Raw genomic sequence first — 144,179 nt, forward strand, 5'->3', positions numbered from 1 at the left:
AGAAGCTCACTGTCTCCTAAGCTCTGGTTCTCTCTAGGTTGGACTATTGTAACAGCCTCTTTCTAAATCTACCTGCCTCTACTCTCTGCCCTCTACAACTAATCCAGAATGGGAGTGCGAGACTTGTCCTTGGCCTCAAGCCCTGGGATCTGATCTCTCCAACTTTGAAATCTCTCCATTGGCTCCCAGTTGATGCCAGGATTAAATTCAAAACCCTCTCCATTGTCCACAAGGTTTTCTGGGGCCTTGGTCCAAAATACCTTCAGCTATCCCTCCGCAAATACCTCCCCTCTCGAGCTCTTCGCTCCTCTTCCTCTAACTCCCTCCAGGTCAGTGGTTTTTCAAAGAATCAAGCTGGGGGTAGATCTCTGTCTTCGGCTGGTGCCTCCCTCTGGAACAGCCTCCCTGCCACTCTAAAACCTGAGGTTAACCATCTCCGGTTCTGGAAGCACCTCAAGACCTACCGCTTTGCTTCTGCCTTCGCTTCCCCTCTCCCCTGCTGATCTGCTCTCTCTTGGCACTGTGCACCTGGCCACCCTCTTTCCCCTGGGCCCAGGTACCTGCTCACCCTGCCACCCTCCTGCACTGCCTCCTGGCCACCCTTTGCACTGGGGACTGTATCTATACCCATACAGTCCCCCACACCACATTTTCTTCTTTTTCGGCACTTATCAGACTTACCCAGTCTGCTGCCGTAAACACAGCGCTTGCCACGGGTTGGCTGCACTACCACTGTTTATTGCCTCTATTATCTATTTATTTTTATTTATTTTTATTTATCTGTTCTCCCCTGCTCCGCACTTTCCACTCTGCCCCTTCCATGCACTTTTCCCCTTTCCCTTTCCTATGCACTTGCACGTTCTCAATGTCACTGGGCCTATTAAGATCGTTGTTTCTCCCCTGTTCCCCTCCCTTGCCTTGTCGCGCTCTGAAACACTTGTGTACGAGCGCGATACAAATTTATTTATTATTTATTTATATATTTATAACGCGCCGGAGCTCGCGAGCATCAGGGCGCGACAAGTACACGAGAGGACAAGATCACAGGACAACATAGAAAGAAGAGAAAAGAAGTGACAGGGGACTCAAGGGAGTCTATGCTGAATATATAACAATTACCGAAAGAGTAATGTTTTCAGCTGCTTCCTAAATGGCAGGTACCTACTTTCACATCTAAGATTATCCGGCAGCTCGTTCCAGAGTGCTACAGCTTTGGTGGGGAAGGCTCTCCCGAGTCCATTAGCTTTGACTTTGGTGTGGCTGGCTTTGAGTAGCCCTTTTTTAGCAGATCTTAGACAGCGGCTTGGTTCGTACCAGCGAAATTCCTCCTCTAGGTATGTGGGGGCCGTGCCATAAAGACAGCGATGGACCAGTGTCAAGGATTTGAATTTAATGCGCTCCTCAATGGCGAGCCAGTGAAGGCCTATGCGTTCATGGGTAATATGCTCACGCTTGGACTTCCCGGTGATGGTTCTAACAGCATTGTTTTGGATTATTTGGCATTGTTTGATGCAAGAGTTACTTGAACCGAGCATTAGCGCATTCCCATAATCCAGTCGGGATAAAATCATAAAATTGAATATCATATCATATCTATCATAAGCCTTCATGAAAAGGCAAGGGTGGACCAATTACAGTCCACTAAAATCAGGAAGAGGCTGCAACTAAGCAATGCTGGGCTAGCAGCACCAAACAGGGGATTCACCCATACTGTGTCAGCTGTTGGTATCCTGCAATGTGACATGCATCTGGACATGGTTTGCTGTATGTGGGCCACCAATATGGTGCAGGAGCGTCTGTCATCTGTGGGCCACCAATATGGTGCAGGAGCGTCTGTCATCTGTGCTTGACAGGCAGGACCAATCACTGCAGCAGGGACAGTCATCCACGTCTCATGTGTGCAGCATGACATCCCAGGATGCTAGCCTACCCTGCAAATGTAGCAGCTCCTCTCTGACACCACTAGCAGCAAGTATATCAGAGGGCCTGTATCCACCTGCAAGGAAAAGTCACAGAAAGTGAACGGGCCAAGGAAAACATCTTGAGTGTGCGTTGTTGTGTACTTCACAGGTACATTGTTATTGCACACATGTGAGGGAACATATGTGCTCCATGGATCCATGCCTCCCGTTGGGTCACATGGACACCAGGCCAGGATGCTGCATGTGAGGGAACGTGTGTGCTCCATGGGCGCATTGTCCCAGTTGGATCACACTGATGCCAGGACAGGATACAGCACATTTAGAAACATGTGTGGAGTGGAATGTTGCAAACCTCACAATAATGGATTTGGTTAGGGGTCATTTCTGGAGGGAAAAGTGCAACTTCAAGAGGTGTGTAGTCACACATTGGACAATTGCCCACTTTCCTTCTGGTTGCCCGCATACACAGCTAACAATAGTCACATGAAATGCATTTTTGTACATATCACTACTTTCTGGGCATGGGACTTCGGAGGGGATGGCAATGATGATTGATGGCAGTGCGACCCCACTTGTGTGCTAAGGTATTGTGAAGTCCCAGGTGTATGCTGCATTCTGTGCCACTGTATACACCAGAGTTAATCGTGAATCAGTGCCTGTCGCATGTAGTCTTCTGAGTGTTTTTGGCGAACCCTCCTGCACTGGGACCTCTCTATTGTCTACTTTATCTTCGCTGTTACTGTCTACACCCTTTCGCAATACCACACCCCTACACATTGCAATGTTGTATGTAATGAAGCACACAAGAATGATGCTGCACACCTTCCCCGGGACAAACATAAGCATGCCTCCGGTACAGTGCAGGCAACGCCATCAGTTCTTCAGCACTGGACAGGCACGTTGATCACATTGCATGTCCTTATGTGTGCCCCATTGTAGCGTTGGTCTGCAGCTGTTTGTGTATTGTGCACAGGTCTCAAGAGCCATAGTGTGCATGTATAGGCAGCATCACCCATGGGAAAATAGGAATCGATATTTGCCTGCTCATGTTGGATTTGTGGCATGCACATAGACAATGCAATACAGAAGTGGTGTGCTTATTTGTTTCGGTAGTTAACAGTCAGCCATGTTCTCACATTAGAAAAAGCTATACATCAATCGAGGTCCACTACTGTTGCCCATTGACATGCCTTCATGTTTGGTTGCCAAGAACCTTTCACATATATGAAGGAATATCATCTTTGCATCATACACAACGTACACATTGTTGCTGGAAACCTTTACAATTCCAATACAGGCATGCACATGCTTAGGGGGTATGAAGGCAACATGTGTAAAACGATGGGTATGCCAGCCACACTGTAGGATTCACTCTTAATTGTGTTGATGTCGGGGCAGCTGTTGGAAGTATGATGTTATCCCTCACTCACACATGAGATGATGACGTCATCTGTGTGAGAATGGAACTGAATGTGGGCTGTGAGATGCCAGCTCACGTCCCCCAGAGGTCTGAAAAAATCCACTGGCACAGAAACGAAGACACTCATCACCTTCAGGATTGGAGAAATGGCTGTCACAATGTTCATCTGTGGCTCTAGGTCAGCGGTCTGCAACCTGCGGCTTTCCAGATGTTTGGTACTACAAATCCCATGATCCCTCACCATTGACTGGCTAGGCATGACGGGAGTTGTAGTCCAAAACATCAAGAGAGACAAAGGTTGCAAACCCGTGCTCTAGGACTACAGCTATAATATGGACCTTTGGTCAAGTCTGTAGCTGCTTAGTGTGGGCTCTGCTGACATCACCGGGAGACATGCCCATGGCAAATGGATAGGTGGTCTTTGCCCCATCTGTGATATGCTCTGCAGGATGCACAATTTTGAATGTCAATAACCTGTGTGCATATTTGTGTGCATTTCATACTCTTCATGCACACAGCATTTGTAGCATGTCCCAGGGTGCACATGTATGTCATAAGGGCCATGTAGCACATTAAGGTCATTGGTGCAGCGCATGAATGGGTGTATCGCTGGTGACATGTGCCTGTCCTGCAAGATGGTATGCAGTAAGCCTGTTTCCCTGTCCTCCTGGCACATTGAACCCCACATATGCATGCTTTTTGTTTGTTCCACTCACCATACATTTTGTGCTGCATGGTCACCTGGTTCTGCTCCGTCTTCAGATGCCCCCCTCCATTGCTGGTATTCTTGCTGCTTGCCACTCTATCTGTAGTCTCCATTTGTGCAGATGTATGGCCACTAAAGCTAGGAGTGCCTCTGAAATCGCCATCTTGTTCTGGTGGGTCAGCAGTTATGGGGCATAATTTACATTTACACCACACCCTAAACGAGCAACTTCATGTCGTAAAATAAAATTGGATGAACCCTACTTTATAAGCCTTCAGATGTTTGTTAATCCTTCATCCAAAACACAGTTTTGGATTATTCGTGATCCAATCTCTTTATAGCGGTCCTTGAGCTCACAGGAAGATTGCACTGTGCCGCAGCCTTAGCATGAAATGTATTGATGGATGAGTCACTTCATTAATATTTTGCCTATTGGTGACTAAACCGCTCATTATCTGAGTTGACTGGCAGCCTGATATGATCTGCCAAGGTTGTGGTCATAGCCTTAAACTGACTGATCTCCAGTGTGTGATGATGAATTAAACAGTCTGTGGATTGTTTGTGCCCAGGTCATACTCATTTGTACCTTTCAAGGAATTAATATTCAAGGATAGAGTTCAAAATGTTCAGTCGCCACTAGCCTGTAGCGAATTAAAATTCACCTTTGGCGTGTGGTGCATAGAGACTTGTAAGTGCTATAATTCAAACTAAGTAGAGTATCCGAGACAGAGTTTCAAAATTGCAAGGTAAGATTTATTTTGCACATATCGTACACTCGAGTGGACTTCATGTTCAACCACAACCATTATTTCATGGATAGTGGAGAAGTGAAGTGCCTGAATAGTACACAGCATACCATTTTATACAACAAATGAAGCATGCATCAGCATAGGACATTTGTTATTAATTTGCAAGAGATATCAAAACAAATATGTTCAGACTACATACACAATAATACTCTAATCCCCAGGAGGCAGAAGAAATTGCATTTTCCACAGATTATATTGTTATGTCAAAAATCTTCACTTGGTTTACGGCTTTAATTACAAGCTCTTTCTGCCAGTTCACGGACAGTGACTTATGCGTGAGGCCATAAACACAGAATCAACTTGCCCTCAGTTCCAATAATGGTCATCCTATTTACACAACCTTTAAAAGATACCTTTCATGTGTTTAACAAAGTGGAAGGGCTGAACACTATGACTCATTGTGTAACTAACCTCTGCTTAGTGTGGCCAGTCATTACATAACATTTAGGTAAGAGAATAGAGCCATATTGGAACAGCCTTACCTACTTCGTGGAATAGGAGGACCTGTCCTTAATGTTATTTAATGTAGGTGTATCAGTCAAGGCTAGGCGACTGATACATGCCCTCTGCACGGACCCAGCCTTTTCTTGTAATGACTGACAGAGAAAGCCATGAACACATATCTATTCTGTTTCTACTCAATGACTGACAAATGCGACCCCGTTCTGAATATTACTAAAAGAACATCATTTTGATCACAAAAAAGGGATTAGCTTAGGGCTAAGAAAGATGCACATTATTATAATAGTCTAACAGCATATGTGCGCATGTGGAGAACTGGCATTCATGCCAGGGGCAGAGTGACTTTTATGCCTGGCTAGTAGCTTGCAGGTTGCCCTATTTTAGCCTGCTCCAAGTCATACTATCTAGGACTGGTTGAAGACCCCTCCTCCTCACATGGGGCAGGAGGAAAGTGGCGGGGGTGTAACGCTCACCTGGTCCCCACGGGGGCGCTGGTCTAGTCTGGATTGCTGTGGCCTCTTCTAGCGTGATGCGCAGGACCCGGAACACCGATTGGACAGGACCTCCAAATCGTGCTTGCCTGGCCCGTAGGAATATCCTTCTGCAGATGAGAAAGGGGATTAACAGTCTGCAGAATAGTGTGCTAGCTCCCCCCTTTCCCCCTTCGTTCCTCTCTAACTTCCTCCAAACCCCGGTTTAAGCTCACCTTATGGTTTGGAAGGATGAACTCTCCATCCTGCTTCTGGTGCAGGGGCGCGCGTTCGTCCAGTTACTTCACTGGTTTTCAGAATGGCGCTGGCAAAATCCACTTGACTTTCCTGAGCGATGCGCCGTAAGTATGAAAGTTCAAAGTTCAAGTGAGGCCCCCTTTATGTTGTCTTTCTAACCTGTGATCTGTCCTTTATTTCAGGTGCAGAATGAAGGCGATGCGTCGAGGGGTTAAACTGCCGAGGTGAGTAGTGATTAGGGCGATCCCTCTAAATGTCCTTATCATTCCCCAGAAATGACTCTTGTCCTTTCCCCATAGGGGCCGGGGTACGGTACCTGCCAACGGGGCGGCGCCGACCCGAAATGTGGAAGAAAAGCCGGTAAGTATTATGGCTGTTAATCAGGCTTTCCTCTGTGTTCCTTCTGCTCACCTTTTGTTTCTTCCTCTCTCCCCTAGGTGCAGAGATGTGGCGTCCGATGCTGACAGCCGCAATGGAGCCGGGAGATGTCTCGAGGACAGGTGAGTGAAGCGTGGCGCTGCAGCGAGCAACGCAATGCTTTTAAATGGAAGTCTTTCTTCAGGGATGCTGGCGAGAAGATTCCGGATGCAGGTAAGAAGTTTGAAATAGTCCTTGGTTTTCACCTTTCTCTTCTCTTCCTTCCTTGCAGGTCTTCCAGGTTCGAGGCGGGCGTGGCTGGAGTCCAGGAGCAGGAGCAGACACGGTGAGCGTTAAGCTGCAGGAAGCAGAACAACGCGAAGCATGAGCTGCTGTCTGGGTGTGGCTTAAATAGCCTCCAAAGAAGTCGCAGGTATGTATCCTTCCCCAACTAGGTATGTATCCTTCCCTGGCCACGCCCGAGTGAAAAAATAGTCCCTATGAAAAAATAGTCCCTTTCAGGTCTCAGGGAGGCCTGAAGCGTGCAGCATGGTCTGTATCAGGTAAGTGCACAAAACACCTCCCTTTATGAGCCTGGCGCCTATGGCGCCAGGACTGATGTCCAACATGAGCCTGGCGCCAAAGGCGCCAGGACTGAGACCAAGGAGCCCCTATAAGGGGCCGCTGGGCTTTTACCCAAGGGCATGATGCCTGCTTCCAGGGGTGCTAGGCCTGGCCTGGTGCTCCGGGGGTAGGCATCATGACAGGGGTAGGTGAACCTTTCAATGGAGCAGCCTGGGCATCACCTGCAAAGGCATGCTTAAATAGCAACATGATACATCCCTCATTTGCCAATATGTTTCTGTTGATGATGATGATATCAACTGCTAGAGTTCACCTCCAACAGGGTCGTGCAGCCACTTTTTCTTTTATTTATTTAATGTGGTGCACTATGGGTGAGAGACGTGGCCCCCTTCTGTCCACACTTGGATCCCGAGGCAAGGAGCTCTATGCACCAGCCCAGAGGCCGGCTATCCTAAGCCAACCGAGGCTCCACATTGCTGTGGTATCGCTATGGTTTAGGGGGGGATTCTGACTTGGAGGCGTTGAGTCAAAATCCCACAGATAGCTTTACCCGATTGGCTCCTCAGCTCCTCAGCCAAGCACATACACCAAATGTCTGAAACCTGCGGTTCCTCTCGTACTGAGCAGGATTACTATTGCAACAACATGTCACCAGTAGGGTAAAACTAACCTGTCTCACGATAGGCTAAACCCAGCTCTTGTCCCTATAAGTGGGTGAACAATCCAATGCTTGGTGAATTCTGCTTCACAATGACAGGAAGAGCCGACATAGAAGGATCAAAAAGCAATGTCGCTATACGTGCTTTGCCGCCACAAACCAGTTATCCCTGTGGTAACTTTTCTGTCAACTCCTGCTTAAAATCCAAAAAGTCAGAAGGATCGTGAGGCCCCGCTTTGATGGTCTGTATTCATACTGAAAATCAAGATCAAGCAAGCTTTTGCCCTTTTGCTCCGCAGGAGGTTTCTGTCTGCCCTGAGCTTGCCTTAGGACACCTGCATTATTGTTTGACAGGTGTACCACTCCAGTCAAACTCCCCACCTGCCACTGTCCCCGGAGTGGTTTTGCGCCCCGGCAGACCCCCCCTCCTGCTTCACTGGGTAAGTGAAAAAACAATAAGAGTAGTAGTATTTCACTAGCAGCCTGAGGGCCTCCCACTTGTCCTGCCCCTCTCATGTATCTTCACAGTGCGAGACTAGAGTCAACCTCCACACTGTCTTCTTTCCCCACTGATTCTGCCAATCCCATTCCCTTGGCTGTGGTTTCGCTAGATAGTAGGTAGGGGCAGTGGGAATCATGTTCATCCATTCATGCGCGTCACTGATTAGAAAGCGAGGCATTCGGCTTCTTGTACCACTTTTTTGAAGCGGCTCATTCTGGGTTACTATTGCTGCCCATCAGCGTCAGTTTGGAATTGGCACCAAAATGATAAAATACACCTGAATAGACACTGTAGGTGAATATCAGGTGAAGGACAAAGCACAAAGAGGATAGATAAGTACACCGTTCAATAAATATCCATCCGAGATTCATGGGTTAAGGTGTTTTCAGCTTCTGGAGCATTGGGGCTTGCTGGTATATTCATGTTGTGAACGTTCTCATGAAGGAACTCAACTATTGCTTCCATGAGACTTTCCCCAGTTTCATAGAATTCAGATCCTCTTCATCACTACTCTGTTTCATCTAATGGTTAGTAAACTTCTTGTAAATTCTTCATCTTAATATTGGATGTTCTTTTGCTGAGGATGATTTGTTCACAACTTACTTGACTTGGTTCATATTCTGTATCACTGAGATCTTCAGATTCTTGAATGTGATTCATCTATTTCATCCATTTTCTTCATATGGTCTCTAATACCTTATTCCTTTATTCATGGAGCATTTGTCAGGCACCTCTACAACAGAATGTTGTTTTGAGGCACCACAAGACAAAGTGGGGAGGGAACAAGGAGAGTAAATAACAGTGGCAAAACCGTAATAATACAATGGTGGTCGTACTAGGCCTTGTGACATTCGGATGTGCAAGTGCAGAGAAGCGAAGTGCAGAGGATAAGGGGGAGCAGGGTATGGACAAGAGCTGGTGGGAGCCCGGGAGGTGAGTGAGAGAGTGTTAAGATTGAAGGTACATGAGGCAGCAGGTAGTTTAGGTAAGCTCCTTTACTATCAGTCTTCAGGTTCAGGTGACACGAGGTACACTATACTGGAGATAGGAAGGGAGCTGATGAAATGGAGACCACTGGCTCCCACAATGCAGGCTACATCATGGTAACTGACACAGTGGAACACTCAGGGTCTCAAGCAAACTAAACATTCCAGCACTCATACCAACATTCCACTAGTGACCTCACACATGCAGACACCATGGGGAACAGGGACACATCAGGCAGCAAGAGGGAAGAACAGGTCCTAACCAGGGGAAGGCAAATCCTGATATCAGATCCTAACACAGAGTAGGAGGGACCTGGAGCCTGCAGACGAGGCATTCGAAAGAGGGGTAAGACTCATTAGGTATGATATATGATAGTTTGTTTATATAGGGCCTATACACAATGTGTTTCAAAGCGCTTCAAGGCAAGGGAGGGAACAAGGGAAAATACAACCACATTCTTACGGGCCATGAACAGTAAGGATGTGAAATTAACTATCGTACTCGGCCTGACGACATTTCAGATAGTGCAAGAGCTAAGACATAGATAAGGAACGGAGGGGGAGAGTGGGAAGGAAATAGAAACAGACAGGTGACTACCGTACTAGGCCTGACGACATTTCTGGTAGAGCCGGAGAAAAACAAGAGGTGAGGGAGAGGGGTGCAGAAAGGTAGGGTAGGAACAAAACAAGCGACTATCATACTAGGCTTGACGACATTTCAGATAGTGCTGGAGGGGGCGGAGAGGAAAAAACAGTAAGGGGAGGGGGGAGGAGACAGGTGAGGTTGCTATCATACTAGGTCCAGGGACAATTCGGATAGAGTAAGTGCATAGAAGAAAGTAAGGGGAGGAGATAGGAAAAGGGAGAAGGGAAAGGAGGAGAGAACAGAGAGTTAGCAGTCAAAAGAGTGGAGAAGCAAGAGGGGAAAGTGAATACAATTGCAGAAGTCAATAGTAACACATAATGTTGCAAGCCAGGATACCAGATGAAGATGGGAACAGCATGATTCAGGGCCACCATGAGTACAAGATGCAAAGGAAGTCCAGCATGAGAGTTGAGAAAAGGTGACGCGCTGTGAATGAATGAAGTACATAAAAGTCAAATCCAGCATTGGCCACAAGACGGCGATGGTGAAACCAGAATTTATCAGGACAGACTCCTGCAGAAGTAGGCTGGAGGAGGGGGGGCAGGGTAGAAGAATCAAGCAAAACAGGCAACACCTTTGTGCGAGAATGGTGGGGGCACAAGGGAACATCATGGGGGGATGGCCTGTGGGGACAGAGGGAGTAACACATGTTGGTGCATACTTACCTGCTGTTGAGCAGGGGACCAGGCACTGGGTCCGAACAGGTCCAAACAGGAATTGCCTTTTTCTTCGTCTGCCCTTCGCTTTGGACGCCCGGGCGAAAGACGCCCTTGATCTAAGAGTTAAGAGCAGGAAGGAAGAGGCAGGGCTAAGAAGGTGGGTGGTGCTTAGGCCAGGTGACCTAGATCCACTTGCACCTGCTGCACATCTGCAAAGGAAAAGAGGCTGGAGGGCTCCTTAAGTAGGGAAAAAGAGCGGCAAGCAGGAAGGCACCAGGTGGGCGGGGCTTGCTAAGTGGTGAAAAAGAGCAGCAGGCAGGAAGGCACCAGGTGGGCAGGGCTTAGGCCAGGTGACCTAGATCCACTTGCACCTGCTCCCCATCTGCAAAGGAAAAGAGGCTGGAGGACATCCTAAGTAGGGAAAAAGAGCGGCAAGCAGGAAGGCACCAGGTGGGCAGGGCTTGCTAAGTGGTGAAAAAGAGCGGCAAGCAGGAAGGCAGCAGGTGGGCGGGGCTTGCTAAGTGGTGAAAAAGAGCAGCAGGCAGGAAGGTACCAGGTGGGCGGGGCTTAGGCCAGGTGACCTAGATCCACTTGCACCTGCTCCCCATCTGCAAAGGAAAAGGAGCTGGAGGGCTCCTTAAGTAGGGAAAAAGAGCGGCAAGCAGGAAGGCACCAGGTGGGCAGGGCTTGCTAAGTGGTGAAAAAGAACGGCAAGCAGGAAGGCACCAGATGGGCAGAGCTTGCTAAGTGGCGAAAAAGAGCGGCAGGCAGGAAGGCACCAGGTGGGCGGGGCTAGGCCAGGTGACTTATATCCACTTGCTCCTGCTCCCCATCTGATAGAGGCAGGGACCCACTCAGGCAAAATTAGGGCCACTCCGCCAGTGGGCCGGTTGGGCCTGGGTTTGGAGAGGATTTTGTAGCCCTCAGGAAGGAGAGTGTCAAGAGCAGTGACAGAGCTGGCATTGAACCACATCTTAGTAAGGGTGAGCATGTCGAGGTCAAAGTCTTCAAGAAGGAGACAGATGTCAGAGGAGTGTTTGACAGCAGAACAACTGTTCAGAGTAGCTAAGGGAAGCTGATTACCACCTTTGAAAGTTTTCCGTGGAGGGGTACAAGGGCGTGTTACTCCCGTTGGTGGTGGGTGAGAGGAGAGGAAGAAGGAGGAGTAGTGGGAGAAGGGAGGAAGTTAATGAGAGAGGGCAGGGGCCAATTGCGAAGGAGAAGAGTAGGTTGAGAAACTTGGGCCATGATAGTGCCATTGTGATAGACATTAGTGGTGCACCTAGAAGATGAGAAGTATGCCAAGAGTACTTCCCATCTAGTGCCACCGTCAATGGGTGAGGAGGAGAAAGGGGAGTGAGTGGAGACCAGATGGGGGGCCACAGGTCAGGGGAGGGGACAGAAAAGAGGATTCCAGTAATGGTCTGCCTGGAAGTAGCATTGACGTAGGTGTCAGAAATAGCTAGGCCTGGATTAGAGGCCAGGAGAGCTTTTTTAAAACATTTTATTCCAGACTTCGTGAGAGGGATAGGTTAGGTGATAGAGTAGCAGTTAGAATAGATAGGGGATTTAGAGAATGTCATGGGAGTAACAGAGGGGAGAGAGAGACAGACAGGGGAGCTGCACAGTGCACACATAACTCACCAGGTGGCCTAGCAGCCAGGCAGGCACAGATGAAGGAGGTGCTTTAAGCATAAAATGAACAGGGTAATAGAATTTTAAGTACCCAGGCTGGGTGGGTGCTAAAGTGCAGTGGAAGACAGTCAATGTGCAGATTTAAAAGCACACCTAAATTTAACTTTCAAGCAAAACACTAAAATGCAGCAGAGTACAGTCAATGCGCAGGTTTAAAAACACACTGAAATTCAACTTTCCAGCAAAGCACTGAAATGCAGCAGAGAACAGTCAATGTGCAAGTTCAAAAGCACACCTAAACACAACTTTCCAGCAAAGCACTAAAATGCAGCATAAAAGAATCAATGTGTAGGTTTGAAACACAGCACAATTCACATTTCAAGTGGTGCAGAACCTATAGTAGACAGGCTTCGTGGGTCAGAACCACCAGTCAGAACATATACGGCACTTGGCAGTTAAGATAAAAGGGAAGGGAGGCATAATGATTACATGTTGGAGTGATAAAGGAGAGAAACACACCCATATGGCAATTACTTCGGAGCGGGCCGATTAGCATCCGAGGGTGGAGGGCCCAGGGGGAGGGATATAGTCCAGTGACCACAAGACTTGTGTAAATGTGTCCCATGAGAAGAGCAGGGCGATCAGAGGTGCTTACCGGGCCTCGGCAGTGCAGGGCAGAAAGTGTTTTTCAGGTTCATTCTAAGTAGGGTCACAGTCAGTTTGTTCCTTGAAGTGCGTGGCCTGGAGACAAGTGGATGGAACAAGTACATGGAGAAGGGGCTCCCTCCGAGGCTGGTTAGGGCCAGACTGGGTGAGAATCTGCCCTTGGATGGAGGACCTTAGAAGGGGGTCAGCGTTGGCCTGCCGGCTACCGGGCTTCCTACGATTTGCTGCTTTCCACCAGCCAATCCCGCAGCTCATTCAAAGACAGTCGGCAAGTCTTTGCTTAGGCTTGTATCCCCGTGACCATGTTGGAGAGGGCTGGTAAACAATGAAACCATGCAGTCCTAGTGTCCGCAGAGGGGGCTTAAGCAAAAGGAGCACGATGCTCCTGCTGGAAGCAGGTCCCAGATAAAAAACCTGCCTTTTATCTGCAATTTTCTTGTTAGTTTTGTTGTTGAAGTTAGTAGCAAAACGTTTCTTAATGATATTTTTGCCTTCATATTTAATTTCAAGGTCGATCACTCATTGAATTGTATCTTGTGATCAAATTTTAGATTTTCTATTCAGTGTGGATGCTAAAAGTCTTTTTTCATTTATTGCTCTTGTATGTGCATGTCGAGCATGTTGTGAAACTCCTGATTAACGTCCAAATCTTTGGTCGCAAAAGTTGCACAAGAAGAGTACATTTTCTGCAGGATTTATCAGTTTGCACTTGGAAAAGTGGCTTGGAATATTCTGATACTGATATTCTTTATCATATTGTAGAGGAGGTTCCAGACATGGCCTGCACCCCTTCCCCTCATTTCGAGGTACCAGGAGCGTACTCGCCAACGTATGTGATGTATGAAGAGCAAATTAACCTACAAAGAGCTGCACTGGGACTCTGCCCAGTATACATCAGAAGATCCATACCTGTTGAAGCACCCATAACCAGACAACCCTGGGCAGCACAGTACCCTATCAGACAGCCATACCAGACGCTGATACGAAACGAAGAGTACCTACAGCCGGTCCATGAAGAGACCCAAAGAGCCCTAATGGAAGGCCAGTGGAAATGACACAAGGGCCTGAACAGACTCGTGAATGAACAGAAGCAGCTATCGAAGATAACACGCCAGTGCGAGTAACTACGAAAATAAATGTAATGGACACAGAGAAGAGACAATGTTAAAACATGAGGAAACGGTGCTACGAGACAAGATGGAAGCAACCAAACTGTTAAACGTGTGTAAATAGGCTTGAAACGCAAGATGCTAAGAAATCGATACTGTTTGCAATGCTTAATAGAAGATAGAGCGGCAAGCGCCAACCATATATCTACCTCAATAAGGCACATTATACAAGTGTGACTCCATTTTGTAAAAGCAGAAATGTACACAGGCTGCCAGAGGCCTGACAGGCCAAGTTTCGTAACCCAGCCAAAGGCAAGAGAAGGAGCGGAATCGAAACTCAACAAAGAGCGGCTCATGCCTAGGAAATCGAGGTCAACCAGAGAAAGGGAGGAGAGCGTCAGATAACAAGACTCAAACTTCAGAGCATACCAGCCTGCCTCATGAAGGTCAAGATAAGGGGGGCCCATGCAGGTGGCGAGGCTGAAACAGAATTAAATGCACTAAAAGCTGGAAACTGAAGCAGATTCATGGTGAACTAACACGTGACCAGCCAGGCGCGAAGAGGTACCATCGCCTGATGTCATCCAGGACCCGAGGATGCCATAACTTTTCCCGATAAGAGACTACAGTTTCGAGGCAATCCTTAGCCAACTAATTGACACATCGCCCTAAAACACTGATTGATGGAAGGGAGGCAGGGTGAAACTTGGGACACCAGGCACAGGGGTGTCCATTCTGCATGCTGCTAATTAAAAGTGGAAATTTATGTCTAGGGGTGTAACCTGCCCAATCACAATGGACCAAGTTATCTGGAGTCCTATAGATACTGTAACCAATAGGACATCGTAGTTGTAGTGACGTCCATCACACGTGATGTAGAGGGATGGGTGTAGACGCCCACCCGATAAGAGTTATCCAATCTGCATGCCCTATTATCATATACAGATATAACACCTATACTTAAGGTACCTTTCCTAACCAATTACATAGCATGATGATTTTTTATAGAATTAGACGTCAGTGATGACGAGTTTTGCCTATAACAATGACTGTTTAACTGAAGTTCGAGGAAGTTGGAGCGAGACAGGTGATCGCAATGCTGCTGATTTCCTTTTGTTTCTCTGTTTGATGTACTTGTCATTAAACGGACTTGTCTTTGCCAACTTACTGAGTCCTCATTATTGAGTCGTGTTGGAGTAAGTGAATCCTGCACTCCCAGACCTCAAATGATGCAGCTATCTTGTCTTACAAGTTCTAGAGGGTGAGCGCTGACCAATGGGCCCGTCAGTGAATTCCTCTCCTCTGGAACACTTGGTAGCGTGAGGACGGTTTTGGCCATTAATTATTGATTATACAATACTAAGACACCTTAGACCGACGGCACGAAGTAACTCCGGGCCTTCGGCAAGATCAGGAGTCCTTTCGCCATTCCGGCTGAGTAGACTGAGAAGCTCCCCGTGGGCAATTATAGAATAAAATTTCAAAAATCTGCAGTGGGTCTGAAGGAACCCGCCTTTTCAAGCATAACCCTTCTCATTCCCACAGGCAGCGGATCTGACGAAAACCTTAAAAGCTGGAAGAGAAAGGGGCTGTGATCCCGAATTTCCAGAGAGGAAAAGATGCGATCGGTGAGTGAAACAATAAACTTGTTACTTTGGCAAATGTCTTGTAGGCATTAAAGCAAGTAGGGGAAAGGTAACGGAGGGCGGCAGAGAAATAATAAAGTAGTTAGAAGTAGAGAAGACTGTATATATATATAGGGGGTTAATGACTCGAGCATAAGAAATAAAGAGTGGATTATCAGGGGGGCACCTGAGATAAAAAAAAACGTAAGGATTATCAGAGGGGCACCTGAGATAAAAATGTAAGGATTATCAGGGGGGCACCTAAGATAGAAAACGTACTGATTACCAGGGGGGCACCTGAGATAAAAATGTAAGGATTACAAGGGAGGCACCTGAGATAAAAACGTAAGGATTCGCCTTATTCCTGCACTTTAAAACAGCGGTCAGAAGAAACGTGAACTCATAGCCCACAGAGAGGGGACGATTAGGCTACGGTGACGATTAAAGACGACATCAAAGGGATTTGTTTACACCCCATGTCGGGGTATTGATTAGAAGGCAGGTATACGTGTGTCCAGCTGGTGTTTGTCTAGTCTGTCAAGTGTCTGTAATACGTGTCTTGTTGTATGTCAAATGTAAAATAATCGTATTAATGATTGTTCGAAATGCATTTTGGCTTTACGCGATTCTGTAACTAAGAGGGAATTGAATTGATGGGTTTTGAGTAAATTGATGGTATAAATTTTAGTGGGAAAAGATTGGATTGGAGCTTGTGTATGTGGTGCTCGCTCATACTATTGGAAGGTTAAAGAACTGTATAAATACTGTTAGTGACGAAATTAAAAATGGAGGAAGTTACCCCGCTTGCGCATTTGTCCAAGCAGCTACCCAAGCATACACCAAAACTAAAGAAATATAGCACAGAGTCGGTTAAGGGTACCGCCAATAAGATGTTTATTCCTTGGCCCCAGAATGGGTCACTCTCTAAGGATGTTTTACAGCATATGACGACCTTCCTACACGCCACATATACGGGCAAGAAGTTAGAGAAACGTCTTGCTGTTCTAGAATTGTGGAAGATGTTTGAAGAAACGAAGGTGGAAGAACCACCCACAGACTGGATACTAAATGTATGTACGGAGGGGGGTGAGACGCCTACTGCGCCACCAGCCCCGCCTGAGCCAGTGATTGAAGGAAGTAAGTCAGAGGGTCTTTACCCACTAAGGGAACTTAAGGCAGCCACGGGGTATAGCAACCCCGCATATGAGTCGCCTACATACAGTAGTGACGATAATAAGGGAAAAGAACAGGAAAACAATATCGCCTCCGTGGTCTCAAGGGACAGAGAGAGATGCGAAGATGAAGGGAAAGATTGGGCATGGAGTTGTGCACCTCCAGATAACGAGAAAGAGGGAAATAAACATAAAGGAAATGAAGGTAGAGGTGATGAGATAGCATTTGCGAAAGACGAATGCATGGGAGGTCAGATATTACTGAAGTTGGATGGAAAAGGAAGTGATCATTTGAGGCCACGGGAGAGATCTGATGAGACGCAAAGGAGAGAGAGAGAGAAAGGGATGGAAGTAAGGGATGAAAGGACAAAAAAGAAAGATAGGCTAAGGCGAGAACAACTATATCGCGAAGAGCAAGGAATACCGCTCAGTCGCACACAATATGCAGCCTATAAAAAGTACAGGCAGAACATGCTAAAGTTAGAGGAAGAAAGGAGAGTGCACGAAAGGAAGGTAAAAAAGCAGGAAGACAAGGAAAGTAGAAGGGCAAAGGAACGTAGAAATGAACAGATGAGGTAAGTAGATAAGGCTAGAGAAGAAGTGAAGAAGCAAAAGGAAACAGATGAGGAAATGGAACGTAAGCGCAGACAGAGGACACGAGATCTTGAATATTTGGAGCGGGAAGTGATTAAACCCAATACTACATTAGAATGGGAAGATATAGAAGAATTCCTTCCTGCAAGCGATGCGGTACCAGGTACAAGCGGGACAAACATTGAAGATGACTTCGACACCAGAAGCATCGGGGAAACGATTGATAAAATATACGATGAGATGGGGCTAGAGCAGATATCCGATGGGGGAAGGGAAGATGAGCGCTTAGAAAGCACTCAGCTATATGACACTGAGGATGTCACCCGAAGTAGTGGGAGCAGGGGACTGTCCCTAGGCAGGCTGGAGATTGGGCTGAACGAAGAAGATTCAAGGAGTTGTGTAAACTGGGAGTATTCAGGATCTGACTCCGGTGGGGAAACGGAGGATGTGGCACATGAAGAAGGGAGACGGTGCGAAAAACGGCTCCCAGGGGACCGAGAGGTACGATGGTCAGACGCTAGCGGGTCCACAAGTAGGGCACCGAAGTCTGCTGGACAGTCCAGCCGGCAACACCTACCTATCCAGACAGATTAAGGGCATTGCCAGGTAGACGGCAAGGCGGGAATGCCACCCCGGCGGTAGACCGGAGAGCTATGGGGAAAGAGAAGGAAGACTGTGCATTCCAATTCCCGTTGCTAGAAAAGGGGGAGCAAGACCACAATATATTCCATGGCCAGACATGGACCGAGAGAACCTTAAAAATAAGCTTCCAATGCTGACATCGGGAGCCAGAAAGTGGATACATGAGTTAGAGAAAATGACGGGGGGTGTCACCTTAGCTATAGGGGACATTAAGGGCCTCCTAATTGCCATACTTGGTGAAAGAGCAGATGATGTATGGAAACGGGCAGGCTATCCTAGGGTAACCCTAACTAACACCTCCCATGACGGAGCACCATTTAATATCTGTAGGGCAGCAGTGTGGAAAACGCTGCGAACGCTATATCCAGACACTTCTGACGTGGGGGCTATAATGACTCGGAAAATAAAAGAGTCAGACGACCCGTTGATTTATATCCAGAATTTTCAAGATGCGTGGGTGCTCGAAACGCATGAGTCTTGGACGAAATCTATCCCTGTATTCTACCACATATTATGCCAGGGGTTGCCTGAACCGTTGCAGAAGCAGCTAAAGAAATTGGCAGGAGTAGAAGCAAAACCATGGGCCGAAATACAGTTGACAATTGCACACTACTGTAGATTGTTGCAAGAAAAGAACCGGAAAAAGGAGGCAACTCGTAAGGGCAAGGAGGCGAAGCTGGTGCAAAAGAAGCTCTCGAAGTATGCTCTCGAGGGAGCCATGCTCACCAGCCAAGCCGAACCAAGTGCATAACAAGCGACCAACCCATCGCAGAATAATCAGGCTAACACAGGATTTTACCCAAGAGGAAGGGGTTTTGGAGGAAGAGGATGGCAGAGTAATCAAGGAGGATTTCGAGGTAACCAGGGAGGCTTTCAGAATAATCAAAATGGCTTTCAGAACGCGCAGATGGGCAGTCCAGCTATGCCAGATGGACAGGTGGCCCGACCACCACCAGTGTGTGGGCTGTGTGGAATGACAGGACACGTGGCGCACATGTGCAGAAGCCAAGGGATGGGGGCAGGCATGGTGAATCAGCCTGCCGTCCCGCAACAGGGCGGTGCACAAAATTACACCGTACAGCAGCAGGCGTCAGGCATGCAGCAAGGTGCATAGCAAGTGGTTCAAACACCGAACATGGGGAACTTGCCACAGGGACAACCCCAGCAGGCACTATCGCAAATGTCACAGGGCGCTAGCTCCGGAGGGGGAGTCAACCCTTGGGCTGGGGGAATCAACAAGTAAACAGTGGGCCGAACTTATATATGAAATAGGACAGCTCACGGGGGACTCGGATGTGCTCTATCCTATCAGTGACACCAGACCCTAACAGGGAACCTAGGGCAAATGTCAACATTGGGGGTAAAGAATGTTCCTTCTTAGTTGACACGGGTGCAACGCGCTCATGCATATGAGAGGGCAAATTTTCCTTGTCCGGCGAGGCTATAGATACTCAGAGTTTCACTGGAGCTCATAGTAGAGTTCCCTTTACAGACGCTCTCCCAGTCTCAGTGGGAGAGCGCAAAATGAATGTACCCCTTTTATATTCACGTCAGACCCCAGTAAATATTCTGGGCCGAGTCCTGATGACTAAATTAAACATGACCATCTCGTTTACCGAGAATGGTATAGTGTGCTCCACCCCAGGAATGCATTATTAAAACGTGTGCGAAATGATCAGAGCATACTCAGGACGTATAGCCATGAGAGCTGTACCGTTAGAGCCAGAAGTCTTTGCATATGGCGTGCGGGTGCTTATGACGGGACTGCCAGGCCTCGCAGACAAAACTATGAGAACCCCCAATGAGTTTCTGTTCAGACCAAGAATACCCATGCATGAAGAGGAGGGACAAGTATTCCCTTAATGATACAATCTGCCGCAGTGCGAGGGAAAGTGGTATTGGTCGAAGGATATGATGACGAAGGCAGACAATGGTGTGCGATTATCGCCATCGAAGAAGGGTATCGAGTGACTGACGTCACCGATGATGATCTGTTTGAAGAGCACCCTGACCTACAGGAGACAAGAGTGGAAGTAAGTCTCACATTTTGGGTCAAAATGATCAAACGGGAGGTGCCACAGAGAATGATGTTGGCGCTGGTACGTCCATAATACTTTGATGACGACATGGCCCAAGTGCCTGCCACAGTATGGACTACAGGGCCCTATGACGTAGGTCTCCTGAAGGGGGCAGGTGAAGTGAAAATTAAACTGAAACCAGGAGCAATTTTACCACGAGCGCGACAATATCCCATGTCCAGAGAAGCGGATGAAGGGATCGCGAAGACAATTTCCGCCATGATGGAGCAGGGCATCTTAGTGACGTCAGAATCACCTTGCAACACAGTGATTTACCCTGTCAAAAAATCAAAGGGAGGGTCTTGCCGTTTAATCCAAGATTTACGAGCATTAAACGATATAGTTGAAGCCGAGTTCCCTCTAGTCCCTAACCCATCCACAATACTGTGTAACATACCCACTGAGGCAAAATATTGCACAGTGATCGATTTGAAAAACGTGTTTTCCTCAATTCCACTGCAAAGTGACTCACAAGACCTGACGTCATTCACTTTCAGACAGATGCGTCTGAAAAGCACGAGGTTGCCACAGGGGTATTGCGAGTCCCTGTCCATTTTCAACAGAGTCCTGCAAATGGACCTAAGCAATATTGCAGTGGACAGTGTTGTTTTGCAGTATGTAGATGACATTCAGATCTGCAGCACCACTGAAGAGCAATGCAGGTGCGACTCTGTCCAGCTATTGACTATACTGGCTGAGAAGGAATACAAAGTTGATAACGAAAAGTTGCAGTACTGTCAACAGCAGGTGTTGTACATAGGGCAACTGATCTCTCATGATGGAAAAAAGGTAACCCCAGAAAGGGCTGAAGCCATCATGAACACGGCCAAGCCGCGCACAATAAAACAAATGCAGAGCTTCTTAGGCCTGTGCAATTATGTCAGAGCATGGGTCTTTGACTACAACTCATATACCAAGCCCTTGCTTCAGGCTTTGAAGAAAGCCCAGGCAACAAAAGGAGAAATTGAATGGACTGAGGCAATGGAGAAAGGGTTTGCAGAACTTAAGGGGGCAATTTGTACGGCCCCAGTTCTCGGGATTCCTAATTATGCAGGAGTTTTACCTGTTCTCAAACTCTGATAGTAATTTTATGACAGCAGTGCTCACGCAGCGAACCTCGCTGGGGTACAAGCCCCTAGCATATTACAGCGGTTGTCTGGACCCGGTTATGAAGGGCCACTTCCCATGCGAACAAAATCTAGCTGCTGCTGCATTCGCTATCGAAAAGGCGTCATCCATTGTGATGGGGTGCTCCATGACATTGTATGTTGAACATTCGCTGTTCGCCATACTAGAGAAGCCAACGCGCACACTGACATCTCAGAGAGCATCCTACGTTCATAGCTGAGCCAGTCAGAGAGGGAGAACCTATACATGACTGTGCGAACTATGAGGAATTCTATGATGAGATCCCCAGGGTAAAGGAAAACGCCCTGACGGGTGGAAAAATCGTGTTCATTGACGGTTCTTCGAGAATCGACCAAGAAGACGGACAAAGGTATACAGGCGTGGCCGTGGTAAAACACCTAGCGAATGGAGAGTTTCGAGTACTCAGTGTGCGAATACCCTCTCACTATTCTGCGCAAGCTGCAGAACTGCTGGCACTGATACTCGCCATTGAGAATCATGCAGACCAGGAAGTAACTGTGTACAGTGTCTCAGCCTATGTGACGTCCACAGTACATGCAGGTCTAGCGCACTGGAAAAGGAGGGGCTACCTCCGAGCAGACGGCACGCCAGTGCAACATGCAGCTTTATTGGACATGTTGATAAAAGCACTACAGCTCCCAGTGGGCATAGCGGTCGTGAAATGTGCCGCCCACACCAAGGGGACAGATTTCGTGTCACGTGGAAATCATGAAGCGGACACGGAAGCCAAGCGCATGGCAACCAAGAATGAAACAATCATGGACGTGGAGGTGGCACGTACCCATGAGAGGATGATGGTAGCGCGAGCCACACCAGAAGCCTATAGCAATATGGGGCAGACTCAGCTAATGGAGCTCCAGGGGGAGGCACCTCAATAGGAGAAAAATTTGTGGAAGCGTTGAGGGTGTTCTTTAAACCCCTCTGACGGGTTGTGGAGGCAAGATAACACTGGTAAACCAGTAATGCCTGTCGCCCTTCTAAAAGTAGCATTAGAACAACTACACTACCCCATCCATATGACAAAAGAAAATCTTGCTGCAACGCTTGCAGAAGACTGGTTCACAACGAATTTAGCAGAGCATGTTGCATTTTTCATGGTGAACTGCATTATCTGCCAACAGTTCACCACTGGGCACACATTGAAAGTAGTGAGAGGAATCATTCCCAGACCAAATGGACCATTCCAGCACTTGCATATCGACTACGTCGACATAATTCAAGTGTGCAATGGGTACGGGTATTTAATTGTGGTGGTGTGTCCATTCTCTAGATGGATAGAAGCAGGTCCCTGTACGCACCCCGACGCTACTTGTGCTGCCAAGTTCCTGGTGAGGGAAGTGTTCCCTAGATGGGGGGTGTGCGAGGTAATGAGATCAGATAATGGGGCCCACTTTGTAAATTCAGTTTTCAAACAGATTAGCTTGTTGCTTGGTATAAAGCACAAGTTCTCATCGTATCATCCTGAGGGGAATGGGATATGTGAACGGATCAACAGTTTGCTTAAGGAGAGGATAGCCAAGTTGAAGCTCACATTAAAGAAGGGATGGCTGCACTGTCTTCCATTAGCATTGTATGCACTTTGGAACCAACCCGGCTCCAACCATCATCTCACGTCGCACGCTATAGTTAAAGGCAGAAGGATGAGGACCCCTCTTACCCCCCGAGATAGAGCTAGATGTGATGCCCAGCCGACTAGGGAGGTTCTGGGAACAGAGATGCAGGACTACTTAAGCTGTATGACATCCAGTGCCTCTGTCACTATAGGCCAGCTGCAGCGACAGCGAAAAGGGGACGGCACAGCACGAACACACAGCAGGAAGTGCTGAAGCAGACACTGAGCAAGGTGTACATGCGCCCCTCGTCTTCCCTGGTGACAGCGTTCTTGTGAAGAACTTTACCAGGAAGAGGTGGGACGAGCCAGAATTTAATGGCCCTTTCATCATAGAGGACTGCACCCCCTCCGCCGTCAAGCTCCAGGGCAGAAGGACATGGATCTTCATAAATTACATTAAACCGTATATAGGGGAGAGCCCTCCTGCTGCATCCAACTGCGAAGAAACCACGGACAACGGGGAAGAACCTCAGCACGTGCATACAAGATCCATGGCGAGGAAGAAGGACGCATGAGCAGAAAACCAAGACAAAGAACCCGGATGCAAGTTGTGGCATAAAACTGGACAGGTTCCCCAAGCAAAGGGGAATAAGGACATAGCCAACACTCTGTACATCCCAGTTGCAGGGTAAAGAGAAGCACATCCAAAGCCACAACAACATTGATAAAATGAACTTTTGAAAGCATGACATGCCCAAGTAGTACAAAGAATCAAGACTCTGATAGACTGCAAATAAGACATTGCCTGAGAGTGTAACACAGTATCCTGAAGCAATCAGTCTTGAGACTTTGTTCACAGAACTTATGGTATCCCCCAGTAGAAACTTCACAGAGGATGTGCTTTCCTGTTTCCGGCTAGTATTAGAGACATATCCATCACTTGTAGGGAGAGTTTCCAGTATCACAGACTTTATTCAAGATCCGGCCAACAAGAAAATAATCTGGCAACTACTGACTGTCATCACTGAAGCCTTTATTGTACTGCCCGAGTACAGTGATAAGGGTACAGATGCTTCCACCACAAGTGATCATTGATGAACTGACATACATGCTTTTCTTTCGCATCATAGAGGAATGTCCAGGACTCATCGGGAGAACCACAGATACCTTATCCTTTATTAGAGATCCAAGAAACAACAAATTCCTAAACCGAGTGTGGTACAAACTGAACTATGTGGTCACAATCTACGCAGCAGGAAAATGTAAAGACTGTTCACGTCACAAGAAAGGCCTGTGATCTAGAGACCAGAAAATCAGAATGAATGTCGTTGTCACCAGGAGACAGCAGATATGCATACCATGTCTTCTTTCACCTCATTGAGAACTTTCCAGAACTAGTGGGTAGACCAACCAATGTTGACGTACCCGCATTCCTCAGAGACCTAGTAAAGAACGCACAATTAAACAAGCTCCTGAGAGCCATCATAGCGCAAATGAGAAGTAATTATGTTCATCAGCTGCTGAGGAGAGCCTTGTGAAGAGGAGATCCCAATAAACTTTCTGCCGAGGACGGATCGAGAAGAGCAGAAACGAGGATTACGACATCTTGTTCCTAGTTTATTTTTATTCTTTCTTTTATTTTTTTTATTATCCTTTTCGTCATCCTTCCGCCGTGGAGCAGATCGAGGAGAGAGACACTGTTCTTCAACTTGTCGCCGAGAGACCGAGCGAAAGGAGCGGACACAAGAACTTCACCATTTTATTTTCCTTTTTCTTCATTTTTCTCATTTTTTCCTATTTTTTCATATGTTCACTTTTATTTTTATTTTTGTTTTTATTTTTACAACATTTTATTTTTGTGTGATTTTTAGCAGTTCCATCTTTTCATTCTTTCGCATTGAGCAAGTTCCAGCATGTCCTCAGGACCAAAGCAAATTCGAGGCGTGCATTGGGACCTCACCTATTATCGATATGCATAATGAATCTGATGTATCAAAGTTGCTAGCCTAACCCTTTTCCATAGTCTAGCACAGGAACTGTACTGAGTACCCAGAGACTACCGTCGTCACTCACATGAGGGGGGACATTTGGAGAAGCACTCGTCACTTTAATAGTAATGAACTCTCGAACTACGAGACCAGAGCAAGAGAAGGAATAAATAACTGACTATGAACTCATTCGAAATGGGGGCCCAGAACAGTAACTTGGTTTTACCCCCAACAGAAGGGCGCCCACACTTTCCAGGAAGAAAATGCTGCAAATTGTCGTTCCGAACGATTATATGTATATGTATAGTTATTATTATTGTTTTTCTGTCATTAACAATCAGAACCGCTCTCTTTATTGGTGCACAAAGTGTCCCAATCTCAGTGCACCCACCAGATAATGAACATCTGGGGCCTACGAAAGCACCCAGACCCTATATAGTCATTCCAGTCCCAAGAAACCTGATGATAAAAGTAACAAACTAAATTTAAATGTAATAAGCAATGATTTAGACACATTTGAGGTAACAAATGAAGAGAAAAGCTGGAGACAGGGTCAGCATGGAATGAATGAAAACGCTGCATTGACCACTGCACGCACCCACACACAGGATGCACACAGACAAGGGCAAGTGTCAATGGCTACAGGGCCTCCAACGAAGGCAACAGAGAAGGGGAGACTGCCTGCCGAACAATCAGTTCCAGAAAACGGTAGAAGTGACCAAGAGAAGCCAAGTGAAACACCAAAGACTGAGGGCATAGCAAAATCCCTCAAAAGAACAGAAGTAGCCACAAAGGAATTCACAGAGAAAACACAAATGCTGATAGACTATTTGTTCCCATTCAAAGTCAGAGCAAAGAAACTGCACGAGGAGCTGAAAGGTAGGACTATAGAGACTATAATAGCAAGCACACCTGCTCCAACGCAAGGAACAAGCCTCAGGCCTACAACACGACCACGCATTGGGAGATTGGGGAGCCAATGGCGGTTAGAGGAAGTCTATGACAACATACAAAAGGGAAGGAAAGGAAACACAAACCCTTCTCCTACTACAGCGATGCAGTCGATGCAGCCTGCTCCACTGAGACACGCAGAGAGGAAAAGCAGCACAGACGCATTTAGAGACATAGTCATAGCAAACTACAGAAGAACACTGAGAATCAAGAGAAGCCCACATGAAGATAACAATGAACTTAATGATTACCTTGACAGCCCAGCCCATCTCAGAAATAACATATGGTACCAGCACATGAAGGAAGTAGGACGAAGGCAGTCGGAAGGAGAATGCTTATTCTGTGCTCTCCTACCATACAGCATGGGAAAATCCAAGATCTTCGTGGCTGTAGAAATTGATGTCCCTACAGCACACTGTATGTCACATGTAGCAATGTGTAACACCAGAGGACACTTTAAGGGAAAAGAAGCCTCGTTGATATGGGCCAACGAAAGGGATTACCCGGATGAAGATGGCTACGTCCAGGACATTAAAACAAGAAACCGAGCGCACACCAGAAATCATGTGATCAGGTACGAGAACCCCGGCATCAAAGGATCAGGGATAAGATGGGAAGTTAACCTGAGACTGAACGTTCAAGGAAAGACTGCAGACAAGGCTCAAATCTGGAAGAACAGAGGCCAAATGCAGATCTGGGGGTCAGTGGTCTCCCCAGATGGATGGGAGGACGGAGTAGTAATCTGCTGAGCGTAGATGGTCATTGGAGCCTGCAAAGAAGCAATAGAGAACTCGCAGAGGTTATGCAAACCTCTGTAGCCATGGTTGGTAAAACTGCTAACATGGGTCGAAGATAAAGGAGGACCCCTGCAAATAGTACCACTGGAGAGCCTGAAACTATGTTTCAGAAACAATGGCACAAGGAAGATGGGAGCGAATCAAACCTGCGGAAGCTCCAGGAATGACACAAGGAACCGCAGTTATTATGGACCATTACTGGGCGTGTGGATCCAAGGCATACATAAGGCTGCCGAAAAATTGGGGAGGCATATGCACACTAGTGAACGTTCACGTTCCCACGCTAGTGATCCCTAAGAATGACCTGAAATTGGAGAGTTTCCCGAAAGCAGATGCAAATCTAAGAAGAAGGAGATCTGTGGAACTGGTATCCAAAATGAAGAGGGAAAATTACTTCTCTCCCAAATCAGAAGAGGCATTCCATGCAATCCTGTGCGAACACAGGCTGTTCAGCCTCACCTCAACAGTATTCACAACACTACTCTTGCCCGACATCCAAGTTGGAGTGAATGCTAAATGGTTGCAGATAACCAGATGGGAGTTATTGCAGACCATCAATACCACTATAAAAGGATTCAAGACGATCAAAGAAGAGCTGAGAGCAATCAGACTGATGACCCTCCAAAACAGATATGTGCTTGACATGATCACCGCAATGGATGGAGGTGTTTGTGCAAAAATCGGAGAATCATGTTGCACATTTGTACCATCACGCGATGAAGAATACGGAACCCTAACAGAGGCCATAAGCATGTTGACAAGCCTGAAAAACCAGATTATCGATGAAAGTGGTACCTTTTTGAAACCAGAAGAAAGAATTAGAATCAGAAGTGGAAAAGAATCGCCATGTTTTGAGCACAAGATACATGACTGCCCCTGAGGAATGTCCAGTTAGTTTATAACATCCAAGACAGAAACTTATATAAGTCGGGCTATGATGGGATCAATGATGAATAACAACAGTTTATTTTGTTCTGTATCCCTCCTGTTCTAATAATTATGTATGGGTTTTTTTAGTTAAACATTTTTATGCGTTTTGTATATTGTATTGTAACATGTGCATATGCTTTTTATGTGTTTTAGATTTCTGACATGATATTGTTGCTTTGAATATGTAATAATTAAACTTGATATGAAAGATAGTTGCAGACATACACCCTAGATCTTTTTTCATAGGTGTTGTGTGTTAAGGTACCCATTTATTTTTGATGGTATATATGTGAATTGTGTGATTATACATATACTCTTCCTTTTTTTGAGATTTGAGCTAATTAAAAGTGGAAATTTATGTCTAGGGGTGTAACCTGCCCAATCACAATGGACCAAGTTATCTGGAGTCCTATAGATACTGTAACCAATAGGACGTCGTAGTTGTAGTGATGTCCATCACGCGTGATGTAGAGGGATGGGCGTAGACGCCCACCCGATAAGAGTTATCCAATCTGCATGCCCTATTATCATGTACAGATATAACACCTATACTTAAGTTACCTTTCCTAACCAATTACATTGCATGATGATTTTTTATAGAATTAGACATCAGTGATGACGAGTTTTGCCTATAACAATGACTGTTCGATTGAAGTTTGAGGAAGTCGGAACGAGATAGGTGATCGCAATGCTGCTGATTTCCATTTGTTTCTCTGTTTGATGTACTTGTCATTAAACGGACTTCCCTTTGCCAACTTACTGAGTCCTCATTATTGAGTTGTGTTGGAGTAAGTGAATCCTGCACTCCCAGACCTCAAATGGTGCAGCTATCTTGTCTTACAAGTTCTAGAGGGTGAGCGCTGACCTATGGGCCCGTCAGTGAATTCCTCTCCTCCGGAACAACATTTAGAGCATAAGACTTTTAGTATGAAATGTTTGTGTTTCTTAGGGACGTGCTTCCTGAGTTCTTTTTGAAAGTTACCATAATATCTCTACATAGAGTGCATTTGTAGTATTCATTGGGGTAGCTCCAGAAAAGGATTTTCTTTAAGAGGTGAGGCCTGGAGTTCTTCTTTTCTGGAGGAATTAGATATACTTAGGGAAGCTTGCTTAACTGGCTTACACGTTTAGATTCAGCTGTGCTAGTTGAGGATATGACGTTAAGATCTTCTTTAATGTCTATTAGAGCTTCTTATTCTTCCAATATTGTATCGAGTGGTGTGTTGTTGACTGTTCTATTGTTGTCCTAGTTTGTAATCATATTTTCGGTGCTTCTTTTTGAATTGTCAATTCGGTAATGAAGTTTATATTTTGGGGAGGAGACAGCACTTCCTTTTACCATCTAAATGGGGTTTTGTTGAACAAGGAAATACCCCATCTAGAATTGTTTTGAGTTGATTCACCCATTCTCAAAATCGACCAGCAGAATGTTGAGAAAGTTACCAGTGGGGCCAAGAGGAGGTAAAGGCCACTATGACTAAGAGAAGGGTAAGAGAGTCATAGTTTCCCCCAGCATTTACCCGTGCTCATTGAATTTCTTCACTTTGAAATTCAGAGCACTGGGCAGAAATCACATCACCTCAATACCCCGCTGCTGGCTTTTATAATGCTTTGTTTTAATTAAACAGTCGTATTCCTCTGGTCTGCACCAGTTCAAAGTCAGCTGCCAAACATCTGGTGAGGCAGAACGCCGGCACCAAACCCTGGGAGGGGAACAGACGGAGGCAACCACTGCAGCTGGGCTGAGCCACAGGAAGGGCTCAGCTCACGTCCAGAGTCGGTGATGCCCCTCGGGGGAGACGGCTCATCCAGCCGCAGCAACCGTCCTGCCTTGCTTCGCACCCCATAGCGACCAACCCTGTACTTGGAGCCAATCCTTATCCGGAAGTTATGGATCTGACTGCTGACTTGCCTTACCTACATTGTTCCAACATATTCCAGAGGGTGTTCACTTGTCACCTGTTGCGGATATGGGTACGTTTGGCACAAGATTTACACCATCTCCCCCAGATTTTCAAGGCCCAGCGAGAGCTCATCGGACGTTGCCAGAACCACAGTGCTTTAGAAGGCTGTGGCCCCTTTCTTGGGGTGGACCCATTCTAGAGTGCCCTGCCCTTCACAAAGAAAAGAAAACTCTCCCCGGGGCTCCCGCCGGCTTCTCTGGGATCGTTTCCATTACCGCACTGGATGCCGCAAGGGAGCCTGTCTCCACCAATCCGGGTTCAGGGATCTGAACCAGACTCCATTTCGATCGGCTGAGGGCAACGGAGGCAATCGCCTGTCGGTTCTGAACAGGGTTCGCCCATCTCTTAGGACCAACTAATCCATGTACAACTGCTGTTCACATGGAACCCTTCACTACTTCGGCCTTCAAAGTTCTCCTTTGGATATTTGCTACCACCACCAAGATATGCACCTGCAGCGGTTCCACCCATGCCCTTGCCCTGCGCTTCCATGCACACACAGTAGCCCTCCTACTCGTTCCAGCTTAGCCCCTGCAGCTCTCTGCACTGGCGATGACCGGGTATGGGCTCGAGCTCCAGCGCCATCCATTTTCAGGGCTAGTTGATTCAGCAGTTGAGTTGTTACACTCTTCTTAGCAGATACCAAATTCCATGGCCACCTTCCTGCTGTCTTTATCAACCAGCACCTTTTCTAGAGTCTGATGAGCATTGTCATCGGGTGCCTTAACCCAGAATTTGGTTCATCCTGCAGTGTCAGTTCTGCTTACCAAAAGTTGCCCATTTGGCGCTCGCGTTCGAGGCCCAGCTTCAGGCCAGCCAGCCAGGCTTCTTACCCATTTAAAGTTTGAGAATAAGTTGTGATAGTTTTGGCCTGAAGACCTCTAATCATTTGTTTTACCAGATAAAACTGGGATTTCTGAGCGCCAGCTACCCTGAGGGACACTTCGGAGGGAACCAGATACTAGATGGTTCTATTATTCTTTTGCCCCTTTATTCCAGTCAGACAACCGGTTTGGCGCTAAAGACCTCTAGAGTTTCGTCTGGCTTTGCCCTGCCCAGGCACAGTTCATCATCTTCCGGGTCCTATCACACATATCACGCGCCATCCCCAGGACAGAGCGGGTGAGACGGGCCGGTGGTGTGCCCACCGCAATGGAATCGCACCTTAGCTGGTGCTTGGCGGCCCTCACCTTCATTGCGCCACAGGGCTTTGTTCGGCCATCCGACTCGCGCACGTGTTAGAATCCTCGGCCCATGTTTCAAGACAAGTCGGGTGGGTAACCAACATCACTGCAGACCCCTGGCGCCCTTCGTGGGCTGCCCACCCGCTCGTGCGACACGGTCAGGGCACGCTGAGGACAGTCTGCCCAAGTCGACAGTCGCACCAGGAGCAGGGCTCCCCACCCCTCATCTCTGCCCCGGCGACCCACGAGAGTGGCAGGGACAGTTACGAGAGGAGGCTGCAGTTGTGGTCAGCCCCATAGACACAGCAAAACTGCTGCCAGGGGCTGTACCACTCTCTGCCATAGCAGAGAGCCACCTGGCCCATGCGGCCTTTCCAGCCGACCCAAAGCTGGTTGTGCTGCACAACCACTTAGGAAATTCACCCTGCAGAAGCTGGGTGCCCCTGGGCAGCGGTCCCACGAGGGGATCCGCCGTTCCGGGTGGTCAACCTACCACGAGTGTTGAATCCTCCAGGCGCACTGCACAGACCCCACCCATTTACCTCTCAATGGTTTCACACCCTCTTGAACTCTATCGGCAAAGTTATTTTCAACTTTCCCTTACAGTACTTGTTGGCTATCGGTCTTGCACCTGTATTTAGCCTTAGATGGAGATTACCACTCTCTTTGGGCTGCATTCCAAAGATACCCTACTCTGAGAAGACCCGATCCTGGCATCTGCTACCGGCCTAGCACTGTTTGCGGGGTGAGCCTCGATCAGAAGGACTCACCCCCTGAGCAATGCCAGGCAGTCGGTCTTCTGTATGCCACATTTCCCACAAATGCTGCTGGACAGATATTCAGCCCTGGCCTCTTCCCTCTTCACTCGCCATTACCTAGGGAATCCTGGTCAGCTTCTTTTACGCTGCTTAGTAATATGCTTAAGTTCAGCAGGTCACCCTGACTGATCCAAAGTTGTAGTGGGGGATTCAAAGCTCGGGCGGCTGTTTAGAAGGGAGAGGGGTTGCCCCAGCCCCGCGACTTAGGCCGAGTGTGTGCTGTCCCAATCTGCCCGGAAGCCCGCCTGGGGATAGGTTGCCTGCCAGACACGGTTGCGATGCCTGCGCTCCAGGGCCATCCCGCGCATGCAGCTGTGACACACCACAGGCAGCCAGGCTCTGCATGGCCAGCTTCTCCAGGGAGGAAGGTGCATCAGGTTTGTAGGCTGACGCCACCACCACCACAAGGGTATGCCGGGCGCGTGGCCCTCCCAACTCCACGAGGGGGGCAACAGGGAGGCCAGGACACACTGGCAACAAGCCTCTGTGCCATGTCCAGGGATCCTGCGATGGTGCTCATTGGGGTCTGACCTTAGGGGGACAAAAGGAACAGGGTCTCTGTGATGGCCCAAGCTGTGCCCTGGGGAGGTGCCTGGGGTAAATGACATCCAAGAGACCCTCAGACAGACATAACCCCAGAAGGAACCTTGGGCCGCAAGGTGCATTAGAAGTGTTGATGAGAAATGTGTCCTGCATTCTTCATCGACACGCGAGCCAAGAGATCCACAGCCAAGAGTCACAGGCAGCTTTTTGTATGTGCAGGAGACACTAGGGAAGGCAGCACCACTCGCTCTGTGAGACGGCGCAGTGTCCTGTCTCGCTTCCCCATTTCAGAGTCGGCCAAAACCATCGGGGCTTTAAACAAATGGATTCCAGGCACTCAGCCCGGGAAGCCTGCCCGCTGTCTTCTGCGGCAGTGTGGCAGGGCTTCCCACATCGACAGAGGCAAGACGATCTGCCGCCACCCCACACAGGGGTGAGCTTCAGGCACCTGGACCCAAGGGAAGGTCATCCACTGCGCCGGTGAAGCTAGCCATCCCTCATCCATGGAATATCGATACCTGCTCGTCAATTAGGGCGGCGTCATGGCTCAGAGCTCGTCCGGCGTACTGGGCCCCCATCCACCTGGGGAGGTGTCCTTCGAGAACAGACAGGTTTGTCACCACCACTCGTGACTTTTCTTCAGACCGGGAGGCCCCGCCAACACCCACCTGCTGGTGGGTTGGAGACAGTACCACCCAGTTGGCACGGCGGTTCATGGGCTGGCTCAGAGAGGGGTACTCGGGGCTTACGTTCTGGTGTGTGGTTGGGGATATCTGGGCAGGTTAATCCAACCCTGCCTGATGTCCCTGTCTATCTGCTGGGTCATGGACCCATCAGGTGGAAGGTAAACCACTCCACAGCACCTCGTCCCCCTTGCGTCCCAGGCACAGACCGCTCTGCTGGCCGGTCCATAGCTTGAGGCTCACCCTGGGCTGTGGGTGTGCGTGTCTGGGATGCAACCGAAGTTCAGGTCTGTGGCTCTCCCTCTGGTTGCTCTGTCGTTAATGAACCTTCTGCAGGTTCACCTATGGAAACTTTGGTAGACTTTTACTTCCTCTAGGTAGTCAAGTTTGATCATTTCGTTTCTCTGCCAGCGCAGTTGCCGACCCAGGAATGGCCGATACGAGGACCTCACTAAACCATCCAATCTGTAGTAGCGACAGGCGATGTGTACAAAGGGCAGGGACTTAATCAAGGCGAGCTTACGACCTGCACTTGCTGGGAATTCCTTGTTTATGGGAAATAATTGCAATCCATAATCCCTATAATGAACAGGGTTCAGCAGGTTACCCGCACCTGTCAGCAAAGAGTAGATACATGCTTATCCATTCAGTGCAGAGCTTGTGCAGCCCCAAAATGCTAAGGGCATCACAGACCTGTTATTGCTCAATCTCATGTGGCTGAACGCCACTTGTCCCTCTAAGAAGGTCAATGCTGACGGCTGGGGGTCGTGTAACTAGTAAGCATGGAGGTGTCTCGTTTGTTATCAGAATTAACCAGATAAATCACTGCACCAACTAAGAACGGCCAAGCACCACGACCCACAGAATCAAGAAAGAGCTATCAATCTGTAAATCCTTTCTGTGTTCGGGCGAGGTGAGGTTTTCTGTGTTGAGTCAAATTAAGCCACAGGTTCCACTCCTGGTTGTGTCCTTCGGTCAATTCCTTTAAGTTTCAGCTTTGCAACCATACTTCCACTGGAACCCAAAGACTTTGGTTTTGCATAAAATGCTGAGCGGGTCATGGGAATAATGCTGCCAGATCGCTAGTCACATTGTTTATGGTTGGAATTACGAGGGGATGTGATCGTCTTCGAACCTCCGACTTTCGTTCTTGATTAATGAAAACATTCTTTTCAAATGCTTTCACTTTGGTTCATCTTGCACTGGTCCAAGAACGTCACTTATAGCGGCACAATACGAATGCTCCTGACCGTCCCTCTTAATCATAGCCCTAGTTCCAAAAACCAACAAAATAGAACCAGAGTCCTATTCCAATTATTCTTAGCTGAAATATTCAGGCGACCGAGCTGCTTTAAACACTCATTTTTCCAAGTAAATGCTTCAGACACCCAGGACACTCATTCAAGAGCATCAAGGGGGTGCCAAGAAGCAGGAGTTGGGGTAGGCGGCAGCTTGCCTGTCGGCAGACCACCAGCCCGATCCCAAGATCCAACTACAAGCTTTTCAACTGCAGCAACTTTAATATGCGCTATTGGAGCTCGATTTATTGCAACTGCTGGCACCAGACTTGCCCTTCAATGGATCCTCGTTAAAGGATTTAAAGTGTACTCATTCCAATTCCAGGGCCTTCAAAGAGTCCTGTATTGTTATTTTTTGTCACTATCTCCCCGAGTTCAGAGTGGGTCTTGCACGCCTGCTGCATTCCTTGTATGTGGAACCCGTTTCTCAGGATCCCCCTCTAGAATCAAACCCTGATTCCCTGTTACCCATGGTCACTATTGTAGGCACAGAAAGTTCCATCGAATGTTGCTAGGGCAGACATCCAAATTTATCGTCACCATCACAGGGATGGCGTTCGGCCTGGGGTTATCTAGAGTCATCAAAGCAGCTGGTCAAGCCTGGATTGGTCTTGGTCTGATAAATTCATGCATCTCGGGAGGCCAGAGCTCGTCAGCATGTATTAGCTCCAGAATTACCACAGTTATCCAAGCGATCAAAGGAACGGTTATTGATTTAATGAGGCATTTGCATTTTCACTGTACCGGCTGTGTGAGCGTACACGCACATGGCTAGCTTTTTGAGACAAGCACATGCTACTGGCAGGATCAATCAGGTAGCTGCACCTGCTGGTGGGTGGCAATGGGGGGAGCTGGGTGCCTGCCTCGGACCGACCTTCACATCCACAGTATTCTGCGGGACCCAAGCATCAGAGTTTACCACCAACACTACCAGGTCAACCATAGGGACACCGGCTGGCCAGCATGCTCCAAGAGGATGTAGGGTGGGGTCAAAGGGGAGAGGCTGGGCACAGGCACAACTTAATGCAGGAGGGGTTTTTCACGTGCCCCTACTTGTGGAGTGACATGGGGTCTGCACCCCACGGAACCGTCATTCTGAGCTGCTGGAGAAACGTGCTCTGTGGAAAAGGGACAACAGCATAGCCTACCGGGCCTGCACCAGAGTTAGCACCACCCGACCCTGTCCACTCTGATCTGACCACTAGGGAGCTGCCAGGCTAAGGTGGGTGGAAGCTAATTGCTTGAAACAACAGCCGAGGCTGACCAAGCAGTCTAACCCTAGATGGACCAAGTGCGACAAATCGTTTCCATGGAGTGCAGGGAGGCACACATGCAGGCTGCCCTGCCATCCACGTGCAAGTCAGCTGAGGTACTTTGGTCAGCCAGGCACCCTGCTGCCGGGAAAAAAGTTGGCCTCTTGGAAAAGCACAGAAGGCATTTATCCCCCTGCTAGGACATTGTGTGCAGCGCAGTCCTTGGACGGCTTTGAGGGGTGCAGTGCTTTCGCCACAGAGCCCAGGTTGGGCAGCGAGAACGAAGTGGAGCACTGACAGGACCCACACACAATGTCTACAGAAATACGGAGGAAGGTGTGTAAGCTTTCTTGTAATCTGTGCACAGTGGGTGGAAGAGGGGGATGTGAGGAGTCTGAAAGGAGAGGCGAACACAAGGGTGTAACATTCTCAGAGTCAGACATTTTATTCAACACAAAATGGGTTGGAACAACGCCTCTCTAGCCCTATCCTAAAGAAAGAGGTCCCCTACCTAGGAAACTAAAACTAAGAATCAGTCTTTGTCAAGCAGTTAGTAACTTAAAATCCGTCCGTGTGTCAAAAACATTCTGAACTGACCCTTACGCTAGAAATAAACAATTAAGAGTGCAAGGAAATGTCTCTGACTTATATTCAGTGTAAAGTGTTCATAATCAAAACATAAGGATAAATCCAAACAGTGTTTGCCAAAGAGAAACCTCGGGATCCATAGGGTGGTTCCCTTCCCCTGGATTGTTAGGTAGGATGGCAAAGTGTCTCCTTTAAACAATAGTATCTGTATCAAAAGAGTGTCTCTTTATCCAATAATGCCTTGGGGTCTTTAGATTCAGAATGCTCTTGTTCAAATAATAAGTTCCAAAATAGTCTTTCATTAACTTTTCTTGTAATTTTGTAGGATTGTCTGGTATACTCCTTCGGAAATCCTCTAAGGGTTATTTCAGATTTCCTGGTATACTCCCCTGCCAGGTATTTTCCCTAGATGTTCAAAGTTCCTTTACAGATTCAAATGCTTTGTATATTTAACTGTCAGGACTTCTTTTGTGGACTTCTTAGATCACCTGGCATACTCTCCTGCCTGGTATCTTGTCACAATGTTAAAGTTTTTGCACAACTTTGATGGATTGCCTGGTATACTCCCCTGCCAGGAATCCTGCTCTGGGGTTTTACAGATCCCCTGGTATACTTCCCTGCCAGGTATCTTTCCCCCTCGAATACCAATTGCCTGGTGTCCTCTCTTTAACAGGACTTCTTATTGGTTTCAATGTCCTTTTCAATATACCACATCAGCACCTGCTTTGTTCTGCTTAATGTATTTACTCAAGTTAACACTTGTTTAAGCTCTCCCCAACACTGACATTTCGTGTAAAGGTATTTGTAAAATTTTTGTTTTTGCACTTTCTCTTGTCGGTATTCAAATCGTTTTCCTTTCAAGCATCGATTTAACATTAGGCCTTATCTGTTTTTAAATTCCCTTTGAGCATTGTCCATAATATCAATCTTGCATACTTCATTCACTTGATCATATGGGTATCGGTATGCCGCAGGGTCCCAATTGGCTCTGGGCAGACTCACCAGTTGTTCGCGGCATCTCTGACTTATGGCGTGCCTCTGCGGTGAAGTTTCTTCCTTGGATTGGCTTCAGAAACAATGCAGACATCTCCTCAGCGATTCCTGCTGCTCCTCGTTCACTTGCCGGGTTCCCTCTGTGGCCTAGACCGGGGAATGCTGTTTCCCGGCACAACCGTACCACCAGGAACTTCGCTGTTCCTCTCGGCGCTGCCACAGTCCTTTGGGTAAGTCTGCTGCACTTCTCCCTCCTTCAGGCCACGTCGGTAAGTATGACTCATGCTCACGAGCTGCCACACGAATGTGCCCGTCTTCTCTGTATCGGCTTTCTCCTGCACAGTTCTCTCCTGTACTGCTGCCCTTCTTGATATTGCGGATGCCATTTTTAAAGGTCCGAAGCACTTTAGTTCCAACAGAACAACTAGTCTGCATGTTAGTCTTTGGGCTTGGTTTGGTGGTTCCATGTCTTAAAATCGTGGCAAAAATGGCAGTGGATACAAAATATCGCTGCAAAAATGCTGTGGTTTTGCCGCCACAATCATGTAAAGGATGTGGGGGACACCCCCGCAACCCTCAGACCCATTATACCATTTAAGGGGAGCAGGGGACACCCCCGCAACCACTGCTCCCCTTAAATGGTATAATGGGGTACACCTTTACCGGGTCAAACCACAGCATTTTTTTTACCGGCAACATTTTTGCAGCAATTTTATTACCTAATACCGGTTTTGTTTGTATCAACTCTTCTTCTTCGTCTCAGTATTTGAGGCTTTACGGGAGTTGGGAAGTCCATACATGAAATGGGATTTCTAAACTGATGTTGTTTAAGAATCCCACATAAGGAAATGTCAGAAACAAAATATGTTTTATTTATGTTGTGAATGTCTGAGGTGTACATAGAATTTTGACTAGATTGACAGTATGCCATTAGAAGTGCTGGCATCACAGGGTTTTCTTTAAGGGAAAGGGGAGAATACTGCGTCTCGTCCGATGGAGTCATCCCTCCTCCCCCCGAAACTCGTCCCCTTCCATGTGATCATCCCTCATATAACCACCCTCAGGATCAGGTAGTGGCTGCCGTTCCCTGCCCACATGGGAAGAGGTCACAGATGGGGAATTGGTGATGACCCCATTGGAGTCATCACAGGGAGGTCAGGGTGAAATGTGTCAAGCCTCCTTATAGAGCCAACTGGCCAAAAATATCAAATTGGAGCCCACCTGGACTTCCAGAGCAGGCCGGCCACCTGGTCCTTCCATTTATTCCTATGACCAACTTCACTTGGAGAGCGGCCATCTGGTAGTGCAATGCATTCCAATGGGCACGGGTGAGAAGGGCCCCTGGTGCCCTGGAAGAGAAAAGGCAGGCACCCTTGGACTTCAGCTGGGCAGAGGGACAGTCAATCCACATGCAAGGGAGGCACCGAAGGGATGGTGCAGCACTCCTGGCCATCCTGGAGCTCTGGTCGGGGCACATAGAGCTTTTCCCTCCAGGTAGTGACCAGGACCCTGCTGGCGTTCCCGGAGTATGCCCCTGGGCAGGCGCACAATCGACCCACGTTTGAGGCTGGCGCCCAAGGGAGGGTGCAGTACCCCCAGCCTTCCTGGAGCTCTGACCGAGGCACAATACAGCCTTTCCCTACAGGTAGGCACCAGGACCCCACCGGCGTGCCAGGGGTCCGCCCCTGGGCAGGTGCACAGTCGACACACGTGCAAGGCCAGCACCCAAGGGAGAGGCAGCACCCCTGGAGCTCTTGTCGGGACACAATAGAGGTTTTGCCTCCAGGGAGGGACTGGGACCGTACCAGGGCTCCCCGGGTCCCTGTTGGGCAGGCAACAGATGACCCACGTATGAGGCAGTCACCCAAGGGAGAGGGCAGCACCCCCAGCCAATCCTGAAGCTCTGGACAGGGAGCGACAGAGCATTTCCCTCCAGGGAAGGACAGGAATCCCGCCGGGGTGCCCGGGTCTGCCGCTGTGCAGGTGGACGGTCGACCGACATGTGAGGCAGGCACCCAAGGGATGGTGCAGCACCTCTGGCCATCCTGGAGCTCTGGCCGGGTCACAATAGAGCTTTTCCCTCCAGGTAGGGACCAGGACCCCACTGGTGTGCCTGGAGTCTGCTCCTGGGCAGGTGCACAGTCGACCCACGTGCAAGGCTGGCGCCCAAGGGAGGGTGCAGCACCCCTGGCCGTCCTGGAGCTCTGGACGGGGCAAAATAGAGCTTTTACTTCCAGGTAGGGACCAGGGCCCCACTGGGGCACCCCGGTTCTGCCACTGGGCAGCCGACAGTCGACCAGTGTGTGAGGCAGGCACCCAGTAGAGGGGACAGCACACCAAGACATCCTGGAGCTGTGGCCAGGGAGCAATAGGAATTTTCCCTCCAGGAAAGGACTGGGACCCCACTGGGGCCCCCTGGGTCTGCTGCTGGCCAGACGGACAGTCCACCCATGTGCAAAGCATGTTCCCAAGGGAGGGGGCAGCACCCCGGCCATCTTGGACCTCTGGCTGGGGCGTGTTAGAGCTTTCCCCTTCAGGGAGGGGTGGGAACACCACCGGGGCACCCCGAGACTGCCGCTGGGAGGGGGGGGCGGTCGACCAATGTGTAAGGCAGGTAACCAAGTGGGGGGCAGCACCCCTGGCCATACTGTGGTTCTAGCAGGGAGCTTTTTCCTCCAGGGAGGTACCCGAACCCTGCTGGGGGGCCCCAGGTCTGCCGCTGGGCAGGCAGATGTTTGACCCACGTGTGAGGTAGCTGCCCAAGGGAGGGAGGGTGCAGCACCTGTGGCCATCCTGGAGCTCTGGCTGGGGAGTGATAGAGCTTTTCTCTCAATTAAGGGGCGAGAACACTCTGGGGTGTGGTCCTTGACTGGCTTGGGGCGGGGGAGCAGTGGTTTCGCTACAGAGCCCAGGTTGAGCAGCGAGAACCAAGCAGAGTTCAGACAGGAACCATACACACTGTCTACAGTAAGCCGGAGGAAGGCAGCTAAGCTTTCTTGTAATCTGTGTAGCCTGGGTGTCAGGCCACTGCCGCTAACCTGGGTGAGGAGGCAGGGTCAACGGGATAGGCGGGGCCCATCGTGTAGGGTTTACCCCCAATGGCGCTTTTGGCGATCGTGTTTGCTCGTGACCACCGGCTTGCTGGGGGTGTCCATGTTTGCGGGTCTGCGCATGCATGGACAACTGTGTCCTGCCTTCTGCGCATGCGCAGTCTGCTTAGCAAGCCTCGCTTGATTGCTGGCTCCTTATTAGGGCTCCGCCCACATCAGTGAACCACATCTCAATGCGATTTGTTTACTGATCGTTTGTACGCTTGTGCGCTCAGTTCCTTGGCCCTTGTGTTACTGGTTCTGGTCTCTGCCATTTACTTGGCCCACCTTACTCCTTGCCTCTTTTTGTGCTCTCCCTGGGGTTGGTTGGCCCTCTGCCTAACCCCTGTCCTGGGTTCCCTTGGGGAGGGGGACTTCCCTCTGTCAGGCTTCTCTTCCTGGCTTTCTGCCCCTTGTTCTCCCTTCAGTCAGGCTTCCCTTGGCATCCCATTCTGGTTGTCTGTCCCTTGTTCTCTCGCCTCCGGATCCCTGTTCCTTGGTTCTCTGTTTCGTCCCATATCATTGCCTTGTCTCAAGTCTCGGTTTGGGTACCTTGCCTCCAGAGACCGACATCTGCCTACAGAGACCAGCGCTTGCCTCCTGAGACCAGCACCCTGCCTTCGGAGTTCCCTGCCAGTGTTAGCACTGTTCTGATGTCACGCTATTCAGGGAAACGCCGTCTTGCGACATTGGGAGCCGGTCCACCCCCGACCTATCATTTCACCAGGTGGGTGTTGGGCTTGTTCCTCGCGTTACCATTTCCTTGCTTCAGCATTCATTGACAGACTGGCTACCCCTCTGCGTCCATCACCAAGAAGTTCAGGTACGCAGCACCCATGTGACGCTTCCTTTAGCACTGGGTGGCAGAGGGGGAGGTATGGGCAAAAGAGTCCAGCCTCCTTATAGACTCAACTGGAGAAAAATGTCAAATGGGAGCCCAACCCCGGCTTCCAGATCAGGCTGGGCCTCTGACGCTTCCATTCATTCCTATGGCCAACTACCAGATGGCCGGGCTCGGAGAACAGCCATCTGGAAGTGTAATGCATTCCATTGGGTTGAGGTAGGAAGGGCTCCTGGTGCCCTGGCAAAGGAACGGCAGGCCCCCTTGGACTTCAGCTTTGCAGGAGGATGCTCAACCCACATGCAATGCAGGCACCCAAGGGAGGGGGCAGCACCCCCAGCTGTCCTGGAGCTCTGGCAGGGGGAATGATAGAGCTATTCCCTCCAGGGAGGGACCGGAACCCTAACAGGGACCCCATTACCATTGCTGCCAGGCAGATGGTCGAACCACGTGCAAGGCAGGCGCCCCAGGGAGGGGGCAGCACCACTGGCCATCCTGGAGCTCTTGTTGCAGCCCGAAAGAGCTACCCCTCCGTGTAGGGGACGGGGAACAGCCGGGGCGCGCTGGGGCCTACGCTGGGCAGGGCCTTAACATAACTTTCAAGTTTCCCAGTTCCATTCGGTATCTTTGAGCCAGTCCTATCATGGTTTTGTTGGACTGCATGCTGGGACTTGTAGGCCCACCCTTCAAAGGAAAAACAAAACTGCAAGTTCGAGCAAATTGAAAGCAAAAAGCAGGACTGGCTCGAGATGTCACGCATGGAACTGGGAAACGTGGCAGGGAGGCATTCTCAGTGAAGTGCTCCTCTAAAAATAAAAAGTCATCCGGAAAGTCAATCTCTGAGACTTCCAATCTGGAAGGCCCACTAATGACAAGTCAGAATGCTGAACACAGCATTTAACAGTTCTAGACTCAACAGGAAGCCCGCCCACTACCCATGACACCATGATGGAAGTCACAGGCCCTACATACCGACCCTTGGCTGCCACTGCGCATGTGCAGGCAGACTACTGCTAACTTCAACGGTGCCAGGTAGTTTTAAAATGCACTGGAAATATTTTGTAAATATATGTTGACACTGGTATTACGGAGTGTCAATAAATTCTCAGAGCAAGGGCACTGCGTTTGGATGAAGCCTCTTGACTACCTAAGGAAGCTGCTAGCAGCCTTGTTGGCAGCTTGGTAAAGAAGCGTCGTGCTTGGGCGGAGTCGTGAAATTGTATCTTTATTACACTCAGTGTGCTGTCACCACCAGGAAGCAAAAAGTTGCAGAACCGGCCTTAAACTCTTCGCAAATTATTGGGCAATGTTAAGAGTAGGAAGTTGATAGGGCCCCTGTGTTACTGGTTCTGGTCTCTGCCATTTACTTGGCCCACCTTACTCCTTGCCTCTTTTTGTGCTCTCCCTGGGGTTGGTTGGCCCTCTGCCTAACCCCTGTCCTGGGTTCCCTTGGGGAGGGGGACTTCCCTCTGTCAGGCTTCTCTTCCTGGCTTTCTGCCCCTTGTTCTCCCTTCAGTCAGGCTTCCCTTGGCATCCCATTCTGGTTGTCTGTCCCTTGTTCTCTCGCCTCCGGATCCCTGTTCCTTGGTTCTCCTCTTCGTCCCATATCATTGCCTTGTCTCAAGTCTCGGTTTGGGTACCTTGCCTCCAGAGACCGACATCTGCCTACAGAGACCAGCGCTTGCCTCCTGAGACCAGCACCCTGCCTTCGGAGTTCCCTGCCAGTGTTAGCACTGTTCTGATGTCACGCTATTCAGGGAAACGCCGTCTTGCGACATTGGGAGCCGGTCCACCCCCGACCTATCATTTCACCAGGTGGGTGTTGGGCTTGTTCCTCGCGTTACCATTTCCTTGCTTCAGCATTCATTGACAGACTGGCTACCCCTCTGCGTCCATCACCAAGAAGTTCAGGTACGCAGCACCCATGTGACGCTTCCTTTAGCACTGGGTGGCAGAGGGGGAGGTATGGGCAAAAGAGTCCAGCCTCCTTATAGACTCAACTGGAGAAAAATGTCAAATGGGAGCCCAACCCCGGCTTCCAGATCAGGCTGGGCCTCTGACGCTTCCATTCATTCCTATGGCCAACTACCAGATGGCCGGGCTCGGAGAACAGCCATCTGGAAGTGTAATGCATTCCATTGGGTTGAGGTAGGAAGGGCTCCTGGTGCCCTGGCAAAGGAACGGCAGGCCCCCTTGGACTTCAGCTTTGCAGGAGGATGCTCAACCCACATGCAATGCAGGCACCCAAGGGAGGGGGCAGCACCCCCAGCTGTCCTGGAGCTCTGGCAGGGGGAATGATAGAGCTATTCCCTCCAGGGAGGGACCGGAACCCTAACAGGGACCCCATTACCATTGCTGCCAGGCAGATGGTCGAACCACGTGCAAGGCAGGCGCCCCAGGGAGGGGGCAGCACCACTGGCCATCCTGGAGCTCTTGTTGCAGCCCGAAAGAGCTACCCCTCCGTGTAGGGGACGGGGAACAGCCGGGGCGCGCTGGGGCCTACGCTGGGCAGGGCCTTAACATAACTTTCAAGTTTCCCAGTTCCATTCGGTATCTTTGAGCCAGTCCTATCATGGTTTTGTTGGACTGCATGCTGGGACTTGTAGGCCCACCCTTCAAAGGAAAAACAAAACTGCAAGTTCGAGCAAATTGAAAGCAAAAAGCAGGACTGGCTCGAGATGTCACGCATGGAACTGGGAAACGTGGCAGGGAGGCATTCTCAGTGAAGTGCTCCTCTAAAAATAAAAAGTCATCCGGAAAGTCAATCTCTGAGACTTCCAATCTGGAAGGCCCACTAATGACAAGTCAGAATGCTGAACACAGCATTTAACAGTTCTAGACTCAACAGGAAGCCCGCCCACTACCCATGACACCATGATGGAAGTCACAGGCACTACATTACCGACCCTTGGCTGCCACTGCGCATGTGCAGGCAGACTACTGCTAACTTCAACGGTGCCAGGTAGTTTTAAAATGCACTGGAAATATTTTGTAAATATATGTTGACACTGGTATTACGGAGTGTCAATAAATTCTCAGAGCAAGGGCACTGCGTTTGGATGAAGCCTCTTGACTACCTAAGGCAGCTGCTAGCAGCCTTGTTGGCAGCTTGGTAAAGAAGCGTCGTGCTTGGGCGGAGTCGTGAAATTGTATCTTTATTACACTCAGTGTGCTGTCACCACCAGGAAGCAAAAAGTTGCAGAACCGGCCTTAAACTCTTCGCAAAGGATTGGGCAATGTTAAGAGTAGGAAGTTGATAGGGCCCGGATGTTGCAGGGAATTTCCACATCTTGCAATACAGTGTCTCCTTCCTCCTATCCAGGGCCAGTGAAAATGTACATCCCTCGTCTTTGTCACCAGCAGTGCATGTCCTGCTTTTTTTGTTGTTGCTGCAATTCAGAGGCCGAAGAACGGGCCTTTCCGACCCTCTTATGCTTGCGCGAGGCTGGTGTTGGGGCTGGACCTGTGGTCACACAGGCCAGCCCTGATCATTGCTGGGGGAACCCAGCACATACAGATGGTGCCGTGGTCACACGGCCCAGACCGTGGCAGGGATCACCCTGATTGCCGTGATACCTTACCATCCTTCCAAATGCCTTCACTCCTCTTCCCAAATGTTACTGAAAGTTCCAAATGAAGTCCTGGGAGTTCCACGTTAAGGCCTGTGTGGGTGGCCGTTCTTTTTTGGTGCTTGATCCCACCCTGTGGAACAAACTTCCATTCTCACTGTGTAATACTGAAGATTTTCTCCAATTTCGTAGAGCACTGAAAACATATCTTTTCTAAATATTCCGTATAGGAAGTGCCTCTCGAGACTGGCTGTCCCTTTTAAGGCCTAGATGCTCTTGAGCATTAGTTCGCACAGGACATCAGCAGGGACGTCATTTCACCAAAATGCCAGGGGTAGCGGAATTGACATCACATGACCCATGACCTCTGATGACATCACAGGAAATTATATCATTTGACCCCACCCCGAAATGATATCGTGGGAAGCAATGGAACACAACATTTCACCTCTTGACAAAACAGGAAGTGGCATCACATAGCATTGTTCCTAAGTACACTACGAAAACTGTGGTATCGTTAATATCAGTGTGTATAGGCTCATGTTACCAAATTGCTGTGAATGCAATCAGACGTCCATGGCCAAATGATAATGATGTGTTATTATAAAGCACTTACACTTAAGCGCTTTATATAGAACAAATATACATACAATATCACCCAACCTGTGTTGGTACTCATTTATCGACCTCAGAAGGATGAAAGGCTGAGTTGAGGTGTTTAAGAACAGACTAAATCAGTGACTCACACCCTGAAGTGTACCTGAAATAAATCTTTAATGAGTCCAGCAATTATTGTATAGAATTCCAGAAAGACACATTATTTGGTATTCCTGTTCTTTCTTATATAGGGTCACTGCTGAAAGTGTCAGACTTGTGGAACCCCTGTTCTTTTTTTTTTTTTTTTTTAACGGGCCTGAACAAGAAAGCCAGCCACTCCAAAAGCGGAGCCACACGGCGCTAGCCACAGCCCAGGAGCTGGCATCCAACCCCCCCCCCAAAAAAAGGTTATTTTTGTTTTTATTTTTTTTAGGGGTAGCAAGGGAGACCCCTAAATGAAATCCCTGGACATCAGCTACCAGGCTAGCAACTGCGCTGTGATCACACAGCAGGATAGTGGCCTGGGGGCTACCAGGTTACACATGCTGATCTGGGGTGGCAGGACTGTGGTCACACAGTGTCAGCCTTTAAGCCCCACAATGAGACACGAGACATAAAGGCCATTCATGGAGTCTGAGGCACGTGCTGGCTGAGGCTCTTTTTATTCACAGTCGGTCCTGACATTGTCATGATGACACCCCACAGCCGTGTGTGTGTGCTTCCTTTCTGTGTGTTTTCTAAGGGATATTTAGGTGCCATTTTTGGTGCAGTATTTTTGATTGTGGCTATTAGGTGGTGCTGAATGAGCAGAAACTATTGCTTTGGAGTACAGCTAGGGAGAAATGGAATATGAGGAGGGGCACAAAGCTTGAAGGTGTTGTTTGGTTATTTACCCACCCAATGACTGCCCATGTCCATTCTAATCCCTATGGCATTTACCACCCACTTCCTAGCACCCACTCTTCAACCGCCCCGCCCCGCCCAAAACCCATCCTCCTGGGATCGCTTTAAGCTAGCTTTATCAAGCCTTGCCATAAAATGTGTGTTCAAGGGCCTGCCACGGTTTTTTCAAAGCAGTCTTCTGAAAGTGAATGCCTTAATTGGAGCTGTAAATGCACCACTGATGTAATACAAATGTCTTAAGCAGGTCTGCCTTCGGCCACTCGATTTATAAGCACTCTGCACGTCCTTCACTGAAGTTCTGTTAAAAACAAGTATTGGCAAAGACAACCGTTTTGGCTTGTGTGTAAGCATGTGTAAGCATTTTCCACCATTTTGTACGCCTTTCCCACGCCTACAGCAAAAGCCCATACCCTTTTCCAGGCTGCATTTAATGTCACGTGAGCATTTAGCAGCGGCACACGGGCAAAAGAAAATATATGTCTTTTAAGCTGTGATTGGTCAATGACGCCAAAGCATTTTGAAAAAGCAGAAGTGATATTGTGGGGAATGAATTTATCCGAGTAACTTTTCATCACTTTTCAGTACTTCATCAAATAGTTGTTTACACACTTGGGCACAGGCCGACTTCCTCAAAATCCTAGTGCGTGAGGAAATAGGTCTTTTGGTCACCCCTTAACGACCTGCCCAGATTGCTCTGGTATTTCTTCTAATTGCTGCCATGTCATTCATCGGTGGTGTGTCTGTCCCTGGCCCATAGCCGAAGAAGGCCCAAGCAAACACATACCCCCTTTCTTTCCTGAGTTCTTGGGAGGATGGGAGAACTAGCAGTCAGCATAAAGATAACGATCAGCTAGCTTTTTTATTGCGTTAGTTATGATAGGTTATTTATAACGCACTTAATACCCAGAAGTTTCTAAGCGCGGTTCCAGGGATCGAACCTGTGCTTCTCCGCCTTCTCTTGCTTTCAAGGCCAGCACTTTGCCCCTGACGTATCCTCCCGAGAGTAGTTTGACAAATGCGTAGGTCACCTTATTCTCAAAGGTGTCCTGTTTATTTGAAGGGGCTGTAGAGCAGCGCAAATCATGTACTGGCTGGGCAATCTTGCATACTTTGAATCTAAGACAAGCTCCAAGCACCCACGTGGGTAGGGGGAGCACATTGTATAGTTAAGCGCCTGCCACAGTGCAATGTAAAGAGAAAAAGTATTTCAAGCCCTGTTTGGGGGATAGAAATGCAATTGGGACAGCATCGGTTCTGCTCCAACAAATGCATGACCCTGTGCGTACAAGGTGCTTATGTCAAACACGCGCAGGGCAATGTCTTTCATGAATGTGCACTTTAAGGTGTATCGTTGTTCTAAATAAAGGACGTTCTTTAAAATATGCCCAAGCAGGCTTGATTTGCGCAGACGTGAAAATGAAGTGAAAGGGGGCATTTGAAAGCGCACATTGAGTAGAACTTTGTGAATTAGGGGCATCATTTTTTGGTGCAGGAGAATCGGCCCCTATGTGAATATCTGAGAGATACAGATGTGGGGGGAAGGGGCAGTAGGGCAGTAGGGCGGCTACAAGGGCAATTTGTAGGTAGGGAGACTAATTCTATTGTTTATTTTGTGTTGCCTATTTGTAAAGCACTTACTTAGTTTGCAAAGGCAACAGAGCCCTGTGGAAGATATGGGTGTGAATAGACAAAGATACTATGCATTTATTTATTTATTTATTTGTTTATTTATTGGTGTTCTGCGTGACACCATCTGCGAACACAGTCGTTTTCGTAGAAAGGAAGGGAAGGAGGAGCTGGTCATTCTCAGCCTTGGAACTTTTCAGATCAGTTAAGTGCAAAGGGCGGGAGGGCAGGCAAACCTGTGATACCTCTAAATCATGGTAAGTGTGAAGACATACAAGCAACGTTTAAGTGCAAAGGGAGGGGGCATTGGAAATAACATGCATAACAAGGTAAAATGCAGATCACGTGTCCTTGCCAGCTTAAAGCTGGTGGGACCAAAAGTACGGCTGACAAGCTGACATGGGTCCAGGAGTACCTGTCATGGGTACAATTCAGAGAGGGCACCCAGAATATCCTAAACCCTTCCTTGTGTGCACGTTTTGTGTTCATTCCTGGGAGAGTGCACTTAAACATCATCAAGTGGCACCAGGCAAGGCAATGTTGCCTGATGAGAAGTGTTCTTAGTTTTTTACTGAAGGTGAGTAGAGGGCACAGGCTTGATGGAGTGTTCCGAAATCTAGGACCACAGTTTGAGAAGGGTTGTATACGAATTTGTTAGTTTTACAACTGTTCGAATGACAATTGACCTTTTCACAATTGACCGAATTGTGAAGGTCAATTGTAACATATATGTGGGGGGAAACCCCCCCCCCCGCAAACCCCCACTGTGGGATGTTTTTACCCATGCATCCGAGCCCTACCTCAAAACTGTGCAGTACTGACATGGAAAACATCATGATGGCCAGAGCTTCCCAGAAAATGCCCAGGGAAATGCATGAAGAATTGGCTGCCACTCATTTTTGCCGATGTTATGGGCACAGAAGGGCACTGCCTAAAACCACCATTGGACTACCCACACAGTAGCCTGAAACCATTGGGAATGGCAATGCTGATTGCCAAAAGCAACCTAGAATTGTGGGGAACTCATTTTCTTAAATCCCAAAAATGGGTGCAGTACCAGTACTCACCACTATCAGAAAGCCGGCGTTTTAAAACAACACCAGATTTTTTTTATATGTGTAAAACTGAATAGATGAACCCAAAGCATGCCAAAGAAAGACTTACTGAGAGGTGGATACAATGTAAAGTTATATTCTGAAGTGACTTGAATGTTCATAACAAGACTGGCTGAGCTCTGCAGGTCTGCAGCAGCCTAACTGAAACTGGATTTAAAACTACCAAAAATCTAAATGTTTAAAAGAAATGAGTGACCTACTTTTGAGTGTCACATAGGTTGCAATTGTTTTAATGTCATAGTTCTAAACTTAGAATCAACATTCTAGCTGCATATGTAAAAAATTGTCTTGACTTAAACTGAGGAACAAAAGTGACATTTTATCTGAAACCTGGTTTAAGGAACTGAATTCTGCCCACCAGCTACCCCCGACAGGAGATGAGGCTTGCACAACAGCTGTGTTCCCAGGCCTAGCTGTCCTTTTGCTGCTCCCACCAAAAGGGATATGACACTTCTCTGATTGAATTACCTGGGCTCTGCAGGAAATTGAACAAAGCCCTGTCCTGACTCAGGCAAATGTTTTATTACGGGGGCCGTAAAAAGTGGCTTCCTCCTGAAGGAAAGGGGAGGAGCACTGCCTGTGAGAGCAAGCTGGCTTGGCAGAACTGGAAAAACCAGAAATTCAACCTTGTGCTGGGGGGAAACCACACCCCTGTAGCCAGAATATGGTTTTAGAAAAAGATGAATAACTCATAGAGCGGACTTGTGAAAATTATTTAAATGATACCATAATTCTTGTGATTTTTCTGCCCACATTTTAAGAGGTTTTTAGAACCGGTGGCATGATCTGGGCGCAAACTAGCAGTTAAGAGGGTATTACTTAAAATGTATGCATGTTAAAAATCTGACACTTCATCAAGTAATGTCCATACTCCTTGCGCACATGTGTATAAATTTGGGGTAATGTCCGATATTACGAAATCAGTTAAAAAGTGCAAATGTTGCCATTTCTGAATGCAAGCTCCCAGGAAGAGCAGATTTGGACAGGGTATACCTCCTGTGATATGTGAAGGGTGCATGTAATTTTAAACAAATGTGTACCTGTGCAAATATGTCTTTTGGGTCAAAATATAGATTGTGTGTAATTTGACAGGGGTGGGTTCTCTGTACCATAAACAGACCTCATCATGATGACACTTCATTTCATTCCCCCAATCAAGGGGAAGTGGATGAAGTGGCCAATGACAAGTGGAGAGGGGTAGAGCCTAGTGATGCTGCACACACACCCATTTTCAAAACACATAAAAGCAGACAGGCAGGACAGATAGGGACCTTCAAATCCATTTGCTGCGGGACGCTCTGCCGGGAAAATCCATACTTTACCTCCATCAATCTCTAGAGAAAGCTGTGCAGAAAGATCCAGACTTCAAATCCATCAATCTCCAGAATCCAGAGAGAGAGAGAGCTGACCCAGATCACTGTGAAGTGCAGAGACCAGACCAGAGTCCAGTCTAAAACCTGACCAGATCCGTGGCGAGGCCCATTTATTTCCAAAATACATTGTGAGTACCCAGCAGAACTGTGCAGAACCAATCTTCTAGTTAAAATAATATAATTCAATCTATTTTAATCTAAGTAGAACTGCCTCCCAACTGTCACCTGTCATTTGCAAAGCTGTCACCTGTCATTTTCTAGTTGCTAGCTGTCACTTGTCTTTTTGAACTTTAACATTTAAAATCTGAAAAACGACCTTTACCATATCGCTCATATCTCCGTGACCGTTTGTCTTAGAGACTTGCAGAAACTTTCCTCTGAAAGCTGGGAATCGTGGCTTTTCTACGAACCTACCCCCGATACTTTTGCCGCAATCGCGAAAAACGCCCTCGCGAATTTGCCGCGATTTGCAAATTTCTCAACGTGTGAAAACAGCAGTTTTCTTGCTTTCAGTTGCCAAAAATTCGTTTAACCTGCTAGTTACTCCTAGATCCTTGCTAAAGTGAGCCTGGACTAATATTAACTTGATACCACTCACCCTGAACCTCTAGAGGGAATTAAAAGCATTTTAGCATATTTTTTACTTCATTGCCAGCACATATAAAAGAATTTTGGGCCTGTGTTTCCAACTTCTGTAGTCTAAGCTTGCTGGGGGGAACTGAATTACATTTGATTGCATTTCTGAGAACTGTGTGCTTTCCTTCCATTTCCTTGCATTGCATAAAGGGGGAGGGGATTGCCAGAGAAAAGTGATTACATTGTTTTGTTGAAATCATATTGAGTATTTTCTGTATTGCATTTTCATTCAACATTACATCCATCTGAATTTATATAAAGCATTCTCTACCACATTATTCTTCTGTCCCTATTTACCAGTGTTGCTATCTTATCCATCCTATAACCACTCATCATTGATTATAAAGAAGTGTGCTAGTGCCAGATTATCCATTATTGATTACTGCTCAGATTCAGTGTGATATTCAATTATTAAATTATTATAAAGTGTGATATATATATCTATTGTTTAAATTATCAAATAAACCTTTTAACTTGCAAAACAGAACTACTTCTTGGCTCAGTGGGGTCAGGGGCATTCAAAGAGAGGGGTGTTATATAGGGGTAGTCATCCAGAACGCATGAACTGGACATAAAGATATATCAATAAGGGTTTCCATTCAGTATCCCAGACTAGGCATTGACTTAGCTGTAGTGTTGAATTGAATCCTCTTACAAATTGGGGGCTCGTCCGGGATGTTTGGGTTAGATCTATCACTTGTGCAGATTAATACAGCGTGCCAGCTGACCAGATACACATATCCGGTCGGAGCACACGCTGTGTTACGCTGTAAAGCACTCCTCAAAGGAACGCTCTAAGGAAAAGGTCTGTGTTGCAAAAATAAAATACTAATTTCTGTAAGTCAGGACAGAGACCAATCTCTAGAATGACGACCTTAGTAGACATGAAAATAGCCAGAGAGCACTTCTTACATAAGTTATTTGTGAGAGGTGAGTGGACTCACCAGGACCGCATGGTCTGGTTGCAGGCCATCAAGCAACAGGTCACTGAAACAGGGTCAGATATATGGGGAGATCAGGGTCCCCTACACGTGGCCCTGAGTGAACTATACATGGCTCCTAAGGCTAAGGATGAACAAGACAAGATGGTTAGGATAGCCGCATACCTGTACCTATATATGGGAGACATGCAGGATAAATGTACTGAAAGCCAAGATCTGGCGAATAAGCGACAGATGGCGTTAGAGAAGGTCCAATCTGACCTGGTCTCTTCTGAGCAGAGGCTGCAGGGGAGCCAGGAGTCAGAAAATGAGAGTAGACAGCACATCATTAAAATAAAGAGGGATATGGACATCCTGCAACAGGAAAAGGCTGACCAGGATACCAGATTTCTGGCCTTGCAGAAGGAGTACCAAGAAGGTTTGGACTCCCTACTGCAGAGCCAGAAAAAGCTGGAGCAACAATTGGACTTTAACAGGGCATGCACGGAGCAGGTAGCCACCCTGCAAAGTCATCTAGATAGAGTGAAGGCAGAGAGCAACAAGCTGATTTTGAAAGACCTGGATACCCAGGCAGAGTTTGATGAAGAACGCCAGAAAGCTGGTGCCTTTCAAAGGCAGAGGGACGACCTGGCGGCACAAATGCAGGCTCTTAGCCAGGAAAGAGACGCCTTAGGCCAGGAAGTCTGCCATTTAAAAAGAAAAACAGAAGAAAATCACCTGGCCCACCAGGGACTGGGTGACCTCCAAAAAGAACACCAGGACTTGCTAGAGCACACCAGGAGGGTGGAGGAGGCTCTGGCAAGACAGGAGCAGGCCAATAGGGACACAGCTCAGGAGGTAACCCTCCTGCAGCAAAGACTGGCCCAGTGCTCCAGGACCAATCAGGAAACACAGAGAGAGAATGAGGCTCTCTGCCAGCACAATGATAGGCTCCAACAACAGGTAGCGATGCAGGAGAGACTGATAGAGTCTAGTAAGGCCTTAACTGAGGAACTGAAGGCGCAGGCTCTTGCATTGCAACAGGGAGCAGGGGCGGATAGAGACCAAGTTCGCTGGGAAAGGGAAACTCCTGAGCATAACCTCAGGAGCCCTAGTACCAGAGGCCTTTATCTCTCTCAGTCCCTGGACTCTGCCACCCCCATGACCCCTGGCCACATGAGCACAGGGCCACAGGGATGGCAGATTACTATCCAGCCGGGAATCGTGGCTTTTCTACGAACCTACCCCCGATACTTTTGCCGCAATCGCGAAAAACGCCCTCGCGAATTTGCCGCGATTTGCAAATTTCTCAACGTGTGAAAACAGCAGTTTTCTTGCTTTCAGTTGCCAAAAATTCGTTTAACCTGCTAGTTACTCCTAGATCCTTGCTAAAGTGAGCCTGGACTAATATTAACTTGATACCACTCACCCTGAACCTCTAGAGGGAATTAAAAGCATTTTAGCATATTTTTTACTTCATTGCCAGCACATATAAAAGAATTTTGGGCCTGTGTTTCCAACTTCTGTAGTCTAAGCTTGCTGGGGGGAACTGAATTACATTTGATTGCATTTCTGAGAACTGTGTGCTTTCCTTCCATTTCCTTGCATTGCATAAAGGGGGAGGGGATTGCCAGAGAAAAGTGATTACATTGTTTTGTTGAAATCATATTGAGTATTTTCTGTATTGCATTTTCATTCAACATTACATCCATCTGAATTTATATAAAGCATTCTCTACCACATTATTCTTCTGTCCCTATTTACCAGTGTTGCTATCTTATCCATCCTATAACCACTCATCATTGATTATAAAGAAGTGTGCTAGTGCCAGATTATCCATTATTGATTACTGCTCAGATTCAGTGTGATATTCAATTATTAAATTATTATAAAGTGTGATATATATATCTATTGTTTAAATTATCAAATAAACCTTTTAACTTGCAAAACAGAACTACTTCTTGGCTCAGTGGGGTCAGGGGCATTCAAAGAGAGGGGTGTTATATAGGGGTAGTCATCCAGAACGCATGAACTGGACATAAAGATATATCAATAAGGGTTTCCATTCAGTATCCCAGACTAGGCATTGACTTAGCTGTAGTGTTGAATTGAATCCTCTTACAAATTGGGGGCTCGTCCGGGATGTTTGGGTTAGATCTATCACTTGTGCAGATTAATACAGCGTGCCAGCTGACCAGATACACATATCCGGTCGGAGCACACGCTGTGTTACGCTGTAAAGCACTCCTCAAAGGAACGCTCTAAGGAAAAGGTCTGTGTTGCAAAAATAAAATACTAATTTCTGTAAGTCAGGACAGAGACCAATCTCTAGAATGACGACCTTAGTAGACATGAAAATAGCCAGAGAGCACTTCTTACATAAGTTATTTGTGAGAGGTGAGTGGACTCACCAGGACCGCATGGTCTGGTTGCAGGCCATCAAGCAACAGGTCACTGAAACAGGGTCAGATATATGGGGAGATCAGGGTCCCCTACACGTGGCCCTGAGTGAACTATACATGGCTCCTAAGGCTAAGGATGAACAAGACAAGATGGTTAGGATAGCCGCATACCTGTACCTATATATGGGAGACATGCAGGATAAATGTACTGAAAGCCAAGATCTGGCGAATAAGCGACAGATGGCGTTAGAGAAGGTCCAATCTGACCTGGTCTCTTCTGAGCAGAGGCTGCAGGGGAGCCAGGAGTCAGAAAATGAGAGTAGACAGCACATCATTAAAATAAAGAGGGATATGGACATCCTGCAACAGGAAAAGGCTGACCAGGATACCAGATTTCTGGCCTTGCAGAAGGAGTACCAAGAAGGTTTGGACTCCCTACTGCAGAGCCAGAAAAAGCTGGAGCAACAATTGGACTTTAACAGGGCATGCACGGAGCAGGTAGCCACCCTGCAAAGTCATCTAGATAGAGTGAAGGCAGAGAGCAACAAGCTGATTTTGAAAGACCTGGATACCCAGGCAGAGTTTGATGAAGAACGCCAGAAAGCTGGTGCCTTTCAAAGGCAGAGGGACGACCTGGCGGCACAAATGCAGGCTCTTAGCCAGGAAAGAGACGCCTTAGGCCAGGAAGTCTGCCATTTAAAAAGAAAAACAGAAGAAAATCACCTGGCCCACCAGGGACTGGGTGACCTCCAAAAAGAACACCAGGACTTGCTAGAGCACACCAGGAGGGTGGAGGAGGCTCTGGCAAGACAGGAGCAGGCCAATAGGGACACAGCTCAGGAGGTAACCCTCCTGCAGCAAAGACTGGCCCAGTGCTCCAGGACCAATCAGGAAACACAGAGAGAGAATGAGGCTCTCTGCCAGCACAATGATAGGCTCCAACAACAGGTAGCGATGCAGGAGAGACTGATAGAGTCTAGTAAGGCCTTAACTGAGGAACTGAAGGCGCAGGCTCTTGCATTGCAACAGGGAGCAGGGGCGGATAGAGACCAAGTTCGCTGGGAAAGGGAAACTCCTGAGCATAACCTCAGGAGCCCTAGTACCAGAGGCCTTTATCTCTCTCAGTCCCTGGACTCTGCCACCCCCATGACCCCTGGCCACATGAGCACAGGGCCACAGGGATGGCAGATTACTATCCAGCCAGAAGCATGGGGCTCATAGGCCAGTACCACCCAGGAATGGAGGGGCGGGCATCCGGGTATGGGCACCCAAGCACAGTGCAATTTAATGGGGAACCCCAGGAGAGTAGGCCCATTAAGGGCATCCTGAAAACCTCTGCCCAGTTAGGTCAGTGGGGGGGGTACCCATCAAATCATGGCAGCAAGGAGGGATCTGAAGACTCCTCTGAGCGGTACAGGACACAGGAGACCAGGTCCCCACATTCTGCCAGCCATTCCCAGGCTCGCAGAATCCGGGAAAACCTGGAAGAACAGACAGGAACCTCTGGGAGCAGTGCTTCTGAGTCAGAAGATGAATGGACCAGGGTTACCCGGACCAAAAGGGCCAATAAGACAAAAAGGGCCTTGCTTAAGGACCCCTTAAAGCAGATTAAGGCAATCAGGAGCGTCATCACGCCGTATCATAAGAATGCCAAGTATTCTGTTTGGGAGCACTTAGAGTTGTTTGAGCAAATGATGGAGACTTTCCATTTGAAGGACAGCCAAAGCTGTATTCAATATGTAAAGTGGACCTTCTCCCCGGAATACTCCAGTTTCTTTGCAGGGCTGGAGGACCAAAATCATTTAAGATGGTCCACCTATAAGGCGGCCATCTTGAAACATTTTTCTACTCATAGAAATCCTCAAGAGGCTCGCAAGGCAGCCTACAATTTACAATGTGGGGAGGATCAGGCCCCACAAGAATTTGTGCAGGAGTTAAAGCGTGCTTTTGCACAGACCACAAGAAGGGTGCGCACGGATAGCAGAGAATTTATTAATACGTTTTTCCATGCCTTGCCCAAATACATAATGACCCAGCTTGTGAGGGATTTTCACGAGAAAAGATCTTTAGACTGGGTCATTGAACAGGCGACCCGGATCTATGAGGTGCAGAAGCCCATAGAAAATAAAAGCAATACCCAGAAAAATCCCAAAACCAACAGCACCCCTGCTGCTGCCAAGGTGGCAGAGGTAAAGGTCACCCCCGTTTTGGATTTGGAGATGGGGGGGCCTAAAAACCTACCTGCACCTAATAATGCTAGGCCCAGAAGGTCCTCGGGCCAGTCACAGACAGGGAGCCAGGGAGGCAGCCCCTCAAATGGGGTCCCTCGCTCTCCTGATTATGTAAGTCCCCGTTACAAGGGAAATCGACCCATCCTGGGTTATGTGTGGACTCCTCCAGCCCAAGGGGGGAGATCCAGCCAAGAACCTAACCCAGGGAACTTTCCTCCTAACTTCCCACAGGAGGGCAGAAATTCTCCAAATCCTGGGCAGAACTTTTTCCCCAGGTATCCACCCAATTTCCAGCCCCAAAATCCTCCACCCTTCTTTCCCCAATTCCCTGAGCCCAGACTACCGAATCCGGGAGAGGGGAGGCCAAGGGTGGAGGGGTATCCAAATCTTCCCAACCAGGGGTACTACCAAAGAAGGGATAGCTACCCTTCCCGGGATCAGCCCAGGGGAGAAAACAGGGCCCCGTATCAGCCTGAGCGGGTTTCCCAGTTAGAGCGCCAGGTTCAAAACATGGCGCGGGATCTGGGACACATACTGAGGGCTCAGCAGAACCCTCAGATCGGCATGCCGGCGCAGAACGCACCCAACTCTGGACCTGGTGCCCCAGAACAATGACGGGGGCAGCACCCCGATAACTCACCGGTTCCCAGGGAGGAGGCACAAAGGGAAGGGGGGTGTAAAGCCTTGGAGGAAGCTTCCTTCCTCACTTGTAAACAGCCCCTGGAAACCCAGGAACCGGAAACAAAATCTCTTGCCCGTGAAAGCCTGCCTCCTAAGGAGCAGAGGGGGGGTAGGAGAAACAAAAGACCCAAACAGACACAGTTTGAGGAGGAGGTACAGATCTTCCAATTTGAGGGAGAGGGATCCTCAGAGGATCCTGGGAAAAGGATCTTCTCCTTCAGAGAGGGGGGAACTCCTCCCAAAGAAAAATGGGTCCCTAGGGATGCAAATCCAGACTGGGGAGATGTGGAGACTGAGCTACCGCCGCCCACCATCTCATCCCAGAACCAACAGCAAGAAAATCCCCTGGTTCAAACCCATCCTGATGACTGCCTCCAAAAAGGGCGGGGCGGCCCGGAACCGGAGCCAGGGGAACCCACAATGGCTCTGATCTCCAGTTGCCAACTTTTTCTTTCAGATTCCCAGGGCTCTCCACAGAATTCTGCCCAAATCTCTTCGCTAGCGATGTCCAAAACTGGAAAGTTAGCCCACCAGTTGTCCAAAAATGTGCATTATCTGTGCCCCCTTGAGGAGAAGGAGGGAAGATACTATGCCCCGGTACAAGTACAGGGACAGGGTACAATTTTGGCACTGGTGGACACTGGATCTCAAGCTACCCTTCTGTCCAGAAGGGCCTTTGATGAACTGAATGCAGGAAGGGGAGGGAATTACCAAATTCCTCTCACCTCACTTCCTGGACAACTCCAGAACTTTGACGGGAAGGAAATTCCCGTCGAGGGGACGGCAGACTTGGACATTAAGATCGGGCGACACAAGTTGAAACACCCGGTCATAGTTGTGACTCCAGACGGCACCCCTTGCTTACTAGGGAATGACCTCCTGAGGAGGTTGTCACCCCTAATAGATTGCGTAAACAAGGTCCTCTGGACCCAGACTAGCCGACCAATAAAATTAAAACAGAGTGTCAACCATGTTAGTTTAAACGGCACCTGCCACATGGTTGAACAAAAATCTGACCAAGTAGAATTTCACTTCCAGAATAGCCAAATTCCAGACGTGACAGTAATAGCAGTAGGACAACAGACTGGTGATGGAGGGTCCTCTCTATTTCTGAAAATCAACCTTCCTTCCAGTCTAAAGTGGTACTCCACGCTGGAAGGAAACACTCTGAGATTCTATACTAATCCGCAATCAGAAACTCCCACTCCTATAGTCCAGAAAGATGTGAAATCAGCTCAGAGCCTGGCTGATATTCAGCAAATTGGAGAGCAGTTGTTCATCCCTGTTCAGTTAAATGATGGGAAGGACTCTGTTCTCGCTCGAGTGTGTGTGAACAACGGTAAGAGCTTCATCAGCGAAGCCATGTTCCGCCAACTCCCAAAAGATCCAGCCATTCCCATATTCAAACTGATAGACAAATGGGAAATGGACCTGGAAGCACCCAATTCCAAACATCTCCTGCCAAGCAGGTGTATGCTCAAAATCTCCATTGGCAACAAGAGCATAGTCCACAATTGTTGGGTCGTGCGAGACGTCCCTGCCGCCTTTTACTTAGGCAGTGACATTCTCAATCGCTTTGCCATTAGTTTGGACCTAATAACCTTCAAAGCTTGGTCCCGATTAGCGGATAATCCCATGGGCTTTGATGATCCAGAAAAAGCATTTAGGTCAGCTCAATTGCTACCTTATGCAGTTGAAATTCAGAGCAAAGAGGAAGTCACCATCCCAGAAAGGACCCGACAATTCTCCCTGGAAGTGAAAGTTAAAAGAGGACAATATTTGCAAAACCCTGATGCTTACATACATCTAAACGCTTCTCTCCAACAGCAAGGGTTGGGGGTAAACCCAACTCCATTAGTCAACATAGAACATGACACCATTCCAATAGAGGTGGATAACAGCGACTTAAAGAGTATTACTCTAGCCGCAGGCACCATTATTGGAATGGCGGTTGATGACCGACATTTTTCCATAGATTTAGGTAATGAACTGTTAGGGCCAATCCCCAAGGACTGCTTTGACGGTGACAGTGATGACAATACAACACCAGACAGGATTTTTACACGGCATGGGGGGGAACTTCCTGGTGTACACTTCTTGCCCTTATGGTAAGGAAGATGTGACTTGTGACTTCAGGAGGGATGAGGTGATTTTCCAAGTCCATGAGGGCTGCCTTTCCCACCTGAAGCCCCCAGTCCAAATCAGCACTCTGACCAGGGAATTCTCCACCCAGCTGGAGGAGGCCGCTGAAATAGCCAAACCAGAAGTCGTTCCAGGCTTCAGGCAGATGGTGGAAGAGAGAGTCAACCTAGCTGACGCCTGTGTGACTCTGGAACAGAAGCAAAAGTTGAAACAAGTTTTCTTGGATTTCCAAGATCTCTTTGCGGTAGACTCATATGACTGTGGTCGCACTGACATCCACACAACAACAATCCCCACGGACCCTGGCATGACTCCTGTGTTTGTGAAGCAATATCGCTTGCCTCTCGCATCCATGGAGTCCCTTACTGAAATAATTAAGAACCTGGAGTCCCGGGGAATAATCCGTCCAGTTCACAGCACCTTCAATAATCCGGTGCTGGGAATATTGAAGCCAAACGGCCAGTGGAGACTCTGCGCCGACCTCAGGGAGCTCAACAAACGGGTCCATACTTCCCGATGGCCTCTGCCCTACATTGACCAAGGACTGGCCCAGATCCAGGGGTCACAGGTATTCACTGCAATAGACCTGACCAATGGATACTGGACCGTGCCTGTCAGCAGGGAGGACCAATACAAACTGGCTTTTACCTTTGGGGGCCAGCAGTACACATGGACCCGGACTCCCTTCGGATACCTCAACTCCGGCAATGAATTCAACATTTTCCTACATAAGGCCATGCCCGACCTGGGTGCGAGGGGTAACCTGGCTTATGTAGATGATGTCCTCATCAAAAGTTCATCTGTGGAGGAACACATAGCAGAGATCCGTTATGTTCTGACGCAGTTGAGGGCCGCCGGAGCAAAACTTTCCTTTCAGAAAGCACAGTGGTGTAGAACCCGTGTTAATTTCTTGGGGCATGAGATTACTCCTCAGGGTCTCTGTCCCCAGGACAAGAAAGTGGAAGCACTTCAAAAACTGAAAGACCCCACAACTCTGCGGGAACTAAGGAGCCTCCTTGGACTGACTAATTACAGCAGAAAGTTCATTGAGGGCTACGCAGAGATCACCAGACCCCTGATTCATCTCCTGAAGGGGGGGGGTCAAGTGGGAATGGGGTCCAGAACAATCCGAGGCAGTAAGACAACTCAAAAGAAGCCTCTCACAAGCGCCTTGCCTAGCTTACCCTGCCAGAAACAAGGAGTTCTTCCTGGAGACGGGGTTCTCTAAGACGTGCTTGACAGCAGTATTATACCAAAAGCATGACAAGGTCAATAAAGTAATCTCCTATGCGAGCAAAACTTTATCCTCTGTGGAGGAAAAATTTAACGATTGTGAGAAGGCACTCCTGGCAACGGTGTGGGCATTGAAGAATTACCGCCCGTTTATCCATGGGGAACACATCATAGTGGAGACTCCACACCAGCCTCTGCAATATCTCCAAAGTGATAGAATCCGGGCCGGAAATGTGAGTAATTCCCGAATTACTTCCTGGATTCTGTCAATGCAAGGCTTTCCTGTGGAGGTCAGAAATGGCCAAAACAAGAAGAGTCCACTCGCGCAAGGTCTGGCTGACTTGCATGATTGTGCCAGAGAAAACTGTCTCGAGGACGAAAGTCTAAAAATCAAGGACAACACGGAGGCATACCTTAATTCCCCACACAAAGTCTTTGAAGAGGACAAGTGTGAGGGAATGCCAACTGTCTATGTGGATGGATGCTCTTACCATGCTGACAACAACGGGGAGAAAGAACTGGTGGCCGGCGTAGGGAATGCATGGGTGAATGAGTCCCCAGGACCCTCCGCTGGATACAAAATTGGTCCCCGAAGTAGTCAGGTGGCAGAATTGATGGCTGTGCATCAGGCCATCCTCACTGCTGTCCAGCATCAACTCCACGAACTGGTCATAATCACAGATTCGGATTATGTACGGAACGGGTTCGTGGAGCACCTGGTTAATTGGAAAACCAGAGGCATGTTATGTGCTAACAACAAACCCTTGAAACATGGGAAGTTGATCCAAAACATTGATGATCTGGTCACCTCGAATGAGATGACCATATATTGGAAAAAGATTAAGGGTCATTCCAAAGTAGAGGGACCAGACAAAACTGGAAATGACTTAGCTGATCAGCTGGCCAAAACCGGGGCCATCCAAGGGGATCTAATTGAGATTGAGTCCCTGTTGGGGGAAATCCAGGTCACTGCTATCACTAGGTCCCAGACAAATGCTCACAACGACCTTTCAATTGCACAATGGAGTAAGGAGACCCCTGATGCTGATTTGATTACAGCTCAGAAGGGGGATCCAATTATTGGTAAGTTTTACCAACACCTTGAGGACCCTGAGAACTTTCCCCTGACGGATACCGATTATATTGGGAAAGAGGACCTAAGAGTGTTGATAAAATGTTCCGAATCCAAGACGGTTTGCTGGTAAGGAAATCCAAAGCTGGCCACGATCAGTGGGTGGTTCCTACCTCATTCCGAAGCCTGATGTTAAGTCACGCCCATGATGCGGCCACCGCCGGTCATAGGGGGTTTCACACAACACTGGAAATCTTAAGAGAGGTTGCATACTGGCCACACATGGGGCAGGACCTTGACCAATACTTGAAGGGGTGTCTTGTGTGTGCACAATTTCAGCCATCATCCCTCACGCACCGCGCGCCTCTCCAAAAGAGGGGGATGACCCTGCCATGGTCAGATTTACAAATCGACTTTGTAGGCCCCGTGATTAGCTCTGCTAGGGGGAATAAGTACATGTTGACTGTGACATGCTTGTTTACCAAGTGGGTGGAATGTCTCCCAGCCCCAAATTGCAAGGCAGAAACTGCAGCTGCCCTGATGATTAACCACATCTTTTCCCGTTTTGGTCTACCTCAAAGGATTGAGTCAGACAGGGGTAGCCACTTCACCAGTGAAGTAATGACAAAGATGTGGGAGATACTGGGGGTCAAAAGGAAGTTGCATATTGCTTACCGGCCAGCTTCTTCTGGGGCAGTAGAGAGATATAACCGAACCATTGTGAGCATATTAAAGAAGTTTGTGGCAGATTCTGGGCCAAGTTGGGATATCCGATTACCTCTGGTCCTAATGGCCATCAGATCTACCCCTTCATCTGCAACCAAAATGTCACCATTTGAGTTGATGACTGGGCGCAAGATGGTGCTTCCTCAGCATTTGCTCTACAGGACCCAAGAGCAGACACTGATAAATGCCTCCACAACTCATGAGTATGTGGAGAATTTAAGGAAACACCTTCAACATGCTTTTGCTTATGCTCAGCGGAATCTAGAAAGATCAGCTGATAGCATGAAGACCCACTATGACCTGAAGACTTCCAGGAAGGAATATCAGGTGGGGGACCGGGTCTATCTATACAATTTCCAAAGGAACCAGGCCAAACAGCGAAAGTTTTTGCCTACATGGAAGGGACCCTTTGAGATTATAGACAAAATCTCCCCTGTGGCCTACAAGATCCGCATCCCCAAAGGCGGTTTGGCAGAGGGGGAAGACAAGTGGGTCCACATTAACCAGTTGAAGTGTTGCCATCCCAGGCACACTCTGCAACAACTGGAGGAATCCTCTGGAATCCTAGAGGGTACTGTCTCAGATTAATTCAGTTCTAACTTAAAAGATCCTACATATAGCCTATCAAATTCTGTGTTTCTCAAGTTTATGTGTTCCTGTCTCTTAATTTAAAAAAATGTGCATGCTCATATCTGCTGAGTTCTAAAATTTATATGCCACCCCACTATATCAATGGTGGGGGAGAAAAGTCTATGGATAGGTATTGCCGCTCTTCCTTTGTCGTCCTAGGAGAAAGAAAACCTGGAGACGGGCCAAGGAGGACGATCCGGAGACCGGGAGCAGAGACGCAACGGGCCCGGGGTACCGCCCAATATTCCCATCAGGACCGGCGAGGAGAACCGATCGATCAGTACCGGATGGAGGAAAAGATGCTGAACTGTGCCATCTATTGGAAGAAGATGAGGAAACATCCCAGGTCTTGCGAGTCCCATTAGTGAAACCAAATGGCCATCGCAAGAGGGGGGCTTGTGGGATGTTTTTACCCATGCATCCGAGCCCTACCTCAAAACTGTGCAGTACTGACATGGAAAACACATTGATGGCCAGAGCTTCCCAGAAAATGCCCAGGGAAATGCATGAAGAATTGGCTGCCACTCATTTTTGCTGATGTTATGGGCACAGAAGGGCACTGCCTAAAACCACCATTGGACTACCCACACAGTAGCCTGAAACCATTGGGAATGGCAATGCTGATTGCCAAAAGCAACCTAGAATTGTGGGGAACTCATTTTCTTAAATCCCAAAAATGGGTGCAGTACCAGTACTCACCACTATCAGAAAGCCGGCGTTTTAAAACAACACCAGATTTTTTTTATATGTGTAAAACTGAATAGATGAACCCAAAGCATGCCAAAGAAAGACTTACTGAGAGGTGGTTACAATGTAAAGTTATATTCTGAAGTGACTTGAATGTTCATAACAAGACTGGCTGAGCTCTGCAGGTCTGCAGCAGCCTAACTGAAACTGGATTTAAAACTACCAAAAATCTAAATGTTTAAAAGAAATGAGTGACCTACTTTTGAGTGTCACATAGGTTGCAATTGTTTTAATGTCATAGTTCTAAACTTAGAATCAGCATTCTAGCTGCATATGTAAAAAATTGTCTTGACTTAAACTGGGGAACAAAAGTGACATTTTATCTGAAACCTGGTTTAAGGAACTGAATTCTGCCCACCAGCTACCCCCGACAGGAGATGAGACTTGCACAACAGCTGTGTTCCCAGGCCTAGCTGTCCTTTTCCTGCTCCCACCAAAAGGGATATGACACTTCTCTGATTGAATTACCTGGGCTCTGCAGGAAATTGAACAAAGCCCTGTCCTGACTCAGGCAAATGTTTTATTACGGGGGCCGTAAAAAGTGGCTTCCATCTGAAGGAAAGGGGAGGAGCACTGCCTGTGAGAGCAAGCTGGCTTGGCAGAACTGGAAAAACCAGAAATTCAACCTTGTGCTGGGGGGAAACCACACCCCTGTAGCCAGAATATGGTTTTAGAAAAAGATGAATAACTCATAGAGCGGACTTGTGAAAATTATTTAAATGATACCATAATTCTTGTGATTTTTCTGCCCACATTTTAAGAGGTTTTTAGAACCGGTGGCATGATCTGGGGGCAAACTAGCAGTTAAGAGGGTATTACTTAAAATGTATGCATGTTAAAAATCTGACACTTCATCAAGTAATGTCCATACTCCTTGCGCACATGTGTATAAATTTGGGGTAATGTCCGATATTACGGAATCAGTTAAAAAGTGCAAATGTTGCCATTTCTGAATGCAAGCTCCCAGGAAGAGCAGATTTGGACAGGGTATACCTCCTGTGATATGTGAAGGGTGCATGTAATTCTAAACAAATGTGTACCTGTGCAAATATGTCTTTTGGGTCAAAATATAGATTGTGTGTAATTTGACAGGGGTGGGTTCTCTGTACCATAAACAGACCTCATCATGATGACACTTCATTTCATTCCCCCAATCAAGGGGAAGCGGATGAAGTGGCCAATGACAAGTGGAGAGGGGTAGAGCCTAGTGATGCTGCACACACAACCATTTTCAAAACACATAAAAGCAGACAGACAGGACAGATAGGGACCTTCAAATCCATTTGCTGCGGGACGCTCTGCCGGGAAAATCCATACTTTACCTCCATCAATCTCTAGAGAAAGCTGTGCAGAAAGATCCAGACTTCAAATCCATCAATCTCCAGAATCCAGAGAGAGAGAGAGCTGACCCAGATCACTGTGAAGTGCAGAGACCAGACCAGAGTCCAGTCTAAAACCTGACCAGATCCGTGGCGAGGCCCATTTATTTCCAAAATACATTGTGAGTACCCAGCAGAACTGTGCAGAACCAATCTTCTAGTTAAAATAATATAATTCAATCTATTTTAATCTAAGTAGAACTGCCTCCCAACTGTCACCTGTCATTTACAAAGCTGTCACCTGTCATTTTCTAGTTGCTAGCTGTCACTTGTCTTTTTGAACTTTAACATTTCAAATCTGAAAAACGACCTTTACCATATCGCTCATATCTCCGTGACCGTTTGTCTTAGAGACTTGCAGTAACTTTCCTCTGAAAGCTGGGAATCGTGGCTTTTCTACGAACCTAGAACCGCATCCCCCGATACTTTTGCCGCAATCGCGAAAAACGCACTCGCGAATTTGCCGCGATTTGCAAATTTCTCAACGTGTGAAAACAGCAGTTTTCTTGCTTTCAGTTGCCAAAAATTCGTTTAGCCTGCTAGTTACTCCTAGATCCTTGCTAAAGTGAGCCTGGACTAATATTAACTTGATACCACTCACCCTGAACCTCTAGAGGGAATTAAAAGCATTTTAGCATATTTTTTACTTCATTGCCAGCACATATAAAAGCATTTTGGGCCTGTGTTTCCAACTTCTGTAGTCTAAGCTTGCTGGGGGGAACTGAAATACATTTGATTGCATGTCTGAGAACTGTGTGCTTTCCTTCCATTTCCTTGCATTGCATAAAGGGGGGAGGGGATTGCCAGAGAAAAGTGATTACATTGTTTTGTTGAAATCATATTGAGTATTTTCTGTATTGCATTTTCATTCAACATTACATCCATCTGAACTTATATAAAGCATTCTCTACCACATTATTCTTCTGTCCCTATTTACCAGTGTTGCTATCTTATCCATCCTATAACCACTCATCATTGATTATAAAGAAGTGTGCTAGTGCCAGACTATCCATTATTGATTACTGCTCAGATTCAGTGTGATATTCAATTATTAAATTATTATAAAGTGTGATATATATATCTATTGTTTAAATTATCAAATAAACCTTTTAACTTGCAAAACAGAACTACTTCCTGGCTCAGTGGGGTCAGGGGGATTCAAAGAGAGGGGTGTTATATAGGGGTAGTCATCCAGAACGCATGAACTGGACATAAAGATATATCAATAAGGGTTTCCATTCAGTATCCCAGACTAGGCATTGACTTAGCTGTAGTGTTGAATTGAATCCTCTTACACCACCCAACGCCAAACCCCCCAAAACCCCTATATATTACCAAACCAATATATATATATATATATACGGTCAATTGTGAAAAGGTCAATTGTGACCCTTTAAATTCGGTCAATTGTTCATTCGAACAATTGTAAACAAACAATTTGGGTAATACCTTGAGAAGACCTGTTTGGGAGTCTTCTCTTCTTGAACAGTGGGGGTCCCAATCTGGCTTGGGCATGGCTTTCAGTGGAGGAGATGCCTCTTGAGTTGGGCAGTTAGCTGGTGAGGGCTTTGAAGAAGCTGCCGTAAGAAACAGGCATAAAAAAAGTTTAACACTGTTTTGTCCCACAGATTGTTTCTTGTATGCGGGGTACACCCTTGCAACCCCTGCTCATCTGCCTCAGTATTTTCAGATTCAGTATTTTATATCTATACCGAATGCGGGAAAGCCGTGTCTCTGAGCCTCTAGATACGATCTTTTGGGTCACTTCAGTGAGTAACATATGTCTACTTCTATGTCCAGTGCCCCATCCTCCAGGCGCTGGGAAGATTTCAAAGCATTTCAAAGGTGGATGCAGTTAAAAGCCGTCCAGATTTAGCCAAAGATATTTGTTATGTTACTCTTCCCGACCTCCTATGCCGTTAGCGAGGTCAGGACACATACAGCGCACAAAAGACACAGGACTTGTTCGGTCTCTTCCGTCTTTATTACCGCTCATGTCACGTGTCTCGGGTCTCCCCTCACTCACGTGACTGGGCCCAGCCTGGTAACAGCACAATATTCTTCAAGGAGGCTTATCTGAATTTAGCATCGGCTAACAAGCAGCGAATAATGTCAACTAAGCACACACGCAGGACCCCAAGTGACCCTGACCCTCTCACAAAGAACTTCCACGGGCAGATGGTGTTAGGAGGGCATTGATACTGCCTGCCTTGTCCCTAACTGCACGTACGGACGACCTCAGGTGCAGGCACCTCATTCAAGGGAGATACCTTTCAGAAGACAGGAAACTATCCAGCAAGCAATTAAGATATCTGAAGCATTTGCTTGCTTGGGCCAGCTCCACAGTATTTAATGAAAGGCCACTCTGAATTTCTAAAGGTTTTCATGCAATCTACATAAAACACGAGGGCTCCAAGAGCGCTCCACGAATGGAGAGTCATCTCTGCTTCTAAGAATTGACTCAAGAAAAAGGGAAAGGAGAAAGGTCTCCTGGTTCCCATGCAATTCCGACAGAACATGGAGGATGTGTTTTAAGGACCAAGGCTAATCAGGCAGCGGGAAGGGATTGCAACTCGCGTGTCCTCCTGGCTTCAAGGGGTCCCACGTGAGAAACGGTTGGTTTTCATTTAGCAAGATGGCTATCCTATTTGGATAGCAAACCTGGCTAGTAAGACACAAAAGCCAGTAAAGCCTTGGCTGGCGAAGGGCCAAGAACGAAGCAGTGGCAGCTTAGAGGCAAACGACAGGCGGGCGTGCCATGGCTGCTTGCCGCCTGTTTACCCTGCCTGGGTGTGTGGGCATTTGTACCTGGTGATTGCTTTTGTTTAGAAACTGTGGAAGGAGGGAACGAGCGGATCTACCGATTGACCACTGGCACATTTTTTTAACTCTGCTGCGAGATGTATGTTCATGCCAGGTACTTTGCCGCAAGTCCCACCTATGTTATTTGCTGCGTCACACACTCGAGCTTCTACACCCTCAAAATCCCGCCCATTCTCTATTGATTACTCGGTTTCTACTGGTGCGCTCGGCCGCTATTCACAAGTGGACTGTGGTGAATGCACTTGTTGCTGCAGTGGGGGCTGACCTCTTGAGGGGGCACTGACATTGTATGTTCAAGGTCCGTTCGTAGTAGGTGAATATTTTTTAGTGGAGGGGCAATCATTTCTCCCAATTAGAACAAAGAACCATGCGTAGCAGGGAGCCCTAATTAAGGAAAGGGAGAGATCCGGTGGGTTCTCCCTCTCAGAACATTTTTGTGTTGAAATGTTGCACTAAACCACAAAAATTGAAGAAAAATGAGTCAGCGAGCAATAGAATTTACAGTTGGGTCTCAAGGTTAGCACAGGAAAAAAATCCAGAAAATGCCACACCATGCAACAGTACACAGGAGCATTACAACTGTGGATGCAGATTGCTTTCTTAATTTTGTGATTTGACTTCTGTAAATAAGTCCAATGCATTCAATGTTAATGGATTTCTTTTGCCTTCTCTTGGACTAAGATTTCCTGCTGCCGGTGGACTTGTTTCCACGGTGGCTTAAAATGATTAACTTTTTGCTGTTGGCAATACATGTTTTAAGTCCATGTTGTGTTTCTCTGTAACGTACAGACCGAAAGTCAAAACCAGTAAATTGTACTTTTTCATGCCAAGGACCTTTGTAAACATGTGGTATTATAAACCAGTGCAGACCAGAATGTTTAGAGTGGACATTGTGAATTGATGCAAGGAGGTGCTATGAGAGGTGGGGTTGATGAGCTCTTTGAGAGCCTGCAGAGGGAGCTGTCACGTGACTGATTTCATGGCCATCTGGGTCGACGACGAAATACGGAAAAAAGGTCTGAATGGATTTGATGGGGGGATAAGGGAGGGCTCGACCCTTTAAGCATGCATAAGATTTACAGTTTTAGAAGGTTCTTGTAAGGTTTCAGTTGTAGCACAGGATCGCTGCCTACGAAGGTGCAGGTCTATGAGTGTGTGTTAGGATGTTGAGGTTTGTTTCAGTGCGATGAAAATGCATTGTCTGTTTTTTGTCTTGCTAGACAAATACAGCTGTCTCTGTCTTTGCTACCAATCCAAAAAGGAAGTATGAGCTTGGTTTTTCCGACACAACAATTTCATGATGCCGGTGTCCACAACATATGCCACCATTGCATTGTAGGTCATTTTCATGAAGCCACAGTCTATCTATGCCAGTAATGGTCACTGTCAATCACTTATATGAAGCTAAACAATCTAGCTATTGCTGTAAGATAGATCGTGGCACTGGTATTGTAAATAATGCAAGGTCAGTGTTGTCAGCTGAATGTTTTTAGTGGAGGGGCATTGACATCACCCAATAAGCATCATTAAGCATAGTGAGGGAGCTCCAACGAATGTCCCGAGGTGGGGATGGAGGCTCCAGGTGACATTTCTTTAAAGATATGTTCAATTGGTGCATTTTACATCACAATTTGTGACAAGAATTGATAAAAAAGGTTATACAAATTATAATTGAGTCTCTAGGGTTATACATGAAAAGAGCCATCAAATACCATGTCACCAACAGTACACAGGAGCATTTTAGAACATTGTCATGATGCCTGTGTCCCCAACGTATGTCAGCATTTCATTGTAAGTCACTTTCATGAAGCTGAGGCCACAATATATGCCAGTGACGGTCACTGTTAATCATGTAATGAAGCTGCAGCCACAATCATTGTATGCCAGAAATGGTCACTGTACATCACTTCATGAAGCTGCAGTCGCAGCATATGCAAGAAATGGTCAGTGTAAATCAATGAATGAAGATGCAGCCACCACCTATGCCAGTAAAAGTCACTGTAAAATACTTTCATGAAGCTGAGCCCACACTATTACAGCAACAGTGATCATTGAAGTGGTCCGCTCCCCTGCCATTCAAACATATGCACGCCACGCATTACATCCATGTGCACACCCTCACACTCAGAATCTCTCTCCACATACACACACACACACTTACACTCAGACTCTCTCAAAACTGTTGGGCACTTGCACACACACTGCACAACATGCATGCATTACGTTGAAACACACACGCAAACATACAATACAAAAGAAACTTTAAAAAATGTCACTGTCATCATCGGGCAAGGAGGCAGCGCCTCAGAAACAGAGCTGCTGGTAGATAGTTCAGCAGAACAACTTGAACACACAGGGCACTTGCTGGTGTATTAGAACGTGGTTGCTTAAACAACTGGGTGCCAGCCTGCCCTGAACACTTTTTTTATTTTAAAATATTACCAGTGGGAGCGCACCGGCACACAATGAGGAGGCCAGGGAAGGGGACCGCTCTCACTGGACTCCGCCACTGGACTTGATGTTATTTCACCATTTCTGTGGACGCAGTGCTGGTGCTGTGATCTGTGAGGTCCAGTGAAGCAAATGAAGTGCAACAATCCCTAATTGACCCATGTATGACATCACAGGAAGGGATACCACACTTTCGATACTTAAGGGCATCACAGGAAGTGACATTACAAAAAGTGAAATCACAACAATGTGCATCAAACTATAACAGCATTTAAATATTATTGCACTAGCAACAGGCGCTTAACAAGTAAAGGTATACACACACACACTGCACCATGATCTGCTGTAGGCAGCAATAGAGCTACAGGTACATCTATTGAAAGTTTATAGGATGTCACAGGTGTATGCCACAGAATTCCACACACCAGATCAGTTTCAACACCTTTTATTCAACTATAGAACGAGAAGGGGTTGATGGAGGACCTATAGGACGGTGTGCAATACATAGAGGGAGACATCTCAGCCACAAATGAGAGGAAATTAATGAATCTCTCATAACTTACTTAATACCGGCAACCAGGGATTCGAACTGTGCTGCTCTGCATTGTTTTGCTTCCAAGACAAATGTTTTGCCCCCGACCTATCCTCCCAGCCCGAAAGGAAGGATAAAGCAAATATAGTGTTCAGAGACCATCCCTAATCTAACTTCAAAAGTTTCTAAGTGTCCATTCAGGACAGTGTTCTGCAAGCCACTGATAATCACAGGGATTCTAGTGCCCGCACACTTCTTTAAATGATATCCACACCTTGGTCTTAGTTCTGGTTCTTTGGCTTGGCCTGGTCTTTGCCCTGGGCATTGATTCAGTCCTTTCATTTGTCTTTGCTGGTCTTGGTTCGGTCTTTTGCCTTTGATGAAGCAACATCTTCACATTGCTAATGTGGCACGCCCCTTGTCAGATACCTTTCTCTAAGAGTATCTTTTGCACCATAACTGGTATAACGTCTCTCCCCACCGTATGCTTGCAGGTAGAATTTACTCCGCCCTATGTGGATTTGCAAAGGTCTTGGACATTTCCCCAATGGTTGCTTCAGGGGTACCCATTGCCAGGTTCTCAGTAGGCCTTCAATTCTAGCCTGACTCCTTATCCTGGCTTCTGTCAAGCTTGGACATAACCGGCCCAGCTACCTCTTTCTCTGTTTTCTTGCTACTGCTTCTCCAATTCAGGTTCTGTTCTTTGGTCCCACCTTTGCACATGTGTGGATGGAGAAACACTTTATCCACTGGTTTTGTGCAATTTTATTTACCCCACGTAAGCCTTTGCTCCAGCTTTGCCCTCCTTCATGGTGGCCTGCCAATCCAATGCAGTGGACCTTAAGTAAATCTGTTTACAAGATCTGAATGTCCCTGTCCTGAAGGTGAGCACTAGCATAGTCTCTCTCTTTCTACTGACAAGTGTTATTATCCTGGCTTCGGTCCGTGTTTCATGCCAGGGCCCGAGGACCCGGCACACGCTTCTCCACAGCTCCTACTGCCAGCATGGAACTGCAATTGGAGTCCTACAATTTCAGAAAAACATCTGCATGTCCTTGAAGTGGAAATCAGTGCTGCTGAGGTCATTTTCTTTGTTTCCTTTGCCCTGTTGGAGGGGAGGCTGGATCCAAAGCCCCAAAGCAAAAGGGGTCCAGCTTGACAGGTTTGTAGTGGTTTTACCCCCGCATTCTCCTAAGATGCTCGCCGTGGCATCGTTGGGAACTGGACTCTGGCCTGTGATTCCAGAGCAGATTGTTTCAGGACCTGCCTACATTTGCGTATAAAAGGAGCACTAATCGCAGAGACCAGCTTGTTAAAACGAGACCAGAGAAGAAACAACCACTGACAACAAGAAAAGGGACCTTTTTTGTGCATGCATTGCAGCAACTGTGGCTTTGTAACCAAAGGTAATACCACTATTCATCCTAGATCAGGAGAGAAAATTAGGATCAATAATTTTGCAACATGTTACACTGCAAACAATATTTACAAGGTTAAGTGCCCTTGTGGGATCTATTATGCTGGACAGTCAAAACGACAAAGCAAACTGAGATGGAATGAACATAGATCTTGCATCAGGAACAGTAATATGAATTGACCAGTGGCCCACCATTTGGTGGAGAAGAAGCACAATATTTCACAGATTTGCTTCAAGAGAGTAGAGATGCACATGAGAATCTAGCGGTAAGACTAGATCAAAGAGAGACCTATTGGATTGAGCAACTCAATGCCATGGCCCCGGCCGGCATTAACGAAGAGATCAACTTAATGTTCTATCTTTAGCCTTGAGGTTGATTCTTATGTATTGTCGAATTCATATCCCTTTCATTTATTTTGTGTAATTCATGCTATCTTTAATCTTGAGGTTTATTCTTATGTATTCACTGATTTGTGTCCCTTTGATTTATTTTTTTGTAATTGATTTTGCAAATTGCAATGGATTTTTGTAATTAGTTTACTATGCTTGGGTCTGTGATGTATAACCCAGAATCAGCCTATTAATTTGGTGTTAAGTCTATATTTTTATGGACACATTTATGTAATGTAGACTTAGCTGTGCGAGGAGGGCGATGTTGCACATCATATCATTACAGGTAATATTGGATTACATATAGCCCACATCACAACATAAGGTTAGCCCGCATTGCAAATTATCACCATGTTACCCACATTATAGCAAACTCTCTATGCTTTATTTGCTTTGTTATGCTATGTTCCACACTGTCTCTACTTCTCCCAGGATTTTACAACACTTGACATGTTAAAGTATGGGCGTGCCCATAGTGGGTACTGTTGTGATGTCTTCCTTGATGTAATGTGATGTATTGAGAAAAGCAGTATTATACATCATCCTGCGTGATGTCATGGAATGTTGTTGTTACATTGTTTGCTTACGTTCTAATATTTGTCATTTGGAGCCAGGGCCTGAATGAGGAGGAACCTCTTAATGCTGGGGGTCTCCTTCCCTCCTAATAACCTGAAAACCTGAAATAAATACTATTTAAACCTTACCTGTCTCCGCCTGCCATCTTCATAACAATGGCGACGAAGATGGGATGGTGAGGCCGTCAGAGGCAGGTAGCCAGAGAACTCCAGCGGCCGACCGCGTCCGCTCCGCCTTGCCCCGGCGTTGAGCGACAGTCGATGAGCAGCAGCGTATTGCTCCTGTGGGCCGCTCCGCCTGCATCTGGCGTAGAGTGATCACAGCGGGAGCGTCCAGGAAAGCCCCGAATTTTTTCCCGTGTGCAGTCCGTGGAGGTAGCGACCCGCCTCCGCTTGTAGAAGCGCCCGTCCGCGACTGCCGTGGGCTGCTCCGCCTCCAGCGTTGAGTGGCCCATCTCCACCTGAAGAAGCATTTGCCGCGACTGCCATGGGCCGCTCCGCTGCCTGCGCTGAGCGGCCCGCAACGAACACGAAGAAGATCCACTAGTGACGTTCCTTGGAGCGCCTCCCTAGGAGTGCAACGCCCGGGCGCAGAAGGGACAGCCCCGGCAGGCCGCTCCGCTTGCGCTGTCGTTGAGCGGCCGCCAACGTCCCAACCGGCATCCGGAGTCAGCGGACCGCTCCACAAGTAAGTGCCCATTTGTTATGCGCTGCATCCAGCAGCTGTTCCTGCAGAGGTATCGGATTCACTGAGCACCAAGCCTGAGGATCCCGTGCGTATAGCGGGGGGGGGAGCCTCTCTTTCCTACCGCATCACACCTACAAAAGGGGATCAAGGAAGCTATCAGGGAACGGATCAAGAGGTGCAGGACCTACCGTATTGACTCTAAGAGGCAGAGAGGCGAATTGTTTGAAGTGCCCATACGCTTTTCAAAGGCAGTCACTGAAGTGCACAAGAGAGGAGCGCATTCCATATAGAACACACTATTTGTTGTAGTGTATTACACAGGTGACAGTGACATTTGCAAGCTTTTTTTTTTATCCACGTGTTATTTTGGGAAAATTGCAAACAAAATCCAGGAGGAGAGAATTGAAGCCCAAAGAAGTTCAAAGAGGACTTTACTGCGCAAACCAAGCCTCATCTGTTTTTGCGTAAACACTGAATATGGCAGCTTTACCTGGTATATCAGGCCCGCCCATTTTCATGCCTGCTCCTGGAGCAGCGAAGATTGGATGGCCCCAATGGCGCAAAGGGTTTATGCACTATATGAAAGCAGCTGGGGGAACGGCTTATTCCAGCGAGACGAAATTGCCACTACTGCTGCATTTTTTAGGTTACGAGGGCCGAAGGATTTTTGAAACTCTTCCCCAGCTAGTAAGTGATGGAAGCGGTGATGAATTAAATGAATTTGAATCAGCATTGCTGAAACTTGATAAGCATTTCAACCCAAAGAGGAGCACAATTTTAGAACGCTACAATTTCCGTATGCGCTAGTGCGACACACTTTGCATCTTCAGCAATATGCCCAGGGCGGAAGAGCATTTGCACTAAGTGCAAAAGAAGAGGACATTTTGCGACATGCTGCAAGAATTATCAATTCGGACAATCAAGCCAAAGAAAAGTTCTCTACGTAAATGAGGAAGAAGATGGGAGGTCATCAGAAGATGAAGTAGTGATGCCAGTGCAAAATATTGTCGTTAATACTGTTAATGTTGTCACAAATAGTGGAGACACGGATGATTGTGAGCGTCCCTATGCAGAGTTAACGGTGAATGGGTGTAAAATATCCATGATGGCTGATTCAGGATCGAAAGTAACCCTTGTATCCAGAAGGGCATTTGAGTGTGAAATGAAAGGGGTAGTCTCAACGTTGTCAGAGCCCGACATAAGTCCAGGGGGATACAACCAAGATCGGATTGAATTACTGGTTTATGTATGGAGTAAGTTTGAATTCAAGGGACGCAGTTGTGATGGGAAGGTGTATGTTACCAAGAAGGGACAATCCTTGTTGGGATGGAGAGAACAAAAGAATTTAGGAATCAAACTTGATCCGAATCACCCAGAGCAAGTATTGCAAGTTTCTGAAGTGTCCTCGATGCATGGGAGATATGTGTCAGAGTATGGGAAGGTGTTCCATGAGAAATTGGGAAAAGCAAGAGGGTTTCAGCACAAGATAGTATTGAAAAAGGGCAGTGTGCCCACTGTGGCAAAGCTCAGGCCGGTGCCTTTGGCTTTAAGGGACAGTGTGAAAAATGAGTTGCAGAAGCTATTGAGGTCAGGAGTGATTGAGAGAGCTGGGGGGGTTGAGTGGGTCTCCCCAGTCGTGATTGTGAAGAAAAGTTCAGGGGATCTGAGATTATGCGTTGACATGCGCGAGATGAATAAGTGTGTGTTGGTAGACAGGCACCCTCTGCCCAACATGGGTGAGTTATTGACCATGGTTGGTGGGGGAAAATACTTCTCTAAACTGGACATGACTTCAGCCTATCATCAGGTTGAATTGGAGGAGGCTTGCAGGAAAGTTACGGCGTTTGTGACACATGAAGGTGTATTTCAATTTAGGAGTATGCCATTTGGGTTGGCGTCTGCCTCTTCAGTGTTTCAGAAAATCATGGATCGTCTGTTGAGAAGAGTGAAGGGGGTGTTCTGTTTTCAAGATGATGTGTTGGTGAGTGGAGTGACACTGGAAGAGCATGACAGGAATTTGAGTGAAGTTTTGAGGATATTTGAGGAGAGAGGTATCACTTTGAGAGGAGAGAAATGTAAGTTTGCGGTGGCAAAAGAGGACTATCTAGGTCATGAAGTCTCGGGGGATGGAGTTAGGCCCAAGGAAGACATGGTGAATACCATAAAAAGTATTGAGAAACCAAAAAGCAAGAGTGAGCTGCGATCTTTTTTGGGAATGACGGAATTTTATCATAAATTTGTAGTAAACAATGCTGACAAAGTGCAGGAATTGAGAAAGATCCTGAGAAAAGGTGCTGATTTTGTGTGGAATGGCAAATGTGATATGGAATTTACCAGAATAAAGGAAGAGATAAATATGGCTTGTCCATTAGGTTGTTTTGACACGAGGAAGCCATCCATCATCACAGTGGACGCTAGTGAAACGGGTCTAGGAGCTGTGTTATCCCAGAGGCAGAGAGACGGATCTGAAGAGGTGATAGCCCATGCCTCGAGGGGTCTCAAGGGAGCAGAGTTGAGGTATTCTGTTCTAGAAAAAGAGGCCCTGGCATGCTTTTGGGCTGTGGAACATTTCAGAAATTTTGTGTGGGGCGTAGAATTTGTAGTACGCACTGATCATAAACCCCTCAAAGCCATCTTTGAAAATAAGGGCTTAGACAAAGTTTCACTCAGAGTGGCAGGTTGGGTCACCAGGATGCAGACACACTGTTTTAGGATGCAAGTTATACCCGGAAGGGAAAATGTTTTGGCTGACAGTTTGTCGAGAGTAAGGGTGGTAAACCATGATATTATGGAGAATGAGGACATGGAACTAGTGTTTGTCAACACAGATGGTATAGTATCCAAACAGGAGTGGTTGGAAGAAATTGAAAGAGATGACATCATAAAAAGGGTAATTCCCTATGTTGTATCTGCGGCATGGCCAAACAAGGTGGAAATGGCGGAGGGCATGAAGCCGTTTTGGGAGGTGAAGGATGAATTATCGGTAAATGATAATATTTTGTTCAGATGGGGTAGGGCAGTGGTCCCGATTGGTTTAAGAAAGAAAGTAATAGACCTGGCACATAGGGGTCACATTGGTGTTACTAAAACTAAAGGAGTACTAAGAGAAGATTATTGGTGGCCGGGTTTTGATAAGGAGATAGAAAATTGTTTGGCAAACTGTTAGTTTTGTGCCAAGAGTGGAAAGGGAGTAAAGGCCAAAAAGCAGCCATTGGTGGATGTCGGTCTCCCATCTAGGATATGGAGTGATCTTGCCATGGACATACTAGGTCCCGTGGAGCTGGGTTACGGTCATGGAAAATATATTGTTTTGGTGGTAGACTTGTTTTCCAGATGGGTGGATTTTAAAGTGGTAAGAGACATCACTAGTGAGAATATGATAAAGGACCTACAGAAGATTTTTGCGAATGAAGGTTTACCTGAAACTGTATTGACGGAAAACGGTCCCCAGTTTATAGGGGGAAACTTCACAAAATATTTGAGGAAATGTGGAGTTGGCCACAAAAGGACTTCAATGTATCATCCCGAGTCAAATGGGGTGGTTGAAAGGATGAATAGATGTGTGATGGAGAGTGTACGTATGGGAGAGGAGTGTGGTTTGGACAAGCTGGTCATGATACAGAATAGAATGTGGGCTTTGAGGATGGCACCCCATTCCACAACTGGTTTGTGTCCGTTTGAGCTTATGAGGGGCAGGAAGCCGTATTCCATGGCGTGTCCACCATGGCTTGGTAGGAGCAGGGAGACGGATCTAGTCATTGATGAAGTGAGAAAGTCATTGGTGAAAAAGAAGTCAGAGTGGGTCACGCGTGTGAACATGAGGAGAGGAAAGAACGAGCTTCGCGTGGAGTGTGGAGATTGGGTCAGGATAAGGAAGGGTCTGGTCAAGAAGAAAGGGGATTCTCTCTATTCTGATCCAGTCAGAGTCGTGGCAGTGATGAGCGGTGCTGTGCGAGTGACTGGTGGACAGGTGTGGAACAAAGACAGAATTGCCACCGTAAAGAGAGGCCATGTGTGAGGTGGTGGCCAGATAAGATGTTCAAACCAAGGTAGTGTTGAGTTTATAATAAATATATATAGTGATAGATTAAGTTAAAAAAAAGGGGAAGATGTGTTGTGATGTCTTCCCTGATGTAATGTGATGTATTGAGAAGAGCAGTATTATACATCATCCTGCGTGATGTCATGGAATGTTGTTGTTACATTGTTTGCTTAAGTTCTAATATTTGTCAGTTGGAGCCAGGGCCTGAATGAGGAGGAGCCTCTTAATGCTGGGGGTCTCCTTCCCTCCTAATAACCTGAAAACCTGAAATAAATACTATTTAAACCTTACCTGTCTCCGCCTGCCATCTTCATAACAGGTACCTTTACATAATTCATGGGAAATGTACACAAATACAGTGTTTTACTACTATTTTACTTGTTGGCATCAATTTTCACAATGTTTTTTATGTTTTGAAAAGTATACTAGCTGCACAGTGGTTGCTTTTCCCATGCGCTCTGTCCCCAGGATGCGCGGCGCATGTGACGTCACTGCGTAGCCGTACACGTCCATCATGTCACCTAGCAACGGTAGCAAGAGAACAATAAACATCAGAGAGACGCTCAAGGCACAAGCTTTCCTCTACCTGTTGCCATGTAACAGTGATCAGGACCGTGGCAGGTAAGACTGTATGTCTTGCTAATTGCACACTAGATGGACTTTTTTACAATAGTGGGTTACTCCAGCAGCAATTTATTCTGTTTCTTTTATTTAGCAACAGGTAGAGACTGACTATTCCAGGTAGTCACTTGGATGACTGTATGTTCCCAGGTAAATATCAACGTACACGATATAGATACATTCTATCACTTCCTTTACTGTTGAACATAGATCCATACCACATTGCACACATGTTACATGTCACGGTTTTGTTATGTTTTTGTTTCTTTGTAGATGCTTTATGGCTTTTACACAGCCAGGTAAATGATTTGACCTTCTACTCAACTATAGCGTGGGATGTAGAGCTCAAATGGATGAATTTCCTATGGATGATGAATTTGTATATGTTTTGAGTATCAACTGCATGATGTTATCGACAATTGTGGGGTATGTATTTGTTTCTGATTTATCTTTTTGTATCACATTTTGGTGAAATCTCATGTTTATAGTGTCCAGCCCTGATGACGGACTCCGTCCAAAATGCATTGGCAATTATTTTTGGACACACATTTTGGATGCACACTGCCTTTCATGAAATTAAAGTGATTGGGACATTTTTACATTAAGATTTATGGACTATAATTTTGAAAGACTTTACAAACATTATTTGAACATTTAGCAAACAGCTGCAGCGTTTCTAAGGCCACAGCGTGAACGTATTACGAGCTAGGAAATCTTTCCTAGCCCTTTTTTGGGATTCTTTACATTCTTGTGCAAAGGCTTTATTTCTAAGCTCCGATTAATATTTTGGCTAACAATTTTCTTTGGATTGTTTACTATTGTTCAATCAATTTGTGGTGCTCACCCATCCTTCCTTTCAATGTTGGATGTGTTGCACAACCAACATGGAGACCGGAACAGGACGTTATGCTCTTCGCAAGAAGGCGCCTACAGCATCCACTGCCTCGCTTCAGGTTTCTTTGGCACCGTTCCGATGCCTCATATATGAGGACAGTGAAACCAACTCCCTTCGCGTTTCAACTTCAGGTTTTCCTTTCCTGATTCATGACGCTCCTTGTTTCCTTGTGTCCCCTGTGTGCTGTTGCCTTATCCTTCTGCTGGGACTCGCCATGTCCTTCTGCCTCTCCTCTTACTTCTTGTTATTCCGCCCGTTGCTTCCGTTTCCAGCCTACCATTTGTGGGTCCTTCTATCTAGATACCCTTACTTCTGAACCTGCTATCAGCTGACTGCCTGGACTTACCTCATGCCTCCTATTTGACATCTCTGTGACCTACTTCCGATCTGCTGTCCCCACCTGCTACATCATCAGGGCACTGTGGAGAAGGGTTTTCTTCCCCAAGAGGGTTTCCCTTCATGTGATTTCCCTGGAGGGAACTCGCCTTCCAGTTCAGATTTGACAGAAGGCGAAGTGGCCTCCGGTATAGATTGACACTTTCTCAATAAACCCAGAAGGCAAAAGTTGCCTCAGGTACGTCCAATCGCTGATAACTCTCAGAGGACTGTACCTTGAGTTGATCAATAGAAGGGTTAAGATGCACTTCTGGGGGATCCTCCTTACACTACCTCCAAGGGTCAATTCAAGGCACCGGTGGCGCCTTATGGCTTTGAGAGTTCCCCATTATTCCTTGATAGATGGAAAACAGGTGACTCTGTCACAAGCATTAGGAATCTAACCAGTACAATATTACTGCACTTATCAGAGACCAGCATGTAACAGTTTTGATTCCTTTCTGTATCAGCTATTCCTCCCCCTCATGGTTGATAAAAGTGATTAGCAATGTATTGAGTTATAATAACATTATTCAAGGAGTAAGAATTATTGTATGTGTATACTTCAGTTGTTACGTTTGTCTAGTTCAGATGTTGCTTTGTATTTATTTTGTGCAAGGGCATATCAGTACTCAAAGTGCTGAAACATATACCTTTCATGGCAAGCAATTCAGTAACAAGTCCTATCCATTTAACCCAGTATAAAAGCTGGATACAATGTAGATAGGTACATATTTATTTAGAGGTACATTAATCACATCTTTTAGTTTCATGCCACTGACATTTGTTCCACAACAACAGCAAGCCTTGGCGAGGGACAAGTTTATGTTCTTCGTTTTGTTCTCATACATTTTAACAGATGTAAAGCAAATCCTGCAAAGTTTTTAAGTTACTTGAGGTTGCTATGAAGGTTGTTTTCGCTGCATGTAATTTCGTAGACATAAAGAAAATACTGTGCGTATTACTTTTACATCGTAGAGTGAAATAAACATACACAAATAGGTTTGCCGGTATCCCGCCGGTAATTCCAGCGGGATACCGGGAAACCTGTCTTACTGTCTCCGCTGCCCGATATCCCGGTATTACCGGGATACCACGGCTGACGGAAAGCCTGTAAATTCCTATTCCAATAGATTCCAATAGAACTCCAGGGGATGGGATTTCCAGAATCACTAACAGTGTTGGTGACCCAAGAATTTATTTGCTGTTAGGGTCCTGAACTCCCAGCAGGTCAGGCCTGCTGAGAGATCCGTGGCCCTCACTGGCAAACTTGAAGTGTGCCGGTCTGGGAAAAAAGCCAGAGCCGGAATTACCAGCATTTTTTCCATACTGGCACACTTGTAACGAGGTCCATATCTACTGTTTGTTTGTTTGTTTGTTTGTTTGTTTGTTTATTTATTTATAATGCGCTCCAAACCCAAAGGTTACCAGGCGCAGCAAAAAAGTATATTCGAAGCTTACTATGTTACATGAATAAAATTTACAATGAATAAAATTTACAGTATTGAATAAAATTTACAATATTACATAAATGTATAGTTACAAATTTACAGTGTGTTAAGTAGTTACCATGTACACTCAGAAATTTGCAGGGGTATACATACAATGTCAAAACAGTAATAGGTATAATGAAGGTAGCTGATAGTCTCTATGTGCAATTGAGAGAGGTTAGGCGTACAGTGGAGTGGAATCATGTACAGTGTCTAGGCATTGTTAGCATTAATGTGTTTAATGAAGTTCCTTCTGAGGTGTGAGAGGTTGGTCTGCTCGTAGGTTAGGTGGCAAAGCGTTCCACAGGTTGGCAGCTCTCACAGGGAAGCTGGTACCACCACTTTTGGCAAGTCTGAATCTGGGTACTACCAGGCAGTTGGAATTAGCAATTCTTGGAGGTCTATTGGACGTTTTTCTTTTTATTTTGCCCGTCAAGTAACTGGGGGCAGCATTGTTGAGAGCCTTATGAGTTAAGGAGATCATTTTTAGATGGATTTTGTCGGTCGAGAGCCATTTGTGTTGCCGCCTAATAGAGGAGATATGCTCCCTTTTCTTTATGCCGAGTGCAGCTCTAAGAGCATTATTTTGTAATGTTTGGAGTCTTTGGGTAGTGGCTTTGTTGGCACCACTAAAGAGGGCATTGCAGTAATCGAGTTGGGAAAGTATTAGGGCTCTCGCCAGGATTAGACAACTGTTATTGGATAAGAAGGGCTTGTCTGCTCTTATCAGTTTGCAGGTGTAGGCTGTGGTAGAGGCAAGGGAGTTAACCTGTTTAGTGAAAGACATGGTAGATTCGAGGTAAAAACTTTTTTACTTCCTTCAAGACTTTGATCACATTTCCATCAATACTGAAAGCGGGGTAGTCCGGGCCCAGTTTGTTAATGTTGGCTTGTGTGCCCAGAATGATCAGCTCTGTCTTATCATCATTCAGGCAGACACCATGGATTGCCATCCATGCCTGAATGATAAGATACACTCTGTTCACCAACTCTCTGTCCTTGCTATGATCCCCAGAAAGCGGGAAGAGAATCTGTGTATCATCTGCATAGTTGGTGTAGGTGATACCTAGATTATCCAGATCATCGAACAGAGGTTTGGTGAAAATATTGTATAGGGTAGGGGAGACGCAGGATCCCTGAGGGACTCCGCATGTGATAGGTATAGGGTCTGCTGCTGCCGATGGGGAAAAAACTCTCATAGTTCTCTCACTCAGAAAGGATTCTATCCAACTGATGGCTTGGGTGGAGATGTGAGCGGCAGTGTCCAAATGTTTACAAAGGACCTTATGGTCGACAAGATTGAAGGCAGTTGAGAGATCTAGTAAGAGGAGGAGAGCTGTCTTGCCTTGATCTCTCAGTTCGTTTATTTGGGTCTTTAAATCGATAAGGGCGGTTTCCGTTCCGTGTAATGGGCAGAAGCCAGATTGTCTAGTTCCTAGTAGCTTATGCAGTTCAAGGTGTTTTTGAATCTGCGTATAGGCCACTTTGTCCAAGATCTTCAGAAGAAATGGAACTGTGGTAATTAGTAGGGATAAGAGGGTCTAATGTCTGCTTTTTGAGCAGCGGGAGCACCCAAGATTGTTCTAGATTAGCATGGATGATGCCTGTGGAGAAGGACGCGTTAACAAGTTTGGAGATAAAAGGTGATAAATCTCTGGCAGCGTCTTTTATTAGCTGTGCTGGGCAGATGTCACCTTTGCAGTTGGATGGTTTAAGGGTGAGGATGATTTTCTCTACCTTTAGTGTAGTGGTTTTGGTGAAGGAGAATTTACTAGTTTGGGGAGAGTGTCTGGCATTAGTTGGTGGCATAGGCAGATTAGCGAGGTTGAGCGAGTCTTTTTTTAGTTGGATTTTGTTTTGGAGGGTATTTATTTTGTTAGCTAGGGCATGTTGAATATCTGTGCACCAGGTCTGCTCCTTAGTGCAAGTGTCTGGTATGGCAATGGGTGATTCAAGTTCCTTCAGTATGGAGAAGAGTTCCTTCATGCTTGAATTAGAGTTGGCAATACGATCGTTATAAGAGTTCCTCTTTGCCAGGTAAACTTCCTTTTTGTAGTGGCGTGAGATGGATGTTAGGTTGGCCTTATTCTCATTGGTTGGGCATAGTTTCCAGTTAGATTCACATTTTCTCTTAGTAAGGCATAGGGCCTTAAGTTCAGGTGTAAACCATTTGTTTAGGTGGGCTTTGGGTTTACTTGTGCGCATTTTAAGTAGGTCAATTTTGTCCATAGTCTCAGTCATTATTTTGTTATACTCATGAACGAGAGTACTGGGGTCTAAGTTGACAGGTAATGCATTTAATGTGGGGAGGATGGCAGGTATGACGTTGTCTATTGTCATAGTCTACTTGTTTCTGGTCAGGCACGATGGTGCCGTGGGAACAGCTATGGGGGATGGTTGGGAAGTTAAGAGGTTGAAGGACACTAATGAGTGGTCGGTCCATGATAAAGGCGAGATGGACGAGATGGCTGCTGTACAGTTAGAGTCGGCGACCCAATCTAATATTCTGCCCTTTGTGTGGGTAGGATTGTTGACTTTTTGGGAGAGTCCTAGGGAGTTAATGGCATTGGCAATGGTCGAGGCGTGCGTGTCCACTTGGTCGTTAAATCCTAGGTTGAAGTCCCCTAGTACCAGGAGTTGTGAATTGGTTTTAGCATTGTTGGTTAGTAGCATATGCAGATCCTCTTCAAAGGTCCCAAGCGGGCCTTGAGGTCTGTAGATTAGGTGAATGGTTAAGGATTGAGTATTATTTATGATGAGTTTTGCAGTGAGGGCTTCACAGGATTGATAGGTTTGGGAAGGGGCTAGCCTTAGCAATAGATTCGATTTGGAAATAATGGCAATTCCACCTCTGCGAGTGCCCTCTCGATCTTGCCTGCATATGGTATAGCCGTTAGGGATGGCCAACATGAGTGACGAGCCTGCTGCCTTGTGTAGCCAGGTCTCAGTTATTGCAATGAAGTCCAAATTCGCCTCAGTGATTAAATCAGCTATGTCAAGGGCATGGGCGACTAATGATCTAGCATTGAGAAGCGCTCCTTTGTAGGAGTGACCCTTCGTTTCTGCTTTAAATTGTGTAAGATTTGGAATACTCTTAGCACTAGATTTGTCTTAGATTTAGGTATTTGTAGGTTCATTGTGGCTGAGGTGGTATTGGAAACATTACAATCCTTATCAATGTAGGGTTTCATTTCATGTTTTGTAAGAGGGAGGAGTCATCTGGGTATCTCGTGAAGTTTGTTGAGTCTAGCTCGTAGTTTATTATTTCTATCGTATATAGAGCTAGGCTGGGAGTCATAGGCTGGCATACCCTGGTGTTTAGGATCAGAGTAGACAGGAATGTTAGTGGTAGTGTCAGTCGATAGGAGCGAGAAGGGTACTGGTCCACCTAGGGGGACCCCTGTATGGCTGACCGGATTACTGGAGACAGGGAGTATGACAGTGGCCATGATACAGTAGATGCTAAGTAAACTTGACATTGTTCAGGGCTATCACTTAATTGGGATGGTAAGAAACGTGCGAGGTAGGTGTTTCTATAGTGGGGAGAGGTAACCTAGTTGTTAGGTTAGGCTATGTGGGCAGGTAGGTAGAGGCAAAGGCCGGGCCTGTTAATGACAGTCTGACCAATCTGAGGCGACTATTCACCTATGTGCTAGACAAGGCAGGTAGTACTGACTAAACACATTAGATCAGGCTAAGAGCGACTGTGCACCTATTCTAAACAGGCAAAAGTAGTACTGACTAGGCACATTAGGTCAGGCTAAGAGCGACTGTGCACCTATGTGCTAGACAGGCAAAGGTAGTACTGACTAGGCACATTAGATCAAGCTAAGAGTGACTGTGCACCTATGTGCTAGACAGGCAAAGGTAGTACTGACTAGGCACATTAGGTCAGGCTAAGAGGGACTGTGCACCTATGTGCTAGACAGACAAAGATATTACTGACTAAACACTTTAGAGCAGGCTAAAAGCCACTGTGCACCTATGTGATTGAGACAGTAGCAGTAGCAGGGCTTGCTAAAGACCTTACAGGCATGCTATATACTGCTGTATATAAAACGAATGCATGATATAGACAATGACATTGAAAGAGACATGGCAGTGCTGTGTTTAAATATAGTATAAGTTGCTAAACATTATAGCGTTTGAAGCGTTGAAGTAAATGTTCACTAGTAAGTACACACATCCGTGCCTCGGGCGGAACACATATGGGGTACAGACAAGATAGTGCAGTAGGAGTAGTACGCTATGCTTAGTAGATATAGAGTGAGTCACTGGTGTGAGTGAAAAGGGCTTGTAGTATCATACAGTGTGAAATACCATTTGGAATTGTTTAAGGATTGTCTCACCGTGGTAGCAACAGTCCTGGGGATGGAAGAGGCAAGGCACACCAGGGGAGCTTAGACCTGAGCAGCCCGCAGCACGGCACGCTCGGTCAGCTCAGTCAGGTGCCTTTCTTCCTATGCCTTCCTTCATGGGCCGGCGCTCGCCAGCCGGCGAGGATGATTGGCTAGTTGTTAAAACTGGCTGCCAATCACAATGCTCCTGAGACCGAGGCACTGGCTGGGGAGGGTGCAGGAGGCCTGGGCGGCCATCATGAAGTGTGCAGGGTCCTCGTGGTGCACAATGGCGGCTGCACTCGGTTTTGCAAAATAAAGTAGAAAATCCACATTTTAAAAAAAAGGCTACAGGTAGATCTTGCAACAGCAACGGATGCTTCTGTATTTAGCAATTAGGTCGCGGGATGAGGAAACATCCGCGATGTTCGCTCGGGCTCTATAATACTGCCCAGAGCTTACCTTGGCACCGGAGGGGTCAAGGTAATGGGGGAGCTGCTCCTGCGATGATCCCAATGCAGGATGAACATACAAGAGGCATACCTTACTTTTTAGTGGGGATGTAAATGCAGCATATTAACTAAAAAACTAATGTAAAAATCTGTTTAATTAGTTATTAATCGTCATAGTCTTTGCTTCTGCAGGACTAGCATTTTCTACTTCATGTATTTAGTGATATGTGTACATACGTAATGTAATATCAGACCTTGAGGAAAAAGGAAAGGGTCAATCGACCAGATGCACTCCACCCTCATATTTTACAGACTAATTGTAGAGTTGAATGGAAAAAACAACACAATCCCGCATCAGTTTTTTGGAACATAATCTTTTTACTAGCATCCCGCCGACACGCGTTTTCACCTATAGACAAAGGTCGTCTTCAGGGCGTTCAAAATTTCAAGAGTGGACCTTGATGCCGTCTTATTAACGAGAATATACATAGGTCAAAACACGTTTTGGGGTCATACCAGTAAAGAGATTATGTGCCGAAAACTGATGAGGGATTGTGTTGTTTTTTCCATTGAACTCTACAATTAGTCTGTAAAATTTGAGGGTAGAGTGCATCTGGTCAATGGACCCTTTCCTTTTTACTTAAATTAGATGAGCTAGGGCAAGTGTCCTTTCCTAGTGATCATTGCTTGCTGATGATATATGTATATATATATATATATATATATATATATATATATCAGTAAAAAAAACTTTGTTAAAGGGACGTTATGGTTAAGTTGCGCTACTAAAAACCTATGAAATTCACAAAACAAAACGTTGTTAGCGGTCCGTTATGGTTCAAAGTAAAACCGAAAAACCCTTGAAGTTTGCCAGTATGGTAAGCTAAGCAACCATAACTTGCGCCACCACTGTGCACTGCTAAGACTAACACCCAGGACATCAAAGATGACATCACAAATGTCATTGATGACATCACTGATGACATCACATGTCTGGCTCCCCCTTTTTTCCTTTACTGCCATATCTAGGCCACATGGTTCTCTTCAGTAACAGTCAGGAATGAAACATTGAAAAGGTACTATATTTGTAGACTTATCCTTCAAGTATGTTCTTACAGTAATTCCCTTAGGGTACAGTCAAATCATGTGATACATATGCATAGGGTAAGTAGCACCTTTGAAATAGAGCAATCATTTCTCTGCATAAAGGTAATCAGTTAGGTTATGAACACTTTCTGCTACTACTGCTGCTTTTTTCCTTACTTCAATTTCCTTGTATATACTCATATTTGTATGTGTTGTTGTCTCTTTGTGTTTTGTCTATAATAATGCAATTATGTAGTAAGTGGTTTTTATTACCTACTTATCACATGTTTCACAGTACGCAAAACTCTAATAAGAAAACAGTTATCATTTCACTATTCAACATGGCAAGCTTATGAATATTGCACCTCCATCATGTATGCTGCACACAATGCCTATGTTTCTACATGAGTACCTTAGTATACTGGATAGAACTTCATAATAGAATGCTTATTTATATCAACGCATTGCTTAATGCACTAATTAGCAATTGATATTTATTCCAATGATCCTTGGCACTTTTTGGTCAACATTATAATAAGAATACCTTCAACAGAGTTTTCATGAAAAGTAAATGTACATGTGATGTCATCAGTTATGTCATCAATGACATTTGTGATGTCATCTTTGATGTCCTGGGTGTTAGTCTTAGCAGTGCACAGTGGTGGCACGAGTTATGGTTGCTTAGCTTACCATAACTGGCAAATTTCAAGTGTTTTTCGGTTTTACTTTGAACCATAATGTCCCGTTAACAAAGTTTTTTTAGTGAATTTCATAGGTTTTTAGTAGCGCAATTTAACCATAATGTCCCTTTAACAACGTTTTTGTTACTGAATTTGATAGGTTTTTAGTACCGCACCTTAACCATAACGTCCCTTTAACAAAGTTTTTTTACTGAAGTGCATAGGTTTCTATTAGTGGCACATAACCATAATGTAAACTAACATCTGACTTCATTACACACCTTCCGGAGAATGCTACATGACCATATGCTGGCACACAGCACGGTGACATGTCAGAGAATCCGTACACACTTAACAATAAGATCTATGCCTCGTGGACATTGTGGAACTACATTTTTTACTGATGTAGGAACTTGCAACTTCAACATTTCCCTTGCACAGCTGTAACACCTATTCGTACTCAGCTATTAACAATGTAGTACACAGTACATACTTTTAGCAAAAGTACTATTTATCTGAAAATGACATGAGCTAAGGCCATGCCTCCTCCCCAAGAAACAGCACCACCGTTGTAATGAAGGAGCATGAGAAACACTGCCCCTACCTTACAAATAACACACGCACAACAGTTTCCCCCGTGCACCTACCCCTCCATATTACTGTTTGGTGCCTCTTTGCTCATTTCCGTCTGCAACTTCCCTTCTTAGCTGTCCTTCCAAAAAAAAAAAACCATTGTTAACAAATTAAATGTTCCTTTAAGAACCACCTTTCACAGTGTAAAAATGTAAATTAAAAAAAATTGCATAGACTCCATCTACTTTATATTTCTCAGTAAAGTACATAACCACAATAAGATTTCCCAACATTTCCATTTGCAGTTTGTATTATGCTAATAGAAATATTGTAGCGTTCGTCCTCTGTTCCAGGGACTGGAACAGTGAATAAAGGGCCAGCGGGGCAAGTTATCTGCCCAATTGAAGCGAGAGTGCATAACGCGATCTCTGGATAATCACCCCCCTTCCATCCCTAAAATGGGGGATGAATGCCATTAACAATCTAGATTTCCAAAGCAGTAACCTGTACTACTAAAAAAGAGGATTTTTTCAAGATGGCCACCATAGAAAGGGAAGGCGGTTGTTCCATACAGGGCCCCTCTTCGCTTTCCATGGCAGCCTGCAAAAAGCAAAAAGGAAACCCTGTTAACATATTACCACAAGCACTTTTTTCTTCCCTTTCAAATGTATCCTAATGTCGAACAACTTTACCACAAAGCCAGTGACAGGTGGAGATGGCCACTGTAATCCTATCTTTTCTCCCTTCTGGTCATGGCCAGTAGCCACATTTCGCGGATCATGACCTTATACCATGACCCCGACATTCTGCCCACTCCGCGTGGCTACAGCCTACCCCTCAGTCAGTAAACGTATACCGCTATGTTTTTTAACTACATTACGACACTTGTCTAATACGAAAATACTCCCACATCTCGTCACATAACCAACCTTAATGTTATTCTACACCTTTTTTGGATGACGTTCCTCTTCAGCGTAGCCGAATGCGCTCATAAGCACCTACGTGCCGTGACGCAGAACCTGAAAATCAACACACAGTGACGTACAACATAGAACGTCACATTTTGAAATAATAAACGGGTTTTTAAAAGAAAAGAGTAACATTTTTTAATTTGTAAAGTACTTTCATTTCACAATAAACTGTCCGTGACCATCGGACTATTCCCATTTTCAATCAAATAGTAACTTTGTTTCTTCGGTCGTCATCGAAAATGTTAATCATGAGGCACACGTTCTTTTCCCATACACAAAGTATTCGTTTTTGATAAAGCAACCGCTTCTGTCGCACAGTGATTTCCAAGACGTCGGCATGAACTTCGGCCTAGACCACCATAAAAGATGTTATGTTACTCCTAATGGCCACTGCAGCGTACGGACAAATGGGTCCTGCGTGATCATCCCACAAACCAGTGAAGGTTAGGCAGGCGGTCACGAGTACGTGCATCTGGCGTACAAAAAATCCATCACTTGGCATCTGGGATCCATGGCAATCACAGGAAGGCAGGATGTAGCTGTTCGGAAAACATAACAGAAAATATGTATCAATACCCAACCTTTAGCAAACAATTTCAAAAAAGACAAAAAGAACGTGGAAACTGATTCACAAATCGATGTCGTCATACATGACATTTTAAAGAAATATTAGCATTGAACATGGGTGAATCTGGTGATAGCCTACAAACGCTGGGAATCTACACTCTCCATAACTAAAAAAAAATCACAACTACACAGAAAGATAGTACTTCAGTTATATTGCCAAAAATAATGTTCAGATATTAAAAATTTAAATCGTGATTTCAAAAAAGACAAAAAGAATGTGGAAACTGATACAGAAATCGATGTGGTCATACATGACATTTTAAAGAAATAGTAGCGTTGAGTATGGTTGAATCTAGTGATAGCTTACAAACGCTGAGAATCTGCACTCTCCATAAGTAAAAAAAAAAGGACAACTACACAGAAAGATAGTACTTCAGTTACATTGCCAAAATTAATGTTCTGGTAATAAAAAATTAAATCTCGTTCCGGTGTAGAGTCGTCAAAAGTAAACTTACACGATATTTACCGTCTCCATTGTCTTCGTGAAACTCAGACAGCAATGTACTTGCACCAAAGAATCTTCTTGAACTGATATTACATGTGCCTTACAAACGTTTTGAATACATAACCTTATCAAATAGTATTTTTTGCAAACTTTCACTCCCTGCATTCTGACTGAATTTTCCCTTTCGCTCAAGGTCAAAAAACAATTGACGCTTATGGGTTCAGTCGGATGCGTGGGCCTACTGAGCTCACAACCAAGAAAGCAAAGCAAGTGACCTTCACTCAGAATGCAAATACATTCTGACTTTGCAACAACGTGTCTCAATGCATTTATGAGAACTGGTACTCCCATACACTTGCAGACCCGCTGTTTTCATCAAACAGTGCAGGTGGCTGCCTCGAATTTCAGACTCTAAGACGCCAGTCTGACTGCAATATTATTTTAAATACATTGCAACACAGACACAGTAATTCTTCACCTGTACTTAACAGACACTATATTGAGCAGCAACTTCCAATTTACCGTATGACTTTGATGACAAGAAAACACCACTTTTTGACTTCCTGCTGCCACATCCCACCCCAGCCTCATTAACCCTCACCTTCCGAGACAGTATTTCATAAGTTTAACAAATGCAATGTTGTGTTCTTTTATATGTGTTAGCGGCGATGTCCGCGTACACCAAAACACGAATGAAAGATGGCGGGCGCAGCGAAACAATCTGAAGCTCTTCACGTTGTTCAACAAACAATCAGTGAATGCATCACACGTCCGCGGACATGACGCTATGGATTAGCCAATCGGTATCTTGTCTGCGGAGCGAACAGGGAAGTGTGACCGCGGAGCGGATATAGATATCACTAATTTTTTGAGACATACTTTTTGGTAATTTTAAAGAAAACTACTGGACGGATTGGCACCAAATTTACAAAAGCACGCTTTCGGGACCAAACTCCTGCCACAAATTTGGTGAAAATCCGTCCAGCGGTTTGGGCTGTAGGCGTACGCAAAGTTTTTCCCCCATTCAGTCTATGGGAAAAAAAGACATTTTGGGACCCCCCCTATAACCTTTCCCCCCCTGGACCAAACATCACCAAACTTTGCAGAACAATTAAGAGTGGCCCATATACTGTTTCTGCAAAGTTTGGTGCGGATTCGTCCAGGGGGAGCGAAGTTATAAGCCGTCCAAAAAGTGCTCTTCCTATGGAAACAGCAACTTAACCATTACTACACAGCCACTACCGTGGCTGTGTAATATGTAATATATATATATTCAGTAAAAAAACTTTGTTAAAGGGACGTTATAGTTAAGTTGCGCTACTAAAAACCTATGAAATTCAGCGAAAAAACTTTGTTAAAGGGACGTTATGGTTCAAAGTAAAACCGAAATACCCCTGAAATTCGGCAGTTATGGTAAGATAAGCAACCATAACTCGTGCCGCCACCGTGCACTGCTAACACTAACACCCAGGACATCAAAGATGACATCACAAATGTCACTGATGATATCACTGATGACATCACGTGGCTGGCTCTCCCTTTTTTTACTTTTCTGACATATCTAGGCCACATGATTTTCTTCAGTAACAGTCAGGAACTAAACATTGTAAATTACTATATTCGTAGACTTATCCTTCAAGTATGTTCTTAGAATCATTCCCTTATGGTCCAACATATTGTAAATTACATATTGTAAATTACTATATTCGTAGACTTATCCTTCAAGTATGTTCTTAGAATCATTCCCTTATGGTCCAACATATGAAACATATACATAGGAGAAGTCACAACCTTGAAAGACAGCAATCCTTTTTGTGCATTAAAATTATCAGTAGATTTATCAGCACTTTCTGATACTTTTGATGTTTTTTTATTACTGTACTTTCCCTGTATATGCTCATATTTTTATATGTTGTACTCACACTATTTTCCTTGGGGTCCAGACACATCATGTGATATATATAGATAGGGTAAGTAACAGCTTTGAAACAGAGCAATCATTTCTCTCCATAAAGGTAATCAGTTAGGTTATGAACACTTTCTGCTAGTATTGCTGTTTCTTTTTCCTACTTCAATTCCCTTGTATATATTCATATTTGTATGTGGTGTTGTCTCTTTGTGATTTGTGTATAATAATGCAATTATGTAGTAAGTGGGTTTTATTACCTACTTATCACAAGTTTCACTGTACGCAAAACTCTAATATGAAAACAGTTATCATTTCAATATTCAACATGGCAAGCTTATGAATATTGCACCTCCATCATGTATGCTGCACACAATGCCTATGTTTCTACATGAGTACCTTAGTATACTGGATTGAAGTTAATAATAGAATGCTATTTATATCAATGCATAGCTTAATGCACTGATTAGCACTTGATATTTATTCCAAAAATCTTTGACACTTTTTTGATTAACATTACACTAAGAATCCCTTGTACAGACTTTTCATGAAAGGTAAATGCATATGTGATGTCATCAGTGATGTCATCAATGACATTTGTGATGTCATCTTTGATGTCCTGGGTGTTAGTGTTAGTAGTGCACGGTGGCGGCGCGAGTTATGGTTGCTTATCTTACCATAACTGCCGAATTTCAGGGGTTTTACAGTTTTACTTTGAACCATAACGTCCCTTTAACAAAGTTTTTTCACTGAATTTCATAGGTTTTTAGTAGCGCAACTTAACCATAACGTCCCTTTAACAACGTTTTTTTTACTGAATTTCGTAGCTTTTTAGTAGCGCAACTTAACCATAACGTCCCTTTAACAAAGTTTTTTCACTGAATTTCATAGGTTTTTAGTAGCACAACTTAACCATAATATCCCTGACTTCATATACATGTAACATAGAACATACTAACCCCCTCGTAGTGATTTTCATGTCCGAGGACTACCGCCATGTCCGCGGACATATCGAAAATCTGAGCATGGTGAATGTAAATTTAAAAATTGTGCCCCATTTCCCCTTTGAAGTTGGCTCTGAGAAGAGACGTTTTTTTTTTACAGATGCTTGACAGACACCTGTTATTTTGTATTTTTTTGTTTGTTTTTTTTTCTTACTTTACTCCTAAAATCTTTACATAACCTTCTCCAAAGCAACCCTTACATTCCAAATAGAAAAGCATTTCCCGTAAAAGATAAAGAAATGCCATCTTCTTTAAAATTAACAGCATTACTGGCATCAATATTCTCATTGTTACAGAAGAACATACCAGCTCTAAGCATGAAGGCACACATGCCTCGGTTGATGACACACCTAGCAATGTTTTGCTGAGGACAAAAAACTGAACTATTGTCCCATATTGCCCTAGGTAGTAATCCAGAAAAAATTACTTTCGCATTTGGAAGGATCTTCATTACGGCTTGAACCAATCGTTCCAAATCAGCCAACAAAGTAGGGGCACTGACGTTGCCCAAATGGAAAGCACCATAGTGCAAAACTACCACATGCGGACTGTTCATCGTGGCCATATCCTCACAAACGTGTCCAATTCCCTGTACATTGCAATCAGGCACAGTGCTCCACACCACCTCCACTCCCTTCACATCAAAGTTCTTTGCAACATGCCTGCATTTAGCGTACTGCTGTAAACCATGCACAAACATATCTCCGAGCACCAACACCCTGACTTTCTCCACTTCTGCCATCTTCACCACACACAGTCTCTATCAACACAAATCCACAACCTCGACATCTGATTGGCTGATCCGTACAGTCTTCTTTCCATGTTGGATTTCCTGGAAAAACCCGGATGTAGCACGCCCTGTCCACGAACAGCCGCGGTGTCCGCGGAAGGCGTCCACTTTACTCTCTGTGCCATTCCCTCATTGCATACAGCTAAGCAATCACACAATACGAATAACGTCCTCAGAACACCCCCATTTTGTGAATTTTCGAACATTTCAGGACAATTATCATTTCATTATTCAACATATTAAAATTACAAATATTATACTTTCATCTTGTACTCTGCACACAATGCTATGTTTCTCCATTAGTAGCTCAGAATACTAGATAGAATCCCATAATACAATGCTATTTATATCAATGCATCGTTCAAAGCACTAATAACGGTATGATATTTATTGCAATATCCTTGACACTTTTTTCGCAACATTATAATAAAAATCCCTAGTACACAAATTCCATGAAAAGTACATACACATGTGATGTCATCAGTGATTTCATCAATGACATTTGCGATGTCATCTTTGATGTCCTGGGTGTTAGTCTTAGCACTGCACTGTGGTGGCGCGAGTTATTTTTCATAGCTTACCATAACTTGCTATTTTCAGGGGTCTTTCGGCTGTACGTAGAACCATAACGTCCCTTAAACAAACTTTTTTTAATATCACGCAAACAATATACAAACATGGCGTGCAAAAACCAACTTCTCACAGATGGCTTTACACAGAATGTTGCAAAGTAAGAATTTATGCTTGTTCACAGTGAAGGTCAGCTGCTTCCGGCTTTTTTCTCGGGCCCCGGAGAGGCTCACGAAGCGGACTATAAGGTTGTATTGTGTTTTGACCTTGACAGACAGAGATTGTGATGAAAGACTTCTCTTGAAGGAGTGTTGCTAAAACGTAAGAGAAGATAAGGATGAAATTTATGAAACGAAACCACTTTTATATATTATATCACTATGCGAAAGATTGTTGGCACACGCGGAGTCGTATTTTGGGACTGCACCACTCGTAGACAATGGAAATTGCAATTGTACTGTAAGTAACCCTTTAGATTATTTTATACCAAATATAATTACAATAGCGTAGCATTAAAGACCGCTCAAGTTGAACTTGTTCGTTGAAAGTGGCATAATGTTTTCTACCGCTCACTATCACCGCCAAATTGATCCCCTGTCGTTTAGAGGGCTTTGAAAAAGCCAGACGACACAGGGTGGGTTAATATAAATAATTTAACCGGTCTATAGGCGGTCAAGCGCTCTACTCGCTGTGCCACTTCACTGTAGCCTGTCAAGTGGCAAAGCGAGTACAACGCTCGCTTTGACATACGTGCACAGCTTGCTAACGCAAGTTCGAATCCCGGCAAGGCCAAACTCAGCCTTTCATCCTTCCGTGGTCGATAAATGAGCACCACACACCGTGGTTAATAATAAGCACTGCTTAGATACCTCACGGTTCTTAGCACTATATGAATGGGAAAATATTATTATTTTATTATTAACGTACTCCGTTGCACTATCTTCGATAGCAAATAGTTTCACACCCTAATAAATAAAATGATGATTTTTAATGAAGATCGGCTGGTGAGACTAATTTATGTTTTTTAAAACAGGTATGTGGCCCCATTTTGCCTATGTCACGATTTACAGACTCCAGCGGATGGGGTCTTCAACTGCCAGGTGCAGGTCCAAATATGCAACTTCATGACCCTCACCATTTTATGGGACAATCGCCAAGGACCAATATGCCCTTACGCAGTACTAGCGGCTACAAACAACATACCAACCAATAGGGTGGTCTAATGGCTCGTTTTTGGAGCAACCTTCCGATTATCAGAGCGACCATTTACTGCTTTTATCATAAACCAACAGCCTATCTACCGCAAAGGAACAACGCGTGGCTCCAAATAAACTTTTGCTGATCGACAGCAGAGACAATAGCAAATCGCTGAATATTCTCTAAACATTTCATGTTAAATAAATGTACTTTACCAAATGTACAATCCTGCTGTTTACTTTAAAACCACAGTTTCATATTCCGAATTGTGGCGCACTGAGTTGTAAGCTGATCTAACACCCTCTGTACCGTAAAGGAACATTGCGTGCCTCAACATGAACTTTTGCGAATCGACAACAAAGACAAATGCAAATTGCTGAATATTCTCTAAACATTTGATGTCAAATAAATGTACTTTACAAAATTTACAATCTTGCTGTTTGCTTTTAAATCACTGTTTCATATTCCGAATTGTGGCGCGCTGTGTTGTGACATAATATGTGTTGTCTTCCGGGTTCTGTGTAAAGTTACTTTGGACTGGAGAGGTCTGGGCGCGTTTGATGACGCACCCTGTAACGTCACGGAGAGAGGCGAGGAATATGAATGCTTTGAAAATATCAGGCTGAGGGGCGGGAGATATGATTTAGTGTCGCAAAAGCAAGTCATCCAGGTCAATAGCGCCAGTCATAGGATTATCACATAATGTCGGCGCACACCAGCCGGATTTATCGTTTCTTTAGTGGACAAAAAGTCGGTTGACGCCCATAGGAAATTGTACTATTAGCGGACAAAAGGAGTGGTCTTAAAACACTTTCACCCTGACAATGAACAATACAAACAACGTTCTCAGAACACCCCCATTTTGTGTAATTGCAACCATTTCGGGACACCGCGAGTGTTCTTAGAACACATTCAACTAGACAGATTACAATACGGACAGCGTCCTGAGGACACCCCCAGTTTGTGTATTTACGAACAATTAAGTACACCGCGAGTGTTCATAGCTCATTTTTACCTTCCTTGCGAACAAAAATGACACATACTCCGTCCTCTAAACACCCCACCATTTAGTTTATTTACAAAATGTCAGAACAGCCGTGTTCTCCGCGGACAAATCGAACGCAACAAAAACGTCTAGCACATAAAAAAACAAAACATTGAACCTATCTCATACTCCCCCACCCTCCCCAAACACTCTTACACACCAAGACAGGGCACTAAATACAATTTTGTATCCACATTTCACCGCGCTGTACGCGGTCGACGGCGAATACAAGATGGCGGGCGCCACAGAAAATCTGACGCGCTCCACGCCCCTCGCCGTCCAATCAGCGAACACGTCACATGTCCGCGGACATGACGCAAGGCCATGGGCCAATCGGGGTGCTGTCCGCGGAGCGAACAGGGAAGTCCGTCCGCGAAGCGAACACAGATATCACTAATTTTTTTGCCTTAGATTTTGGTCATTTTTAAAAAAACTACTGGACGGATTTACACCAAATTTGCAAATTTGGTGTAAATCCGTCCAGCGGTTCGGTCTGTGGCCGTGCGCAAAGTTTTTTCCCATTCAGTCTATGGGAAAAAAAAAGTTTTGGGACCCCCCTATAACTTTTCCCCCCCTGGACGAATCCTCACCAAACTTTGCAGAAAAAAATTCAGAGTGGGCCATATACTTTTTTTGCAAAGTTTGGTGAGGATTCGTCCAGGGGGAGCGAAGTTATAAGCTGCCCAAAAAGTGCTCTTCCTATGGAAACACCAACTTAACCATAACTACATGGCCGCTACCGCGGCCATGTAATTATAATTTTTGTTATATTATTTGCACTACACCAATACAGGTACATAGGTCGATGAGGGAATATCCCAGTTTCTCTTTTTTCCTAATATCAGACCTTAACAGCTCTCATTACGAGTTTGATGGTGCAGGAAATAAGTGGCAGTAATTACATTACATTTACATACATTTTTCCTGTACCGCCAAGCTACAAGTTTGCCGGTATTACTGGATGGTAATACTGCTGATTTTTGTAGGTAAAGGGGAGGAGTTACCTCCAGCTAGAAGAAACTCCTCCCCTTAACCTCCAAAAATCGGTGGTATTACCAACCGGTAATAACGGCATAGGTAATACTGGCAAAAATCCCCATGGACTCCATAAAATGGGGATTTACACTGCCAAACCACCACTTGTAATCTGGCGGTAATACCGCCTGATCATGGCGATATCAGTAATTCTGTTTGCTGGTATTCCGGCAGATTTACAGCCGGAATACCGGCAAACTCGTAATGAGCCCCATTGTCTTTGTCTTTGATAGAGTTTCAATCTCAATTAACCATGGTTCCTCCAACATGGAATGGGCATGAGAGCACCAGTGCTCTGCTAACGTATAGTGTATATCACCATTATGTTATATTGTTAGATGTTCATTGTTCCATTACAGGTATGATATGATGGTACTGCCCACATATATTTTCCCAGAGGTGAATTTTTTAAAAACAGATACCTAGAATGGCTGTTAATTATTCCATGTATTTTATATTGCTCAGGTGTGCTAAATTACACAGTATTTATTTTATATACTGCATATTTGTACATGTTGCTATTGCCACATTTGTAAAATCCCTGTATTTTTGGTGGTAGTCATGTTTCTCGTTCCTTTGCCAGTTTTAGAATGTGGCTCAGGCATAGTACGTTTTCAAGTGCTTTTGGCTCTTGTCGATGTAGTTTTGCGGTCGTCAGCACTGTATGCTGAAAGGCCTTGATCCAATTTCAGGATGTGTCAATAGCATAGTAATAGTCTTCAGACGTTCTTCGTTTCATTGCCCTATCGGGTCATATGGAATGTTGTCTTGATTTGGATTGTTCCATTTTCTGGGGATTATGGGGACTGTGTTGTTTACATTTCTTTTACACCCCATTACATGTTTTTAAAGATACTCTATTAGTGGTTACTGCTGTTGTGTAATGTCAGATTGACTGCTGATAATTTCCAGTGTATTTGGCTCGCATTTGTTAATTCCATATTGGTGTTGCTGTAATTCATAATTGGGTTCGAAGGTCATTTGTGAGATACTCCCCGTATTCAATCAATAGATTTGAGGTTCTATTCCAAATTAGAAATATGTTACCCATAAAACTGCATGAATGCATAATGTGCTTAAAGTATATCTCCCATTCCCAGGCATGTTGGAATTCATGATTTGCCATAGATAGGATGGCAAAGCTTGAAACATATTTTTCATTCATAGCGGTCTCTCTTTTTTGTCTGTATGCTCAGTCATCAAACGTAAAACTATTGTTACTCAGTGTAAAGTCAAGTATTTGAAGCATCATACCATGCTCAACATAGCAGTTACATGATTGTTCATTTCAGGAAATATTGGACTGCATCCAGACCCAGTTGATGATCAATTGAAGTTTAGATTTGGGATACGTCCAGAGTCACCAGAATAAAGCTTAAATTCTGTTCTAATGAGCTAGGTTTGTTAGAAATATGCATTGTGTCACTCGAGTAAGACATTATTTTTCGACTGTGGAAAGAGAAATTTGAACTGATTGGCTTCTAATGCTAAAAGTACCATCAAGTCTGCCGAGAATGAGGTAACATTTTCTTTTTGAGCAAAGATACAATTAGATAAAAGGCTGCAATACAAAGACAATTACATATAATACTGGTTATTGCCTTTTATTTAAAGATCTCACAGGTGATACCAAGGGCAAGATCAAAGATGTAACTTACGCTAATGATTAGGTTTTGATCTGAAAGCAGGATGCTGAATTTATGATGATACAGAACCCAGAAATGCCCGTGATCTACAGATTGTCATAGATCCTCAAAGATTGCTAGCAACCTCTTGGCAATCTGATTATCTCTGGCATTGGTTTGGTGATTGGACCTTTATCTTGGTTTCTAGATAAATTAATTTGACAATGTTTGCATCAGATATGTACTTATGCCTGTGGGTGAATGCGCTTGATTACATGACTAATCTTTTGAAAGACACTGATTTTGACCCCGGTACCAGTTTTCTGTCACACTTAATGTTGTCAATTTATATGGGAAAATACTTATTTATATTCCTGCCTGTGTTCAGAAAATAACTTTAAGGCAATATGAAACACCGGAACAGAATTTTGTCTTATTCTCAGAGACACAGGTTTTTATTCTAGCTGCAGCTATTGCCACATGGTCGTACAATCTGCCATGTGAACCACCTGCCCTCTCATTATCTGTCTGTGTCTGCTCTCGCCCATTCATAAGGAGAGCATTTATACATTTGTTCAGTGAGTGTAGTCTTACAAAGTTCTTTGACCCTGGTTAAATCTGAACTGGCCAAGGCGTCAACGTACTCTATCGCAGCTGTTCCTCGGCTTTATAACATGCTAAACTTGTTCTGTAAGTACACATGGGCAGCTGAATTCATACATATGCATTTACTGTTATTGCAGGCTCAGGACCTCTAAAGCAAGACCTGTTCGCAGTTTTCTGTTTTAGAGAACCAATGTCAAAACATTGTTCAAATCCTACAATATTTAAAACACAGCTGACAATCAGTCCTTTACTTATATAGTTCTCTAAAACACCGGTTTAATCTACCATGTCTATAGCTAACATTTTTTAATCATGTTTTCTTGCATAATAAAACATTTATAGTACATTTTGGAGTTATTTGTGATCTGAGACATGAAGGCATTGGAGCATGAATTACTATACTAAACAAGGATACTACTATATAACATCTCAATAATAACCTACTCACCTAATCTAAAAGCATTTCGTTTTACCAGTACTGCAGGCACAATCCCTTTGCATGCCTTTTTTTGTTCTCCTTTGCACAAATCCTCTCTGGGATGAAATAGCCATACATGTGGCTTTGGCATAGCTTATTGTGAAGCAAAGCGAAACAGCAAAGCAACATTCCACCAGGACAGATCTTATAGAGCTAAATTGCTCTTTGGAGCATCTCTTTTCACCCCTAGTTAGTCTTTAATGGTGGCCTTGCCCATTCGATAGTTGCTCCTTTTCTCCATTTTCAGATCCGCTTCCAGCGTCCTGGATATTGTCATTCCTCTGTGGATTCAAAATTGTCCTTTGAAGAACGGCAATGATGAAAATGTCCAATGTCTCAACCGAAGGGGTACCTTTTTAGTACCGGACAGATCAGGCAATGGTGTGGGTAGAAGAAGGATTTAGCTTGCTTTTAAGCATAAAAGTGTAGATCCAAACTAGCAGCCAAAATACTTCTGCTTCCGTCTGAGTGGTGAGCAGTGTTTGCAATTCCCTTCTTTCAACTGGGTAGCAGTCCTAATGCTGACAGATACCCATTCACCAGCCTGGATACTGTGTCCTGTCCCCTTCCAATGATATTTTAGAACCTGTTTGCAGAGAATAGACAAATGTTTAGCTCCCTCTTACAGTAGTTGATCAATAGCGGATAAAACACATGTTTTGGTAGCTGGCCGGCCCACGACTACCTCATAAAGAGAACATCCAAAACCTGATTGTCAGCATTTAACCATTTATACATTGCTGTTGCTCCATACAGTATAAGGCAGGCCAAATCGGGGTAAATACTCTATGTATTTTTAACAATGCTCACTACAGTACTGTTGTATCTGGCAAATGCTTCTGGTTATTTGCTAAACATACACACTATCACTAACTTACTATAACTAACATATTTCTCTTTGACAGGAGGCAACCTTAATAAACTCTGACTGTAATGCTTCAAAAGAAATTCCTTTCTTTGGGCTTCCTCACTCTCACCAATGTTACAGGGCACATATAACAAACAGTTCTACAATGTGCAACCATGGATGATCTTAAATTTTAATGTTACTCCCCACTTGTAATGAGCAACCCTACACATTCCTTCTGCACCCCCATAAAATGGGCCCTGAGCATAGAACAACATTAAAGGTAAATACATATATGGTAATTTCAATTTTTTTCTCATATTACATTTCTTAGCTAATACCCATCTACATATTTCTCAGTCTGTTTCCATTCCTGAAGCTCTTGCTCAGCAGCCTCAACCTAAATAGTTCAAGAATATTTATCAACAAATAATTTCCTCTGGCTTTCATCATGTGTGTAATATGCATGTGTAATACAAGGGACTGTATGGTTGCCTTTGCAATTTGGTCGACAAAACATTAGTTTAAATTAATTTTATGGGAGGGGTAGCGAGGTTGCAGGATTTCGAGTATCACAACGCTACATGGTAATGTTTGAATCTATCACCGTCAGCTCCGATCTTTTTAACCTGACATTTTCTATGTGCTGTGTTTTCGCTTCATTCAATAAAATATCAATTGCATGTGGCACAAACAATGTAACTTGGTGTCTTAATATTATGACATCAGCCTATTTCATAGAAAGGGCTGCAGCCGCTACACCCCGTAAACAATCCAGAAGTGCTTTTGCCACTGTGTCCAATGTAGAAGAAAAATATGCACATGGTCTGTTTTTTCCCCTTGCTGTTGAGTTAGTACAGACAATGCACAAACAACATAAATCAGGCGTGCCTAAAAACCGGTGAATTGCATAAAACAGATATTAAAACATCAAAACTTTCTTACAGAGCAGCATTTCATGGCAAGTGAAATGGGGTGAGTTGCATGCAAATGTTTTAGCAAATCCATTCAAACAGATTTAAAGACCATTTATTAGTGACAACAAGCTGAGCCATGCACAATATAGGACCTATACTGAACTGTACAGGATCAGATATTTGGACTTTGGACCTGCCTTAGGCTGTGTAGTCTATTGTGCTATAGTCATTTTCATAATAATTCCCAGCTGAATATTGCTGGTCTTGCCTAGGGTGAAAATCTTTGGCATGCTGATTGGTATAATACACACAGTAGTCGGCCATGTCATTTATTTAGTTGAGGCAACAATCCCTCTACAAAATGTGAACAAAAAGCTTTCTGTCCCTCTGGCATAGCCATGTCCATTCCACTAAACAAGGTAAAAGCTTCCTCTGTTCATGCAAAATATTTTTCAACTGACTCCCCTTCTTCCTTTCTGCAAGCAATCAATTTATCCTAATTAATTTGCTTGCAGGGAACCACTTGCTGGATACATCTTATTAGCAGTGCTGGAAGAGCTATTATTTATTTGGACACTTCCCCCTTTCATTCTCTGCCTCTGTCAGTTCATCCTACTTTATGACAGGATCTTAACTGTCTTGCATTCTGAACTGGCACCATATATCTGCTGGCTTACATGAAAACAACTGATCTATATTTCCCAATGTGAGTGGACTTGTTTTAAGTACTCGGTCTGTCTGGGTGTACCACTGTTCTGGATTTTTTCTAATATCTGGATAATCTTTGGTAAAAGACAGCAATTCCATACCGCTCCAAGGGCCATACATTTAGTGAGTTGGGTTCTCAGTATCAAACCCAGGCACCTCTCTCATTGGGAAAGCTTGAGTTACCATAGACTTTGATGGAGTATATATGATCCATAATAAAAACGTTGACACTATTGCAGGACAGAATATTGTCTCAAGGTTATACTTCTTAACCGCTTGGTCTATGTCCTCATAATTACCTGGCAGGGGATACACTTCCTTCTTAACATTTAACCTTTTATGCAGCTCCCACATATGTTTGTCCAGCCTTTGTATTATTGCAAATACAAGTGTATCTTGTTCCTAGGGCACAAATACTTTAGCCTGTTCCACTCCTAGTAGCCTGTTTTTTATCAATGCTAACACTACCTTTTCTGTGGTTTCTGTGTCATGGGCTGTAATCCTGCAGACACAATGTGGCGAGGAGAACACCTCATCACCAGATACCCGGTAGTGGGTGTGGGGGAGGCCTTTTTACCATTAAACATTCTAACAATGGATCTGTTTTATCCTCCAAGATCTTGTTTGATTCCGGTGTCTGGGCTGAGGGTTAAGTATGGCTACATACACACCCTTAAACCTCAATGTATTTTTACAGTTTCCCTCATCCCAATCTTTTTAAAAACTTTTTCTGATCATGTGCACGCGCTTTCTCTCTTTCAGATTGTGGTTTATGTTTTTTAATCTGTGCTTCCTTCATAGATTTCTGTCGAGCATAGTCTTCCCATTTCTTACACATTTCCCCTTGCATGGGTCTAATGGCCTTATCACCCTTAGCGGATTATATTTCCCTTAAATATCCTATTATTCCTAGATCAAAAGACCCATGCACTTGGAATTGTAAATCAGGGTTATTGGCAATGTATTGTTGCCATTTTTGCAAAAAATGACACTACCCTGCAAACCTCTCCTGATCATTAAATCCCATCCTGGCGTTCCGTCCAGGGGAACAGACACATGTTTTTCTATTTCTGGTTGACTCTTACAACATTTCAATCCCATCTTTTTATCGATTACTTTATTTGCCCTTTTCTTTTGTGATCACAAAAGTTGCTTTGATGATGTCCCACTTTAAATACAATGTGGCCACACTGAATGCATTCTACATACTCATTTCTTGAGTCCTCCATTTCATGATTTTAACTGTGTACACAAAGTGTATTTCCCTATGGTTCATTTTAGCCGTAAGCTTCCATAGAAACACAACATTACATGTCTAGGTGTATTTGGCTATGGATCAGTAACAGTATGCTTTCCATAGGGGACGCAGCATTACATTTCTAAGCACATTCCCCTATGGGTCATTACCAGTATGCTTTCCATGGGGAACACAGCATTACATTTATATGCGCATTCCTCTATGGCTCATTAATAGTATGCTTTCCACAGAGAACACAGCATTACATTTCTAAGTGCATTCCCCTATGGCTTATTAACAGTATGCTTTCCACAGGGAATACAACATTGCATTTTAATAATATATTTTTTTCTTTTTTATAATATCAAAGCATTAAATATAATTCTGGAATGGTTTCACTTAATTTTCAGCAGTATTCTGTGCCAGTGCTTCATTAGGAATGTAAATCCCTTTTCCTCAACCGACGGGCATTCTCAGTTGCAGGGATCAATCGTGCCGAATAAGTCAGCTGGTGAACGAAGGTGTGGCTGCAAGAAAAATAGCAGTGCGCCCCACTCCCGAATCCCACTTTTGCCTATTCTACGACCATGGTATGTTAAGTTCAACTGGATCTTAACTGCAATGAGGCCTCATCTGGTGGTGCCAATTGTGGGAAAATACGTATTTGTATTGATGCCTACGTTCAGAAAATAACTTTAAGGCAAAATGAAACACCATAACAGAATATTGGCTTATTCTCAGAGACACAGGTTTATATTATAGCTGCAGCTATCTCCCCATGGTCGCACAATCTGCCATGTGAACCACCTGCCCTCTCATTATTGGTCTGTGTCTGCTCTCACCCATTCATAAGGAGAGCATTTATACATTTGTACAGTTAGTGTAGTCTTACAAAGTTCTTTGACCCTGGTTAAATCTGAACTGGCCAAGGCATCTGCGTACTCTAGCTGTTCCTCGGCTATATAAAACTTGTTCTGTAAGTACAAGTGGGCAGCTGAATCCATACATAGACATTTACTGTTATTGTAAGCTCAGGATTTCTAAAGCAAGACCTGTTAGCAGTTTTCTGTTTTAGAGAACCTATGTTAAAACGGCTTCCAAAGCCTACAATATTTAATACACAGCTCACATTTACATACCAACATTCTCCAACAGGAAGCAGCACCAATTATTTTTTATAGATTGGAAAAGAGACCCCTTCCTCACACCATGCAAAGCAATTCCTTAAGAACCTATCATTCTACCCTTGATGAGCAATCATGTTTTGTTCAAAACTCAACTGTATGCTGAAATCGAAGGCAAGAGCATGTACCCATCTTTTGCCACTAACATCACTAACCGGTATATGTGCTTGAAACAGACATTTTAGACAGTACAAATAATCCATATTGAGCATGAATTGGTATCTGTAAGAGATCCATTGATGATATCTTCCTTTTGTGGATTGGAGATCTAATAACTTTAAAGAATAGGCTAGAGACAAAAGATAAAACTCACATTCAGTTCACAATCAACTATAGTTGAGATACCATTTTTAGACCTTATGATAAAACATCAAGATGGAACCATTTTCACCTCTATAATCTTTAAACGAACAGAGAGGAACACATTTTTACATTTCCATAATTACCATCCAGTGAGCTTGAACACTGGCCTTCCCTTCCGTCAATTCCAAAATATTCTGAACAAGTACAGCAATCTTAGAGATTGTGATTGTCACACCCCTGGAGTATCTCGCACTCCTTCCTGACCATGGACGCCAAATGAAGTTGACCACCTCGGTTAACACAGACTCCAGATTTGTACCAACAGGTAACTTCGAGACAGCCACTGGGGGGAAAAAAGTTAGGGAAAATTTGTGGATAGGGAAGGGGGTGTTTAGGGTACCCGGAAAGAGGGTTAGGACTCCTGAAATGGATGGGTACAGGGGTTAAAAAGGGAAAAGCACACACAACATGAAACATAAGCAACAATAGCAACCCTTCTTAGGATTGGGTTCCTTTGCCTCCTGACATCCCTCCTACTTAGCATAACATCATCCTTCTTAATTAGGAAGATATCCTCCTAGAACTTATACCTCCAGACCATTCATTCCTTAGAAAGTGTGACTAACATAAGCACATGGCGTCCAGGAGACTCCTGAACAAGCAGTAGCACATAACAGTAGACAGGGAAAACAAATCATGACATTCGTTGTTTTATAGACTGACAGCAACCCCTCACCCCTTCCCTGGACTCCTTAAAGCTGTCCACCAGAGGTTGCTTCCACAGTTTTGTATACATAGACTAAGTACGAGGTCTGCATGCCCTTCCATCATCCGACATGAGCAAGCAGCCACAGACAAACATAGTGTGCCCTTAAAGCTCAAAGTTCAGACCCAGAGCACTCCTGTAAATGTCCTGCGCTTCCCACACAGCTTTCACTGATTAGTGTTCATAGTATCGAAGTAGGGTTCCACGCACACACGGGACACCCGCACCATGCAACCTTCCAAGTTCCCCATCCTTGACAAACATGCATAGTGTACACTTAACTGAGGCCAGGGGGGCCGGATGGCAATGTAGCCTGTGGTCTCAGTGATGCCTGCTATGCCTCTGTGAAGGAGAAGGAGAGAGCAGCGGCGACTCCTCGCACCTTCCGCTCTGCTTCTCACCCCTCTTCACCGCCTGAGCCCGGGTTCTCCAGTACGCCGTCCTGCTCTCCTCCGGCTCATGCCTGCAAATGCCAAAATCACCAACAAGCAGCACAGGCCGGAGGAGAGCAGGACAGCGTACCGGAGAACCCGGGCTCAGGTTTATATAAAACAAAACCACGTGCACATGCGCGCACTCAAAACCCAGTGTCATCATGGGAACTGTAGTCTTCTGGGTCCTGCTGCCCGAAAATAGCCTTGCCGAGCTCTGCCAAGCCCCCTTTTCCTCACAGTGATGCATTATCTGCTAAAGCAGCAGAAAAATTGAAAATCAGAAAATACCCCCCCAAAATGACCCAACACGCACGGATGCAAAATATTGACCCAATGACTGTAGTAAAACTTAAAATGAGGGAACATTTCAGTGCTCATTTAACAGGACAAGTTGTGTGAACAGAGTGTGTCCTACTAACTGTAAACTCTGCCAGTTGTTGGGAAAAATTGACTACAGCAAATTCCCTTGTTTGCTTATAAAAAGGGTTTCAGCAATGTTCAACAGGTGGTTCGAGCCTACCGTGAAAAAAAATACAACTATTGAACAATACTTTAGTGGTGCTCTGATTTGGGGCAAGTACCATTGCATCAAGTGTTACCCCTGTGAGTTTACAAATATTTCCAAAGTATTTAAATAAAAAGAATTCTGATGCGAGAGGGGCTTCTTTTCCAACTGTCAGTCAACAAATGTGATTTACTTACTAATATGCCAGTGCACTTTATATTATGTTCTGCTATCAACGAGACTGGTCAACAGAAGAATTTGTAAACCTCGCACCAAAATTTAGGAAGGGGCCCTGGCCACCAAAAATCTACAGCATTTTGCACATGAGAAACATAGCATTACAGTCATTAGATGGAGCAAAGGTCAGAGTTTCCAGAAAGCTTTGGCATTTTACCCAAGAATTACAAAAAAGAGAAGCCTAAAGGATTCAGACATTGGACAGCATTATAAATGGTCTGAATGAGTGATGTCATTTGTCTCGTTATGGTGGTTTGCTCTACCTCATTAATAATAATTACTATTATTGTTCTTTTATAGTGCTTAATGTCAGATTCCTCCAGCCAAATTCCTCCCCCAGATTGTAAGCGCTGTAAGAACAGGTGGTATTATTGTTCCATGTGTCCTTAATGGTACGGTTCAGTTACAATAAAGTAAAAGGAATTGTATATTGGTGAACTTTGGCATTGTAATGCCATGCTGTAACTTTAAGGTAGTCTGCAACTTTAAATGTCATTCAAATGTTACCATTGTGGCAACTCCCTTGTAGCGCGGTGTACAGTGTGTCCAGCAGTGTGCACCTTTATTCCCCATAGTATCCAGCCATGGTCCATACAGGCATTCAGCAAGAGCCCTGGCAAAGTGTGGAAGGTTTTGCAGGGTATTGTTATTTGCCTGGTAGGGCTGTAAAAACATATCAAGACCATTTTTTTTATTGTTAGACTGGTCCACTTATCCTTTAACGACAAAAAGCAGCACTTCAGCGTGTTAGAGCCTGTTCAGAATTTGCGACTAATTATGTGTGAAATACCTTCTATACCTTAGAATCCAACTAAGAAATCTAGGTATAAGTCAATCTGCCCCATTTCAAAAGGGAATACTATGTTACCCTATTGTTTCACCTTGGTGGTTTGTTAACATTTTGCCAGTCAGCTGAACATTGCATTCATTAGGCTCTTTCTAAGGTGAAGAATGATACTAGTTTGCGACAAAATTAACAATGTTTTCGAGTTTAGTTAGCTGAAGGCATTCGGCTATGTTTCTCTTATTAAAAGGGAAGCGTAAACACTTTATAGCATTTCCTGTGTTGATAGATCTGGATGTGTTTGCCCTACAATAGTGCTAGCTAACCGAGACCCCTGTCCTGTACGGGTAAAGTTTATTCTTAATAAAATCCAAAAAGGGCCCTTTGGGACGCCCATTTTGGAGGCCTTTTGGTGGGATTACAAATACATTTTGGCCACAAATAGATGCTTGGGCGGTACCCTCTGATGACATTTGGGCAGTGAGGATACATTGGCCAACTCCGCATGGAGATACACAGTAATTTAGCTCTAGATAAAAATGTATTGCAATGTACAGCGGGCCATTGAAAATGAATTCTTCTCGACCCTAGATACTCCTTTAGAGAACTGGCATCAAACTTTTGGGCAGGAGTCGATATTTCTAATGGGAGATTTCAGTTATTATAATCCTGATTTAACTGACTTTGGTACATCTTGTGTCATTTTCCAAAACAGCTTGGCGAAAAAGGAGGGGTGCTAGATGGGGGGAGGCCTTACACTTATGGTCGTTACATACATTAAATGGTAATACCTTGGGTGATATTCTGAGTATCACTACCGGGCATAGGGGGAAACAGTTGTTCAATTATAGACTTTATATTTGTGTTGGAAGGATTGCTCCCCTATATTAACTCTCTGGTAGTAAAACCTTTAACAGCCAGCGACCACGTCTGCCCACTATTATCTCTTACCTTAAGGATGAGCTATTACCAAAACCTTGGAGGGCCAGTGGAGATTATTTCTTCAAGATAGGGCAACTGTATTTCTCGGACCCCCTCTGTGATTTTGAATTGCAATAGCATTACTTGGGAGTTCATTAATACCCAATTTCCTTTAATTTTAACTGAGGACATTGATCCTCCCCTCTTTTTTAGATTATACACTGACGAATCTAGGGAATTTGTTGCTTCCCCCAGGGGGAGCCACCACCTTTGAGGCTAGGGAGGTGAGTCTGCTAAACAAAACCCTCCCTAGGGGTTTGGAAAAGTGGGACCTCACAGGGAGTGACTCCCCTCGAGGCGACAAGGACTCCCATTCCTTCCAGGGATGCCCTATAAGAAATACCCATATATGGGAGTAAAAGAGACTGAGGTTATACCTGTTGAGTGGAATCCAAGACATATTGATATCACTTTTGTATCATTGGCTCAAGGTGATGCTGGAATCCCCATGAACCCAACATCTGATGGGGAATAACAGGCCCCTTGGAAGTACGGCGGTGAGCATAAAGAGACGAGAAAGCAGGAATGACAGATAAGAAATCCTACGCAGAGGAGAGCCTCTGACGTGCCAACGTCCTGGAGGGTCGAAGCCATGCTGCATAACAGAGCTAGTGGTGGCATGAAGTGACCAAAACACGGAAGAGAGATGCCCGGAGGCTGGTATCAAGAAGTGCAGTGTTGCAGAGGTAAAGGCGGGAGAGAACACCATCTTATCTGGTGGCGTGACCATGTTGCAGCAGTGGAGGGCCTAGTGTTAGGCTGCAAAGAGATTTAGACTACAAAAACTATATTAGCCGGCATCCTGGTACTAGCAGTCCTCGTTGGGCACAGCAGAATGTGTATGCACCCATTTGTTGTTAGCTTTCACACACATTAGAAACACCATATAGCAGGAGCAGCAATGTATTCATGTTGCGGTTGCAGAGGTTGAAGATAGGGTGATGTATTTTGCATCTAGCAGTAGTGTACAGTTTTATGTTTTAATGGATGTGTGAATAGGTAGCAGAAATAGGTAGACGTAGGAGATGGAGTCAGAGAAGTGTTGTGGGAAAGGTGCGGTCCGGGGCCTAAGGTAGCAAGAGTTCTGCCATGTTGGATTTTAAGGCATGTTGCAGGATGTGTTTTTGGAAGTGAGAAAAAGACTCAATGTGGAGCTGCGGCTCTGTCCAGTTAGCCCTGAGTCAAGTACCTCACCCTTCCCCCCAGAGAGAAGATATGATGCCAAGGTCACAGGCAGCCGCGGTGTGCTGATAACAGTTAATTGAGCCAAGCAGCAAGCTGCCAATGGTGGCAGGCGAGCGCCGGGACACTGGGGAGACTCCAGCTGCAGAGGTTGCACAGCAGAAAGCGCACCTGCTTGTGACTTTCCACAACATGCAGGGTTCAAGGGTGGCAGGCGAGCACCAGAGTGCTGGGGAAGCCCTGAGGGCTCTGAGGGGTGGGGGGGGGGCGTTCAGGAGTAGTTACCGGGCCACACCAGAGAAGTGACCGAGATGAGCTGGGAACAGCGAGGTAACCAGACGCGTGCACCACCAGTGAATTCACTGTCGAGTTGTGACCCCAGAACGCTCCGTGGTTACTCGTTGAATGAGCCCAGACTCATTATTGAATACTGACCTAATATAAAACCGATTATTGACTTTAACAAACACCAAGCTGATAGAAACAAAAACAGTTGGCAGACAGAGACTCTAAAGATTCCATCTAAAGGAGGCGACTACTATAGTGGTTGATAAGAACAACGTACCACTTTCCGCACCTCCTTGAAAGCCCTTCTTCTTCACTCCCCCCTTGACTTTCTACCATCTCTCCTCCCCATCTCGCTGTCCCCTCATACCTTCCCCTTCCTTCTCACACCCACTTGAACTTAAATCACATATTTGAATTATTGTTCCTCTTACCTTTACTACCTCCTCTCCCTTCCTTCTGACCTTTCCCTCACCTCCACTATCTAAGGAAATTATTCTACATCTTGTTTCGCTGGTTTGTCTCATGATTGTTAACTTGCTTCTTCCATTATTGTACCTTGTTGTTATATTGTAAAGCGCTTTGGATTAAAGCGCTATATAAACCTAATAAACATAAACATAAACATAAATATATAAAGAGGATATCCCAAACCATCATTGCCAAAGCAAAACAGGGCATACACTAAAGCAATTGACAAACACTTATGCTTGCCTAAGTCAAGGGGAGATAAATGAACATAAAGTTTATGAGAAAGATTGCCCAGATGTAGAGAATGTCTTACACCCACATTGTCAAAGCCAAAGAAGTGTGAAGAAGAGAAAGAGTTATAATCAGCATTTGGTTAATCACATAAAGGTGGAACAAGATTGGCAGGAGGGCTGCCCTTCTGATACAAGAGGTTCAGGAGGAAGGAATCTTAGCCTGTCTTGTGTGTGGCAAACACGTAAGTGTAATAAATAGCACCAGTATGATTCTTGGATCCCCTGAAGAGCATCCTAAATCCTAAGTTGTGAAGCAGAAGTAGAAGACATTGTTAAGTTGACTATTACCACAGAAGTACTTAGAGGGAGTAGTTGGGCCTGGCAAGGGTGTATACCAGGTCTTGGGATTTTGTGCCAGTTGGTTCTGTTTGGGCAGGAAAGTATACCTGTACAGTGAACTGCAGTGGTTTGTCTTGGCTGGCAGGGGAGTATACCAGACAGAAAGCATTGGTAACCATTGGTTCGGTTCTGGCAAGAATAAACCAGAACAAAGTATTGTAGAAGTGGTAAACCTGGCATGAGAATACACCAGGTAAAAGCTCCTAAAGTACTGTGGTGGGGTAAAGCTTATGTCAAAGTTCAAGTGCTGCTAGAACATCTTGACAATAATATTTGTTTTGAAGCTAATTAAGTTTTAAATATACCTGATGGATGTCTGTTTTGATAAAGCAATACTGAAGTTGAAGTAGTGCTAAAACATCCTGACAAAACATTTACGTTGAAGTTAATAAAGTTACTAACTATTTATGTTTATGACAAGAAGCTGTTTCAAGACCTTGAGTACAAGTGAAACGAGGAAAGTGTTATCAAACCATTGTGAACAATGCTTGGAATCCAAGTTGGAACTTCGTGTTTGCACGTTGGATTAGTAAAAGAACTGAAGTGGAACTTTTTGTTATGATACAGGATTTCCTTATCCTTTTTGAACATTTATAGAAAGACCTGCTTGAACCTGGGGAAGGGAAATTCACCCAGGTTGTCAGAAGAAGCAGCTATTGTGTCGTGACCCTCATTGACTTGTTTGCTGTTGTTAAACTGCCATATAATTCCTTATTGATTTTGTGTGTATATAAGTGTGACAGACAGAAACCTTTTGTAAGAGTGTTTTCCTTTAGTTTGTTTTAGGCAGGGAAATCCTCGTCAGTGAGGAATTTACCCAACCTTTTTGATTTAATAAAATGGCATTTGTTGAAAAACTTTCATCAAGTTTTCTGCCTCACATTTCTGACCCCTCACAACGCATAGTCATAAGCGCACCTTTGCAGGAGAAAACTACAGGGGGGAAGTAAAAGTGAAGTTGAGTGTATGTGAGTGTGTGGAGAGAGCAGACCATATGGTGATATATTGCTTTTATAATAGTGGCCAGAGGGATCTCCTTCGACGAGAGGAAAGAGGGCATCCTAAGCAGTATAACAGTGATAAAAGAGAAGAGAGTAAAAGGGATCTCCTCATGCAAGAGGAAAGGCAGCGCTGCAAGTAGAGTATAACTTATATACATTATATAGAGGGCAAACAATTGGGATAAGGGGTGCACACCCTTTTTAGAAAAAGCAGAATTCAATTCTTAATGATCCAGCACAAGGTGGTTTCAGGAAGTTAAAGGTGCGGGGGAGGAAAAAGGCCTTGGCACAAAGCTCTAGTATACAAAAGGGGGAAAAAAAGGATCCAAATTAGTAGTCCTCCCATCCCCTGCACACTATCTATATGCGCCCTGAGGGCGGTCAATACTTAAAGTGTTCAAAAGTAATATAAACTTTCAGGCAATATTCAATATAACAAGCAATATATGCAGGCGGTTTTTGTAAAAGCAAGGATTATTTAATCAAACAAAATGTATTTTAGGCAAAGCAAGAGGTCCACTGTCAATGGCTGATGCGTTTCGAGGTGGTCCCTCTTCTTCAAAAAGAGCCTAATTGGAATGTTGATTGAAGTCACACATAACCAAAAAAAGAACAGATTGATATACATTATAACCCATCCATAGATGTTCTTTAAAATAGCAGATAGATGAGTAGAAGTTGAGCAATCATGCCAATCGCTGATATTAAGAAGTTGTACAGAAACGCTGCTCATTGTAGCAAAGTACCCATAGTAAGAAACTTCAAAAATACCCTCTAATATTGGTTGCAATAATAAGATGGAAAGGGCTTTCTAAAGAGTTCAATGTGTCAAGCAAATCTGTAAGAGATTCTTAACTCAGATAATTCGATGAAATATGTCTATGATAGGGAATCCCAAGTCAATATGCTTGTCCAGTAATACTAGTGGTCAATGACAACACAAAAACCATGATTAGTCACAATAAAAGAGGTAGAGTATCAAAATAGAGGGTAATCATGTTAAAATGCAAGCTTTATTGAAGAGCAACTAAGTGCTCCAGGCGTTCTAATATTGATGTCAAATGATGGCTAAAAGGGTCCTAATATGGGTTCCCAAGTATACATATATAGTCATAATGCTGCATGAGAAACGTGGTAGCGGCACTCACCACTCATAGGGCCTCATTACGACCCGGGCGGTAAGTGAATAACGATGCCCGTAAAGGATGACCGGCATCGCTTACCGTTCCGCACGATTATGATACGCCAACCCGCTATTAGCTGCACTGCAATTAACGGTGTCGCTAATAGCGGCAGGAGGGCGGGCACGCGACCCTTCATGCCGGAAATACCGGCATGGCGTAAACCGGGGAACATCACAAGTCAGGCGGACATGCAAATAACGCCCTACTGAAGCCCGAAAAGTACCTTACCGGCATGGAGCAAATACCGGCATCGCGGACCACCCGTAAACGGCCATGTGCAGTGTTCCCAAATGCCACAGGTGCACACAATCAGCACAGGTGGAGGCAATACAGACTGGGCCAGCACAAAAGGAGCACACCCCACCTCTTTCCCACACCCAGTCACACACCAAAATGATTCCAATACTACTAGCAATGCTGGGGCTGGAGGACATGATTGCAGTGGAACTGCTGCAACAACAACAACAACAACAGGCAGCACAGAGGAGATGCAGGAGAAGGAGGGTGAGGCAGGCCCAGCATGCCCCACCAGTGCAGCCAGTGGCACCACGCAGGCAGCCCCCAATCCTTCGCATCAGAGCCAGTCCATTCAACCTAAACCCTGAGCAGATCCACACCCTGTACCGTCTGGACCGGGACACCATCACCACCATTGTGGACATGATACATGACGACATTGTCAGCCCGATTGAAACACGCACCGCCATCCCACCCCTACTGAAGGTAGTGTCTGTGCTCCACTTCCTGGCCACCGGCACCTACCAGCACACAGTGGGGCATATGCATGGCATATCACAACCATTATTCTCACGTACGCTGAACCAAGTGCTTGATGCCCTCCTGAAGCACACAGGCGACTACATTTACTCACCACAAACTGGCCAGGAGATCTCAAACACCAAAGTTGGTTTCCATTCACTGGCTGACATCCCTGGTTGCATTGGCGCCATCGACTGAACCCATGTGGAATTGGTTGTCCCACATGCCATGGTAGTAGTGTACCGCAACCGTAAATTATACCACTCCATCAACGTGCAAATGGTATGTGACTCAAACAAGATCATCACACATTGTTGTGCCCGATTCCCCGGATCAACCCATGATTCAATGGTCATGCGGAACTCCACGATACCACGCTACATGGAGCGACATGCAGGGCAGAGATCCTGGCTTCTCAGTGAGTTGCATGTTAGGCTCATGGAAATGCGATGTGGGTAGTTGATTGGGGGAGAGATGCATACTTCACCTGGCTGTGATGGTGGGCGGGGAGAGACGCATACTTCACCTGGCTGAGATGGAGGGGGAGAGATGCATACTTCACCTGGCTGAGATGGGGGGGAGAGATGCATACTTCACCTGGCTGCGAGTGCCTGAGAGAATGGACTATGCTCATACCCCAAAGCAGGCCAGACCGGACCTGACACCTGAAGACATAATGCAAGATGTAAGCAGCCCGACCATGTAAATGATGCAGTGTCACAACCATACCATACCCATCTACATGTGCACTGTACTCAATCAGACCATATCCCCCGCAACACAATGCAGTTACAAGCAATAAGTATGGCCAATACACAGCACCAAATACCATCAACAGAAAGGACTGTCCCCCATTACTGCGTACAAAGGAGTCACATGCGGGCCAAATACATTAATACACCATTACACTGACACAGAGGTCCAACAAAACTGGATGTCACCATTTGTTGTGCATAGTGAGATCATCATGAGGCTGACAGGATGAAAGCATACAAATGACTGCACATCAGCAAGATCATGGAAACAACCGGCGTGGACTCACACACTGCATGAGCACTCACAAGGAACAGGACCCCCCTGCACCCACTAGACGATGGCACGCACACCTGTCCATAAGAGGAATACACACATAGCAGTCACATAGTGTCTTCTCCATTCATGCATGGAAATGTGGTTGCAATCAGGAAATAAATGCATGCTATGGTGTCATTGATACAGGTCCCATATGATGTGATTACTTACACATATACATTGTTGCCCACATGCAGGTGATGTAGGCTATCCCTTGAAGAGGTGGCTCCTTACCCCAGTCCAGAACCCACAGAACAGGCACGAGCAGGACTACAATCGTGCGCATACACGTACTCGTGTGGTGATTGAGCAGACATTTGGCCTCTTGAAGGCACGGTTTCGCTGCCTCAGCAGGTCTGGTGGGGCACTCCTGTACCGGCATGAGAAGGTGGCCAAGATTGTCATGGCATGTGTCATGCCACAATATGTGCATCAGACGGAATGTGCCTCTGCCCCCTGACGCTGAACTGCAACCAGCTGACGATGAGGATGAGGAGGGTGGAGATGGGGCTGCACTTCAGGGAGGCAGCGATGCATAGGAGGGACGTGACATGCGTCAGACTCTGATCAACCAATGTTTCTAGCACACATGGACGGGGAGTGTGACATGGAGGTGGCACTCAGGGCACTGGGTGTGTCAGGGACATGGACACTGTAGACTGTTCACCAATAAAGCACACATACACAATAAGCAATGTCTGCACATGTGAATTATGATTTCCCAAAAGGTGTATTAATGAAATATAACCAAGTGCACAAGCCCTCCACCCCACACACCCTCTCCCCCCTCCCACCTCCCCTCCCCCACACATCCTCTCCCCCCTCCCCCCTCAACTCCCCCACACACCCTCTCCCCAACCCCCCTCAACTCTCCCACACACCCTCTCCCCCTCCCCCCTCAACTCCCCCACACACCCTCTCCCCCCTCCCCTTTGACGTCCCCACACATGGTGTGCAGTAGCGTGCAACATTAGTCCACATGGCACCAGTATTGCTGGCTGTACCTACAGCCCTCCCCCTCTTCCAGCACCAGGTGCACCCCTGTCCGATCTGCGCAGGTTCCTGCCAGACCTACGCATGGGGCTGGTCCTGGTTGAGCTTGCATTGGAAAATGTCCCAGGTTGTTCGGACAACTGTGGACGCATGGCCTGCATTGCTGCCACCATCTCGGAGAGGACCTGGCGCACTGCAGCCAATACGCCGCAAATATCCTTCGAGGTGGTCTCGATTGCTGTTTTCAGGGATGCAGCACATTCCCTAATGTCATCCCTTGCCCGGGCACGTTCCGTTATATGCTGTGTTAATAGCCCTGTCAGCTCCTCCTGGCGCTTCTGAATAGCCGTGATCCCCTCTTGGCTGGTTGGAACTGTGGTGGATGTGTGAGGGGTTGCCAACATGCTTTGTTCCTCATGCACAGATGGCGTGGGGCTGGAACGTGCGGGCCATGAATCACCAGGAGACAGCCCGTGCATGCTGCTTGGGGAGAGTTGGGGTGAATGCAGGGGGCCTGTGTCGGTAGTTGCGCCATGCAGCTGCACATCTGCCTCATCGTCCGACACGGCTGCTGTGGCAGCTGTCTCACCCACTGTGCTGCTGGCAGCCGATGGAGTGCCTTCTGCCACTGGCTCCTGGTTGCTGGTGTGGGTGCTGTTGTGGGGGCCGTAGTGCACATTGGTGCTGTGGCCTCTGGGGTTTTCTTGGCCTTCCGCAGTGGTGCAGGTTGGCCTCTACCCCTTGAAGTTGAGGGGCGGTGTTCTCCCTCCTCGCCCCTGGCCTTCTTTTGTGGTGTGGCATCATCCTCCCTAGTGTCCTCATCACCGCTGTCTGAATGCGTGCCTGTGGGGGACCAATAGAGGGAGAGGGTTAGTGATGGGTCTACAGGCATCAGGCATGCATTGGGGTGGTTACATTCATATGGAACGACAGTTGATTCACATTGTGGCAGTGACATACGGGTTGCTTGGCTTTTGGGTGGGTGATACATGGAAGCGTCTGGGTTGAAACACATATGGGGCGCATCCTGCATGTGGACAAGATGATGCTGTGCACTGCCTGTAGGAAGTCTTGTACATATGTGTCTGGTGGACCCTGCTCTACATCATTGCACTGTCAGTTCAGGGGGACATCATCGTGTTGGTATTAGCATTGTTTCATTTGGAACACCTACCTGCATCAGCCGATGACGGGGCTCCTCGCTCCATGTCCCCCACTCCCTCAATTGCCTCCGTTCCTATGGTGCTGACGCAGATCTCCTCCCATGGTTGCAACTTGATGGTGGAGTCCGCACCTCCGCCTGTCGCCATCCCCAGGTTGCGGTTGCCAGAGAGGATGCTCTGCACGCGTAAACGCAGATCGTCCCAGCGCTTACGGACATCTTTGGGAGTGCAGGGTGTGGTGCCAACGGCACTTACTTTCTGGGCAACCTCCACCCATATCTGTTTCTTGCGCTGCACTGCAGGGCGCGACATGTCGGAGGAGAAGACAACATCTGCATGTTCCTGCAGCGTCTCCGCCAGCATGGTCAACTCCTCTCGGAAGAAGCGCTCCTTACGCAGGCGATCAGTGCTTTTTTTGACAGCATTCGGCATGGTGAGATGCAGCAGGTAGTGGTGGAGGTGTGTTAGAGTTCTGGGGGTCAGATGGCTGCTGGTTGTGGTGGATGGCAATGGATTGTGTTTTTAAAGATGGCCACCGAGCCCTTTCCTGTTCCTGTGCAATGACGCTACTTCCGGTTCCGCTTATTAGCGGTGACCGCTAACAGCGGTGACCGCTATTAGAGGTGACCGCTATTAGCGGTCACCGCTAATGCCGATGGCTTGGATGCGGTGTAGCTATTTGCACAACGTACGATGCCGGAAAGGGAGAGTTTTCACCCTTTTCCGGCAAGGCGGGGGGTCATTACCGGCATGGCGCAAAGCTCGTGCCCGCGTACTCGTGATAGGCCGCTTTTAGCGGTCTATTGCCAGCACGGACACGGTAGTTGCTCCATGCCGGTAATGACCGGTACTTACCGCCCGGGTCGTAATGAGGCCCATAGTGTTAACATTCTTTAGGCATTCAGGCAGTTATATTGTGATGTACACAACCGCAAGACTCAGCCTATTCATCATGGTTCTGCATCATCTATCCTAAGTGATGAAGGATATAGAACGATATCAATATGGTATATATAAGATGTGTGCTGTAATATGTCGCAGGAGGTAAGAAAAAACGGTGACACTCACCATAATTGAATTCAACGTGACCAATGTAACACGGGGTCAAGCAGATGGATAGTATCTCAGAAAAGAGGGGGCGTCCCCTTGGTTAATGATATGGTGAAATCATTGTAGTCTAAAAGAAACAAACAAAGAATGGACATGAAATAAATGTCTTAAGTGGAGCATACAGCCGTGAAACAAATTAGTTAGTCTCAATAAACCCAATAGCTAGATACATTCAAAACGTAGCAGAACATTGTAAATCGGCTTTACTAGTATCCAATATGTAGAGTCGGGGTAATAGCGTGCGATCCCAGCGGGGCATATGTTTTTAGCTCGTCGGCTGGTAACTGGTGAAAAAAGTAGAAACTGAATGCAGATCCTAAAACAAGCTGTACATAACGGATATATAGAGAGAAATTACCTGATAAGACAAGCTTATGGCAACAACCTAATTAAACAAGCACCTTAAAGTAAGTTGTGGCTAGATGTAGCGTGTTGTTCCAGAGGCGGTAACCTAGGAGACCCGGGTCCGCGTCTAGTAGATATAGCAAGCGGGTACAGATGGTAACTCAGCCTGCACAGAAAGTATATGCGGTGTGATGAATTACTCTAATAGAGATAATTATGCACAATATCCTAGATAAAAGAGACTGATCGAGAAATACCTGCAGAGAGTGGAGAACACGGATCCATACGGCGTGTAAAATCACAACGCGTCCATCACCTAGGAGACGGTGTAGGTGAAGGGTGAGCGGCGCCATCTTAGAGAGGTGTTCATTAAGTGTATTCATGTACAGAGGGAAGAAGGACTCCACTATGACCTCGCAGAGAGGCATCCATCTTGGAGTGGTCCAAAAATGTAAAAATGGGACAGGTATCTCTATAGAAGCTCTATAGAACCATGTATGTAAAAAGAAGGGGCTATAGAAATCTGAGATTGGGATCATAACGTATAAAGGAGGAATATGAAGGAGAAATCACAAAAATCTCTGAGGGGAGAAAAAAAGTTGATGCAAGAGGCATGATTAGCTCAACAACTAATATCAATCATTTCTATAGGATAGTCCCACATAGTGGATAGATGTATTCCCTTATTACACAAGTACATGAGTATTGAATAACAAATTAGGTAAATACATAAGATCATGTTTAAATTAAGTCGTGTGAAGCAACACGCTCAGTTTAAATATTGAAAAAGACATGAGAGATGTTAGAATTGCCTATGTCTTAAAAAACACAACATTAGTATGGCAAATATGAACAGACCGTCTGTTAACAGTTGATAGATCATCTCATGTTATTAGACATGACATTATTTTTAGGAAAACAATTCTTCGGCAAGAAAGCTCCATATACATCTGATACTCAGACCGTCAATAGATTATCAAGGCACAGGATATGAACAAATCTTGGTAGACACAGAGATGTGCTGAGTCTGATGGAAATACAGAAACACATGATGTGTAAAAAGAACTTTTCGTGGCGGCATAAGGGCACGTTATTCATAAGATACCTATAGTTCATAGTGGAACAGACAATATCTTGAGAGAAATGAACAGGAAAAGAAACAGATGGTTGTCTAAGTCAAGCATAAATCGGTCAAAAGCACGTGAGTCAACCTGAAATCAATTAAACCCTAGAGGGACACCTAAAGGGGTTTGGTAAAATATGGTAATGCAGGAAACATGATACCAAATCTTGACTCAGATGAATGAAATATCTACATTAAACAGCTCAAGGAGAATTCCTTATTGAGGCCCATTGGGTGTAATGTGTCGAGAACATGTATTCAGTATTTCTCTCGTTGGGACAGGATGGATTGGTAATCCCCATCCCGCTGTGGATGTTTAACTAGCTCTACCACTTGGAATTTTATTTGGGCAATGGTGTGCTGATGTTCAATAAAATGCCTTGCTAAAGGGTATCTGAGATTCTTGCATCTGATTGTCGATTTATGCTCTGACCATCTGTCGTTAACCGGTCTTGTCGGTTGACCTATGTACAGTTTACCACAAGGGCGTTTGATTGAGTATATGACACCTGCAGAAAGGCAGGTAGCAAAATCCCTGATCTTAAATTTGTTGCCTGTTTGGGGATGAGATATAGGGCCTCATTACGAGTTTGGAGGCAGCCATGGAGCTATTAACTCCATGGCTGCCTCCAAACCGGGCTCCTTTACCGGGTTCCTGCAATGGGGGACTTACCGGGTCATTCTGACATAGGACTCAATGGGAATGGGGATGGAGGTAACAACGGGCACATTATGAGTGTCCCATTGTTACCCCCCTCTTCCCCTCCGGGACCCGGAAAAGATCCGGTTCCCGCGATGGGAAGCTCGTAATCTGCCCTGACGGAATGAAGGGGGCCGGTCCTGTACCTGCCCCCTTCATTCCATCAGCGCAAGCCTCGTAATGAGGCCCATAGTGTCTCCCTTGGTCACATTGTAACAATGCGTACAATTTTTCTTGGTTGTCTCTCTTTAGCCGGTCTTTCGGCTCGTAAAAAGTTTGTCTTTCAGGTTTCTCCATCTCTTAAAGGCCATCATCGGTGCCTTAGGGAATAAACTCAAAAGATTGGAGTCATTGTGTAGGATAGTCCAGTGTTTCCTTATAGCTTTACTGATTTGGAAGCTTTGACGTGAGTACTTAGAAATGTACAATAATGGCGTTTCTTTTTCTGTGTCCTTGGGGGTACGTAGTTGTTCCTTCGTTAGGGTGCCAATTCTTGTCAAAGCTTCATCCAAGACTTTTTCGGGATAACCCCTAGATTCAAAACATTCAACCAAGAGGCAAAATTCTGAGTCTAGGCCTGCTGGGTCCGAGATGATCCTTTTGAGTCTCAGCATTTGGCTGTAGGGTAGGCTTTTGAGCATGGATTTCGGGTTGAAAGCTGGTGAAATGTAATAAATTATTAACATCCGTGGGTTTGGGGCAGACAGTTGTAACAATGTTGCCATCCTTAATTTCCAAATTCATTTATATAGAGGGCCAGTGAAATTTCCGCCCCGGTACAAGGGGGCGTGAGGAGGTGAAATTCTCTCGTCTCGAGGCAGGAAGGGTCTATACCATGGTGTAAATAAGTGTTTTCTATTGTGATGATGTTTTGACTATTAATTGTGGTTTAATGTATATACAGAATTGTTGTGGTGTGGGGTGATGGTTGCCCAGTTATATGAATAAGGTTGTGTGGCAGTGAGTGTGTATATGTGTGTGCAAAAGGGACAAGTGGGTGCGGTTCAGATTGAGGGGACATTGGGAGGGGACGTGGGGAGTGTGTGCTACGTTGGGTGGGTGGGGTAGAACAGTGCCGCTGGATTGACTATTTGAGAAATAAGTATTTTTGTTAAGGAGAGAATAGGTAGAGTTAAGAGTACCCCACTCGAGTATATGTGTACCACGCTTCCGCGGTACCAGGAAAGGATTCTCAAATACCATTGTGAGTGGGTCGTGGACACAAAAGGGGGAATGTACAAACCGTGACCCGAAGAGGGCTCAAATAAGAAAGATGTGTTGGGACATATGTATAGGTATTTGGCTGCAAAGTGTAATAGGAGAAAGTTGAGAAGTAGGCAGGGGATCATCGAACTCTGGAGAATGGTTGAGGATTTAGAAGCAAAAACAACAAAAGGAGGTAACACCTACAGCTAGGGTTTTCCCCACGGCCCAGTCTCCATATGGGTGTTTCCCCTTGCAATCCGCAGCAGATTATACCAACCCCCAGTATGTACCCCAACCTGCACCAAGGCAGGCAGCTCCCACTGCTAGTGCGAAGGCAACACGCGACTCAGTGGTCACTGCTACATGAGACCCATTTGTTTTGGAAGTAGAATATAGTGCACAGAGAGAATTTGAAATGGTGCTCCACAGAACAGAGGCGGAGCTGGCGTGAGCAGCGTAGGAGCAGGGGGAGGGACGACAAGTGTCGATAGGTGCAGATGAATGGAGAGCAGGTGACATTCTGTTTCAAATTGATAGTAGATGGATTAGGGAGGTCCAGGTAGCTGCAAGCGAAGATAAACGCTTTGGATTAAGGCGCTATATAAATAACACATCATTATCATTATCAATATCATTATCATAAACCCAATGCTGGGGGACATCCAGAGGGTCCATTGCGTTCCGTCACTGTAGATTATGACTAAACTTGAACAGCAAGAGATGCAGAGGTCATGTCGGCGGAAGATGAGTCTGCGTCAGATGAGGAGCAGGGGGAGAATGAGGAAGATGAAATACTACTGGTACCCAAATCAAGGGTAATAAGCCTATGGGGGCTGAGGCTTAGGACAGGACCAGGTCGAATGCCTGTAGCAAAAAGAGATTAGGGAGAACAGTACAGGTTAAAAAGTCAGGAACACAGCTTCTGTTACTACACAAGGGACATGGGAGGGCACAATATGTGCCCTGGCCACACATGGACAGAAACTATTTAATGAAGGCATTACCCTCGCTTACAGCCGGGGCAGGTAAATAGATATATGCATTCGAAAAATAGACTGCAGGGATTGCATCGACGGTGGGCAACATGAGAAGTGTATTTGCAGCGCTGCTTGGAGAACAGTCAAATGACATATGATATATGATATGGCATTTATAACGCGCCTATACACAGGTGTTTCAAAGCGCGTCGAGGCAAGGGAGGGGGAACAGAGGGAAGACAGACAACGATCTTTCTAAGCCAAGTGTCATTCAGATCGCGCAAGTGCAAAGGGAGGGGGAGGAAGAAAAGTGCAGGGCGGGAGGGAAAGTGCAGTGCATGGGATAATAGAATAACAATATAAATAATCGGCCAGCAGGTGGCAAGTGCAGGGTGAGTGCAGACATTAGTGCTAGTGGGGGGACTGTAGGGATACAGAAAACAGTCCCCAGGTGCAGGAGTTGCCAGGGAGGCAGTGCAGGTGTGCATCTGGCAGGGCTAGAGCCTGAGATCAGATGGGTGGCCAGGTAACCAGTGCATTCTCAGTAACAGCCAGGACATTAGCAGGGGAGAGGGGGAGAGAAAGCGGAAGCAAAGAGGAGGGTTTTCAGGTGCTCCCGGAACCGCAGATGGTTCTCCTCAAGTTTCAGGGAGGCAGGGAGGCTGTTCCAGAGGGAGGTCCCAGCCGAAGAGAGAGAGAGATCTGCCACCAACTTGTTGCTTGGAGAAGCGACTGACCCTGAGGGAGTTGGAGGCAGATGAGCAAAGAGCTCGAGAGGGAAGATATCTAGGAAGAGAGAGTTGAAGTTATTGAGGCCCCAGACCCCAGAAGGCCTTGTGGACGATGCAGAGGGTTTTGAACTTAATCCTCGCAGCCACTGGGAGCCAGTGCAGAGATTTCAGTCCTGGAGAGATACGATCCTTGGGCTTGAGGCCAAGGACAACTCTCGCATTCCTGTTCTGGATGAGTTGCAGAGGGCGTAAAGTAGAACCAGGCAGATTTAGAAAGAGGCTGTTGCAGTAGTCCAGCTTGGAGAGAACCAGAGCTCTAGAGACAGTGAGCTTCTGGGGGAAGTAGAGGAAAGGAAGAATACCTCTGAGGATGTGCAGCTGGTAGTGTGACTTCTTAGAGACGTCATAGATGTGAGGCAAGAAAGAGAGTGTGGAGTCGAAGATGACCCCAAGGTTTTTAGCCTTGCAGGTGGGAGTGGGAAGAGGGCCAAGAGAGGCCGGCCAGAGATCTACAGGGAAGGACGGAGTGGGTGTGCCGATGAGGAGAATCTCAGTCTTACTGGAATTAAGGCAGAGGTCCTTGGCGGCACACCACTCCTGGATAGAAGACAGACAGTTAGAGATGAGGGACGGAGAAGAGGTGGCCGAGGGTAGCCTGAAAATGAGCTGAGTTTCATCCGCATAGCACTGAAAGTTGGGGCAGAGAGCGACAATGCGGTGGGCAAGGAGTGCCAGGTATTGGTTGAACAGCCAGGGAGAGAGGTTAGACCCCTGGGGACACCACAGGTAGAGAAGAAGATAGCGGAGAGGAAGGATCTAAGTTGGACCTGGGAGGGTCGGTCAGAGAGGAAGGAAGTCAGCCACGCCAGGGCCTGACCGGTGATCCCTAGGTTAACACAGAGACAATTAATCAGGATGGCATGGTTGACGGTGTCAAAGGCAGAAGAGAGATCAAGCAAGATGAGGACAAAGGGGGTGTTAGAGTCAAGGTTGGAGAGCAGGTCTTCACAGATGTTCAGGAGAGCAGTTTCCGTGCTTCTGGCAGCTCTGAAGCCAGACTGATGGTCATGAAGACAACCAACAGATTCAGTGTGGAGATTTAGCTGGGAGATGGCCAGTTCCTCCAGGAGGAAGGTGAGGTACCCAGGGGTACAGATGAATAATGACAATCATGATGGAATACAGTTTAATGACTGTCGGGCGAGAGTATGGAAAGCGTTATGGTCAGCATACCCAGACACATCAGATATCAATTTGATTATGGCGCATACCATGAAGTTTGAAGACCACCCCACTTTATATATATATGAGATTCAAGAAATGTGGAGGGAAGAGACAGGAGAGCCCTGGGACAAGAATATAGCGATATTCTATCATATGCTATGGAAGGGACTGCGCAAGGATGTGCAAAAGGATTTAGATAAGGCAGTAGGGATTGAGGCAAGGGGATGCGCTGAGATTCAGGCAATCATAGTGCGTCATTGTAGGAGAAGGCAGGAGCAGGAAAAGTAAACAGCTGAGCAGGCACAGAAGGCTGAAGCAAAGTTAGTACACATGAAGTTGGCAAAGCTAAGTGTAGAAGAAGCTCTGATTACCAGCTCCCCTGAGGGGCAGCAGGACACAAGGCCAGCACCGGAATGGATGGAGGGTTACGAAGGGTACCCAGACGATAGATGCGACATGGGAGGTTATCAGAGGGGAAGCAGAGGTTTCAGGGAGAATAAAGAGGTAGATTCTGGGGAATGAGGCTGAGGTTTGGGGGACAGGGACAGGCCTGTTGCAGGACAGGGCCCTTTGCGCGAGAAGACCCCACTTTATATATATATGAGATTCAAGAAATGTGGAGGGAAGAGACAGGGGAGCCCTGGGACAAGAATATAGCGATATTCTATCATTTGCTATGGAAGGGACTGCGCAAGGATGTGCAAAAGGATTTAGATAAGGCAGTAGGGATTGAGGCAAGGGGATGCGCTGAGATTCAGGCAATCATAGTGCGTCATTGTAGGAGAAGGCAGGAGCAGGAAAAGTAAACAGCTGAGCAGGCACAGAAGGCTGAAGCAAAGTTAGTACACATGAAGTTGGCAAAGCTAAGTGTAGAAGAAGCTCTGATTACCAGCTCCCCTGAGGGGCAGCAGGACACAAGGCCAGCACCGGAATGGATGGAGGGTTACGAAGGGTACCCAGACGTTAGATGCGACATGGGAGGTTATCAGAGGGGAAGCAGAGGTTTCAGGGAGAATAAAGAGGTAGATTCGGGGGAATGAGGCTGAGGTTTGGGGGGCAGGGACAGGCCTGTTGCAGGACAGGGCCCTTTGCGCGAGGATGTAGGAGCATGCAACTATATTCTTATGACCCCAGTGCGTATCCTGGTGGACCTACGGTTGCGCTTACATACCATCCACCATCAAAGATGATGCCCCCAATTGCCCCAGTCCCCCCAGAAGCACCTAACCCAGGACAAGCACCACAGCTCACCGAGCCCTGACTTAACCAGTCATGTCAGTCACTGCCGACCCAGAAGAGGAACTCCAGGTAGGTGCGAGGATAGTTAGTAAAACATTAATCTTATCGTAGACACAGGAGCTACAACGTCCTGTATTAAGAAAGGTAATTTTCCCTTATCAGGAAAAGTAATGAATATGCAAGGGTTCTCTGAGGCAATAATGTCAGTTCTGTTTACAGAAGACTTACCCATCAAGGTAGGTACCCAAGATGTGGTAGCCCCACTAATATTTTCAATAGATACCCCAGTGAACTTGCTAGGTAGCAATGTCCTGAACAAACTACATATGACTATTGCATTTACTGAGGACCGTGTAGTGTGCTCAACTGCAGGAATATACCATGCTATGGCTGCTGCGATAATACAAGCATTGTAGAGTGATGGCACAACCAGAGAGGTTCCTATACATCAATATGTGTTCCTATATGGAGTAACAGTGTTGGCGGTATGTGTGTCAGGACTAAAAGACAAAACATGAAGGGTGCCAGTGGAGTTTTTGTTTAGGCGAGCAGTCCATGAGGAACATATTGAGGAAGGAGGTGAATGGCGCACCGTTTCGTGTATACATCCCAGCCAGCCATTAAGGAGGTTGACTGATGAGGGGCTGTTTGAAGATGCTGGCAATGATGGAGAAATGATTTTTGAAATATGTATTCCTTGTCAGGTCATGGTGCAGCACAGAGAAGTACCACACACCACACTTATTGCTAGACCAGTACCCTCTCACTTACAGGAGGACATGGCAAAAGTACCAAGCACCTTGTGGGCTAGTAACCCCCATGATGTCGGTTTATTGAAGAGCATAGGGGCCATTTGAATACCCAGAGAATGACAATACCCATTATCCAGGGAGGCAGATGAAGGGATTTATGACACTATCTGTCATGATCTCTGCTTCCAAAAGGTCAGGGTTTTCCCAACTCCCTTGGAAGCAGATCCATAACCCAGGTTCCGAGTGCCAACCAGTCCCAATTGGGACCTTTTGGACCCAGTCCTGGCGCCAGTGGCACCAGGCTCATAAATATGCCCAGTCCCAGCGCTGGAAGCGCCGGGCTCATAATGCTTGGGTGGACTTACCTTCAGCAGACCATGCTGCTTACTTGCCTGCCAGTTGAGCCTCTGATCCTCTTCTGTTTGGAACTACTTTTCCTGTTGGGTGGGGCTGGAGCCACTCCCTAGATTCAGAACACTGGAACTCTTCTGGAAGGCAGGAACTCTTTTCTTACCAGGAACTCTTTTCTTACTTGGGCGCGGCTGTGGAAGGAGACACCTAAGCACTACAGGAGGCTATTTAAACCACACCCGGTGGATGAATCTTGCTTTGCGTTATTCTGCAACCTCTGCAGCAGAACGCTCATCGTGTCTTCTGCATCCGGTCCTGGGCCTAAGGAAAAAGGCTTACCATCCTGAATCCAGTCTTCAGCAACACCTATAAAGACAAGAAAGAACAGGTTAGCATTCCGGCATCTGAAAGGCAAAGGCTTACCATCCTGAATCCAGTCTTCAGCAACACCTATAAAGACAAGAAAGAACAGGTTAGCATTCCGGCATCTGAAAGGCAAAGGCTTACCTACTCTTCGTGCGCTCCGGAGGTCTTCGGCGCTGCATCCCGCATCTGAAAGACAAAACAAGGTGCGTTTAAAGACATTGGGGAACTTTAATACTCACGTGCCATTACTCCTTTGCACATCTAATCCAGTGGGTATTCTGGCACCCTGCAGCCGCTCCGAACTCGTACCTGCAAAATAAAAAGACAGTTAGAGCGCATAGTGAAGCAGGCAACAAGCGCTTACTTACGTGCTTCCAGGCGCTTCTATTCATCACACGGGCTCCATCTTCAACTCACTTCAGCCCGTCATCCGCCATCGCCGGAACCCTGCAAAACAAGAGACATCATTACTAAAGACTTTAAAGACATTTGAATGACTCGAAACTTACCGTTCGTCCAGTAAACGACGGACAGCAGTCCTCTGAAGTCAAGAGGCCTGCGCTACCTATCCAGTGAAGAAACTGGTTACAGCACCCTGCCCTGAGGCAGATGGAGAGCTCGGCATTCACTTACCTAAGGTGAGAGCGTTAACCTTTGGGGGTCTACAGGAGAGGAGAAGAGGAAAGAGATAGGGACACCCCAATAACCCCAGTTCATTAACCCCATATTTTCTATCCGCAGACATCTTACTCTACACGTCAGGCATACAGTGCACAGAGGTCCAGCCCAAAGAGCCAACCGGGTGCTACACATCACCTTTGAAGATACGGTAGTCGCCCAGTCAAGACCGGCGCCTCTGCGAGAATCAGGTGAGCGTTACAGAACGCAAAGCCTACCGCAAAACTCTCGCCCAGGCGCTATGGAAACCTCGGATACTGACCCCCTAGCCCGGTTACTTGGGGAACTAAGGGCAGAAGTGCATGCAGCTCGTCAGGAAACGAATGCTCTAAGAAGGGAACTAATTATTTCCAAGGAGAGAACAGACAATCTTGCTAGACAAGTGCTACAGTCACAAGCCGGACAGACCCCGTTACCCGCATCAGGGGCAAATCTTCCTTCAACATCCTCTATGAATCCAGTGCAGATCAACCTACCTGGGAATGTACCTCTGGCTCCGCCCGAACGATTTTCTGGTGACCCAAAGAGGTTTGCAGTATTTATCAATCAGTGCCGGTTGCACTTCTTATGCCAGCCAGCAGCCTTTCCAACTGATCAAGCAAAAGTAGCTTTTGTACTTTCGTACCTTAGTGGCAATGCGGCAGACTGGTCGATCCCTCTAGTTAATCAAGATGATCCGGTTCTCCATGATTTTCAAGCCTTTCAGCTTAGTATGGAAAAACTGTTCGCAAGACATTCACAGGGGCAGGCCTTGGACAATGAGCTTCTTTCGTTGCGACAGGGTAATCAAGACCTTTTGGCTTATATTGCATCTTTCAATAGACTAATAGTGGAAACTCAATGGCCTGAGGACAAAAGGATTACGCTGTTTTATAGAGGTCTACGTGGAGAGCTCAAAGACGTTTTAGCCCAAGTAGTGAATCCCCCACAAGACTGTTCAGATTATATAGACTTGGTCGTTCAAATAGATCACAGGCTGCAGAACAGGAAGGCCGATCGTTCCAAGTTTGATGCTCGAGTATTTTCCAAACCGCCAACTCCTTCCAAAGGAGTAGACTCCGGGGAACCCATGCAAATAGGGGGTCTGAAAGGTCCTCTAACACAAAGGGAGCGGGAAAGGAGGAAACAGTTGCAATTATGCCTATATTGCGGAAACTCAGGGCACTTTCTTCGAGACTGTCCGGTGAAACCTGCCAAGAAGGCAGTAGGAGCTGCAGTTACCAAAGTTACAAACTCTGAGCAGGGAAACGACCTCGCCCGACAAGAATAGAGGTCCTCTTGCCGAGCGTGAAAACCAGTTCCGTGACCTCGCATTTCGTGATACCTATGGTCCTCATTAGCCCTGATAATCCGGATCGATTACATGCAATTGAAGCTTACGTCGACAGCGGTGCCATCGGCAATTATGTGGATCATGAAATGGTTTTGAGGATGAATCTAACTCTTTGTCCCAAGGCTGTAAAGGACGTCATTACTACGGTGGATGGTACGGAGATAGCCTCCGGGCCAGTAACGCATACCACTCAAGAGGTGACGCTAGTAAGTCAAGATGGACACCATGAGAAGATCGTGTTCGATGTGATCAAGGCCCCTCAGTTTCAGATTATTCTAGGAATACCTTGGTTAGAGAAACACAATCCTCTGATCGATTGGCGAGCAAGAACGGTCCAGTTTCCAGAATGTGTCTCTACTTGTCACCCTCCACCTGGTGTTGCACTGGCCGCAATTTCTTCAGAGACTCCCCAGTTACCTCCCGAATACCTAGAATACCAAGATGTTTTCCGGAAGGATCAGGCTAACTCTCTACCTCCTCATAGGTCTTATGACTGCCAGATAGACCTGATACCTGGATCTACTCCTCCTTGTAGTAGAATTTATGCCCTCACCGAGCCTGAGAACCTTCACCTTCAACAATACCTACATCAATACCTGGCAAATGGGTTTATTCGTCCTTCCAAGTCCCCTGCTTCTTCAGCTTTGTTCTTCGTTCCAAAAAAGGAAGGAGACCTTAGAACTTGTATCGATTATCGCTCCCTGAACCAGATCACCGTTAAGAATAGATATCCATTACCTTTGATCCCTGAACTCCTGGACCAAGTCAGAAAAGCATGCATATATACAAAGCTGGATCTTAGAGGAGCTTACCACTTGGTACGAGTAAAAGAGGGCGATGAATGGAAGACGGCCTTCCGCACCAAGTATGGGCTATTTGAATATCAGGTCATGCCCTTCGGACTTTGCAATGCCCCGGCCGCCTTTCAATATTTTATGAACGATGTCCTCAGAGAGCTCATAGATGTATGTGTTGTTGTTTACATTGACGACATCCTCGTTTATTCTTCATCGGAATCTGAACATCGGAAACACGTGAAAATGGTCCTCGAAAGATTGCGTCAACACAAACTTTTCGCTAAGTTGGAAAAATGTGTTTTCAACGTGACTGAAGTTGAATTCTTGGGATTCATATTATCACCTGGCGGAGTGCGTATGGATTCAAAGAAGGTCGATGCAGTTCTCAAATGGCCATCACCATCCTCCGTAAAAGGTGTGCAAAGCATGTTAGGCTTCGCTAACTTTTACCGCAGGTTTATCCCCGAATTCTCTCGAATAGTCCAGCCCATCACTGCCTTGTTAAAGAAAAACAAACGTTTTGAATGGTCTACCGAGGCGGAACAAGCTTTCCAGGATTTGAAGACTAAATTTATCTCTGCACCAATCTTAAAACACCCTCGCCCCGAACTCCCCTACATCGTGGAAACTGATGCTTCAAGCCTTGCCATGGGGGCAGTTCTATCACAAAAGGACCCGGTAACCAATCAGTTGCATCCCGTGGCATTTTGGTCCCGCAAATTCTCACCTCCTGAAATCAATTACACGATTACTGACAAGGAACTTCTGGCTATCAAGTCTGCCTTTAAGGCTTGGCGGCATTATCTGCTGGGGGCCCGACACACCGTTACTGTGATTACGGATCACCGAAACCTGCAATATTTGAAGACCGCAAAAGCCCAATCCTCTAGACAACTCCGTTGGGCATTATTCTTTGCCGAGTTTGACTTCATAATTACCTATCGACCTGGTACAAAGAACGGTAAAGCCGATGCCCTTTCTCGGATGGGAGTGGAAGAACACTTGGTCAACCCTAAACCTGTACCAATCATTCCCGAACAAAGAATTCTGGGTGTAATCGCCACAGAATCCATAGAGGAAGTTAAGGATAAAGCCAGGCAACTTGTAACTCCAGCAGACATACAGAATTGGCATCTGCAGGGAAAGGACTTTGCAGTAAAGGACAACTTATTGTATTTCCAAGAACGATTATACCTACCCAGCACAGATTTACAGAAAAAAGTAATCTCTTGTTATCACGACTCTTTAATGGAAGGTCATCCCGGTATAGCCAAGACCTCAGAAAAGATCAAGCGCTACTTCTGGTGGCCATCTTGGAAAAAAGATATCAGAGACTTTATAATGTCCTGTGGAGTATGCGCCCAAAACAAGAGTCAAAAGGAAAGACCAGCAGGCCTCTTACGCCCTATTGACATCCCACCTCGCCCTTGGCATACGCTTTCTATGGACTTCATCACCGATCTACCTCCATGCTCCGGATACAATACGATTCTAGTAATCGTGGACTTATTCTCCAAGATGGCGCATTTCATTCCGCTCAAAGGCTTGCCAACAGCAGCAACTCTGGCCCGAGAATTTCTCGAAAACATCGTCCGACTGCACGGTTTTCCTTCGGTTCTAATTTCGGATCGAGGTAGTCAATTTATTTCTCATTTTTGGCGAAGTTGCTGTCGGTCGGCTCAAATTGATGTGAGACTATCGACCAGTCACCACCCTCAGACCGACGGACAAACCGAGAGGACCAATCAAACTCTGGAACAGTATTTACGCTGCATGCTGCAACAAACTGAAAAAACTTGGAAAGACATCCTTTGGATAGCCGAGTATGCCTACAATAACTCTGTCCATTCGGGAACTGGGAAAACCCCGTTTTTTCTTTTGTACGGCAGTCACCCTCGAACCTCGGAGTTGGATCCCCTCCAAGATCTTGAAACACCAGCAGTAGACTACCTGCATTCTACAATCACCCAAGCCTTTAAGGAAGCTGTTTCTCACCTTCAAAGGGCTAAAGAACAATACAAGAAAGGAGCAGATCAACATCGGAAGGAAGCCCCTCACTATCAAGTAGGGGATCAAGTCTGGTTATCCACCAAATATCTATCTCTAAAAGGGCCACGCACATTCATCCCAAGATACCTTGGTCCCTATTCCATCACTACCATAGTAAACCCAGTAGCGGTCAAGTTGGACTTGCCCCCGCACATGAAGATACATCCGGTCTTCCACGTCTCTCTATTAAAACCCGTGCAACCTCAAACCCGACTAACCAAATCTCCAAAACCTATCCTAGTGGATGGAGAACTCGAGTTTGAAGTCAAAAGCATTCTGGACTCCAAGATCTCCAAATCTAAACTATTCTACCTAATTGACTGGAAAGGCTACGGCCCCCAAGAGAGATCCTGGGAACCTGCTGAATATGTCCACGCTCCTCGCCTAATCAAAAGATTTCACCGAACATTTCCTGACAAGCCAAAACCCCCGGAGAAGCCCGGTTTGGGAGGGGCCTTGAGGGGGGGTACTGTCATGATCTCTGCTTCCAAAAGGTCAGGGTTTTCCCAACTCCCTTGGAAGCAGATCCATAACCCAGGTTCCGAGTGCCAACCAGTCCCAATTGGGACCTTTTGGACCCAGTCCTGGCGCCAGTGGCACCAGGCTCATAAATATGCCCAGTCCCAGCGCTGGAAGCGCCGGGCTCATAATGCTTGGGTGGACTTACCTTCAGCAGACCATGCTGCTTACTTGCCTGCCAGTTGAGCCTCTGATCCTCTTCTGTTTGGAACTACTTTTCCTGTTGGGTGGGGCTGGAGCCACTCCCTAGATTCAGAACACTGGAACTCTTCTGGAAGGCAGGAACTCTTTTCTTACCAGGAACTCTTTTCTTACTTGGGCGTGGCTGTGGAAGGAGACACCTAAGCACTACAGGAGGCTATTTAAACCACACCCGGTGGATGAATCTTGCTTTGCGTTATTCTGCAACCTCTGCAGCAGAACGCTCATCGTGTCTTCTGCATCCGGTCCTGGGCCTAAGGAAAAAGGCTTACCATCCTGAATCCAGTCTTCAGCAACACCTATAAAGACAAGAAAGAACAGGTTAGCATTCCGGCATCTGAAAGGCAAAGGCTTACCATCCTGAATCCAGTCTTCAGCAACACCTATAAAGACAAGAAAGAACAGGTTAGCATTCCGGCATCTGAAAGGCAAAGGCTTACCTACTCTTCGTGCGCTCCGGAGGTCTTCGGCGCTGCATCCCGCATCTGAAAGACAAAACAAGGTGCGTTTAAAGACATTGGGGAACTTTAATACTCACGTGCCATTACTCCTTTCCACATCTAATCCAGTGGGTATTCTGGCACCCTGCAGCCGCTCCGAACTCGTACCTGCAAAATAAAAAGACAGTTAGAGCGCATAGTGAAGCAGGCAACAAGCGCTTACTTACGTGCTTCCAGGCGCTTCTATTCATCACACGGGCTCCATCTTCAACTCACTTCAGCCCGTCATCCGCCATCGCCGGAACCCTGCAAAACAAGAGACATCATTACTAAAGACTTTAAAGACATTTGAATGACTCGAAACTTACCGTTCGTGCAGTAAACGACGGACAGCAGTCCTCTGAAGTCAAGAGGCCTGCGCTACCTATCCAGTGAAGAAACTGGTTACAGCACCCTGCCCTGAGGCAGATGGAGAGCTCGGCATTCACTTACCTAAGGTGAGAGCGTTAACCTTTGGGGGTCTACAGGAGAGGAGAAGAGGAAAGCGATAGGGACACCCCAATAACCCCAGTTCATTAACCCCATATTTTCTATCTGCAGACATCTTACTCTACACGTCAGGCATACAGTGCACAGAGGTCCAGCCCAAAGAGCCAACCGGGTGCTACACATCACCTTTGAAGATACGGTAGTCGCCCAGTCAAGACCGGCGCCTCTGCGAGAATCAGGTGAGCGTTACACTATCGTGGCATTATGGCAGCAGGGCATACTAGTGCCATCAGAATCCCCCTGCAACATGGCTATATATCCTGTCCAGAAAGCGAAGGAGTCAAGTTGGTGAATGATACAGGATCTCCACCCTTTAAAAAACATTGTAGAAGAGGGATTTGCTGTAGTACTGAATCCCGTCACAATCTTGGGTGGCATACCCACTGAGGCCACATATTTTCCTGTAATTGATTTGAAGAATGTTTTTTTCTCCATCACACTGCACCCCGATTCTCAGTATCTCACTACGTTTACCGATACTGGGCAGCGATTTCAACACACAAGGCTTCCTCGGGGGTACTGTGAATCTCCCAGTATTTTTAACATAGTGTTTCATATGGATTTAGGTAACCTACAACTTCAGAGCATCATCATTCCGTACGTAGATGACCCCTAGTGTGTAGTAACACAGAGGAACAGTGAAGAGAGAACTCAGTGACATTGTTGACATTACTAGCAGAGAAAGGGTACAAAGTCGATAAGGACAAAATGCAGTATTGACAGAAGGAAGTGGTATACTTAGGGCAGATTATATCCTTTGCAGGAAAAGGGGTAACCCCAGAAAGAGCAACTGCAGTACAAAACACACCAAGACCTACCACAGTGAAAGATATCCAACAGTTTCTAGGATTGTGTAACTATTGATCAGCATGGATTTGTGACTATTCTAAATACACAAAGCCCTTGTTGCAAGGACTCAAAGAAGAGCAGAAAGTTAAAGGGTCACTCTCATGGACAGGAGAAATGATCACATGTTTTCCAGAATTTAAGACTGCAATAAGTAATGCTCCAGTGTTAGCCACCCCCAATTACACAAAGGGATTCTATTTTTTCTCACATTCCAATGGGGAAGTAATTCGGCGTACATCACATCTACAATGTATACCCTATGCTGCCCAACAGTTGTAGCGGTGGTGAAATGCGCCATCCATACGTGGGACACTGACCTTTTTTCACTTGGCAATGATGCTGCCAAAGAAGTGGCATATTTAGAAATCCCTGATGTCAGAGCATATCCTGACATAGCAATACAATTGCAGCTAGTAGTGCCTTACACAGCAATCCTGCTCACTCAGATAATTGAATTGCAAGGTCAGGCACCCCAAGAGCAGAAAGATGTGCGGGTTAAACGAGGGTACTCACTCTCACTGACGGATCTTATCTGGAGATAAAACATTACAGGCAAAGTAGTAATGCTGCGGGAATTGCTTATGATTTCTCTTGAGCAAATGCATTATCCGACGCATACTTCTAAACAGTATGTTGCAGCAGACATTCAGCAGGCCTGGTTTGTCCCCAAACTTCAAAAATGTGTTGATAAATTTATGGGAAACTACCTGCCATGTCTACAACACTGGCACACCCTCGGGATGTTACGTGGCACATTGCCCTGTCCAACAGGACTCTTTGGGGAACTCCACATATACTACGTGGACATGACAAACAGGTGTAGTAACTATCATTATCTTGTTGTTGTTTGTCAATTTTCTCGCTGGATTGAGGCAGGCCCTTGAGCACAACCAGATGCTAAATCGATGGCCACATTTTTCGTAGAGAGGTCTTTCGTTGCTGTGGGGGGAGGGGGGGTTTAATGTGATGTCCTAAAGTCAGAAAATGGGAATCACTTTTTGGTTAAAAAAAAATGCACGTTTATTTTAAACCGGTTTCACATGTGGAGATTATACAAGCGTACATGACATACATTTTGACCTGATATCACCATTAATTATGACTGAGGGATCATAGTCCGCCTTAGTTCAGAACCCCCACTGGCCCAGCGGAGCAGGATCGTCCGTGAATCGTTCTGTGCTCGGCTGTAAAACCTATCGTGCTGGACAAGGTTTGTGGGTCAGTGCCGGGAAGTTCGAGTCATATTCCATAAGCGGGGCACAAATGTCTGTAAACCGGTGTAGGAGGCTCGCCTTGGCTGTCGTAACATTTTTCCGCCACCAAGATGTCCCAGAGTTCGATCCACCATAGTATCATAGAGGGGCCCTATGTGATTTTCCAGGTGCAGGCAATTGTGATTCTCGCCGCCAGAAGGAGTTGTGTAAGATGGTTGGCCTTTCTCCCTGATCTTGGGTAGGCTTCCGGTGTTGGCGCGCCTAGTAGGAATAGTTTCTGTCTCCCTAGGGATTATCACATGGGTGATGTCCTCTATTGCAGAGATACAAGGGTCCCAGAAGGTTTGTACGATGGGGCAAGTCCACCACATATGGAAATATGAGCCGGGGTGTTCACATTTGCGCCAACACTGGGAGTCAAGGGATTAGTTGAAGTGATGAAGGTGGGTTGGGGGATACTACCAATGCAGGAGCAGTTTATGGGCGCATTCCCGGTTAGTGATGCAAAAGGAAGAAGAATGGGTTCTAGACCTTATGTCCACCCAAGTTTGGTCTTCCAGAGGGTGTCCCAGATCTGCCTCCCATTGTGCCATATAGGGGGGCCTGGTGGTAAGCATATCCTCCTGCAGCAGTCTGTAGAGAGTGGAGGTTTTTCCCCTTAACTGCAATCCCTGCAAGGTAAGTTCAAGAGGGCAGAGGGCTTGTGTAGCTGCTTGCTGAGTCTTGGGATGAGAGCACCAGTGTCAGAGATGCGAGTAAGAGAACCTATCTGCTTCAGTTAGTTGAAAGGTCGATTTACATTGTTCGCAAGAGCAGGGTTGGCCATTCTCAAAAAGTTGTCCTCGGGATTCAAGCCCCCCTGCAGTCCTGTTTCTGAAGTCCAAAGGGTGGGACCCAGGAGAAAAGGCTGTGTTGTGAAAAATCGGGGAGAGAGGGCCCAAGCCATGTGGGGTACCCTTGTGTTTTAACGCCCAGTCCCATACACTAAGAGTGTGTTTGGTGGAGGCCAGTATCCCTGCCCAGGTCCTCCGTAAGGGGGGGTGTAATGGGTGGGAGAAAGCGTAGGGGAAGCGTGAAGCGGGATTGCTCCAGCTCGACCAATTTCGAGAGGCCCAGTGACCTTGTCCCAAGCTTGAACCCGAGCCAACTGTGCCTTGGTAATTACGTAGACTGGGGACCCCCAGGCCTCTCAACCGGGAACTATGCATCATTGCTTTCAGAGATATTTTTGCCTTCCTACCCCTCCATGTAAACCAAAGCATTTTCCTCTGCATATGGTGATGGGATGGCAGTGGGATCGCAATGGGTAGGGAGGAACAGGCATAAAGGAATCGTGGGAGGAGATTCATCTTGAAGGCGGTAATCTGCCCAATCAGAGAGATCTCCTGTGAGGTCCATCATTCAAGGTCCCTCTCCAGCTCTTTAAAGAGTGGGGGAAGTTCAGTAAATATGCATCTTTAGGACGGGCTGGGATCTGGACTCCCAGGTATGGAATAGATTTCTCGCTCCATTGGATCGGGCATAGGGGCCTCAGGGCCTCCCATTCCCCGGGCTCCAAACCCACCTCCAGGGCTGTTGATTTCCCAAAGTTGATAGCAAACCCCAAGACCCTCCCAAATCTGCAGAGCTCCTGGAGAACTGATGTCAGGAGTGATAGATATCTGTTATGGATAGCAGTACGTCATCAGAATAGAGTGAAATCTTATGCTGGGAGGTACCGACAGGAAGACCTGTGATGCTCGAGTCTATTTGAACCCGCTGGGCGAGAGGCTCCATTACCAGAGCAAACAGGAGGGGACATAGGGGACATCCCTGTCTGGTCCCGCAGGTTAAGGGGATCGGATCTGATCCGTGGTGATTAACCCGGAGAAGAGTTTTTGGGGACTGGTAGTTCGCCAGGACCATTTTGTGGAAGTTTGGGCCAAAGTGAAAGGCTTCTAGAGTAAGCTGTAGAAAGGTCCAAAAAAGCCAATTTGTGGCACTCTTGGGATGCTATGTCCACTAGGTTTAGGGCTCTTTGGATGTTGTCTCCAGTTGATCTATAGATTATGAAGCCCGTCTGATCCGAGTCGACCAAGGTGGGCAAGACGGCGGCCAGGTGATTTGCCAGAACTTTCAAATAGATGTTGGCATCAATGTTTAGTAGGGAAATGGGCCTGTATGAGCTATTTTCATTGGGATCTTTTCGGGGTTTAAGGAAGAGCACGGTTACAGATTCTTGCATAGATGGGGTGATAGAGCCAGAGACGCCAAATGAGTTGAAGAGGGCCGTTAACGGGGCTACAAGTTGGAGGCGAAACAGTTTGTAGAACCTTGTCGTAAACCCATCTGAGCCTGGGTCTCTGGCCTTTAAAGACTTAATGGCTTCCTCCACCTCTTCACCTGTGATCGGGGTGTCCAATCCCTCTCTGTCGGGTTCTTCAAGTTGTGGAAGGGTGGCACCCTGCAAGTACTTTATCTGTTCTGTCCTTTCTCGAGGTGATGCCGACATCGTTTCGGAGAGATAGGTCACTGTCAGTTATAGTTTATCATGATCTGCATATTGCACCCAGGCCTTGGAGGTCTTAGCCAATTTCTCCGCTAGAAGTTTGTTTGCTTTGTTGTTCTTTGCGTAGTAGCCTTACTTGGACTTGGCCAGTAAATGATATTATATGATATGATAGGTTATTTATAACATGCTTAATACCCAGAGGTTTCTAAGCGCGGACCTGGGGATCGAACCTGTGGTGCTCCGTGTCGTCTTGCTTCCAAGGTGAGCACATTGCCCCTGAGCTATCCTCCCGAGACTGTGTCCTCTGCATAATGGGCCTCCAACTTCTTCCGGGCTGTCTGTAGGGCGCGTTGGGTCTTCGGGGACCAGCCTTTTCTTTTGTGATGGGCCTCAGCCCTCTGGACCTCCTCTTTTAATTCAATGCAGGTTTGATGTTTGCGTTTGTGGTATGCAGCCCCATGTGCGATCAATTGTCCCCTAACTACCGCCTTCATGGTATCCCAAGTATTGGCTGGGGATGTATCTTCTACCGGGTTTTCCCAAAAGAAGTTCCAGATCACTTAGATAGAGTCTCTCAGTGGCATCTCATTCAGGATGGGGTCGTATAGGTTCCAGCAGCGTTGAGGAGGTGGTTCAGGGTTGTGAGCTCGAAGAGTCAGTTTAATCGGGGCATGGTCTGAGAGTACCTTCGTTTCCATGCCCACTTCATCTACAAAGGCAAGGATTTGTGGGGAGGTCAGCATAAGGTCTATTCGAGAGAATGGCCTATGTGCCTGTGAGAAGAAAGAGAAGTCTTTCTCGCCCAGATAAAGCTCTCTCCATGAGTGCACCATCCCTAGTGTTCGGAATAGGCGGAGAAATGTTGTGGCAAGCTTAAAGTCTCTGGCGGCAGGAGGATGCAATCTGTCCCACAGGGGGTCTAGGACCCCACTGAAGTCTCCACCTATGATTATTTGGCCTTCAACAAAGGGAAGGAGGGAATTTCCCAGTGCCTCATAGAATGCTTCCTGACCTTCATTGGGGGCATAAACCGAGATGAATGAGTAAAGCTGGCCGTATACGAAGCCCTTGACTATTGTGTATCGTCGCTCTCTGCATTGTAATATCTCTAGTGCCTTGAACTGCACACCTCTGGCAAAAAGGATAGCTGTGCCCCCTTTTTTGGTCCCATTAGAGGCAATGTATTGAAGTGAAAAGTGCCTACTTCAGAGGCGTGTGAAGTCCAGTGGGAGCAAGTGTGTTTCTTTTAAGAAGACCACTGAGCCTTCCATATCCTGGAGCCTTTTCAGCGCTGATTTCCATTTGAAGGGGGAGTTCAGGCCCCTAATGTTCAGCAAAATAAAGTTCAATTTCTGATGTGGTGGGGGATCCTCTGGGGCATTTACATTCCGTGGGGGAGGTGCCTGGGCCGGGTGTAGAGCAGTCGCCATCTAGGTCTTTCGCCTTCATGCTTCCACAGTGCAGCCAGGGTTTTAACTTGGGCTTCCAACAGGAAGCCTTAACAGAAAACTTAAAGGAAGCCGACCTTTCTTCATCGGCGTCTCCCGGTGGCATCCACCTTGGAGTCAGGCATGAGCCATGTGAAGCCCGCTACAGATACCTAGTCATTTTGCGTTCCTTAGCATTTCGGTGTCAAACAGATCGGTTGTTTGAGATCACAAGTCTGGCAGAAAGCGGTCGTCAGGGCAATGACAGCCCATCACCTTTTCAGCCCATTGGGTCCCAGTGGGATATCACCTTGCATTTCAACCCCTCTGGACCTTCGTCCAGGTCGTACGCTTTGGTTTAGAGGTAAGTTTCACAGATCCACCATTTGGAGAGTCAGGCAAGGTATCATCTTTCTTTCCAGGCGCAGTTGGGAATAGCCAGCGGTATCGAATGTATTGGTCCTGAAGGAATATTGTTATGGGCCTCAGAGCCCTCGGCTTTTGAATTGTTACCACAGCCAGGTCCTGGATGATCTGGAGAGGGGACCCCTGGTAGGTTAATTCGTCTCAGGAGCGATCTATCGCCATAATAGCCTCTTTGGTTGTATAGAAATTGACCCGGGTGATTACATCTGGGGTTGTGGAGGGGGGGAGGGTATCTGTTTCCACCCCTCGACGGGGGCGGAGTCTATGGGTGCATTCCAACATGAGTTGAGATTTATCCAGGTGTGGCAGCAGGGATTGAAAAAGATCCCCTACATATTTTGTGAGGTTTTAGTCCGGGATCGAAGAGGGGACTCTCCGAATACGCAGGTTGTTCCGTCGGGCCCTGTTCTCCAGATCCTCTTGTTTATATTCTAGAATCTCATTTCTGTTGATTAGGGTCTGGATAGTGCATTGTACCTCCAGGAGTGTCACTGAGTGTTCTTGGGTTAAATCCTCCACTTCCCCCACTCTATGTTCCCCCTTCACGACCCTTTATTCCGTCTGCTCTAGCTTAGTGGTGAGCTCCACCATACAAGATCGGAATTTAGCTTTAATGTCCAACATGAAGGCTTGTATGTCTCCTTTGGTCGCCAACTGACCAGCACCTTCAGAGGAAGCTTGAGGTGGGGATTTTGGCATTTCAGGCGTTTTCCCCCTTTCAGCCAGGAGCAACATAGTAGTGATATCAGCACTTTTGGGAGTTTTAAGATGTTTAGACATTTTGCAGGATTCCGGTAGGTTTCGATGAGCTCCCTTCAAGATGTGGCTAATGGGAGCAGCTAAATATGTCTACTAGCCCCTGTGGTGTGGGTTCCTGGAGGTGCAGGCAAAGCGACACAGATATCAATGCAAGCTTCAGTCCTGAGTCATCTTCGCCCATGGAGCATATTGCTTTCTCTGTCACAATGGGGCCTCCCAGAGAAGTGAGCAGTCCTACCGCCCAGTGCTATATCGGAAGGACTTCTACCGAGGATTCAATCTTCCTCCTTCTGGATGACAAGGGGGGAGAAATGAATGATGTCGCTTGAGTTCCGGATTTCCGGTTCAATTTGCCCCAGTTAAGCAGTAGCACCCCCTTTTTAGAGATCCAGAGTCGTCACCTAGATAGGTTACCGTGTTCATTGCAGATCCGGTTGATTCTGTCACCAGACTGGTACCGTGGGTATCTCTGGCATGCTAGTGGCTGTCCTCAGGGAATTAAATCAAGCAGAGGGACCTGGAATAGTTGAGCTTTTCTTGGTTGATCGGTCAAGAGGATCAGTGCGGTACCGGATCTCTAAGGCGATTAAGCAATGTTGGGGCTTGCTGCTTATCATGCCTAGGGAGCAGGGTCTGCAACTCGTTGTGGCGCGGGATGTTGAAAGACTCTCCCCTGCACCAGTGCCAATGAGTGAGGGCATGGGCGCAATATGGCTTCAGCAGGCGGTCCGGGGCGAGGTTTGTGGGGTTTATTGAGGCACGAGGCGCCCACGTAGAGAACGTAGAAAACAGCCGTTTGCTACAGCGATGGGCCTGGAGGTGCTCAGGAGGAGGAGTTGGTCCCGGCCACCCGTTGCATCTTGGGGCCAGGGCCCAACTCTCCATGTGGCGCGGGATACCGAGGGATCACGGTTCGTGCCTACGTTGTCCAACGAACCTTAAGGTGTGCTGTGGTTGCAGCGGATGATCTGCTATGAGGGATGCAAGGCTCGTCAGAGCTGGGGGCGCTGCTGTCTGGATCCGCTGCTCAATGAAGGGCCGGGGTCCTGATGCGCTCCGGCGGTCACAGCCCCAGCTGTGTGTTGCGTCAGGGAGCCGATGTCTGCAGACTCCTATGGTGCGGGGCAATGAGGGACTGTCCCCCACATGTATAATGCCAGACCAGGACTTGACCTACCCATGGCTGTTGCGGGTGGCCAGTTACATAAAGCTCTGCTGATAAAGAGTGACCACCACTTGGGTCCCCTCCGGGCCAGTTCAGCTGGGCTTGCAGTCGATCCATCTCCTCCCCTTCATCTCGAGAGGTCCACCCGCCATTTTAGAATGCTCTGATGGCGGGCGCTCTGGATACCGGTTGCTGTCGGATGAACGAACGAACGTTAGGAGCTCATCTTGCTACCAGCAACGCGTGAGGCATTCCGGTCGCCGTAGGTTCTACCGTCCGCCAAATACATACACAGGAACTGCATTTTATTAATTGCAAAAGCGGGCTTCACTCGAAGGCAATTAGAGGCGCAGCCTCATCAATGGTGCTCCAGGCCACGCCCCCCGCGAATCACTTTTTTAACTTATTATTTAAAGAGATTACATTTTACTGGGGATTAAACATAAATTGTGCTCGATTTACCACCCTCAAGCAAACTGGATTGTGGAACGTCACAGTTGTCTATTGAAACACAAACTGTCAAAGTTGTGTCCTATGCTAGGAATAAACTGTCTGCATTGTCTTCCTTTGGCCTTGTTCAGCATCAGGAACCAGCCATGTAAGGACCACCACCTGGCCCCGCACGAGATAGTGATGAGAGAAGTTACACACACAGCACACATCTGCACGCACTGCATCAGATGTACACAAGGCAGCTGAGATTTTGGTGGAGGAGTTCCAGGGGTATTTGAGGGATTTAACAAAATGTATTAAGATCATATCTCAACAGTTTCAACCCAACATCTCTACAGGTACCTCAGCTCTACCTGGCGATTTCATATATATCTGGTCATTCGTGAGGAAGTGGAATGACTGTCAGTTCCAAAGCCTGTTCAAGGTTCTGTATGCCACCCGTCTGCTGTGCGAGTGAAAGAACTGCGCTATTAGGTCATGCTATCCGACATCCAAAAAGCAACAGGCACAGCCCCACCTCCTGCACACTCTCAAGAAAACCGTCATTGAACAATGAATGTGGTAACCTTTATAGTGGCGTTTTTGCAACAGATCTGCCCCTGCAGGCAGCAGGACACTGTGTTTTCTTTCTTCCTTACAGCTGCCAAGATTAAGACATTGTGCAATGTATATATTGTTTATATGGGATGCTTCTGTTTCTGTCTTCTTTCTTTTATTGAAGGACATTTTATATGGTTTGTGCATATAAAGGTGGGTATAGCAATGCCACAG

The sequence above is a fragment of the Ambystoma mexicanum genome, chromosome 8, assembly GCF_040938575.1.
Source record: "Ambystoma mexicanum isolate Mex_15411 chromosome 8, UKY_AmexF1_1, whole genome shotgun sequence".
NCBI classification, from domain to species: Eukaryota; Metazoa; Chordata; class Amphibia; order Caudata; family Ambystomatidae; genus Ambystoma; species Ambystoma mexicanum.